At 27.4% G+C, this 119,523-nt stretch overlaps 9 protein-coding genes across 18 annotated transcripts; 5 read left to right on the forward strand and 4 right to left on the reverse strand.

Moving 5' to 3' along the window:
* Positions 1-6,207: 6,207 nt before the first annotated feature.
* Positions 6,208-10,659, reverse strand: LOC132917846 (DNA mismatch repair protein Mlh1). Of its 2 annotated transcripts, none has more exons than XR_009660345.1 (14): positions 10,469-10,659; positions 10,205-10,349; positions 9,858-9,921; positions 9,590-9,789; positions 9,367-9,523; positions 8,735-8,874; positions 8,521-8,654; positions 8,221-8,447; positions 7,914-8,140; positions 7,654-7,827; positions 7,015-7,078; positions 6,731-6,932; positions 6,497-6,574; positions 6,208-6,439 (listed from the first exon to the last, which is right to left on the reverse strand). XR_009660345.1 is itself a non-coding variant. In XM_060978794.1 (14 exons), exons 2-14 carry the CDS (start codon positions 10,318-10,320, stop codon positions 6,281-6,283), a joined length of 2,034 nt encoding a protein of 677 aa, XP_060834777.1. In that variant the 5' UTR covers positions 10,321-10,349; positions 10,469-10,656; the 3' UTR covers positions 6,208-6,280. The 2 variants fall into 2 exon arrangements, 1 of the variants encoding a protein (XP_060834777.1); XM_060978794.1 differs by having other exon boundaries at positions 6,497-6,666; positions 10,469-10,656.
* A 3,042-nt stretch (positions 10,660-13,701) lies between these two features.
* Positions 13,702-19,262, forward strand: LOC132925000 (trichohyalin-like). The gene is made up of 9 exons (XM_060989436.1): positions 13,702-13,899; positions 14,326-14,520; positions 15,281-15,465; positions 17,490-17,610; positions 17,673-17,843; positions 17,917-18,026; positions 18,082-18,325; positions 18,413-18,586; positions 19,194-19,262. Exons 1-9 carry the CDS (start codon positions 13,702-13,704, stop codon positions 19,260-19,262), a joined length of 1,467 nt encoding a protein of 488 aa, XP_060845419.1.
* Positions 18,995-23,086, forward strand: LOC132917860 (spermidine synthase-like). 2 transcript variants are annotated; one of them, XM_060978817.1, is made up of 5 exons: positions 18,995-19,268; positions 21,653-21,798; positions 21,880-22,247; positions 22,324-22,559; positions 22,639-23,086. In XM_060978817.1, exons 2-5 carry the CDS (start codon positions 21,671-21,673, stop codon positions 22,783-22,785), a joined length of 879 nt encoding a protein of 292 aa, XP_060834800.1. In that variant the 5' UTR covers positions 18,995-19,268; positions 21,653-21,670; the 3' UTR covers positions 22,786-23,086. The 2 variants fall into 2 exon arrangements, with proteins under 2 accessions (XP_060834800.1, XP_060834799.1); XM_060978816.1 differs by lacking the exon at positions 18,995-19,268 and adding an exon at positions 20,918-21,258.
* A 2,105-nt stretch (positions 23,087-25,191) lies between these two features.
* Positions 25,192-30,672, forward strand: LOC132931707 (cilia- and flagella- associated protein 210-like). Its single transcript, XM_060997654.1, has 9 exons — positions 25,192-25,446; positions 25,604-25,798; positions 25,896-26,080; positions 26,149-26,269; positions 26,374-26,544; positions 27,748-27,869; positions 28,486-28,729; positions 30,252-30,425; positions 30,480-30,672. The coding sequence occupies exons 1-9, from the start codon at positions 25,213-25,215 to the stop codon at positions 30,585-30,587; spliced, it is 1,554 nt and encodes a 517-aa protein (XP_060853637.1). The 5' UTR covers positions 25,192-25,212; the 3' UTR covers positions 30,588-30,672.
* On the reverse strand, positions 30,585-42,990 carry LOC132931706 (golgin subfamily A member 4-like). The gene is made up of 30 exons (XM_060997653.1): positions 42,690-42,990; positions 42,150-42,530; positions 41,968-42,087; positions 41,847-41,908; positions 41,376-41,752; positions 40,221-40,315; positions 39,977-40,148; positions 39,790-39,914; positions 39,569-39,736; positions 39,269-39,511; positions 39,100-39,195; positions 38,933-39,036; positions 38,676-38,868; positions 38,402-38,608; positions 38,185-38,337; positions 38,035-38,109; positions 37,708-37,944; positions 36,813-37,635; positions 36,665-36,729; positions 33,781-33,932; positions 33,562-33,706; positions 33,313-33,477; positions 33,119-33,241; positions 32,914-33,051; positions 31,961-32,062; positions 31,731-31,889; positions 31,506-31,667; positions 31,366-31,440; positions 31,075-31,295; positions 30,585-31,009 (listed from the first exon to the last, which is right to left on the reverse strand). Exons 1-30 carry the CDS (start codon positions 42,810-42,812, stop codon positions 30,865-30,867), a joined length of 5,406 nt encoding a protein of 1,801 aa, XP_060853636.1. The 5' UTR covers positions 42,813-42,990; the 3' UTR covers positions 30,585-30,864.
* Positions 42,991-48,073: 5,083 nt separating this feature from the next.
* LOC132918623 (ubiquitin carboxyl-terminal hydrolase 10-like) lies at positions 48,074-68,428 on the forward strand. Of its 4 annotated transcripts, none has more exons than XM_060979981.1 (11): positions 48,074-48,516; positions 51,943-52,180; positions 52,258-53,583; positions 53,658-53,871; positions 53,939-54,167; positions 54,226-54,309; positions 54,368-54,532; positions 54,600-54,828; positions 55,315-55,374; positions 56,500-56,742; positions 68,071-68,428. In XM_060979981.1, the coding sequence occupies exons 1-10, from the start codon at positions 48,496-48,498 to the stop codon at positions 56,718-56,720; spliced, it is 2,787 nt and encodes a 928-aa protein (XP_060835964.1). In that variant the 5' UTR covers positions 48,074-48,495; the 3' UTR covers positions 56,721-56,742; positions 68,071-68,428. The 4 variants fall into 4 exon arrangements, with proteins under 4 accessions (XP_060835964.1, XP_060835963.1, XP_060835962.1 ...); XM_060979980.1 differs by lacking the exon at positions 68,071-68,428 and adding an exon at positions 56,851-58,027 and having other exon boundaries at positions 48,075-48,516; XM_060979979.1 differs by lacking the exon at positions 68,071-68,428 and having other exon boundaries at positions 48,075-48,516; positions 56,500-58,027.
* Positions 58,765-70,896, reverse strand: LOC132918624 (uncharacterized oxidoreductase SAR2567-like). Its single transcript, XM_060979984.1, has 5 exons — positions 70,614-70,896; positions 68,866-68,975; positions 67,784-67,954; positions 66,392-66,546; positions 58,765-59,017 (listed from the first exon to the last, which is right to left on the reverse strand). The coding sequence occupies exons 1-5, from the start codon at positions 70,843-70,845 to the stop codon at positions 58,861-58,863; spliced, it is 825 nt and encodes a 274-aa protein (XP_060835967.1). The 5' UTR covers positions 70,846-70,896; the 3' UTR covers positions 58,765-58,860.
* Positions 70,897-76,663: 5,767 nt separating this feature from the next.
* Positions 76,664-93,620, reverse strand: LOC132919684 (KH domain-containing protein akap-1-like). 3 transcript variants are annotated; one of them, XM_060981478.1, is made up of 9 exons: positions 93,352-93,620; positions 89,376-89,456; positions 80,106-81,022; positions 79,791-80,025; positions 79,587-79,720; positions 79,341-79,530; positions 79,071-79,280; positions 78,877-79,010; positions 76,664-78,809 (listed from the first exon to the last, which is right to left on the reverse strand). In XM_060981478.1, exons 3-9 carry the CDS (start codon positions 80,985-80,987, stop codon positions 78,690-78,692), a joined length of 1,905 nt encoding a protein of 634 aa, XP_060837461.1. In that variant the 5' UTR covers positions 80,988-81,022; positions 89,376-89,456; positions 93,352-93,620; the 3' UTR covers positions 76,664-78,689. The 3 variants fall into 3 exon arrangements, with proteins under 3 accessions (XP_060837461.1, XP_060837446.1, XP_060837454.1); XM_060981463.1 differs by lacking the exon at positions 89,376-89,456; XM_060981471.1 differs by lacking the exons at positions 89,376-89,456; positions 93,352-93,620 and adding an exon at positions 86,481-86,887.
* Positions 93,621-102,624: 9,004 nt separating this feature from the next.
* Positions 102,625-115,700, forward strand: LOC132924875 (SUMO-conjugating enzyme UBC9-B). Of its 3 annotated transcripts, none has more exons than XM_060989324.1 (6): positions 102,625-102,855; positions 113,680-113,749; positions 113,833-113,916; positions 114,684-114,801; positions 114,892-115,036; positions 115,481-115,700. In XM_060989324.1, the coding sequence occupies exons 2-6, from the start codon at positions 113,684-113,686 to the stop codon at positions 115,545-115,547; spliced, it is 480 nt and encodes a 159-aa protein (XP_060845307.1). In that variant the 5' UTR covers positions 102,625-102,855; positions 113,680-113,683; the 3' UTR covers positions 115,548-115,700. The 3 variants fall into 3 exon arrangements, with proteins under 3 accessions (XP_060845307.1, XP_060845315.1, XP_060845300.1); XM_060989332.1 differs by lacking the exon at positions 102,625-102,855 and adding an exon at positions 106,020-106,038; XM_060989317.1 differs by lacking the exon at positions 102,625-102,855 and adding an exon at positions 110,464-110,747.
* Positions 115,701-119,523: the final 3,823 nt, after the last annotated feature.

Below are 119,523 nucleotides of genomic sequence, written 5' to 3' on the forward strand. Positions count from 1 at the left end.
GGTGATGCGGAGGGTTGCGCAGAATCGACGCGTTCTCTCACTGGACAGACTATAGATGTCGGTTGTTATTCACATCGGCGCAATTTGAGTTTTAAATTTGGAAGAGCTGTTATATGATTTGCATGTATGTATTTACTATGAGTATACTCCACAAGATTTATAAAATTGAAAGGGGATATAAACAAACCATTGTGGGGGGCTTAGCCCCCCAAGCCTCCCTCAAATTGCGCTTATGGCACTCATTCATAGTGTTTTTCATGCAGTCAATAACTTTTTTTTTTATTAGGTTTATAATATTTTTGAATACAAAATTAGGAATCGCAGTTAAAAGTTTGAAGTCAGAAGTATATTTATTTATATTGATCGACGATAATGGTTAAAAAAATATCTGACCACCTGTGTTTTTATTACCCCGTTATCAACGTATTATAGGTATTAAAAATAATAAAATTGTATTTTTTTCAATTTGCGAAAAATATATAAATAATTGTAATCACGGAAAAGAGTATCTATATTCTATTATTTTTCTCTTATAGTCGGTGAAAAATAACCTATAAAAGTAAAAAAAAAATTCAAAATAAAAATTAGCTACCTATATAGAATATAGATTCATATGTTATTGAAACATATTTTTAGCTAGGGAAACATAATTTATCACCTACATTCAAAAAACAAATAAAAAAGTCATCGACTTCCGGACCATAGTAATGACTAATGAATAATTAATAAAGAATCTGCAGCACTGATCATCAGTTGCACAACAAAAGTAATTACAAATTATATACACACACAGGATGGCTTCGTCACTGCGGAGTGTGTTGGATGTAATTCTATTAAGTATTAGGTATCTATTTATATAAATAATATACGCAAACTGTACACTATTGATTCGAACAATTACTAGAAGAATTGACGTGGGAACGACAAAATTAAAATGGGAGGTACGACTACGAGTGTAGACACGAAGTCTGCGGGATAATAGTACTCGCGATAGATGAACGCGGTACATAATAATTAATTTAGAATTCAAGTCAATCGGTAACTATTATACATTTTCGCATTGATAATGTTGACATAGGTATTGTGTTCTATCACCAAAACGTACTCGATGATTAAAATAAGATAATTATTCAGTTTTTAGCTTTGATACGTATCATTCAACTTTTCTAATTCAAAATGAACAAAATAAACTTATGCTGGTTGCCAAAATGCCGTAAAATATGATATTAGATAAAAATAGTATTAATTTCGGAATAATTTCAATACAATCTTCACGTTTTACCTATCAAAACTACGTTGGTATTTCGTAAATTATTTTTCTTTGCAAAACGCGAATATAAAATTTAAATTCACATGATTTCAAATACTTGTTTAATAGAAAAAAATTGTTTATATAAAATAGCCGATGTCCGCTCTCAATACGCTTGTCTATACAAATATACAATATACTATAGGTATGTGCCTGCAGTGCATCGCTTCTATACAACCGCACAAAACCTAAGTTATATAATTATTCAAAGCAATATTACCTTTTGTTATAACGTTGATGGATTTAAGGGTTTAATCGATTATGCGAAATGTCCGTTGCGTAACTTAATATAACATTATACACACATCGGTATCCGGTAGTCGGTACCTATATCATAATATAAAGAGATAGAGTAGGTAGTATAGGTACACTTTATTATATATACATGTATTATAATCTGATTATACGCTCATGACAATATGAAACGTAAATGAACAAACAAAAATATAAATGTTTATTGTACATATATAATATATTATTATAATATTATATGTACAATATATATAATAATAAGAAGTAATAAATACTAAATAATGTAAATGGCATGACGCTCCTATCATGGAGATGTCGTCTTATTGCCAGATAGGGAAACTGGACCCGAACAACACAAGGTCTCCTTTCTTTCGATAGACTATTATACAATTTACAAAGCTTATAAACTGCAGCATGTGATGTCAAGTACTAGAATTATATATTGTACTGATTCTCTATTATACGCAGTGACGGATCCAGGATTTAATTTTGGGGGTGGGGCCCATAGTCCAAAACGCAAATCTTAAATTTTTCAGTAATTAACAAATACATACAAATATGTGTATTTAACTTATGTCAATAAGGGGGGCGAGGCCCTTCGCCCCCCCTTAAATCCGCCACTGATTATGCGCATATAGAGGCATATCGCATATATATTTGATAGCATAGGTATGTGACGTATGTGCGTGTAATTTGTTCTCCCTAATTAATTAAATAATATTATTTTAACATATTATATTGTTTTCATAGGCTTAAGTCAATATTTTATCTAGTTTTCTAATAATAAAGTTCATAAAAAAATGTTTGTAACATGCGGAGACGATACATACCAGGGGTGGTCAACATGAATAGGTTCGCGGGCCACATATTATATAAATACAATGATATACCAAGAGCCAAAATATTTATAGATACATTTTTTATAATTTGATAATTTTTTGTAAATATATAGGTACTTAAAATATTAAAATTAATAATAATAATATAATAAGTAAATTTTAATTTTATAAATAATATGCGTGTCGCATCTGACAATAACAAGAACCACGAGTCGTAAGTAGGCCACCTCTTATATACAGATCAACACCGATTTTATATTTCAGTACAGTTATATAGTACGTAACCTTTGTAAGTACTAAGTAGGTAAGTTTAATAAAATGTAGTTTTGACTGTTTTGAATTTAGACCTACTAACTGATTGTATTGGAACATCTGAGTGTCAAAGAATCAAGTAGGTACTTTACTTTTACTATTGTACATAATATTAAAATATATATATATTATTATTATACTCGGCAAATCAGCACCCCATTATATAATACCAAAACTTCCATCCATAGATATTTAATATTTAAATAACTATATTATCATACATTCATACGTATTAAAACATAGTGAATAGTAGGTACGTAATTGTTGAAATTCATTCGTTTTATAATTGATAAAATATACCTGTATGGCTGTATGGTGGCTTACAGTAAAATCATTAATTTCTTTGAAAAACAGACGTACCTATGGCCTAATAGACCTAAGTAAGAAGCAAGAAAATCAAAATCAAAAATTTCCAATGCTAGTTGCAACATTTTTCTGATTCTAACGTGGGCAAACGAATAAATTATTATATAATATCGAATATATTCTCGTTCGTTAAGCCTCGCTTTGTAAAATTATTTTATATTTTTCACCAATTGAATTCTTATCTACTGAGAGTTGGGACCACTACACGTCCACACTATGCTATTTAATATTTAGTATGCTGCTTGATTTGTGTGTCACGTCAAAAAATTGTAATAAATCATTTAATGATAATTTAATTACTTTATTATAGACACGCGCACCTGTTTCATAATACCAATGACAAATTAAAGACCTATTTTATATAAATTTAAATTTAAATAATAACAATAGGTAACATGTAAGTTATGTATTTACAATTATAGTCTTGGTATTATTATACACTACAAGTTATTCTAATATGCATTTAAAAATGTGTTCCTAACAACTATCACAATATTATTACTTGATTAATTGTGAATATTCTTTTTAATTGTACCTCTGTCACTATATTATAGGTTCATACACAATTATATGTTTTTCGTTCAATCGTAATTCATACCTAATGAGTAATAATTTCTGGTTATTTATATAACATTATTGTAATTACCTTACATATTTTAAGTTATATTTCATTTTTGTTTATTAGTTATTAATTTCTATTAAAATTAAAATAATAATTAATGACTAATTTTTATTATGAAATATTTGTTTAGAAATAAATTACTTAACTACATGAGAAATGAAACAAACGTAAACCAAATTTAAATAAACACTTAACAGTTTACCAGCTAGTGTTTATATACGAGTAGAAAGAAACTATGAAATTATATTACTGTATTAGTATAATTATTAAGTATAATAGGTGTTTTTAGATTCTGAACGGAGTGATTATTGATTTCACAATTATGTGTGTTTTTTTATTTATTTTTGTGTCTGTCATCACGTTTTGGAGTAATAATAATGCTTTGATTTTTTACTTCAGCCCCTATTTGAAAAGGAAATTGAATCTAGTTGGTACTTTAGGGGGGGGGGGGGTCAAAAGTAAAATATTTCCAGTAGTTTTCAAAAGCGTTAGGAAACACCCTGGAAGAGTAACGGAAAAACGGGAATTTTTACGCATAACCCTTTTTTTGAGAAAATCGAACTCAAAAACAAATCATTATAAATACTTGAAATTTTCACCAAATGTTTATATTAGCGTTATCTATTTACGATTAAATTTTCAAAATTTTTAGAATTTTTTTAAACTATTTATCGGCCATTGAAATTTTCAATTTTTTTAAATTTATTTTTCTTAAATGCCGATAAAAAAATTTGGCTTTCCAAAAAATCTTTAAAATTTAATACAAGGTTTATTATAAGTTGGTCTTATTGTAGTGAAAAAAATCAAAAGTCACAATTTTTGTTTATAAGCATTTAAAGTTCAAATGTTTACAAAATAATATGTCAAAATTGCGAAAATTTGCAAGGAATTTTGAAGTTTAAAATTCATAAAATTGTTGATTTTTGTTATATCTAAGTAGGTTAAAAAACCCAACACAAGGTTCTCCATAACTTATAATTCAAATAACTAAAAAAAAAAACTCCAGCGCCAATATGGAAAAAATGTTATGAGCGTTTGAAATTTATTATTTACGAAATCGAATAAAAAACGATATATTACAATTTAAATATAGATAATATATAATATATCCTGCTAATTATTCTAGACTTACAAATCATCTCCGTTCAGAATCGTTTTTCTTATATAATGATACTTGTCATTGCATTCAAATTTAACACATCCATTATAGTGACTTACCACTTACTTTATAGTGTCTACTATACAGGCATACAGCAGAGCGACATCCACATGCCCACCTTTTTTACTATCGATTTTATATAGGTACCTAGGTAAACTTAAATTTCAAAAAATTTAACTCGGCTAAATCCTAAATGTTTTGATATTATATAATATAATTATTTAGTGAATCATATTAAAGTAATCATCAAGAAATTCATATAATTTCAATATAATAAGTAATTAAAAAACAATTCGTAGTTCGTTTAATCAAAGCTAAGGAGAAAACGATAACCGTCTCCACCAACTGCAAATTATACCTATAATTAACCATTTAACCATGGTATACCTACATTGTATACTATTTATCTCGTAAGGTGAGTATTTAAAAAAAATAAGTATTAGGACATATACCACGGTTACTGTGTCCTCGTCTATATGAACAACATTTTGGCGCTTGCTACGTGATATGTACTCAGAAAAAAAAAACGATAACTATTTTACCAAGGTTTTATTTGGATTTTAGTATTTTACAAATACTTATCACAATATTGTAATAATTGAAGGTTACTCGTTTTTTAAGGAGTTTAGTATAGGCAATTGTAACGACAAATTAATATATAAAATGTATAATATTAATCCCAACACGATATAGATTATAGATAAATTGATCCTACATTGTGGTTCCCACTATAGCATTGTTGTTTAATTTTGAACAACTGTTTTGCACGGAATAGAGACTATGCGTTAACTAGATATACCTACTGAAAATAATAAAATTTAAAATGAATTAATTTTTCTATTAGTAATACAACAGTAGGGTAGGTTTAATTTATTTACATAAAAAAACGAATCGTAATTATAATATAATAATTATTATATTATTTCATGTAACATTATCTGCTATACTTAGCTGTTATTTTTCATGTAAGTCAATAACAATGTGTAGTAGAACAGTTTGAACAATTTTTCATAATATAAAAGCTTAAAATTAGTCTTAATATTTTAAAAATTTATATGGAAATTATTGGAATGTTACAAGAATCTACAATTCATATTTTTTGAATTATAACAAAAATCTTTTAAAAATAATTTTAATTATATGTTTAAATATCCAATGTTGTCAAAATGTTAAAAACTTCAATCATTCATAAAAAAAATGTATGAAGCTTCTGGCTTTACACTAAATTTTTTCTTTAATTACTTACCAATAATAAAAAATGATGAAATTTCTGTTCATTATTGACATTATCTATAAAAATCAGAAATGGTTCAATTGAACAATAAATAAATAATGTTTTTACAAAAACTAATATTTACAACATAATATATTTAAGTAAAAAAAATAATAATAAAATTATAGTGATATACTGCATTATTGTATTAACATCGCTCAAATACTTTGTACATATCAGGTAAATTAGCTATTTGCAATAGTGTGCCATCTTCTAAAAAATGTTTTGGAGGCTGAAATGATTTTCGTAAAGATGGATATAGGACATGTTCTAAACTCCAAGCCCAATTTCTATCTGGTGCAGCATCCTAATAAAATATTTTAAATTTAAAAATAATTTATTCTTCATAATTCTTATTCCTTACTGATATATCATCATTGTCACCACATTGCTGTTTCCATGGATGTAATATATAAAATCTAGCTGTTTCACGACAAAAATTCTGAAAACATTGCTTTTCATTAGACCAATCAACTTCACTAGCTAAACGTAATAAATATAATGGAAGTCCATCTAAATCTGGAAGAAATCCCTCTAAAAATTATAAATATTTCTGTTACTACCAATTATCTATAATCAACATAACCACTATACAAACCTAACAATAAAGGTATTGACAAAATATTTGCGTCAGTATCAATTTCAATAGAAAAATAGTCATTTAACATTAAAGCTCTAGATACCAATATCTCAGTAGCATCATGAGCTAATTCTTCTTTCGGTTTATCCTCACTTCCTTGATATCCAGATTCAGATAGTTCTAATGAAATCATTATCAACTCATAAATAGATAATGCATTCTATAGAGGAAAGACATAATAAATTATATCATAGATACTTATGGTTAAAACTGTGGTATATTAAACTGGAACTACAACTTACTGAAAATTTAATAACACCAAAATTTCCAAATTCGTACATCATAATTTGATAAAACATTTCTCGCCTAAAAATCAAAATAAAAGTAAGTATTTACATCAACATATATGATACTGGTCTATAATCACTCCGTCGCAGCCAACAAATAATATTTTCCAACTGTTGAAAATTGTACAATAATATTCAAGAGGTAGGTTATCATCACATAATAGAATAAAGTAATAATATGTTATCAATTATCATCATGATCGAGTTAACCATAAGTATAAATGTAAAATTTTGTGGACCTTATTCCTGGAGCTCAATCCCAAAATGTGGGATGATTCAATGAAGAAAACAAATCATGTTGTAGAATTGCTTGAAATTTCTTTGAATCCTATTTAGCAGACTTGATATAGTAGTCAAAGCTTAATGAAAGGATCATTTTGAATAAATTGTATAAAGAATTTTAGATTTGTTGGCTTCTGTTCTGATACCATATTAACGTATGGTAACACATTTACAGTAATTTTAAAAATGATGAATAACAGCATTGAGGCAAGACAATAAAATATTTATGCACTATGGCATGGTGATAACAGACTAGTGCCATTTATGTTATAACACAATTAATAATACCTACATTTTAAAATTTGAACTTACAACACATTATTAGAATTACAAATGTACAAGTTTGTATCATGTTGAAATAATGACCAGGTAGGTGAAGCTGCACCAACATACTTGTGATTCTGAAAAATTGTCTGTAAGGTTTCACTACAGCAGTTTTCAATTTCTTTGCGTAAAGATAATACACTGGTAAGCTTTATTTCACGTCTAATTCATTAAAAATTATTTTTATTAGAAACATCAAAATGTTATTTAGTATAATAAAAATTATTAAATAAAATCCTAGTACTCACCGGGTAATAACATCATTGGTCTTTGATTTGGGTAACATTAACGTGCTATTACTACTGTTACTTGTGTTTAAAAATTTATCAATTTTCTGTTCAGAGCTATCTGTTCTTACCATTTTATTTTGTGAAACATTTGTGGAATTTGTAATATTTAATTTCTGACTTTCTTTAGTTTCTAATTTTTCCTTAGATATGTCTATTAATGTATCACAAGACATTGGCAGTCTTGTCTAAAAATAAATTGAAAATTTATATTTTTGTGTTTATATGAAGAATTATAGAAATATATAAAATAAATGATATTCATTACTTGAGTATAAAATGTTCTTGATGTATTAGATCCAGAAAGTTTATCTTGAATTGCATCAACAACTTTATCAATAATTTTATCCTCGTGTAAAAAATGAACTTCATGTTTGGTTGGATGCACATTGACATCAACGTTCATTGGATCCAAGTTTAAGCTCAAGTATATGAATGGATGTGATCCCTTAGCTAAGTAAATGCTGTATACTTGATCCACAGCTTTTCTTAATCCTAATAACATAATAAAAAATATAAAGACTTAAAAAAAACAATTAAATTATATATTATATATTATTAAATATACCTTGGGAATCAACTAAACGATCATTTATAAACAATATAAAAATTTGTTTCTTAGCTGAAAAATTTGGATTTGACACATATCCTTTAATTTTAACTTTAAGAATATTACAATAATCATTTACTTCTAACAAAGCTCTGAAAAAAAAATAATATAAAAGCAAGTCTCTTACAAAACTTTATAAAATTCATAATCTAAAGTAATTATATATTACTACCTAGATATTGTTGATCCGTAAATAGCTTGAATATTATCAATATGAGTAGAACCTTGATTTGTTTTTACTTCGGTCAATAATTCACCTTGTTTTTTTACTGTAAATCCAACCGTAGGGTTGTGTATAGCATATCGACTCACCTTTAAATATTATTTTTGAAAAATTATAATATATGTATTCAAAAATTGTAGATGTATGATAATACTTTAAAATTAATAAATAATGTATAAAGTAGTTATTAAGAATAATATATATTTTTTTAATTAATTTAAAATATAATATGCTTATGAAATAAATTAAGATATACCCTGTTTCAAAAGAGAATAATAATTAGTTGATCAACAGATTGTTGTCTATTTACACACATCTCTCAACAACGACCTATACTATTGGGTGGTCCCCAAATTAAATTATTACTATTTAGGAATATTAGTTGTAAATGTTCGTACATTGTCTTAGGGAAACGTCAACTAGCAAGGTGCGGAAAATTTGGCCTAGCCACTATTAGCTCCAGTCAGTCAGTAAGCGCACAAAGTGATTATTTTCTTTTGAAACAGGATATTGAATAAAAATTTATATCAAGTGGAAAAAATAAAATAAAAATTATTGTATTAATAAGATTTCTTGCTTACTACTTCAACAACTTTCAAATGTTCTTCATTAAAACTTTTCATTGACTTTTTTCTTGTAGCAATATTGTGGAACAAATCTTCAACAGTGATTATAGTCCCAATATTTCCAGCACATGATTTAGGTGGAGCTTTTAATTTACCATCCTTATACAATGCTCTATAAGAATATTAATATATTATTTTAATACTAAGAAATAAAAAATATAAACATTGTAATTATTACTTGTAGGCACAAAGAGCTCCATTGGTTTTTGTAGTGATTGTCAAATGAGCAACATGACTTATGCTGGCCAACGCTTCACCTCTAAATCCATAAGTAGATATTTTAGTCAAATCTTCAAACTGCTGTAATTTACTAGTAGTGAACCGTTCACATACAATACCCAAATCCTCAGTGCGAATACCAGTACCATTGTCTTGTATCTAATACACAAAATAAGTTGGTTATTAATTATAAAAAAAAATAAAATAATAGTGATAATAGTACTTACTTGAAGTAATTTTAAACCTCCATTTTTCAATGTAATTTGAATGTTTGTAGATTTAGCATCCAAGCTAAAAACAAAAGTACAAATTATGAACTAATACAGTCTAATACAAATGTTTTTGAATAAAAAAAAATTATTTTTAATCATATTAAAAATGTTTATAAGTTACTAATAACCTTATAACTTATAAAACACAGATGCATTATTATTATCATATTTATTTAAAATACACTATGTATTTGTTTATACCTACAATACATTTGCCAATAATATAAAAGCGCATAAAAAAAAATTAAATTCAAGAAAATATTCTAAAAACATATAGGTAGTGCAAGATTACAGGTAAGTACCTGTTTTCTAAAAGTTCCTTTAAAGCATTAGCTGGCCTTTGAATTACTTCACCGGCAGCAATCCTATTTACTACGTCTTCTGCTAATTTTTTGACAATTGGTACCTGTTGATCCATCGTTTGTGGTACTATAATTGATTACACACCTATGAAAAATATAATAATATAATATAAAAATGAATATACTACAACGCTGATGTCTAATAAATACAGGTATTTATAACCGACAGTCAATGATATTAAGATTAAAAAAAAAAATTATTACTTATTTCATTTAACAATATGAATTTTCATATGACTTATATTATATTTTTTTCAAACAAAACTTTAGTCTTGGAAAATCCATGTGACATGTATCTAGAAAATTCAAAATACCGAACATATATAGGTACCCATTACCCAATGTCCAATGACAATAGTGAATACTGACTGATAGAGTACCATGATTATATCTGTCTATGAAGATAACACTTGTAGCGCAAAGTAGTAATCAGTAATCACAACTCTTATCAATTATCACAATTCTGAATATGATAATAAGAGGATATTAGCACATAATAATAATAATTATTCTGTGATATAAGGTACCGAAAGCCGAAAGCATGAAGATTAGAGATTTATCTCTAATCTTCATGGCCGAAAGGTATAAATGTAGAAGTTAAAGTACTTGTCACTTGGTCTGGCTGATCTATGGGCTACTAAATTAGATTTAAAAAATCTGTAGTTCACTGTTAATTTATTACATGTTTAATGATTATTTATGGAACACTTGTGCACGAAACAAAATGAACTCTTCAATTAAAGGAAACCACGCTACTTCTTGGCCGGCCAAATACCTCTCTAGCAGTTACTGTCGTTACTGACAAGGGAAAAGCAGTATTCATAGGTATCACACTCAATCACACCACCACCTCTACACTTAGAGATGAGCATAGTCACTTTATTCTCCATTACCTATGAGCCTACCCGCATAACACCTCGATTACTGAAATAAGCGGTATCTACCTATATAATAAAAAAAAAGGCCAACAGAAAATCTCCTCACTCCTGGACACGATCTTATAACCAACAAAGTATTCAAAAACTTACTCACAAAAACAATAATTTCTCTTACTCACATATTTAATGCTATACCCTAAATAGTCTATACGTCTATCTTATTTTCCAACAACTTAGAAATCCTCAGTATTGTAATAATACTCAAACCTAGTAAACCCCCTGAAAACCTATCCTCGTATCGACCCATAAGTCTTCTATCAGTTCTAGTCTTCTAGATAAAATCCTGTAAAAAATACTACTTAAATTCTTATTATATAAAACTATCTTACAAGTTACAACCACTATGGTCAAGGCCCTATGGGGTATACGGAGTGGTAATATTATGATCATATGGAATTCTGCCAAAAATCTAACAAGAGAGCTTTTCTACCTAAGCCTTCCAGAATATTCGATATCACATAATTACTAGAGCTTCCTGGTATCTCTCTATAATAACTCAATAAATTCAGACCTCAAAATCTATTCAGTTAACGAAACTCCTACTCTATAACTACTACAAACGCTTTCACACAAAACTCCAATCCAGCTCATCGAGTATTTAGCATTAACCGATCAAACGACTTTGCCATGACTTAAAAATTATATAAGCTAATAAACTGTAAATTGTAAATGTATATATTATCTAAAGTCACTACTTCACTAAATGTCTCTAATATGAGACTTTTTACTATGTCATTATTCATTCTTAATTTTTCTTATCTTCCCATAATTTTGGTTATTGTACACAGAGCCGTGCCGTGGGCAGGGGCTAGGGGGCATGCGCCCTGAGCGCATGGTTTAAAGGAGGCGCCAAAAAAATTGAAATACATAATGATAAATAAAATAGGGGCGAATATTTTTAATTTTGCACTGGGCGCCAAATCTTAACGGCACGGCTCTGATTGTACACATATTATGTAATATGACGTATATAATAGATAGTAATATATAGGTATTCAGAATAAAGTAATACAATTTAACATACAAAAAATCAGACAAGGCATTATATTTATATATACCTATCATTAATTATAGTATTATATTATATATATTTATAATTAATGATAATATATATATATATTAATTATACCACATATGAAAATTCCTATACTACTTTAGTAGTCAAATATATTAATATATGTTAAGGTTAATTATAATACTTAAAACTAATTTACAAGTGCAAACGTGTAGCAAAATAAAATTTCACAACATATAAAACAAACATTACCTAACGAGTAACGACTAACACACATTTGATTTATGTTAAAACTTATAATTTCATTAAAAAAAAAATTACTAACACACATGAAATACAAAATAATAATAATATGAAATTAAATAAGCATGTTATATATTCCTAACAAATTTAAATAATTTATCTAATTAAAACCTTATATCAATTTATCATATAGTTCTAATTTAATCAAAAACTGATGATATAATTATTAAAAAAATATGTCAAATATCTACGATTATATTCGGTTTGATAGCAAAACAATAATAAAAATCATCGTTTAAAGAGCAATAAAGTTATTTTACTAGTGAATATATACAATGTCGTGAAAATTTGAATTTAAAATGCTCATCATGAAAAATTAATATGACTTCGGTAGAACATTTTTTTAAAATATATATTCGAAAACTAAAAGATCTTGGTATAACATTTTAAAATCTTAGATATTATAAAAAAACATTTTAAAAATTTCTAATTAAAAGTTTTCGAGATTTTACAAATTTTGTTAGAATTTTAAATTTAATCATCTATGAAAAAATATTATTTCTACATTTTTGATATTTTATTGATAAATAAACAATTTATGATAAATTGATAAACCAACTTGTATTAAATTTTAAGTAATTTTACTCGGTGACAATATTTTTGACATTTTTGTATCAACATTTAAAAAAAAAAAAAAATATTAAAAATAATTTAAAATAATATCTATAAGTTAGCTTAAATTATGTATAGATAGTAATCATAAAAACATTTGGTAATAATTTCAAGGATTTCGTATTTAAGTAACATTAAAAAAATAAAATCGCAATTTTGTCAGAATTTAAATTTCTTTAAAAAATGCCGTTTTTATCTGATTTTTTATATCATTTCCTGAATTATTTAAAAAAATACTTGGAATTCATTATATTATAGTTTATATAATTAAATTATGATAATAACTTAATTTATATCTTTCAAAGTTAAAAATCAAACTATTTTTTTTAATTAGATACTTATCGGAAATAAATGTAAGAAAAAAAAAACACACACACATCATTTTAAAATCAATATGTTCATCGATCAGAATCTTAAATATATTTGTTAAACTGAAAATGTTATGTATTTTCTGTTGGCGTTGGAAACAAACTTTATCTTATAGTTCATAACAAATATTATATTAAATGCTATACCTATTAAAATAATCAACTAAAACCATATATGTTTTTTGAAAGATATAAAATAAAATGCAAGCTATAAACGTGGGAGATAAAAACTCAAGAACACATGCTCTTTTAATCCCAAAAAATGAATGGATACGACTAAAAAAGATTTTGACTAAAAAGGATGACGATAGAGCTGCGGTTGAGATGATAAAGCGATTAAGAGATGAACGACAAGCTACATCCAAAGCCATAGCGAAATCATGGGACACCACTGTATTAGTACGTACATGAATATTTATAAAATCCTGTAAAACTAAATGTCTAAATTAAATAAATTTATAAATAGGTATAAGATTTTTGACAGCCACAGCCGTACCTACATTATGAATTATGATTCTATTTGTTTAACAGTTTATAAATTGTTGGGCTGTCCTATTTATATTTTGTATTTACAATAGCTTATAAAATTAACATACCTACCTATCTAGATATTGACCAACAGTATAAAGTATAATCAGTATAGTCACAATGGCATAATTAAATTTAACAGAAAATTGAGTAGGCATTTTATATAAGTTATTAATAACTGTATAAGGTATAACGTACAAGTAACAAATAAATATATATTAAAATATGATATACAAACTTTATTTGGTTAGAAATTATTATAAAAACAAAAACATAATCAGCTTAGCTTTTTCTTAGAACAAAAGAAAGAAAGAATTAGAAAATAGACAAAAATTAATAGCCCTTAATGAAGCCAGACAACTAGAAAAAGACGAAATTATGAAACTTGAGATTTTAAAGCGCAGAAATGCCATTGTAGAAAAAGCGCTGTTGAAAAAATGGTCAGATAGAGATTCTACGAAAGCACTAACCAGAGCAGTGCACAAGATGGAGGTACGGCCTATATGGCTATATATATTATACAATATTTATTAATATATCTATACTCCATTATTATTATTATTACATATATTATCTATTATATTATAATTGTAATATAATTACTTATTTACTTATGACAGTAATAATTATCAATATATGTTTTATGTTGTCATTTATATGTTCTGATGAAGTGATGATTATGATACCTATAATTATAAGGCGAACGTACCTACATAATATTCATTTATTTCATTCTATGTAGTAATGTATTTTGTATTTATTATAATAAATTAACTCAAACTATAGGTGGTGCCACTAATGGGTGGTTCCTTCCCTCAAAAGCCTCACATATAATTGCTCTCCTCGTCACATTTGCTTATTGTGCTACATGTGAATAGATTGTAAATACCTTATAAAAATAAAAAATTATAATACATATTAATACGAATACTTATATTTACAACACTAGCCTTTAAGACTGCTTAGGTTGTATAATATTATCATATATTATATTAATCGACAATCGTTAAATCAACTAGACTAGGTAGGTAGTTGAGGAACGGTACACATATACAAATTATAAATGATAAATATCCATAATAATGTACATAATATTAATTAACACTATACTATTTTTTTTTTACATTTTGTATCAGGTTATCTAACTTAAGTTATCCTTGTTATAATTTTCCACAATATGATTGTTACACCCTCAAATTTATATATTATTTTATTATTATATTATTATTAATGGTCGATCTCATTTTTAAAGGTACTCAGAGAAAGAACTATACAAATGGAATTCAATGACGCTGAGAGAGCAAAAGAATTAGAAGCAAATCGTTTGTTAAAGATAGAACAAAATTTAGATGTTGAACGATATAAGACAGATCGATGGGAACAAAAATTGAAACAAGCTGAAACTAAAAAATTTAATGCTGCTTTCATCCTAAAAGAGTGAGATAAAACATTTAAATAATGCAGGCGCGTAACCAGGAATTTCAAAGGAGAGGGGTGTTATTCAAAATTAATTGACAAAATTATACACATAAAATTAATAACTTTACGTATACTTCATTGTACAAACGCATTAAAAGTGAATAGATAATGCCGATAATGGTTTATGAGAAAAAATTTAAATATTATTATTATTAATAAAAAAAAAATTGTAATCTATAATCTATGAATATACCACGTCTGAGAGGGGGTGTTACTACACCTGTAACACCCCGCCTGGATACGTGCCTGATTATAATAATGTAATTTGTATTAGTTAAAATAGGTAATAATAAATAACGTATATCAGATATCTATACATTAAAAAATGATTGGGATGAAGTTTACTTTTTAACCATATAAGAATGTGAGCATGTGGTAATTCTCATTTTTGCCATTCTATTGAATAAGCCCATGATAAAACTTCACCAAAAATATTACTTTTTGTTATAAAATTCATTAATTTTTTCAATTTAAATTTAAATACTCTTGCTATTACATCATGTCGATCTCTTGGTTTCTGATGGGGTAATAGTTGTTCTGTTATCTCAGGCCATTGACTATTACATGTAATAGGGACATAAGATAATTATTCGTATAATATTAATTCATGATATTCGGCAAATTTATTAATTAATATTGCTAAAATTCTCAGTTTCTATGAATGGTACTCGTTGAAATATGGTACCGCGGAAAAAATAGAAGAACCAAAACCATCTACTTCTAAAAATATAAATTGAAGATTTGTAGATTGTATTTATAATACTAAATTTATTATATTAATTAAAGACTACGTAATTTTCAACTTCTTTTACTAACTACTTTAATTTTTGTTACGAGTACATAGAATGGAAAATCATTATAAGTATTAAAAACCAAGTATATTTAAAAAAAAATTCTTCTTCTATTTTAAATTATTGTAGTCACGACCCGGACTAACATAATAATATATTATTATAATTAACAACTGATGGTCAATAAATATAACTATAAAATATTTGGCCCGGGCAAAGACCGGGTAACCCCTGCTAGTAATAAATAACATATATATCTATATTAATAAATATTAAATAATTATTTATTATCATTTTGATAATACAGTTTGAATTTGAAACAATTATTTTTTTTAAGGTTCTATAATATACGTAACTGCAGCAGCCTGTAATTATTATAATTTATATAGTTTATAAACTTTATAGCATCATATTTTTACACTTTATACATTTATAAAATATGTTATAAACAAATAAAAATAAAAATTATAAATAATTATTTTATGATATATTTTAACATTTGAATTAAGTTAACAATTAAAAAAATATAATAAAATACACAATATACAAAGTGATTTTTTAAGCATGCTCATCCCATTTTTATGCTTAAATTATGTCCATATTCAAATTCTGATTTTTACATAATTTCAAGTTGTTGAAAAAAAACGTTTTTATTAAAAAATTATACCTATTTTTAAATATTTTTTATCCTTATACTTTTTTTTAAGTTTTTTACTTTTTTGAATGCCAACATAGTTTTAAATTTTAATTTCATATTCCAAAGCAGAAAATTTTTCTGAGTATTTTGATACATAAAAATCGAATTTAGGGCGAGTAGTTTATGAGTTATAAGTATATTTAAAGCTTAGATGCGCGGAGTGGAGCGGTACGGGGTTCCCCGCAAATTCGATTTTAGTGTATCAAAATACTCAGAAAAATATTCTGCTTTGGAATATGAAATTAAAACTATGTTGTCTTCAAAAAGAAAAAAACTTAAAAAAAAGTGTAAGGATAAAAAATATTTAAAAATATAATTTTTTAATAAGAACGTTGTTAAAAAAACAACTTGAAACTATGTAAAAATCAGAATTTGAATACATACATAATTTAAGCATAAAAATGGGGTGAGCATGATTAAATCACCTTGTGTATATATATACATATATTATATTAAATTATAAGTAATTATATTATTTATTATACTGTTATAAGATTAAAAGAACGAGAGAATATAAAGCGCGAAGATGATATTAAATTGAAAGAAGAGGGTAAAGCTGAATTACAAAGAATTGCAAATGAAATCAAGGAAGACAATGAGAACAAAAAAGCTAAAGTTATAGATTGTGTTAATTTGTCACGCCATATGTATATAATTGTAATGACTTTGTGTTTAAGGTTTTAGCAATGAGGGAAAATCTAATAAATCATTTAAATAAAAACAGAGAAATCGTGGCTGAAAACAATAAGCAGCATCAATTGAAAGATCAAGAAGAAAATTTAGTAGTTTCTATAATGGCCGATGCAAAAAAGAAAATAGCTAAAACAAGAAAACTAAAAGAAATAGAAGTAAAATTATTTAAATGTATAATTTGATATGTATGATACAGATTTTTTTTTTAAATTAAAAGTTTGTTTGTAGATTTTAAAAGGAAAGCAAACATTATTAGAGAAAATGTTTGAAACTGCTAACACAAATCAGGATAAACAAGAGGTTACATTCAAAAACGTCATCGAAGAGAAAGAGCGGAAGTTCGTAAGATTTTTTAATTTTTTTTTTTTTTATGGTCAATAAATAATATTTTAGGTATCAAAGAGAAGAACTTAAAAAAAAAGTTTTGATGAAAAAAATAGAAAAAGATTTTGAAGATAGTAAGAAGATCTGGGATGAAGAAATTAAAAAGGAAAAAGAACGTTTGACCCTAAGTCATCAGTGGGAAATGGAAAGGTGCCTACGAGAGACTGAGATGTTACGTTCACTTGAAGAGTCACGGAGACGGGAAAAAACCAGAGAGATGAACAGTTTTCGAGAGAATCTCAACTTACAGTGTGTAAGTATGGGCGTATGGCGTCAGTATACGTCACAAATTTAAATTAATATTTTATACTAAATTAATTATTTTATTTTATTTATAAAGAAAAACAATAGAGCAGCTACTAAAGCTAATGAACGGGTAGATCTAGAACAGTATAATGAACACCTAAACTTATGGAAGCAACAGGACGAGGAGTTTATGACGTACACTAAAAATATGATAGCTAAGTATCAAAAAGCTGGGACATCTGTAATACCACTTATGAAAGCCATCGAGGTAAATCAAATTCACATTTTATCAGTGGCGGCTCGTGCCTAGGTGTGCAGGTGTGCGCACACCACATAGATTAATATAGATATAATAGTAAAAATGTATAATAATAATGTATACTAATTTATCATTTTAATACAATATCTGTTAAACTTTAGGTATTTATTATTTAAAAAAAATTAAATTTTAAAAACAAAAACGACAATTTATTATTATTATACTCCTAAAATTTAATTGAGTTATGTAACAAATACACATCAATTGGTATGCAGCTCAGTTTGAACACCGCCCGTCCGTGTAAAATACGTTTAGTTATCGAGTGGGGGAATCGGCAATTATATGTGACTTTGGTGTGCAACTCCTACTGCACACTCGTCAAGCGGTCGCACAAATAAAAATTAAAAATGCTAATAAATATTTTACTAATTACATTTATATTTTGAACTGATTATTTTTTTTGTTTAATCAACTTTTGAAATAATTGCACACCACCTACTTTGAACACCACGAGCCGCCACTGCATTTTATATTTTCATATTTTATAAAATAATAATGTCTCGAGTCTCGACAATCTTGTATAATATTATATTGTAAAATATATTATTCTCTGCAGGATTATAAGAAAAATAACAAACTACTGTCAAATGCACCAGTCAATAGGAATTGCGAAATAAATCTTTAAAGAAATGTATGTATTAAGTTTAAATAAAAATCAAATATAAAACACTATTTAATGCTATATTGCTTTTGTAATATTTTGAAACGTTTAAAATCTTGCTTTCTAAATAAAATTCGATCATTTTTAATGGTTATTACAGTAAATTTGTAATTATAAACCACTTATTTAATTATGTCATATATGTTTTCATAGCAGTTATAAATTGTAATTGTAAACAATTTTTCGTTTTTATACAGTCATGTTGTTTCTTATTAATAAAAAATGAGAACAAATTATTTAAAAAAAATATTTGAACATGTATCATTATAAATATTTAAAAAAATATCCTTTACAACTTATTAATATCTAGTCGTCAATGAGGGAAATCGGAAATTGATATTATAAATTATATTAGGTAGGCTTATATAGCTAATTAATGTGAAAAATGCATTATAAAGTCTGATTATTAACTACTGAATAGTGAATATTCTAAATTGTAGATTTGTGTGTTTTAATACTAAAATCTATTTAACTATATAGATTATTATCATAAACATGAAATTATGCAGTACCTACGTGTACCATTTGTGACTCACTCTACAAAATATTGTACTATTGTCTATTAATACTCAAACAAACGAATGTACGATATCTGGACTATTTCATTATATTTTTAGTAGCGTACTGTACGTCGAGAAGTGACTAGGTATCGTGTTTGCAGTAATAGTAACGTGTTTGAGTGTTTCTCTTAAATTTTGGAAAATGGACGTAATGATTAGTGAAACACTATTATTATATTATTTTTTAAACAATTTTTATTTTATGTGTTAATATATTGCAAGACTGATATTTTTTACAGCAATACGAGCGGTATCAATTTTTTGTAGGAGTTATTAGTTAACACTATCTTTTGTAGGAGTTAACACTATCTTTTGTAGGAGATTACACTACATTTGTAGAAGTTTACAATTTTTATTCCGATTACCATATTACCATAATATGTAATGTCTACAAACATTTTTAAATTTTTAAATTTTTAAAATAAATATTAATTATATAAAATATTTTGTATTTTCGGACTTTTTGTCCGACTACAAAAATTGAACTTTTTGTCCAACTTTTTTTTTTTTTGTCCCCACTTTTCGACCGATTACCGGGGTACGCAGCCTCAAAAAGATTGATGCTATACTATATATACTATTAATAGCACGGCTAATAGCTATAGATAATCTATACCTACCAGTGCCGTACCCAGGATTTTTTTTCGGGGGGGGCTTAAACATTCGTATTTAACTTTATAGGAAAATAGGAAATAATTTAAAAACATATATTATATACACAATATATACTATTTAAAATAAAAGATTTCAGGGTGGGCTTAAGCCCAAAAGCCCCCTCCTAGATACGGCACTGATACCTACCATAGATTCTAAAGACTATAGGTACTACAAATCTACAACTATAGCCGCAATCATATAACAGTATATAATATGTTCATGGGCCGATGATCAGTCCGTGATTAACAGTAATTGAGTAATAGCCCGTGCAAGGTGGATATATTATATACACCTTGAGCCCGTGGTAATCAATAATCTGTGAATTGTGAATCATACAACATAGAAGCATACTAAAGTACGATTATGATAACAAGTAATGCTATGAAACCGTTATCAATACGATAAACAATTTCAAAAAAACACATGTTATTTGAACAATTAACATCGCGATTCGCGAATGTTTTAAAAAATAAATAGTACTTAGTAGTTAGTACTAATGAACAATAAATAATAATTGTTCGGCTTAAGTGCTCAACAATCATTAACGTTCATATAGTTCTCAATTTATAATGTTTAATATATTTGCTCTTGATGATCTGACTTTATGACTCGTGACATTTAGATCAATTCGCTATCGTTATTCAATTGCCGATCACGAACTCCGATCAGAAAACGGTTGAAGAAATTTTAATTTTTATTAAAACAAAATATAAACATAAAAACAATACAAATAAATCGACGAAGTAAATATATCTATTAATTATTTTAATTGTTGTACCAATGTTAAAAACTATTCATAATTTATCAATATGTTTAAAAAGAAAATGCTTTCTTATAATAGGTTCAGTGGGGTGGCGAGCATATTTAAAATCCTAAGCAAAGTATTTAAATAATGACCCACCTACTATACCCCTACAACATAATTTATAATCTAAAAATGTATGGTAGTTTAAAATTTTCATAGGCCATCAACAATTTAATATAAAAAAATATTATGTTAATTAACTATACTTTCATTCACACAAATTTTAATTTTTAAGCTCAACATAAATTTCAAGTGTTAAGCAATTGCATTAGACAAACATTGTTTACCATGCCACTGAATTTGTGTAACGTTTATTAAACATTTTGTGTTAGATTTATGATCAAGACACAATGGATCACTTACAACAAGGTTGGTTCACTGAGTCCGATACATGGCCAGGTGCTGGACTTTCATTGCAAGTAGAAGAAGTACTTCATAAAGAAAAATCCCCATACCAAGATATCATGGTATTGCAAACGTAAGTATCTGTGTGGTTACATGGCAGATTGTTTAAAATTCAAAACTATTGATTAACATATTTACTTCATGTTTTTGACAGCAAATCATTTGGAAAAGCTTTAATTTTGGATAATATAATTCAATGCACAGAATTTGATGAGTTTACATACCAAGAGATGATAAGTTTCTTGCCACTTTGTAGCCATCCTAATCCAGAAAGAGTTTTGGTGGTAGGTGGTGGTGATGGAGGTGTTGCACGTGAAGCTGTAAAACATCCAAAAGTTCTTAGTGTTGATGTTGTTGAAATTGATGAACGAGTAGTGAAACTTTCAGAACAATATTTACCATTTATGGCTTGTGGTTTTAAACACGATAAAGTGACACTGCATATTGAAGATGGGTTTGAGTTTATGAAAAACAATATCCAACAATTTGATGTCATCATTACAGACTCTTCAGACCCCGTTGGTAAGTATTTTTAGAGAATAAAAAATGTTATTTTAATAAGTTATATTATGATATTATTTAAATTAATTTGTTTAAGGTCCAAATGAGTCATTATTTCAGAAAACTTATATTGAGTCACTGAAAAGATCTTTAAGACCTGGTGGTATTATATGTTCCCAAGTCGGATCAATTTGGATTAAAGAAGATCAGAATACAATGATCAGATTGTCCAAAGACTGTTCAGCAAACTTTAAAAAGGTCTCTCTAGCCACTATATCTATCCCATCTTACCCGACTGGAAACATCAGTTTCATTTTAGCTACAGACAATGAGGTTAGAAATAATTACCCATAACATTTGGTATATTATTATTTATTAATTGAATCATTGTTTATTTCTCATGTTATTTCAGCTAGTAAATTTCAGAGTACCAGCGTATAGCTTCACACTAGAAGAACTTAATAAGTATAAACTAAAGCATTATTCTCCAGATGTACATTCTGCTTCATTTAGTATTCCTAGATTTGCTCGTATGGCTATTCCACATCTTAATTGTTAATATTATTATATTCTTTCAATATTACCACATTTATGGACATAATTTTGTCTAATGTCACCATACTGTTAGGTTCGCAATTAAATTACCTATTTAAAATAATTTAATATTTATTACACAACAAATTGTATTAAATTGTAGATTTTAGTACTTTTAATTGCATGTTATTCTATTTTATGTCCTAACCACATGTGATCAATCTTAACTATGTATTATTAAATTAATTGATTCTCATAGGTTAGTATTAATAATATTGAATTACAAAATAGATAATAATAAAAAATAAAAATAAAATATTATTTTATTTTATGTGTTATAAATGTTATAATAGTATAAATTTTTCATTATTTTGTTAGTCATTGCTACATCGCATGTACTTGTTTGTTATCACCCCATCATCAAGTCTTAAATTATAATGTTTTACCAGGCATCAGTGAGTTGACAATATTTAGTATAAAAATTAGATATTCATGATCAATATTTCTCTAAACTATGTAACAATCTTACCAGACTTATGACAAATGACCTGTTTATTGAAAAAAAGATAAATATTCCTTATAATATTTTAAATTATATTTTATTATATAATAATTGTGTTAGATTGTACTTGCTCTTTTGCTATAATATTCTATTTATGCAATTTCAATTCAAATATGTACGCATCTTAAATACATTATTAAGATTAACTTATTTTGAAAATTGTTAAAAATAAATTTTAATGAAAAATGTATTGCGGTATTCAATTTTTACAATAAAAGAATATTATTAAAACAAATAAAATATATGATCATGATCGAGAAATTAAAATAATAGAAAATAATTTTATTGTTTTTATTCGTGTTATATTATGATATATTAATATACAACTGTGTTATTCTTAGCTGAAAACAAATTTCTCCTTAGAAAATAATAATTTAACTAACAGTGGAATGTTTCAAGTTTCTATGGACTATGATTAATAGGTACTTATTTTGAATTACAATAAAAAGCTAGTAGTGATTGTAACGAAATAGGTATAAAAACAAGTACATATTAAACATAATTACTGTACTCGTATTATTGCCTATTTTATTAGTTACAAATTACAATAAGTGAGCCTATTCAAAAATATTATATTATAATCATAGGCGCCAAGTACACGGGTGCTCGGGTACTTGAGCACCCATTGAAAATATTTATAGATATAGGTAGTGAGAGGGGAAAAGCCCCTCATGATTACTTGACATTGTATGAGCACCCAATAGGTTTTTGAAAACCTGTGCCTATGATTATAATAGTAAAAATTAAAATGATTAGGTACTGATATAGGTAATTGTCTTATGAATATGATCATATGAGGTGGTTGTGGTAAGTAAAAAAATGGATGGCCCAAATGACAAGGCCTTGCCCCAAAAAAAATATTCTATAGGTAACCACTGCTTATAAAATATATAATTATAATAGGTAGTTTTATGATACTTATATTTATTTAATAAAATAATACATTTATAGATCAGCAGATATGTCCCATTGTTTTTAAATAGATGCCAACTCAAAGTAGGTACCTATTTATAATTACCTATCCCAAATACATTTTTGGTTTTCTTGATATTACCTACATATTTTTATTGGGGTTCCATTTTGTCGAGCAATTTTTATTTTACAATAAAATACTGAACTACTGCGGAGTAGGTAGGTATTTAGTAATATAGACTTATAGGTACTATAGAGTTTAGACTAGGCGGCATTGTAGTTACCTACTTTACTATAACGCCGCATTAAAATATTTTAAAATAACACACCCAAATGGACAAACGCATTATGCAAAATTTCCCAAACGCAGTGCAATTTTTACAAATTCACCCAAATGCAAACCGTCGTATTTAAGTACCTATTCTTACAGTAAATCGATAGATATAGATACTTGGTATCTACCTATTAGTAATTACAAATTGACAAAATTATTAATTTGTTGCTACAATGATTACCTATGTATTGTATTTAAACTAATTTAATTTGATATTTATTTATTTTATGACTTAGTTTTAAGAGAATAAATAACCAATATTTATTCAATATGTATGGAACGAATTCAAATCTTAATTATTTATGTGGCATATCCTCAACGAACTAAAACATACCTACACTAAAGGCTAAAAGACTATACATGCAGGTTACAGCTATGAGACATAGCCACACAGGTTGCTCTTACTACTCTTACTTATATTATACTTATATATAGTTATGTATAAATATCCAAGAACATGAATTCTAGTCTAGCATAGAATATGATTCATTTCGCTAACTATTTGACTCAGGATTATTTTAAATATATTTTGTTTGTTGTCAATGACAACCAAAAGTGTACCTAAACAATCAATGAATTCTTTTTGTACTTTTAACAGTTCTAACGCCATAGGCAACAAACTTTTTCGATATAAAAGTACTTTTATGCCAACATTCTTTATTACTCTCATCAACCTAAATATGGAAATTGTTTATGTCGGACACCGAAATCCTAGTAATCGGGCGCTTTTAATATCCAACAAAGAATGGAAAAGATTGGGAAAAATTTTAACAAAAAAAATGGACGAGGAGGAATCGGTAGAGGCCAGCAAACGACTGAAAGAAATGCGTCGAGAAACTTCAAAAAAAATGGTAGATGGTTGGGACAACACAGAACTGGTTAGTCAAAAATGATGGTTCAATATTTTCAATAATACAGATGTGTAGCGACTAGCAGCTATGCCGAGTACATACTACATGCTATTATGCTAATATACTATATTGAAATTAAGACACATGGCTATGTATTTAAAATAACGTTAATGCGTGTATATAGAACAAAACCAAAAAACTTTTGGAACAAAAACGAAAGGCACTTTCTGAATTGGAAGTCAAACGGCAGCAGAGGGATGAGGAGATGAAGAAAGAAGCTCTAGACGCCAGGAATAGGATCATCGAGAAAGCGTGCAAATTAAAATTTGAAGAAAGAGATGCGACGAAAACATTTTATAGAGCTCTGCTACATTCTGAAGTTATTATGATGCTTGATAATCATTACTGTATTACTAAAACCAAACGTAGCATAGGCATAATTACATTGTGTGCTAGTGACCACCTCGATTTTTCAGGTGTTCAAAGAGAGGGCTATACAACTTAAGTTTAATGCGGCTGAGAGGGAGAAAAGGATGCAAAAGGATCTCGAGACGGCTCACGAACAAAATAAGGAAGCGGAACGGTACAGAAAACACCGAGCGGACGACAAACAAAAAGGCAATGAACTGAAAAGATCTAAAGCCGAAATTTTGTTAAAAGAGTTATGTAATTTGGCAGGCTATTGACCGAGTCTTATAGTAAAATTAACAATATGTAAATAAATTGCAGGCTGAAGGAGCGTGGGGATAAGAGAAATGAAGAACAGATTGCGTCCCGGGAGTCTGGTAAGGTAGAATTACAAAAAATCGCCGAAGAAATCGAGGAAGCTCGAGAAAAGGCCGCTGCCGAGGTGTGAACAACGCATTAATGAGATGTTATATTATTGCAATTTTTCATCATGTGAATTGTTTACAATAATATTTTTTACCGGTGTACTGGTGACTTATATTTTAGGCACGGGTAGCGAAGGAAAAATTGCAAAAGGATATAGCGGACAACCGCACAATGATAACCAAACAAGACGACGTCCGCGAGACGGAAGAATGGGAAGAGGAAATGGTCACTACCATCATGGCAGAGACAAAAAAGACTTTAGCTAGAGCGCGGAGACTAAAAGAAATAGAAGTAATTATGTATTATCGTATTAAGATGATATATTTTAGCCGACTATATCCAGTGGTGGCTCGTGGCTTGAACGACGGGACACGGTCGCAACCTCTAATAAAATTAATGGAATTAAGAAAATTAATTGTATAGGTACTTACTTCTACCTTTTTAAAAAATAATTTTTACTTAAACTGCAATTTTTGAATATTATAATATAACTAACTGGCTTGGTTATAACTTATAATACATTTTGTCGCTTGCGAACATTAAATTTGTTTCGCTCAGATATGGGTAACTACGCATGCATATTGCACACGCTACACACGATGTACAGCGTTAGGAGTATTTGGACCATAGACCTGTAACCTAGTTTATAAGTCTATGGTTTAGACGACCGATAGTGTCGTTCGACCGTCCGAGCTATTCTGATAATAGGTACATTATAATTTATAAGCGTAGGTACTAGGTGCTGCAATCGCGTACCTACGAGAACGAGGGTACGTTTAAACTGCGATCTTATACGCGGGTTTTGGACAACCGGCAGCGTCGTCCGTGACATTATTGTACCTATACTTATATTTCATATTTTCATTTATATTTTGTGCTGCGGCCTGCAACTATAGCAACCATTACTCATTAGGGAGTAGATTGTCGATTTTATACTATTATTATACTATGTTTAAGATACTTTGATAGATAAAATATTAAGTTTAAAAGTAATAATATGTGTATTATATGTTTTATTTTATTATACAATTTGACAATTTGTTATACCTATGACTTGGGGTAATAAGCTGCACCACCACCAGCAGCATTCACGGGCCTCGAGCCATAAAACTGATCAATGATAATATTTAAATGCGACGTTTTTCGAATGAAAGAATTTAGAAGCATCTATACGTAGGTAGGTATAGCGTATAAGCGTATTATGTTGAAATATACATAAGGAGACAGAAGACTATACTATACGTAATTACGTATACAGACGAACTTAATATTATATCTCATCTCTGTCGCCTATGTAAAATATAATCTTCTTACACTCTCTTTATAAATGTCTAATTATAGGTATATTTTATTATACAAATCAAAATTTCCCTCTTCGGGCTCTAATTAACACGTAGGCATGTTTTATGTTATTCTACGTAACTGTTTACAAACAATAATATGAATAATAATTATCATTAACTAAAGTAAAATCAAACTTTTCTGTTTGGACAGCTGGTAGAAGTTAAACAATTGGCGCTAGAGGAGATGAGGATGAGATCGGCGGCTTGGCCGACAAAGCGAAATGGTTGGGCAGAATCTGACGTGCAGGACGCCATAGAAGTACAGGAAAAACGGTTAGAAAATGCGCTGCAAGTCCAAACAAATATGGAAAATAATCTTCCGTCAACGCATTCATTTTATGTTTCTCTGCAGTCTGCTACATATAGAAGATAATTTCAATTAATCATTGTTTTTATGTACAACTACAATACTATGTACGAGATATAAATTCTGTATATTTTACAATTTCCTTCAGCATAGTATAGTACTTGTCACCAGTGTATGATGTACACAGTACATCTGATTTTATTAAGATCCTAATATCCTATTTAATCATTTTTGCATAACCAATAACCATTATTAACAAATTTCAATAATTTCCAATTATTATAAGCCATATAGCATCAATAACCTCTTGCAATCTATTTATAAGAACATTTTCTTACCTTAAGGTGGTTACAGATTTTCGCGAATTGTAAATAGGTAAACTATACCTTCCCAAGAAAATCTATTTTTAGTACACGTATATACAACATTTTAAGACTCGTTCTATTAATACCTACCATTTAAAATTATTATTTTTATCTAAATATAATAGGTAGGTTTAGACATCTTTTTCCAAATGCAGCTATCCACCTAGGTATACAATCAGTTTTTTTGTTTTTGGTACTCATCGTCCACAAACTGCAGGTATCGAGAAGGTGAGCGCAAAAAGAGAGAGCTGGCCAATAGGAGAATAGAACACGTAGAGATCGGCAACCAACTATGGAAAGAAGAGATCTGTAGGCGACGAGAGCGATTGGAACAGGACCTTGGATCCGAGATGTACAGACGCGAACGTGAAAAAAAGTTGTTGACAGAGTATGTAGACTTGCGTGGGCAAATACAAATGAAAAATGCTAAACAGTTTCGGGAACAGCTCGATAAACAATGTGTGAGTATTTTTGTTAATGATCTTACTTTATTTTTCTTTCTTTTCAAATTTGTATGTTTTCTTTTTTTTTATAATATGCTAGTTTAGCCATTACCTATTGTAACGTTGCGTTTCCATACCTCTCTTTTTCGTGAACCAATTTATGCATATTTATATATTATATGGTACCTAAGTTACTACATAGTGGTTGACTTGGCCGACTTGGGGGGAGGACTGAATAGATCAACTAATTTTTTGGATACGCTAGCGTACCCCTACTTAACCATAAAGGGTGGTGTGAGCCGTGAGGTGATCCCCCCACAACCACCATGGTTATGTAAGTTTTATTAAAATTCTAGGGACTAAACTAAGGGACGCTACTTTTTTAAAAGTAGCTAGAGTACCTCTACTACTTTATTTCTAAGTCAATCATCGATATAACGTTTACAAAATATCTATCAAGTTGGCATTGACACATTATGCTATGACTAGTATCAAAACTTTGCTATATTTTGCATTTTTGGTCGATGATTTTGTTAGACTATTTATGAATTTCGGTAGAGAACTTCGAGCCCCTAAACTTGGTAAATCCATAGACAAACAGGATAGTTTTTATTTGTAGACGTATCGACTGGACCAACAAGGCGGCATTCGCGGCAACATTTTTTTAATATTATTCACGTCCAAGAACTTGGCCCACCAACTTTACCTAATAGACTCCAAATTCCAAAAATATTGAATGATTACTTATCAAATAATAGCAAAGTTTTCAAATATATATATTGAATCGAGTTCAACACTTCTTTTTTTATATTTAAGTACAACTTACAAAGATACCTTAGTCTTTACTAAAATTTTAGTTATTTAAAATGTATCATAAATATTTTAATAATTTTTTATTTTATAAAAATATTTAATAAGATTTAAGTAAAAATAAAACCGTCGTAATAGTATGTAATACTGTATTAGTTATACAGTGTAACCTCTAAATACAGGACACACTTGGTCGCTGACATTTTGTCCACTATCTGGAGTTCGCCATCTGGTATTTAGAGGGGGGGGGGGAAATATAATATTAGAGAAATAAAAAATTGATTTATTTAAAGTTATTTATACATATACATAAGTACATAATAAATTTAATTAATTTTTATGTATTTTAAAAATGCGAAGGTAAAAAGATAAAAAAAATTGATAATATTAAAATTAAAACATATTAAAAAAAATCAGTTACTTTAGATTGTTTCGTATTTTGACACAAAGTCATTTCATATGTTAATACATTTTCTAATTCCACAAAACTACGATAGAACATAGAAATGATTAAAATCAAAAGTTAAAATGCCATAAAAGTGTCCATTATTTAGAGGTTTTCCTATAGAAAAGTAGTGAAAATGTTCCCGTTCCCCAAAAAATATCCGTTATTTAGTGGTGTTTAAGGAGTTTTCACTGTAGATTTTAAATAAAATTGATTGAGTTCTTTTTTTTTCTTTAATAACTTAAACAATATGATAACTATATTTTTATTGTTGGTTTGGAGTAGAATGATAAAAGGATGACATTATTGGCCAATAAACAGGCTGATATAGATCGTCACAAAGCATTTGAACGCCAGTGGCACAAAGAAGATGAAGAATTCCTCGAGTATGCTAAAAATGTGATTGAGAAAAAGAAATTAGTTGGCAATCCAGTCGTGCCACTACTAAAAACAATGAAAGTCAGTATTAATAGACATATGAAATATGTTAAAAAAAAAATATTCAATTTTTAGGATTATCTTGAAAAAAATAACTTGTGCATGGATAAAGACAATAAGATATCAAAAAAAACTCCAAAAGGTCCAATCTATACATCAAGAATCATACACCATATTAAGTAATGATTTAAAAAAAATATGTATTGAAAAATACCAATTGTAAAAATATATATAAAACATTAAATAGAAGGCACATTTTTCAAGTCTTTTCTTTTAAAAACATTAACAACTAGTTAAAATATACAAATATCACAATGAAGGTATATGTATTACAAATTACACTTAAAAATCCTACACTAACTACTTAAAAATGATTAATGTATAAAATATTAAAATAAAATTATATGTATCCATATAAATCTACTAATTATAATGGCATCAGATGGGAATCATTGTATAATTAACACTTAATCCATGGCATTTTTTTTGGTAAATTGTAATGTGTTAGATCGAGTTGGGACTGCGTGAGATCAATTCTGGGTTGTATGTGTTTCATAGCTATTAGTCTCATACGGTGAATTGCTATTAGACTAATAGCTACAATTCTAGAAAAAATAATTGGATCAATATATTTTAAATAAACACAAACAAAAATTGTTTTTGAATTCACTTGAACTTGGACATCTTTCTCTTGGCACATATTCTTTGCATCATTGTTTTGACAATACTATTATCTAAGTCAGGCCATTCTTGAATAATAAATCTTAGTAATTTGTCTTTGCCTCTGGCCAATTTTACTAGATACATCTTTTGCCAAACTAATGAATGGTAAAGAGATTCTACTCGTGAAATCTGCTGATTATTAACTACTACAGGCCAACGGTTTTCACTCTATGGTACATAAATACAGTTTATAGAATTATTTTTATAAAATAAAACATTTTATAAAATAGCTACTAACCTTTTTTTCCAATAATTTTCTATTTAAATCTTGATTACAACATTTTAAATCTTTAATTTCGTTTTTTAATTTATCCTAAAAAAATTAAAAAAAAATTAAAATTATACAACATATATTACAACTTATCAATGTACTCTTACTCTTGTATTGCAAAGTTCTACATTTTCCTGAACAATATTTTTTAAATTTTGACTGGTTAACATAGTCTTTATGTCCTCCAGATGAGTCCTACATTTATTGTACTTTTCTTTAGTCTCTGTTAGTTTTTTTGTTAGTGACACATTTTCAGTTTCCAAATTGAGCTATATTATTTACAAGTATCATGTAAGTCAATAAATAAATAAATATATGAAATAAATTATTACAATCAATTTTGAGTGTTTTAGCTCCAAGTCTGCAGGTGTAGTTATATCTTGAATATCAATCTTTAATCTGTTTTTATAATGATCACTCAGCGTAAGCTTGTTCTGCAACTCTGTAATTTTGTTTTGCAAATGACTGCATTCAGCATCCAGACTTTCAAACTAATAAATAAATGAAAATTAATTTTTTACTAAATAACAATAACAATTAATTAAATTAAATGTGGTGTTACTTTATTTTTTATATCACTATTTTCATTTAGCAACTCATTATATTTTTTCTGCCATTCAATTGCAGTTTTTTCGGCACTGATCAATTTTAATTCCAAATTATCCTAAAATTAAAATTTTTCTTAAATATTTTGTAATGATTAAACTCAGTCTTAAGATTCTGTGATAATGGGTGTGATTAACGTCCATGAAGTGCAGTCAATTGTCAAAATATGAAAGCTGAAGACAACTAAATAGCCTATTTTCATTACACATTAGGAGCATATCAGTCGCCTATCTAAAAAAACTTACTCCAGTGTGCTGCGCATCATGAGTTTTGACTACACAGTCTACACATAACAGATGCAGAATCAGCTGCCGCTTGGTCATGCTCTTAACATGCGACAAGTATAGAGGGTGTGGTTCTAACTCAACCAGAAGAAAATCAGTTGTTGTCTTAGGTTACTCTTATTTAAGACAGAATATTCATGTATTTGAATATTAAATAAAATAATTTTTAGTTTTTAGATTTATACATTAGTTAACTACATAAATTGATTACGTCAAATTAATAATAAAAAAAAAAACAGTTTAGGTAAATCAAAATATTAATACAGATAGATAAATAATAAAAATAAATGTCCATAGATTTAATATACCCAGAATAATCAATAATTAATATATAGTTGTTTCTAGTTTTGATTAATATTTTTTTGGACTGTGGATATTTAAATTACAACTTTTCAAACATGTTAAATATGATTTAATTAATCATAAGGAATTAGATGGGTTTTAAATTAAGTAAAAAAAAACCTTCTATTAATTCTATAACCCAATCCAATCAAAAAAATATATTTTCATTAGTGAAATTAATAATAATCAAATATCGAAATCAGTAGATCTACTAGGTTAAGTAATTATTTAGTGTATTGGAGCTCCATGGTTAATTAAATTTTTAAATAAGAACAATACTTACATTCTTTTCAGAAATCAATTGTATACCTTCAGTTATTTTTTCTTTTTTAATTACATAGTTCTTCATAATTTCAAAATCATTTATTATTTCTTGGTACTTTTGTTTACTTTCCTTCAGTTCCTTTTGCAAGTCTAAAAACTATAAATTAAAATGATTTCCATAAATAAGTATATTAAAGTAAATAATGTTAATTCTTTTTTATTACCTGTAACTCAAATAATTGCTTATCTTCATCAGCTCTTACTTGTTGATCTTTTATAACACTTTCAGCATTATCAAGTTGATGTTTAAATGCCTCAATCATTTGATTTTTACTTTCTAGTTGTTCCTAAATATTATTGATAAAACAAAAATATTTTGTAAATAGCAACAGTTTTAAATGTAAGTTTAAATAAATACCAATAAAAGTGAAATTTGGTTTTTATGGGTTTCAAGTTCAGCAATTTTTTTATAAGCTTCAATTAAGTGTTGGTCTGTTTCTTCTTTAATGTCTAAAATTCTAGTTAATTCTTTATCTAACATTTCATTTGTATCCAATACTTTTACTAAATCATTTTCCAGTTTCTAAAGAAGGTTATGTGCATAATTAATAAATATTATGTATTCTATAAAATTATATTATGATTTACAACTAAACAAAAATATTACCTCTACTAAATTATCATTTGCTTGATGTAGTTCTTTGGCTTTGAATATTTCAATCTTGTTTTCTAATTCTTTAATATAATTTTCCAATTTTGACAAATTTAATTCGAGTTCAGTATTTTTATTCAACTCAAGTTGTATTCTGTGCCTACAAAAATAATTATTGAGATACCTACTTGTAGTTGTATACTTGTATAGTATATATTATTAAATTTGTCTTACATGTAATCAGCAATTTTTACTTCTTGATTTTTTTTTAAATTATTCAAATGCTCTATTTCAGCATCTTTGTTCTGAATATTTATTTGGTATTCAGAAGTTTTTTTTAGTTCATTTTCAAGATCAATTTCAAGAGTTTTTATGTTATCTCTAGGCTAAATTAATTCAAAATATACACGATTATTATTTTTATTTATTTTACATCATATGGCAGTTGTGAGGTGTATAAATTATAACTAGGGCTCAGAAGTTGATGCATTTTGCATTTTTTTTTGGAACTTTTTGGACGATGCATTCCTGGTCACAAATGTGTTTAATTAGTATGTGAACCTATTTTTATTTTGCATTTTTTGGTGTTTATTACTTCTTATCGTTTCTTGTCGACCACTATGCCGATAACTTACTTAAAACTTTAAAATTACCACAGACTAAGATTTATATCTATCCGATTTTATCTCATCGATTACAGTCGTCATTGTTGTATAGTAGTAAATAATATTATACCTACATTTTCTTTTATTTTCAAAATGCCAAAAAATTTTATATTTAATTTTTAAAGACATTTTTTGTCATTTTTATATCATGTTTTGAATAATTTGTAAGCTTTGATAAATGTACATAGAATTTTATAATAAAATAGAATACAATTTAAAAAAAATATATATTTTTATTAATTTAAAACAAATATTCTTAATTTTTTTAGGTCATTTTTTAATGTTTTTAAGGTCATAAACTTCTGAGCCCTAATAATAACGAATAATAATTTTATTAAATAATTGAGAATGCTATACATTTTTGGCCAAACAATTGAGAACACTTAAAATTTACAAAGAATTCACCATTTACTCAAAAATGAATAAGATTGAGAACAAATTTACATGTAACATCTCCATATAATTTATTAGGCTATTGGAGGATTTAGTGTTATGTATTTATTAAACTGAAAAAGAAAATATAGGTGTATTGTATAAGAGTAATTAGAGACGCAAACTCTGTAAATTCCATAATTTTAAGAATGATAATGAAAAATATTAATAATATCATATATGTATTGTCGAAATAAGTTTTATACAATAATTAATGTCTATAAATAGAATGTTTATTAAAAGTATACTAGAAGAAAATTGTAAGCTAATAATTATGATCTTTATATATGAGTTACCACTTTATGGACTCCTAGTTACAAATTAGTGACTGTGAATATTCTATTAGTCATTTTCAAATATAATTCAGTAATACATTGCCCATGTTACTATACGTTAATATTAATTTGTCTTTTAAAAAAATAGTAAATTATAGACACATAATATTAAATGGTTATTTTTAAAACAAAATTTGTGTAAACCCGAATAAAATATTTTGATGCATATTCATTCAAATGATAAAGAAGTAAGAGATCGGCATGTAAACTTTCTTGATTTTAAATTTTTAGAAATTTATTAATATTTAATTGTATGCAATATGTATGTATGAGTATAATGTATTTTATTTTTATTTTCATTTAGTGAGATAGATCTCTGAAACCGGAGGACGGATTTTGTTGTTTTGGGTCTTGTTAGATTCACATTGGCTAGGAGAAGTGCAGTAAAGATTTTCAGAACTTTATCTTTTATAGTTAATTCACTACAAAGATTCAAAAAAAAAATTAAAACAGATTTTATTGGACGTTTTTTTTTATGTTTTTCAGCTTTATAGCTTTATAGTAAGTTAACGATTGAAGATAAAGTTCTGAAAATCTTCACAGCACTTCTCCTAGCCAATGTGAATCTAACAAGATCCCAAATAACAAAATCCATTCTCCAGTTTCGGTAATCTACCATGCTAAATGAAAATCTAGCAAAAAATAACTATTTTTTAACTGTGAAAAATTAAATAATTTTTTTTGAACATTTTTAATCTCACATTTTGGATCTACTTGATAATCCCTTTTTAATGAGCCATCAACCAACTTTTTAACTATAATAGTTTTGGAGAAAAGTTAAAAAATAGAAATCTGATTAAAAATCAAGAAAGTAAAATAATTAAATTTGGCAGCATTCGAAAAAAATCAAATGTTCTTAATCAAAGTTTACTGAATAGTAAGTATAGAATTGAAAGAAAAACAATCAAAATCACATATAACAAAATACATTGAATAATATTTATATAAATTACTAGTAAGATAAGAGACAAAAAATTACAAAATAATTAAGCTCGTGGAGCAATGTATTGGGATGATTATGATCATAGGGAACGAGATGGAATATAAAAAAGTAAGTAGTTTCTTGTGTGATGGGCTATAACATAAAATTAGATTACAGTATCAAATAAGTTTATACTAAGGAGTGAAAGAATAAAATAAGTATAAGAATGTCTATGATAGTGTCATTAGGTGGATAAGGGATTCTAAAAATAAAGACAGCATATTTTTGGAAATAATTTTGAAGCCGCTTTTAAGGGGATTTGAAACCATGATTTTCTGTTTTTGTCTAATGCACGCACGACATAGGATTTTAGACGGATTCTTTGCCAATCATACCAATTGATCCAATGAAGCAAAAACAGATTTGAATTTGTCTTCAAGTCTATTTGAAATTGACTTTCCTAGATTTTTGACTTTTTGATTTAAACTTCTCCAAAAATTGAAGTATGGCAATTTTTAATTACTCTTTTTTAACATATTTTTTTAGGAATTTAGAGGAAAATATCAAAGTTGTGAGAAAGTTGATTCCAAATAGACTTTACGACAAATTCAAATCTGTTTTCAGAATTGTTATCGCTTCATTAGATAAATTGGTATGTTTGGCAAAAACCATGTCTAAATTACTATATCATGCGTGTGTTAGACAGACAGAAAATCACGGGATGGAATCCCCATAATATATAAATAAAAAGTTATAAATCATACTTGGTTATTTAGATCAGATGTAAAGTTTTCCACACCAAAATCTGAAAATGAACATGTCACTTCCACTGAAATCAAATTTTAATAAATATTACATATTTTTACTTAACTTAGGATCATTATAATACAACAAATTTCCAAAAAAGCTTACATTCCTTATTTTCTTGTATACCAGACATCAAATGTTGTTGTTCTGAAGCTTTACTAGTCAATTCTTCAATAGTTTTCAATAGTTCCATATTAATTTGATGTTTTTTATTCTGTTCTTCAGCTAATAAATGCTGATACCCAACTAGTTCATCAGCATGCAATTCTTCATTCTTTTCCAATTCATTTTTTAAGCGATGTTTATCCAATTTTAAATTGTCAATATCATCTATCAAAGCTAGATTTTTACTTTTCAACACATCATACTCATTTTTCAATTCCTCCATTTTTTCAGTGATTTCTTCTTTGAATTTTTCAGTATTTAATAGTTCGTGTTTTAATGTCCAATTATCCTGTTGTAAGGACTTAACTTCTTCTAAATCTTTCTGATTTTTTTTTAAGTGATTACATTCATTTGAAAGTTCATCATTAATGTTTTCTAAACACTCAATCCTCTCTAATTGTATTTTATTACAATCTTTCATCGCAGAGATTTTTTTTTCCAAAATATCTTTCATATAAACTAATGGTTGAATTTCAGCTCTCAACTTTACACCTAATGTCTCAAGTTCAGCCAATGTTTCTTGCTTTTTATCAAGATTTGATAATGCATCGTTTAACTTGTCTGTTAATATAGTTTCATTTTCTACTAAAGTATGATTACGATCTACTAGAGCAATTTTTTCTAAATTCAACATTTCAATAGAATCTTTTAATTCTTTAAGTTGTTGATCCATACGTTCTGTATCCTTTTCCATTACTTTTATTATAGCATTTTTTTCTTCTAACTCCAATTTGGTATTAGCTAATGCCGATCTTAATTCTTCCTAATTAATTAATTAAATCATGTAATGTTAATACAACAGATATTTAAATTAATAATAAAATATTATTCTTACACATATAGAACTGTGGATATTTGTATTGTCTTTAGTGATGTGAGAGGGAAGACTTAAATTTAACATTGATGGTTCACGAATAGAAACATCTTGATGATTATAAGACATTTGTAGGGAAGGTAAAGTATTGGATTCATTAGGAATTGCTCGACGCATTTGTTCATTTTCACTTATGTGCATGTCTGTCCCAACACTTTTAGAAACACTATAATTTTGTTTGTTCCCAATATTTTGATTCTGTAAAAAAAAATAAAGTAGTTAATAAATTTATAATTGTTATAGACAATTAACTAATATAATTATTAAGATACTGTTAGTGTTACATACCAACTCTTTATTTTGTATATCATTAAGCTGAGTAGATAATGTTTCTATTTGAGATATTTTATTAGCTAATTCAATCTTCATTAAAAAAAAATTAAATATTAATTTTTATTTTAAGATATCTAAAAACAAACAAAAAGTAATAATAAATACTTGTAAACTTATGTTTTCTTCAGCAAGATGAACAACTTTTGACTCAAGATTATTTATTGTATTAGGATCAATATTTTCTTTTTCAGCAAGTTTTGATTCATAAGCCGATAACATGTTCTTAAAATATTTAGTTGAATCTTTTAAATGTTTTATCTAAAATGTTTATTAAGTAAGTCAAAAAATAAATATAATTTAGTTAATAGGTGTGAGTACATACCTCAAGATTTTGTTCTTCCATAAGTTTGGAACATTGCTTGTTCTCTATAGTCATATTTTGAAGTTTTTCTTGTAACTGAGAGGTGGCCAAATGAACATTGTCATTTTTCAATACTCTAAGTTCGTCAATTTTCATTTTAGCAGTAGTTAATTGATCACTCTTTTCAGCCAATCTTGTTCTCAACATATCTATTTCAGATTCTAAATTCTAAAATAAATAAAAGTTAATATATATTTTATTAATCATATTTGTACATAAAAAAATATGGTTTTACTTTAATTTGTTTATTGAGTTTATTAACTATGTTTTGTTGATCTGATTCATGCTTAAAAATAGCGTCTTCTGATTTAAAAAGTCTGTTTAAACGCTCTTGTAATCTAATAAATACATCATCTAATGTTGCAACTATACGAGCAGGAGAACTATTTTTCTCAATACTTATTTTATTAGGTAATTCACATCGTTCTCTAAAGGAAAAAAGAAATTATTTGACAAAAGAAATTAAAGATTTATAATATATCTAAAACTTACGCAACAGATATATCTTCAGACATTGGTGAACCACATTCTTCAGTAACCCAAAAAGTATCAAGATCTTTAATTCGTTTAGAAATGGTTTTTTCAACATCTTTCAGCTAAAACAAGAGTAGTGATAATACAATTTTATTAATTATTTAAATGAATATTGACTTCCTCACCTGCAACCTAATTTTATTAATAATAATTTCAATATCAGCAAATTCAGAATAATCACTTTGAATTTGTTCTTCCAACAAATTTTTTAACCGGTTTAACTATTCATAAATACATTGTTACAAAAGTATTTAAATATAATTATGATATTTAAATACAAAATTCTAAACTTACTTCAGTAAGCATATCATGTTGATTATTTTGTTCCTCTTCTAACATATTTGTTAGTTGATTAATTGAATTTTTTTGAGAAATTTCATTTTTAATCAAATGTTCTATTCGAGTTTCTTTGTTAAGAATGATATTCTTTAATGATTGGATCTCAAGTTTGGATGTATTTAATAGTTCTTCAGTTCTTAAACATCTATTCTCTAATTTGATGTACCGTTCTTCAGCTTCAGTCACCACTTGTTCAGTCTAAAAAAAAAATAATTTTAATATTAGGAGTTAAAAAATGAATCAATATGATAATACATGTGATCTAAGGTCTTCAGTATCCAGTGATTCTCTTTCTCGTTCTTTCAATTGGCATTTTAATGTCTCCAATTTAAAATCAAATTCTTCTCTTTCAACTTCACGTTCAGCTATTTGATCTTTTATAAACTTTTGTGATGACTTTAGACGTCTATCTGCTACAACTAACTATAAAATTTTTTTTAATATTTATGAAGTATCGATAATTTAGAATAACTTACTTGTTGAGCAAGATCATCTTTATCATTTTTTATGTTGTCAATAATTTTGTTGTATTCAGTAGAAAACTCATCAAATAAAATTTGTAAATTAGGCCAATCATCATAATTTTTAATTAATTCTTGTGCTACAACATATTTTTATAATTTTAATAGAAATTGATTTTATAATATTATTTTGTTTTAATACCTTTTTTTTGTAATATTATTAAATTGTCATTGTCAATATCATTGTATTGCTGTTTTTCATTAACAGAGGAAATTTCTTTTTCAAGCTGCTCCTTTAATGATACATTTTCTTGTTCAATCGCAGAAGTTTTCATAAATAATTTTTTATAATCTGATTTTTGTTTTTCGAGCTCCTACGTAAAATAAAAAATATGATTTAACTACTTTAATCACTAATACAGACATTGATATGAGAAAGTACTTACTTTTTTATAATATTCAATTTTTTTATCAAAAAATGTTTTATGACATAAATCATCTGAATTTATACAAAGTAATTTTTGTTCATTGTTTATTACATCTAATAAAATATAAAAATTATATTAAAATAAGTAAATAAAGTATTACTGTTTAGGTTATGAGGATCTTGAGAATTTGAATTTTTATATAAAACATTAAATCCTTTAGAAACAATATATATTAAATATTTATAAAATATTATGTATATTGTTACGGGCAAAGCGGATTATTAAACAATGTACATTATATACATTAACAGTGTATTATAATAAATTATTATTATTAATAATACTTGATTTCAAATAGCACTGTAGGTAAAATTATACATTAATACACACAAAATAACAGAAAACATTGCACCTAATTAGTTGGTAACAATCACAATTTTTTTTTTTTTTTATATAAAACTTAAGTAACAATAACCAATATTTATCAGGCAAAATACTATTAATATGTGTTAATAAAACACCAGGGAATATAACAACACCATGTAATAGTCTACATTGCCCATAACTAGGGTTCGGATTTGAAAGCAATATTATCAATAAAAAAAGCATTTAAAATGTGAAAAAAAGCAATTAAAAAATATGCTAAAAACTTAAATAGACTAACTAGTTTGTATTCAAAAAAAAAATTCCATACCATAAACTTAAATAAGCTGTCTTCCGTAAAACGTTGATGATTTGGGCTCAAAATATGTTTATACATAGAAAAAGATTTTCTACATACACCTAAGTTATTGGGGCATATTTAATACATAAAAAATTATCTAAATTATCTAAAATTTAGGTTTACTACATTTTAAGATTTCGATAAAGTATTTAACAATATTGATAAATATTGCTGATAATAAAACTCATTCAAAACAATTTTAAACATAACATTGACAATGCATTGATTTGTACCGATAATACATGTCCCGTGTATAAAACTATCAGATTAATTGAAAATTAAACCCAAAAAAGGCATTTATAAGTAAAAAAAAAGTAAAAAAAAAAAAAAAATACATTCATTATCTTGGATATTAAATGAAACATATTTTTATATTATTATTATTAATATTAAAAATAAGGCTTGTGTCTTCAAATCCGAACCTTACTCATGACAAACACCCAACATACCAGATAAGGCAGCAGCTTCTTCATTTAGCTTCTTCAAACATGTATTCAATTTTAAATGATTATGTTCTTCACCGGTTCCTTCAATATTAGTAAAGTCAGCTAATACAGAATGCTCATCAATTAATGATACAATCTCTTCAATGTTTGGTACAAAATGCACTTTTCTTGGACTTCTAATTTCATCAATCGTTTTTTCACAATTATCTGTTGATTCAATGCCATACCCATCACCAGTGCCATTTAAAATTCCACCACATTCCATCCCATTCATACGCTCTACAATTGAATTGTTTAACTCTTCTTGTTTGGTTAATAGAAAAGAGCATAAGTATTTAGATAATTGACGGAGGGTGGTTGCTACTGAACGCAAATCATCTCTAGAATTTATTTTATTTTGTTTTATTAATTTAAAAATTATATAATTACATAAAAGCAAATATCATTATTGTATCTTTCCAAGATCCTTCTTACCTCTCTTGCACAATGTCTTCAAGATCTTTGATTTGCATATCAATACTATCTTGGGATAATACCTAAAAACAAATTAATAAAATAAAAATATATTATATAAACTATTAATATTTAAACATACATAGTCTGAAGTTTCAATATCTGCATCATGTCCATTTAGATTATTTTGAAACAGCTTTGGATCAAAAGAATCAATAGATGAAAATCGATCAACATCATCAAATGAAGAACTTATTATTGTCTAAAATAAAAAAATATTGTAATATTTTGGTATAAAATTTTAATTTTAAAAAGAAATACTACTTTTTTAAGTTTGTATATTTCATTGACTAAATAGGAAACTATCTTCTTATGTTTTGCTTGAGTTTTTGTAATATCATCTTCAATTCGTTTTGTTAATGTATCCAAGTCACAATCTTTAAGATCGTTCAGACGTCTTTCAAATTGTTCTTTTAATTCACAAATCTCATGATCGTGATTATTCTTAATTTTTTCCAATTCAGTTTCGAATAAAGATTTAAGATTAGATACTTCTGAAGAATTTTCAGCACATAAACGTTGAATCTCATTTCGATGCCGTTGTTCAGTTTCATCTAATTCGATTTGGTGCTTTTCACATACACGTTCCAATTCTTTTTTATAAGCATCATGTACCAATTCTAATTCCATGTTGATTAATTTTGTCTAAAAAGAAAAATTATCCAAAATATTGGCTTCAAGAAATTATATAAGTTGCATACAAACAAAAATCACTATGGCAACATCAAATTACTTTAGAAATAATTTTCTATTTAAAACAATCTTAAACTTAATTTTTAATAATTATATTAAATAAAATGTTACCCAAATTAGTTGTCGATAAAAGTCATCATAAGTTGTATTTAATAATAAGTCATCTGTACAACAATATAAAATAATAAAAATGAAATAGTTGTTAGGTATGTTAAAAATAAAATACAAGTTCATAAACTTTCAATATAAAAAATGTATTGCAAATAAAACAATAATACGCCAAAAATAAAGAATTATAGGCAATTAAAATAGCTTAGACTTTGAACTTCACTAGTTGAAGAAAGAAAGCACTAAATAAAATGTTGATAAATATTTTGTTTAGTTAATACCACAGTCCACACGGTTTCACTTTTTAAAATTACACAACAAAATGTTTTATCTCTTATCGCCGTTGCTAATAACAAAAGTATAACTGTCAGATATGGAAGAATACATTTACATCATGGAATACTATATACTATGATAAACATAACTTACTTGCTCGCACGGACTAAGAATTAAGATAAGCTTGCTCGTTTTTAGCATTCTATATAATATAGAGTTCAATGGTTTTTACTTTTTAGATTTTTATTTTGCCCACGATCTTATATTATATAATTTTATTTATAATTTTTATAAATTCTTATTATAGTCTATAGCAGCGTCGTGTTACCCTACAAGCAAAGAGCTAAAGTTATCAGGCGATTAGAGCGGTAAATTTGCCGCACTTAAAAAATAAAATGTATTTATAATAATCATTATTATTATTATAATTTGAGATGGCGGCAAATTTTTAATCCACCACTGCCTCTATAGTCTATAGTCTATGGAGTAGTATTTATTTCATATGAAAAGTTGAAATAACTGAGCAATTTAACCCGCGAAGGTGTTTGATCGATTCGGCATTTTGTATTCACAAAAAAAACGCTTTTGAAATAAGTATATTAGTATATAACAATCACTATAATAATAAGGGCGCCCGCAGAAATATAAATCGTGGGAGGGGGGGGGGGGCAAAGTCAAAAGCATAAATGCAAGTAGGTAATAAAACAATTAATATCGCCCCCCGACCATCCCTGTGAGCACCCTTGAATAATAAAGACATAAAAACGTTGCTCATAGCTCGTTTCTTTTATCACAACAAATAACAATAACTAATAAGCATTATTTAAATAATTTAAAACTACTTAATATACTTCATAATTATTATTTATCCTTTGTTTAGATTATAGAAATACGGCCTGTGTTATAGGCTAAGCTTAGAAGCATTATAAGCTTTAGTGTCCATCACTCAATTATTATTTGTACATACTTAGTAAAGTGATTTCAAGACAAACGCAAAGACGGATAAAAGAAGAAATTTGGCTAAAAGCAAATTACAGTGGCGTTGAAGAGTCAAACATATTTTTTATCTTCTTATATTGGATTATTATAAATAGCTATTTTTAATTAGAATTAATAAATATTTCCTAATGTAACTCGAAATTACCGATTTGGCGGTTTAAATTTCTCATTTTAAAGTACCTAGTACAACTAGCAATATCTAGAAAACGGATTTAAATTCTCTAATAAACAAGAAAAATGCTTTAAAAAATACGATTTAATGCACTCATAAACGAAATTTTTTTTAAAAAATTGCTCTTCAAATTATTTTTAAAATTGAAAAAATTTGTTTAATTATATAAATGTTTATTCTTATAGGTATTAATTATTTGTATCATCTTCTACTTTCTAGTTCTCCTATCTTCTTTTTACTCTAAAAATTATTTCCAAAAAATGAATATACAATTTAGATAGGTAGATACATTAATTATAGTAAATGGACATTTTCCCCCATATTTTTATTTTAATTTATCTAAACCTATATAATTAGTATATTAATATAATAAAATATATGCAATTATTATTTTTATTTTTTCTGAATATGTAATATAAATTTAGTTATTTACATTATTAATTAATTTGAAATACATAATAATAGTATAGTAGTAATAATAATACAAATCAAAATAATATATATATAATAAAAAATGTCGACATAGAAATTAAACATTTTGTAAAAACTCTTTAATGTCCGATTCCTATTACCTATATATGTATCTAGACATAATATGGTGACCAGACGTACTCTTTTTCGTAGGACAGTACTCTTTATTGACGTGTGTCCTATAGTGTCCTTAACAATAGTGTTAACTGTTAAGTACATGATATTATTGATACTGTACTCGTTTTTTAAAAATTATTATGGGCTAATACGTGTTTTGTGTTTTTAATGTTTTTTATAATTTGATTATTAATTTATATTTTATGGTTCAACCTAAAGCATTCTTATTAGTTGGTTGTACAATTTAAGATAAATCGTATATATTTAAGTTTTACGCTTTTTTACCTTTAAAAAATAATTTATACTTTAGTTTAAGTTTACTTTAAATTCTTCAGTATCAAAGTATTTTTATCATAAAGACACACACTAAATGAGTTGACATTAATACATTATAATTTCAAATAATTGGTTTTTATAACTGATAATAATAATAAAATAAATAGAGTAATCAGACGAAAATATTGTGATAATTATAATACTTACATGTTTATCACAATATTTATTATAATACTTTCATGTTATAAATAGTTTTTTTAATATGGAGGGAAAATGTACACATCAACAAATTTACGAGGGGGAATATATCCTACTATGCCAAAAATAGCCGGTGGGAAATTGTCCACCATTCATTCATTATACTTTATACTTTTACCTTGTTTCATAATAGCACTGTATTATCAGGTGTTGCTTAATTTTTATTGAATTTTATTAATTACTAATTACTATACATAAAAATGCTTAAAAAAAATAAACCATCTTAAAAAACCTTAAATTGAGGAAAATTATAGATTTCCAAATCCAAGTCGGTTATTCTGTAGATAGATATGTTATTGATACCTTTATCGGCCTATTAAATGTTTTAATATTTATATTAATTATATGCATACCATACCAATATAATGTATGATTTATCGTAAGTCATTCAATGATACGAATTATTTTAAGAATTGTGTATAGATTAAAATTTATTAAATTGTATTCTATATTTCTATATAGACATATAGTACCCATCTTTTCTGTTCCAACCTTCCAACACAAACATTGATAGCCGAGTGCGAGACTCATGTTGTAGTGTACATATAATGGTTTATGTAATATGTATATTATAATGTTAAATCAATGCTAATAAATAGGGCCGGAAGTTCGTACATTTGAATATTTTTACTTAGTACATCATAAAGTTGCTGGATGATCTAAAAATTCAAATTATAATCTAATGAGTTAAAAAATGAAATTTAGTGTGTATATTTTCACATATTTTGTAGTTTTACACAAATTTTACTGCAGTTTATTGCATTTTAATTGTGCCTAAAATTATTACCAATTTTGTTCTATACATTTTAGGATCGATATTTGGTGAATAATATGTCCTTATAAAAACATTGATACAATACAAAATAAAAATCTGATTAAAATTAAGTCATTACTTGGTCGGGCTGATAATCGCCGTTTAAATTTTGTATTTGAAAACTTGTCAAAATTTCTTAGTTGTAAATTTTATTTCTTGAAGTAAATACAACATATTATATCATACTAAAATTGTGTATATTTTTTCCCATCTTTTAATTATTATTTTTACCAAAAAGGAAAAATATTAAATGCATATTTACCACGTCATATTTTAATGATTTTAAGCGAATATTTGCATGCATATTTTGATAGTTTTTAGTGCATGATCTTCCGGGCCCTACCAATAAGTAATAAGTACTAACACTAAGTAAAGTATAGTCATAGTGTATATTATAATATTTTTAGATGATTAGAAGTATATACTACATTGCTACATGTAATCCTGTAATAGAAATATAGAACATTCTGCAGATAATCGGTAATCGGATCTTCAATAGATAGTAGATACAACTTAAATTTTAATATTAGTACCTATCTTAAATGTTATTGATTGAATAATTATTTTTTATATAAAATAGCATTTTTAATTACTACCCTTGGGCAATTGCTTGTGTTTCTTAAAGATATATTTAATAAATACAAGCAAATCAATAGCGAATGCCGAATGACACAAATTATTGTTGATGTTAAGTTTAAGTTTAAGTTACTTTTTACCATGACAAAATGTCTATTTTGTTATGCTTTTTACTATAAATTATGAAACGAATTATTGGAGAAGTTGTAATTTGTAATATTGTTATACTACTTATACTAATATTAATGATTCTACATTATTTTTCATTATTTTGGAATTTGGACATCGCAAATTATTAATTATAATTTACAATTCATATACATAATAAATGAGTCAAGTACATGTTTATAAGATTAATATATTAATTGTTGATCTACTAATCTCTTCAGTCTTCGATCGAAGGATCCAAAGACCGGAAGTCTATAGTACACTTAAATAATATATATTATATCGTGCCTATATACCAACTATATTATTGTAGTTTTAAATTGTTGATACCATATATTATACAACTATTATAATTTGTAACTGTAGTGCATTCATACTAGCTACCTATTTCATAAATATTAGATAATATATTGATATTGATATTATGTATTTTATCTTTGAGAGTACCTATTTATGAATAATTAGAGCGTACGCATTGATCGATAAAGATCATCATTATTTAATATAAATGGTAATTATATTTTAATTAAGTAAATTCTCCCCGACAAATATCAGTGGTCGTGACTCGTGGCCGCCATATTAATAAAATAATAAAAAATAGCAATAGGAACATTACGGAAAGAGAGAGGGGCATCCGGCTCAATGCTCAAGATCTAAATAGAATCTTTATAGAATACAAATCTTGATCAGGGACTAGAAGTTCAATGTTTGAAACATGGACCAAGCCACCAAGGCAAATCGCAGAAGCATTGCCGATGCCCGGCCGAACATTCATATTATCGGAATGCCACAGGATCGTAACCTCAAAAAAAAGCCAGACCGTCAACAGCTGCTGCTGCAGTTGTTCGATCATGGAACAAAAAACGTAAAACACGTTTTCCGGTCGACCGGCTGACGAGTGTTGGCGAACGGAAGAACCAGGAAAAACGAGTATGAGTGACTGGAAAACGTAATTGGCGGGCGGGCCGGTGTTTTCCCGGTCGCCGACGCGCTTGTTTTCTTCTCCAAGACAATCTTTGCGCGGCAACCACCGTGACGGTTTCTCCAATTGGTCGTCATTTACCAAGGTCGGTAATTGTGGACCAATCGCATATCGTGTACTATCAGTTAAATTGATGGACGACTGGGAGGGAGTAGCACCGGCGGTGTCGGACAGCGCTGCATGCCGTGTCGAACGAACGAACGAAAAGGGCATACACACACACCGACTGGGCATATTCGACTGTTGTTTACACACACACACACACACACACATTCACGTACACACACATGACGTTTTGAATATACGATTTATATATATATAAACATATACATATATATATATATTATGTAGTTTTTTTTCTTATTATTTCTCCACTACATTCCCACCCTATAAGGTCTCTGTCGCACGCACACGGCTCTCTCTGTCTTTCCGTCTGCTGCTCGCGTACGTACACCGTACACGCCACAATCATTTTCTTCGTATTCCTTGCGATGTCTCATCCCGTGTTGCGCGCTCACGTCTCGCGTCGTAACGTATCGTTTGCCGATTTGCAAGTCGTCGCCGTCGAAGATTCCGCCGCCGAAAGATTGTGAAAAACGATACCATGGAATGGTAGTGTGGAACACCACTGTTACGGACCACCGCCACCGCCGTCATCGCCTCCGCCACCGCCGCCACGACCACCAACGCGGCGACGACAATGGACAACAATTCGACCCAGGTACATAGGTCTTTTTTGTTCATTTGAGCGATTTTATTTTTCCATACGTCTCGTGTACACCGCTTTGTATACGTTTTGCCCCCCACGCGAGTGTTTGCGTGTCCGGCTAGAACACGTGGTACCCCTCGACGTTGACGGATTCGGCAGCTATTGCTGTCATCGCCACTGGACGGTTGGGCATGCGAAACACGCGTGTAGTGTTCACATGTCCAAACTATGGTGCCGTGTCACGGTCGCCACTCATCGTGGTGGCTGTGATGCAATTTTAAGTTAGTGATTTCGTCTGATAATTTTTTAGAACATATGGTTACCGGCAGGTTAAAGGTGATCAGAGAATATGTACTGTTACTGGCCAGTACCTTTCACATAAATCGTTACAGATTTTATTTTAGTTTTTGAGGTTATGTATTCATCGCATAAGTAGGCAGAAATAAGCATTGGTATTAAAAGCTCTCTTTAGATCTGTTACAAAACTGCTTATATCTCGAATCGTGTCACCATTTGTGTATAGACTTCCCCCTTCAATCTCTCTTATCCTACAAAATATCTATTGTTTTGTTTCAAAATTTGTTGACGCTCATTGAATAGTTATTTAAGGTGCATAAGATACATAGCGTGACAGGTACACTGTCTTCATATCCTAGAGTTATATGCTTTGTTTTAATCCTATAGTTAAGATAACTTCTGAAATTCAAATATCAACTTGCCACAACTTTTATTGGCTATTGGCCATCAAATACATACCAATGGCTATTGTTAACAGTCATAAAAGTTAATTTTAACTGTAGGTATCTTATATGTTACATGCCTAAATAATACTGCTATATACGAGTACATTTTATATTATTATCAGTGCTTCAGACCTATGTTAAGCTAATTTAAATAAAATATTACATTTTTTAACTAAATAATATATTCAGTAATGTTTTTTTTTAAGGTTATGTTTCTTTTTAAGTATAATATAATACATTTTAGAACTTTTTACAATGTCTGTTATGTATTCTATTAGCTAGTATCTAATGACTACCAAGATATATGGATTTAGTTTAATAATTAAAAAAATTTTCTTACTCAATATTATGTAATGAGTTAATGAATATGTTGATAGTTAAATAATTAGTTGTATCTATAAAATATTCATCCACATTTGAGTCAGCATTTAGTAATTATAATTTACTACAAGCGTTACAAAAGTGGTAAATTAAGCTTTATTTTTTCTTAGGTATCGTTTTGCTACTTAAGAAAGATAGAAGATTTTCTGACAGTTGACCTTCATTAATATGTTTGGGTCAGAATAGCGAAAATTACATTTATAGTATTAATTATTATAACTATGTATTTAATCTATATCTATCTAATATAGTTAAAAATACAATTAACAAAAGTATTTTAAAAATTATAATATTAGGTATACATTTAAAATTGGGTTTAAACTATTTATTTTATAATAAAACTGTAAAACAAGCCTGTCTCTTTATACTTACTTTATATTGTCTATATTAAGATAGTAGCTTATACATTTTAAATAATAATTAATTAGTTCATAATAAATTGCGATTTATTATATAAGACCCGTTTCACATGGGCGCAAATTGTATGCGCACGTTTTCAGTTTCATTGGTTAAATACATATGCGCCACCCCGACGATAGCGTGTTTTCCTCACTGGTATGGCACGTATGAACTCGATCAATGTAAACTAATAACGTGCGCGTGCCATACGTCGCGTATGAAACTGGCCTAATATTTCAATCATAAATAATCACTTTACTTCCTTAGATGCCTGAACAAGTTAGATCAAATAAAAAGGTATAAAAATAGTCAAAATTATATTCCAGTTTTTAATATTATGGTAATATAGCTATAGAAACTTTGGCCATCTGTATGAACCTAATTAAAACTACTCGGTTAAGTATTTAAATTAAAAAATTGTTATTTTATTATCTATTAAATTAAACTTATTTAGTTTTTTTTATCTTTTTAGATTTATAAAAATATAAACATTTTACCCATTATACTAAACAATTTATTGAAGAAGTTCTAAATGCTTATTAAAATTAGAAAAAAACCAGACTGTATTGCTATAATACCGTGTAGTAATTTTTTCATGAAATATTCATGTAACTATAAATATCAATCGTGTCAATATTAATATGTTAATTTTAGCTTGATGATTACAATATTTCCTTTGAAAACTACACAAGTTGAAACAATACTAACATGTTTTTTTCCTTATATTTCCTTGTAATTAATTATAGAAACATATTTCTAATGACTATATTTTGTTGTGTGGCTTCATTTACTATCAACACTTAACTACTATTTAAATTACAGGTATTATGTAGAAAGAGTATAATGAAGGATTCTTCATATTTAATTAAATAAATTAAATATTGTCCACGTTTGAGTCAGCTATTTGTAATTACAATTTAACTATTCAGCGTTACAAATGTGGTATATTAATGATAACCAAATATTTATTATCGTTTTGATAATTTAATAATGGTAAAATTTTCTGACAGTTGATATTTCATTCATTATGATATATCGGAATAATGAAAATAACAATTAACTTATTAAAATTGGGGGATAGGCTTAACTCTTTTTTAAGAAGTATTTTTTTTTTTTAAATTCATAACAAATTAATTTCAGTATATCTAAGCAAAACAGTGTTTACATTTAACTACAAAAAAAAAAAAAATCTGTTCCTAACATTTTTTATTATACTCATATTATTTGAGTTGTTTAAATTTGTATTTTAACTTAATTATTTTAAAATTTGATAAGTTCAAGAACCTATGTTTTAGTGAAACAATACAATTAATGTGGTGTTTTTGTAAAATAAGAAATTGATACTGGATGTTTTTAAAGAGTTTATTATAGGCAAATTTTAAGTGTGAATACATTGTGTAAATGTTTGCTTAGTTAGTGGTTATTGGTATATGTGCTTGTAATGTTACAGAAATAGTAAAACACATGGTTTAATTATTTCTTTCTTTTTTAAAAAATATATGTAAAATATAATGCATAATTGGCCCATTAAGCTAGTTAACTAGGCTCTAGCTACTATATGTAAAAGTATCAACATTTTACCATTATTATATTATGTTATCTATTTATCTTACACAATTATCTAATATATATCTGAATTACTTATGTCTCATATACCATTTATCAGAAAAAACTACTTACATTTTTCATTTCAATATTATCAATATAGAAGAAATTCTTGGAATTTAAAAGTTAAAAAAATTGAAATTTTGTAACAAAATTACTCAAATATAATTTCAGAAGTTTTATCTGATCAAATGATAACCAAAGGGGTAGTTGGTACATTGGCTAAATATATGTCCATTTTAGTAGAGAACATTGCCGTTTGAAATCGTTAAGTAAAAATTCTGTATTCATTATTTTTCTATTTTTCTAGGAGTTTGAGTTCCTTGATTTCACAGACATCAATGACATGGAACGTGGTCGATTGCTGCATATGCTGTATTCTGCACGCAACGAGTCATGGGTGTCTGGAGAAGATGGATTCAAACATCCTGATTTTCCATGGACTTTTCGCGGTACTCAACCTCAGGCACTTCCTCCGCCAGGTTTAATGAATGAAGTAGGCAACATCACACATATTTCTGATTGGAATACTGCAGCAGATGAATATGGTAAGTTAACTAAATTTTTTTCTTCTTTTTTCATTTTAATAACTTAAGATACAGTGTTTGAAAACGCTTAATAATAGATTGTGGTTATCCAACAGTTAATGGTGATACAGAACCTGAGAATCCTGTGATGATAAATGGTGGAAATTTTGTTCCTGGCCCTCCTCCACCAGTTTATCAAATGGTGCCAAATCCTCCAGTATACATGGGCAACGTACCTCCGCCAGTACATGGATATGTCCCATCTCAAATGTCGCCATATCAGCAACCAATGTACCCTGGTCCAGAACCCCCTATGGACCCAAATCTTAGACGGCCAAATATTTCCAGGAATCCAAAAGGAATCCCTCCTCTGCCAAATGTAAAACGGAATAATGATATAGCCTATCGACATCCAGACAATATGGAAATGGCCAATTACCAATCACCACCTACATATATTGCTGTCCCTCCTCCACATTATTATTATTCACCACAAAATAGTCCATTATACCTGCCACCTCATCATGGACATCCAACATATCCCATGTATACTCATCCACATCCTACTTTATACAATCCATACCAACAGCCAGGTCCTCCTATGTATCATTCACCACCGGCTGGTCAAGTACCTCAACAACCTCTTTTAGTTGAATCATGCAAACCTAATGTTAATCAAATTCCACCAGTGCATAATATTTACCCTCAAGTACCAGAAAATGTTAATGAGTCTCCAGTCACATCTAACCCAGAAATAATATCAATACCCCAAGATAAAGAAGAAGAGTTACAAGTTCAACCAGACCATATAGAAGTTAATGAAATTGTACCAGAGGAGACAAGAGATGAACGATTAGTTATTGTAAGTGATGTGCCTATTGTAGAGTCAATTCCACCAGTTGAGTCTTGTGAAAAAATTAAAGAACCACTGTCTATTAAAACAAAAAAAAAGAAAGAATCTGCCTCTAATATTTCTTCAGATATCGTACCAGAAATCCAAAAACATGAGAAAGAAGAAACTATAACTGAAGATGTTACTCCTGTTGTAGAATTTAAAGAAGAAACTACTTTAAGTCAAGAACAGGCTTCTTTACCTTCTATCCCTCCTGTTGTTTTACCTGAAGTTCAAGACACTGAACCTGTAAAACCTGTTTTTAAAACATGGGCAGGACTATTTACTGGATGTACTAGTACAAGTAGTGATAAAGTTTTCACATTGCATGGTAGTAGCCAACCAACTACCAATACAAATACAGAATCTGTAATAATGCCATCAAGAATTTTACCTGATAATGCAATTCGAACTTCAGTATTTATAACTAATAACAACCAAAAACAAACATTACCAGTTAAACCTAGACCTTCAAGCAGCAACTCCATATCTAGTATTGATGATAATACATTGCATTTACAAAGATTAGGTGGTAAGTAACATTTATTATTTTAATATTAGATATTAATAATATAGAGATAATTGTATTTATACATTTTACTTTAGAATTCCTTTCGGTTTATAATTTGGATCATAAAACTGCTCATTTACAACCTCGAGGCCTAACAAATCGTAACACACGTTGTTATATAAATGCCACATTACAGGCTTTGTTAACATGCCCTCCTTTTTTCAACCTCATGAGAAGTGTACAATTTAAACTCAAAAATAGAAACAATCGAGGACAACAAAAAACCCAAACCCCAATTCTAGAAAGCATGTATGTTATATCTATTATATTAAATGCTTATCTGAATTTAAAATAATACCTTACTTTTGAATATTAGGGTTCAATTTATTGGAGAATTTCAACAACTAAGCATTAAAAATGGTAGAACTACTCAACAGCAACGTCAAGCTACATCAGTTGCTACTCAAGAAACACCTGATACTGGTCCAGCTTTTGAACCCAGTTATGTTTATAAAATATTACCAGCTTTTGAAGAAGGCCGCCAAGAAGATGCTGAAGAATTTATGAGTTATCTTCTTAATGGAATTAATGATGAAATGATTGAAGTAAGTTAGAGATTCTTATAATATACCGTGCCTTTATTAATAAAATTACTATTTTCAGCTAATTAAAATGAGCAAATCTAACATAAGCAATGGTGAAACTCAAGCTGAAGTTGATGTTATTGATAATAACAATGAGTGGAAAGTTAGTACTGCAATTTTTCTCTTAAATAACTTGTATTTATATTTATTAATATTTTTAGGAAGTCAATGGTAAACATAAAATGGTGACCAGAAGAACAGTAATGGAAAAAACTCCACTGTCTGAGATATTCCGTGGACAGCTACGTACTCGTACAGTAAAAAATGGTGAAAATGAACCGACTGAAAATATTGAACCTTTCTTTACACTTAAGCTAGACATTGAGGTAATATACTGTGAAATTTATAAATAATAATCACAATTGTAGCTTATACATAATATTTTAACTGTAGAAAGCAAAATCTGTTCGGGAAGCTTTGGATATGCTAGTCAATAAAGACACACTCGAAGGATTGACTTGTCCTAAAACTAACCGAGAGCTAGATGCATACCAACAAGTTACTATTGATGAACTACCTTATGTCTTGTTATTGCATCTTAAATGTTTTGAATACAAGCAACAGAAGCTGACTAAAATTGTGAAAAACGTCGAGTTCTCCGTTGATCTTAAAATTGAACCTAGTAAGTGCACATTTTGTTGTTTAATATAACATTCCATTTTTCTATTTGTTTCGAATCTGAGTTATTTCATAAGATTTGTTTTTGAAATTTGGGTACATTAATTTGATTCATAAGAGTAGCATTTGAATAATTTATATTCAAAAGCTTAGTTTTGTGTCATACAAAAATTTTAACATTTTTATTTAATTTATATGAAGTTATACATTTCCACTTTTCATCTATTTTTAGTTTAATATTAATACTGAACTATTTTCAAAAAGTGGTAAATAAAAACTATTTTCTGACAGTTGATCTATGGTAAACAACAATATTATATGGTCAGAATAATGAAAATTACATTTTTCATAAAGTATAATATATTATAATTTAAAATATAAGTCTAGGGATTATAATTATATTATATATTAGAAAATACTCATAGACTAGTAGTTATATTTACACATAATGTTAAATTTAGCGATATTGAATTCAATGTTTTTTTTTCAGGGCTCATATCAAAAAATTCCAAGATTAACATGAAGACAAGACAGTATAAGCTTTTTGCAGGTAAACACAATTTTAATGTAATTTCACATAACCATTTAGACCCCGTTTTATTTAAGCCGGCTCATATAACTATATTTTGTTGTGTGGGTGTGCTAAGAACGGGCATATTATCTTCGGTTTGTGTGTATGGAATTTTTCTACTTGTGAATTTTTCTAAAGAAATAGCTGAAACAGTGTCCAATGCAAGTTTATATATTAGATTCCCAGCCAAATTATTTATTAACCCCGTTTTATTTAAGCCGGCTCATATAACTATATTTTGTTGTATGGGTGTGCTAAGAACGGGCATATTATCTTCAGTTTGTGTGTATGGAATTTTTCTACTTGTGAATTTTTCTAAAGAAATAGCTGAAACAGTGTCCAATGCAAGTTTATATATTAGATTCCCAGCCAAATTATTTATTAACCCCGTTTTATTTAAGCCGGCTCATATAACTATATTTTGTTGTATGGGTGTGCTAAGAACGGGCATATAATCTTCAGTTTGTGTGTATGGAATTTTTCTACTTGTGAATTTTTCTAAAGAAATAGCTGAAACAGTGTCCAATGCAAGTTTATCTATTAGATTCCCAGCCAAATTATTTATTAACCCCGTTTTATTTAAGCCGGCTCATATAACTATATTTTGTTGTATGGGTGTGCTAAGAACGGGCATATTATCTTCAGTTTGTGTGTATGGAATTTTTCTACTTGTGAATTTTTCTAAAGAAATAGCTAAAACAGTGTCCAATGCAAGTTTATATATTAGATTCCTAGCCAGATTATATATTCACCTCTTTTATTAAGACCGGTTAGCCCTTTTTATTAATTTTTGTTTTATGGGTTTGCTAAGAACTTAAAATTATTAAATGTTGATCTGAAAATATAATTATTTTAATCTTGATTAGGAACTAAACAGTTTTTCCCACTTTATATAAGTGTGTTAAATTATATTTTTTTTGAATAAGTAGGTGTATCTAAAACAGATTAAGTATCTCAAGCTTAGGTATATAGATATATTTTGTTCATATATAATTCTAAATAAATTAAGTATAATTTGTGCTACACATTTTTAAAAAAAAAGCCTTGCAGTTTTTTATGTATATCCAATAACAAATTACAATATATATTTTTATTTTTTTCAAGTTGTTTATCATGATGGTAAAGAAGCAAACAAAGGTCATTACTTCGCTGATGTGTTTTATGTGGCACTCGGTAGATGGTTACGGTTTGATGATGCGTCTGTACGATTTGTCACTGACAAAGAAGTTTGTCAACCGAAACCGCCATGTATGCCGTATTTGCTGTACTACAGAAGAAATGACACAATTGCTGCACTTTCAGCATTTGATAATAAAGGCAGATAGTTCGTTATTTTTACAGACATTGGTACGTATTTTGCCACGCCTGGGCCACATATGCGAATTGCATGAATATTTTTTAAATACATAATTTTTTTTTTTATTACTATTATTTATGTTAATTTATTATTTTTAGATGTATAGTTATCAAAATGAAAACCCCTTAGTGAGATACATAATATTTCTTATGGATAGATATTTATACTTAGTTGGCCTTCATAGACATTGGGGGGTTTTTTCTTTTTTCTCTATGTTGAATCATATTAACACAGGGTTACTTTAAACAAAAATGTTTTTATTATTATTATTATTTATTAAAATGTAAATAACAATAATAATAGTTGTATTGTCTGATGACAATTTTGTTAGTTTTTCTCTTAAAAAATACTGTCATTTTTTTTTTTTTAAGGCGTATTTAAAACGTGACAATGTGTTAATGGTTAAGCGAAGTATAGTTGTTTTTGCCTATTTGTGCAAGGCGTTTGTAACATATTATAAATATAAATGATACGAGACTAAAATTACTATTTTTTATTAACTCAATTATTTGTTAATATAAATAAATTTTTTAATTACATATATTTTTTTCTTTGTAAAGTATTAAATTATGTTTGTGTATATAAATAATTAATTGTAATGTAAAGTATCTTAGAGATTATTGAGTCATGGTTGATTTTTTTTTTTTAATAATTAAAGAGAAATTAATGTGTATAATGAAAATAACTTATTGAATACTGAAACCCAATGGAAACGTTGAATATATTTTTCAAAAATCATTGGCCTATTTTATATACAACATATATTATAAACAATAATATGTGTGTGTGTGTGTGTGTGTGTATATTTATATGTCATTTCTTTTATTTTTATTCATATGCTTCTAAAACCATTTTAAATAGTTTAAATTATTTTATTTGCTTTTTACTATCATGTTGTTTATTTATTATTTTCGGAAACTGATGTTTAAATTTACAAAAATAGGATTGTAATAATGATCTATGCTTGTGTAAACATCATTTATATATTTTTTTCTCTTAATTACAGTAGTAAACTGTTAATGGGTTTAATTTATGTTTTTTATTATTATTATTATTATTATATTATACATTATGTAATTACACACAAAACTCAATGGTCATCTGTAAAATATAAGTGTCTTAAAAAATGTAAACTGGGACTATTGAGGGAAAATAAGAACTAACCAAACATGTCTCATTAAATTATATAATTTATACTTTAGTCACGACTGCAACTTTTATAACAAATTGTGAGCATAATATTAAATATATGCTTTATAAATTATTATGTTAACATTTCAACTGTTTTGATATTTTTTATTACAAATCCTACTTTTTCCTACAAATGTTATCTTATTTATTCTGTAATAATTAATGCCATAAAATATTGTATTGTAAATTATTATTTAACATGGATAATTTTTTTGAAATTAGAAATCTTGTTAATTTCACAACAATACATAGAAACATTTCAATGGAAGCCAATTAATACAAACTATTATAAAAGGGCATAGTACGCTAGGTAGTATTATTGATCTGCAAATAAAAAGCTGAGTTATCTAAACTCATTACCTCGTACTACCTGCATGTGTTGTCTCTGTCTTGTAAGGCATAGCAAATATGTGTTCAGCAGATTCAATTTTATGCTGTTCTAAAAATATTAGAGTCAATTTACCTATTATCAAACTTAAAGATTATAATATTATCTAGGGCATCTCATAGGCTTTTATTAATATCTTAATTTTTAAGTGAGTTATAGTTATGTAAAATATAAAAACTTTAAAATGCTCTTAACTCACTTAAAAATTAAAATATCAATAAAAGCCTATATGAGATGCCCTAGATAATATTATTACCTTTAAGTTTGATAATAGGTAAATTGAATCTGCTGAACACAAATTTTCTGTCCTACGTTCGTAAGACAGAGACACCACATACGGGTTTGACGTCTTTTTAATGAGTTTTGATAACACAACTTTTTATTTGCAGATCAATAATACTACCTAGCGTACTATGCCCTTTTATAATAGTTTGTAATAATTGGCTTCCATTGAAATGTTTATATGTATTGTTGTGAAATTAACAAGATTTCAAATTTCAAAAAAATTATCCATGTTAAGTGAATGTAGTCATTCATTGGTCTCGGTAAATTTCTGTATCATTTTTTTACTGAACATCATGTTTTCATTTTTTCTTCTGTGCAAACTGTTGTTAACTACTAAGTATGTAGATCCATTGTCTGCAAATTGCATCATCAATGTTATACATCTTCCTGCATAATCCACACTGTAAATCATACAAATATTTGATTATATATTAGGGTTGGGACTGCATTTAGATATTTTGAATGTAGTCTGAGTGTACAATGTATCCAAGTTATTGCCAATATTTAAACTTATATAGTTAGTAAAATAAAAATATAATATTTATTAGTTGTATTGAAAGACAATTGTACTTTGTCGAATATTGACTATTATATTATGTTGTGTCTATTGAGTAGTATGGGTTCATAGAAGACAGAACTGATTTTAGTTCATCAGACTGACAAGATAAGCTGTAATATTTATCAGTAATAAGCATGTCACGATCACATTTTTTGGTAGAATATCTTTTTTTTTATCCAATATTTTCACATTTGTTCTCTAAGTCTTAATAAAATTACAACTAAAGAATTGTCATAATTAATTATTATTCTAGGTACTTATGAGTTATCGCGACTCCTTTGATTACGAACTCATTTTATTTTACGCAACATATTTTTAATACGTTTATAATACAAAACTATCCAAAGCTAAAAGTCAATGTATTTATTGTTAATACAATAATATTAATAATATATCAAATATAATAAAATTTAGTAAAAATTTAAAAATCGATTTGTGGTGGCCATTGTTTTGCAATATTATCAAGTAAAACGTTGAACTTGTATTAATTATGATTAGTATTCCTCCACATAAATTCCGTCAAGTAGGATTCTAAATGGTGTCTCGCTGTACCTCTATGACGTTTATTTCTCCATTTCGCCGATCCCCAAAGTCTTTCTATTCCTTATGTGTGAGCATGTGTACTTGGATCAACAAAATTATAAGAATGATTCACTGTGAAATGCTGATAACCATTATCTTGTATTGCGTTATATGCCCGCCAGCAATCTGAGTAAATTATATCGTCCCTTTCTCTATGTGTTGATGTATTTTTGACATCAAAGTAGCAGAGACTGATCAGGAACTACTAAAGATACCTCTTTTGTTTCATGGCATATTCCGCCAAAAATCCGTTGCTGGGGGAGGGCAGTACTCTTCCACAATTATTTTTACGTTTAGTGAACAAACTTTCGTTAATTTCTACTATTTTTCCTTTTCCTCCAATTTTTTTATTTTCTTTTTCTCTCAAACTTATAACACATACTTCTCGTAAATAATTATTCCAATCATTTACCGTATTATTACTTAGTTATAAGTGTTTTTCACAAAATTTCACTGAAGTCATTTCCTCTGTCCAACAAAACATAAAATGTAAAGCTTGCAAAAATGATATGCGACTTTTCACATTGCACTTCCAAAATAGAGTTTCGCTTTGTGACCGTTCGAACAGATTCGTTTATGTGGTAAAATGCCTTTTTCTTGAAAAAAAGCTACTGCATCTTTTTCCGTAGTTGCTAAGTTCCACAGATCCATTGCCAAATAATCGTAACTGTACAACAAGTTATTACTACTACCAGCGTGACAACGTGGTTGTGACTAAATGTCTATAAGTGTCCTAAAAGTTACCCAGCCAGTCTATAAAAATTGCTATAAGTGCGATTGTAACGACACTGGAAAAAATAGAATCGCGTATAAAACGTAGTCGCGATAACGCACAAGTACCTTATTCTATTAGCCATTCGACTTTTATATACTTAATAGAAACATTTATTCTTGAGTTCCTGACAATAATTCTTTAACATTTTGACTATTGAAAAAGGTCAATTTTGAAGACTTAATGCCCTAATTTTTATTTTTGACGATTAGGTTCTTATAATATTGTTTAAAGGTATGTACCAATGTTAAAACTATAATGATATGAATTTATCGTCTTATATTTTAAGACACCTTAGGTGAGGATCAAGTGGCGATAATTCTTTCCCTAGACTAGTGAATTTAGGGTATCTGTTTTTGAATTCTAAATTAATATGAATAAATGATTAAAAAGACTAACATGATCAAACTCTTAAACTATTTTGACGCTTTAAAATATTTTATTTATTCGTATTAAAGGGACTTAGTATCCGCATATGCTGTCTTCGTTTTACTAACGTACACTGTAGCAAATTTGAGTTCAGCAGACACCATTTTATGCTGTTTGCTTTAATAGTAAATTTACTTGTTATTCAATTTAATAAAAGGTACCTTTTTTATAGCCCGAGTGCGTCCGCAGTCTTATCGACAAATGAAATTGGATCGCCTGAGTGCGTCCTCAGTTCACACACATAGGTAGTAATAATCAAAATGTGCACGAATTGTTGAATTCGTTAGAAATCAAAACTTATGACGACGAACAATTTCTCATGGTAAATGATAGTAATCTAAATATAGTTATGTTTTCATGTGAAAAAAATTTAAACACACTGAAGACTATATATGTAGATGATACTTTTAAGTATTGTACTAAATTTTTTTACAATTATTTTCAATACAAGGTTTAAGTAATGGTCATTACATACCTTAGTTTATTTTTTACTTAATAATACAGAAAGCGAATCATATGCAAAATGTTTTTATGTATTAAAAACTGAATGTTTTAAGTTAAATTTATGTTGTTCTCCCGAATCTATATTTGCCGATTTTGAATTATCTATTCATCTTGGTGCATTAAAAGTTTGGCCTACAATAACTATTAAAGGATGTCGCTTCCATTTGGGACAATCATGGTGGCGTCAAATTCAAAATTTGGAGTTGAGTAAGGATTATCGAAACCAAACAGAGATAGGTTTATTTTTGAAAAATGTATTTGGATTACCTTTATTAAACAAAGAAGGCGTGGAGAAATGTTTTGTTGAAGATTTTATGTCTATAATGCCGGAACACCAAAAACTTAACGAATTTATGGATTATATAATAGAAAATTATATAGATTCTGGAGCAAAATTTCTTATATCTATGTGGGCTGAAATGAGTAGTAGTTCAGAAAGGACAACAAATGCTTGTGAAAGTTTTCATCGTAAATACAATTCATTATTTTATACACTTCGTCCAGATAAATATACATTTTTGGGAATATTAAAAAAAATACAAATCGACACCAAAATAGCAATCCAAACAGCCACACAAACAAAAAGAAAACCGAAAGGAACTACGAGTAACAACATTTTGTACATCGAAGACAACAAAAAACAATTTAAAAATAATAAGATGTCAATATTAGATTTTGTCAGAAGAATGACATTTAAACATCAGCCTATAATATAAACTAAATAAAAAATACAATTTTTCTTAAATAAATAAAAAAATCGTTTAAAATAATTAGTACGCACACCCAAATTCAAGGGTGCAAGGTAAAATAAAATATATTATTATGAATAAAAATCACAAAATATTTTTGGGGTGTAAGCCAGTTCACCTCCTCGTGGTGCACTCTGGGTAACTCTAAATGAACGGGGACGCACTAAGACTATTTCAAAAATATGACCTTTTTTTGGGATGCATTAAAGCTATGCCAAAAATATGATCATTTTTTTGGGGGACGCACTCGGAACATTAAAAAAAGGTAATTTCGGGACGCACTCGGGAAACTCCCGCGAACACTTTTTAACCACGGATTAATCCGTGTTTTTAATAAACCCTTATCTGTGGAGTATATTTTAAAATGTTTATAATATAAATAAATAAAAATTATAAGTGGATAAGATAATAGGTCAATTGACTAATAATATAAATCTAGGGTAAAAAACGACATTTTATAAATAAATATACATTTAAATAAATAAATAATAATATTTAATTATATAGATATCATATCGAATAGTATACGACACGACAAAAAACGTTAAATGCAGTTCTTTAAATTGTCAAATAGGTATTAATTAAGTATAAATTTATTATAAAAAGTCAATTATTTTTAATTAATTATTAAATTTCAGTAAAGTATCGCGTATTCACGTCGAACGATCGAGACGTAACTGACGCCTAATGTTTTACAAAATATAGTAGAACCTATAGTTTATATCCATCTCTATATTATTATTATTATTATTATTATTTTTTTATTAAGAATAAAGGCTTCGACATCTATGGTCATTAGCCTATACAGTGTTACATTAACTTAGAATTATACAGATTACAGATATGATAGATAAGATTACATAAGATCATAATGTACATAAGGTTTTACATTTTAAAAGTATTTACATTTGGGATACTTGGTATACTGTGAACGTTAAGAAGGGAAATGAAGCAAGTGTGTTAACAAATGAATCATTCAGTAATTTAACGGACTCTGTTAAATATATGAGTGATAAGTTTGACTCGTTTGGAGAGCAACTACAAGAACTTCTTAAATCTATGAAAGACATGAGGGAAGATAACAGAATTTTAAAAGTTCAAAATAATAATTTACGTAACGATTTAAATGTACTATCGAACAAATTGAATATACTTGAACAAAAGTCACTAGATAATTTCTATGAAATTATAAACGTACCGGAAATAATAAATGAAGATTGTAAAAATACAGTTAAAAAATTGCAAAATTATTGAACGTGGAAATTGATGTTGTTGGGATATTATTGATGTAGATGAGATGTAAAAGGTTATTTTTCTTTTTATTAAATATTATGCATTGGGTTTTAGATGGTGAGAATTTAAAGCCGGATTTCGAGAACCATCGTGTTAGTGAGTTTATGGAGTTTTGTAAATGAGCTACGGTGGTCATGGGAATCGGTTCCGTTACAGTAAATATGTAAGTCATCTGCGAATAAAGTATACTTTACGGGTTTTTGTATGTCGCTAAAGATATCATTGATGGTTACTAGGAATAGTGTTACACTAATTACTGATCCTTGTGGAAGTCCATTTTCTATTGCTGTATGTTCGGAGAGGACGTTATTGACTTTGACTTAAATTGTTCGGTCAGTGAGAAAGTTTTGTAAGAATTTTAACATGTTACCGTCTATGGACCAGCTGGACAGAATATCAATTACTCTATTTTTCCAGACCATATCATAAGCTTTTTCTAGGTCGAGGGCGACAAGGATAGTGTGTTGTTTTTTCTTAATGGATTCGCTTATATTGGTATGAAGGGTAGCGAGAACATCTTGTGTTGAATGGTGACGACGAAAACCGTATTGTTGTTTGATAAATTTATGTGATGTTTCAAGATACCAGACAAGGCGCCTATTTACAATTTTTTCCAGTAGTTTACAAAGAGTGCAAGTGAGAGAAATTGGACGGTAGCTGTTGATTTTAAATTTGTTTTTATCTGCCTTTAGGATGGGTATAACTATTGCTTGACGCCATTCAATAGGAAGTATTCCGTGAACCCAAATAGATTGTAAGTATTTTATTGAGTGCGAATTTCGAAAGGTTTTTAATAAAAATATATGGGATATCTTCAGGCCCGGGGCTTTTGCTGGTACAGTTGCCTAATTCAGAGTGTAGCTCTTCAATTGTAAGCGGAAGATTGTACTCATTATTATTATTGCGTATGTATGAATTTATGTTAAAGGAATAAGGATTCGTCTTTGGCTCTTTTGTAAATGGCGAAATCATTGTCGAAATTTGAATTGCTGCTGTTGGCTTGGAAATATTTAGCAAAAGATTGAGCGATATTGCAAGTTGATGATAATTCCACTTGAATATTCTCATGTTCATAGTGTAGTGTATTGGGTATATGCTGGTATTTTATTCCTTTGAATGCTCTAATTTTGTTCCAAAGCGTGGATGAATGAGTATGGTTATTGATAGTTGAAGTAAAATTTTTCCAGGAGGAAGTTTTATTTTTTTTTAGGATATATTTGGATTCAGCTCGAGCTTTCTTTAAAAGAATATGGTCTGCCAGTAACCTGTTTTTTTTAAAACGGTTTAAAGCTATTTTATATTTTTTAATATATGTTTTACACTCATCGTTCCACCAAGGAACTATTTTATGATTAATTGGGTGGTTGGATTTTCCTATTGCGACGGTAGCTGCTTCGATGATGGAGTTTGTTAGATTTAGGACGAGTTCATCAATTTTATTTTGATTTATGTCCGGAGTTATAAGATTTACTTCATTAGACTGAGAATTTTGTAGTGCATGATCTACTAGAGAAGAGAAAAGCTCCCAGTTTGGATTTTTTAGTCACCATTTATTTATTGGTTCAGGTTGGGGAATTAGATGAGATAGTTGAAGTATTATTGGCCAATGGTCGCTTCCATTATAAGAAGTAAGTGTGTCCCATTTTATGTCTGGCGCAATTGTAGGGGTAGCGATAGAAAGGTCAATTACAGAAAGATTCCCGTTGATAGGATTGAGTCTTGTAGGGTTACCGTTATTGAGCAATATTAGATCAGAATGGTCTATAAAATGTTCCATGGTTATTATTATTATTATCGTTGCGACTTCGCCCATCAAAACTACGTAGGTAGTATCAATGTATAAAATACGATTACATTTTTAACGATAAAATTTGGTTTATCACAACCCATGTGTATCATTGTATAGGTATACAAATTACAAATATAACTTTAGGCTAATGACCTGTGAAGTTGAAGCCTTACTTCTAATATATATATATATATAACTTACATTTATATTTATGTAACTTACATATTAAAAAAATTAATATAAATGTAGTTTAATTCAACAAGCATGCGAATTACTGTGTAATTTAAAAATAAATTATTTATTATGAAAATATTTTAATAACTTTTAACCAAAATTAACATTTTTTTCCTTGTTTTTTACCGATTACCATTTAAAGAGAACCTCTCTACCCGTATGTGTTGTCTCCGTTTTATAAATGTAAAACATAACAAAAACTGTTTAACGCCAGAAAGAACCGAGGATGCTACAGCCTACAATCATAACACTTATAACTAAGAAACGAAATTTGCTTCACATAAAAAGGAGAACTTTGTGAAATATCGTTTTTATTTATTCGATTTTGGAATTACAAAAAAGTTATTCAAGTTCAAAAATAATGTTTTTTGAGACAATAAGAACTTTTTTCGTAAAAATGATGAAAAAATAAATAAAAACAATATATTTCATAGATATTATATTATATATTGTATATTAATTTGAAGGTTTAACTATCATTATAGCCCGAACGCTTCTATCCCATACAAAACAGTTTTTGATATGTTTAACATAACATGCGGGGCTAGCGTTCTCTTAAAGCTAAATGCAATATTAAATGGATTCTGCTGAACGCAAATTTGTGTCTCAGTCTATAATATATTATATTTGCGGGTATAATATGATTGACGTCCTGTTAAAACGGCGGGCCATCTGCTATCTAATTGTCTTATATAATGTCGTTTCGACTTTCAATAGTCTTGATAGTCGTGATTATTTGGGTCAACTAATCTGTTATAAATATTGCCCTCTCCCAAATATGCCTATAATTGCCTATTTAGGATCTACGCTTCCACAGCAATGACAAAAGTATAATTACACTTATAATAATAATTATACACTTACTTTTGTTTAGCTTTTAGCATGTCTAGTAAATCCTCCTGTTCGTCTTTAGTCCATTCGCCAATGTCATCGGGTGATAAATTCAATAGCATCGACGTATCCGTCGGTCCCATACACGCGGTCAAAATCCGCAAATTACTGTTGCGGTCCTTCATAGTCTACGTTTAATATAGTACATACAATTTACAAACTATCCATAACATAAGTTTAATAATTAGTTGATCAATGATTAGTGAAATAGTTAACTCTCAAAATGACAGTTTATCGGTACATACATTTTAAAACATAATAATATAATCATTCTATAGTTAGACCTTTTTTTAATTAATTAGTTAATGTTTTAATTTAACCAAAGTCTTCTATAGACAAATACACAATGTAATGTTCAAATTGTATTAATTAACCTTAAGCTTTTTATGTCATGAATTATAAATTAGTAATTACTAATTGCATTATAAATGTATAATAAAATATCTTAGGAAATACAGATAACTAACTCTGCTATTACGGTCTATCAAATAACCGTTTATCAAATAGGTACACACACGAAACCTGCTATTTAGCAGAATGACGCCCTAGGAAAATATTTTAAATAATTTATTCAGCTCCTGACATTCGAAATTTGTGAGTATATGCTTACTAGCTAGATAGGTATTTTGAGTAGAATAGTGTCACACCCTCTAGTTAGTAAAAAAATGTAACAATAAAATGTTAATAAATTCTACTGTATCATCCTGTATTTTTGGTAGGCACTTGTCACTTGTCAAGACTTAGATCAAATGAGCTATGTATGTGTAACACTAAATTATTAATTACGGTAAGTATTATATGATTTGCCTAATAAATAACCCCGGAAACTTAGTCCCCGAAAATATAACTACGGAAAATATAACCCTATAATAAAAATGATTGTGTTTCTACCTATACATACTTATACCTATACTTATTAGTTATTATACATGTTTAATATAATTTTAAATAAATAGTCAATATTTTCTTAAATTTTTCGTATGTACTCGTCTAAAATATATTAATCATTGAATCCAAATTTAACATTATTTGTGGGAACATAAAAATTGTACGTATATAGGTATGTTATAAATTGTATTATACGCAATGACTATTATTTAGATTAATTTGCAAAATCTTACAAAATCTCATATGGGGGGTTATTTTTTCGCGGTACATAGTCTTACTTTATAGGTAAGTGTTTAAATAATGAATGAAGCTTGATCATCATCATTGACAGATAGTTAAAAATAATGCATGTGACATTACTAATATGTAGTAAATATATTTAGTTTTTTTAATATTTTTATCAGCATATAGGTGAATTAATTATAAACTCATTCGTGATAAATATTAGGTACATGATATTATGAATAGTATACTTACACTGTATCCTAATGTGGCATTTCGAACGGCAGCTTTAGTACCACTGAATATGGGGAGTTGAGGCAGAGGTTTCATAGCGTATATGGCTGATAGGTTCACAACCACTCCTCCGGGTCTTTTACATTGTTTCATTAGATCTATTCCTAACTTCGTGCTAGTGATCAAAGCTCTCTATGGTAAATGATGTCAATAATCAAAATTAGTAACCTATATGGCTATTATGTATATAATTTTAATAATAAATGTAACAACACACAAATATAATAAATATTTATTATTTATTTCAGACATTTCATTATGGAAGTTGACATGTTTGCTGCCACAAAGTGTATGAGTAATCCTTATAATTCCCATATAATGGCTGCCTCAGTACAAAGATAAGTTTTTCATCTGTAGGAGTTTTAAACATCAAAAAAGTAGATTTATTTACTACTACAAAACTTGACGAATTCGATTTCTTTAGAAAAATAATATAAAAGTTATGATCTAATTCGTGTTTATTATTTCATAAATAGTTAAAATTTTATATGAATGAATTTATCGCTCATTTTATTTTTCAAAATAAAAACATTTTTGTATGATCTGATAAAGAATAATATAGAATTTACTTTGTTTTTATCATAATATAATTAGTGTTAGTATTAATATGGTATATTATTTTTTTTAGTAATCTAACCTTTTATTACGTAATTCTTAAACTTATATATTTACTTCACATTGTCATAGAAATATATATATGATGTAAATACAATATATTGTGTATAAATATATGCTGTTTAGTTGCCTCTCAACTCTCAAGGGTTCTTTAATTTTAGAGGAATGGATTTAACGAACCTACAACAAGTCTCAAATTTGATAAGGATATACATCTCTTTATAAATTTCAAAGCTTAATAAAGACAAATTGTGGGAACACAATGTACGAATTGGGTATTTAGTAGAATTAGGAAAGAAATCAGTGGTGGTAAGTGGTTTTTGTGGCAATGGGCTTAATCGACATATAAAAGAAAATATACTGACCTAGTGACTTGTGATTTATATTTAAATACCTATACAACAATTTTGATTAAAAGAAAAGTTTACCACGTTGGTATCGACCATTCGTCTCCACATGGACGATTCGTTCAGAATGGCTGCGCTGTTCATTAAAATGTCCAAACCACCCATATGTGTGGCAGTGTAGTCGAATAGTTCTGGAATTATAAAAAAAAGCTATAGCTTATCTCAAAGATTTAAACATAATGGTGCCACCAAGATCTTTTTCCGTGGTGAGCCAAAGGGAAGCCAACATGTATATAGGTACAATTGTACATATATTAGAGCTGACATATTATAATATATTCATACAATATAATATACTCGTAGGTAGAAGGCATTGTCCCCTTAACCTTAACCATCTGTGTAAAATTACAGATAACAGTATCTTAATAATAAAAATTCTTTAAAATTTAATCCTGAATTTGATATGAAACTTATGAAATAATTCATTTTTTTAGAAGCTACATTAAAAAAAATCTATCATAATTCGTTTAGACATATTGATTTTAACGTACTCGTATTTACTGCTTTAAATAATGTTTTATGATTTAAATAGATATTATTAATTATTATATTAATAGAGGATATCGATATTCGTATATATTGTTTTTCTAATGAAAAAATAAAACAGTAAATTTGCTTTCAGTAGAACCCATTTTGTGTCGTTTACTTTAATATTATACCTAGTTAATTGACCTGTGATCAAATTTAAAGGTAAGAATATTATCTCTTGTCAATTTTTTACGATATTTTTATTTCTAAGCGAGTTATAAATATGTAAAATACTTAAGTATATTTATTACCATTTTCTTTTGAATTAATTCATAAGATATTATATTAATACAAATAAATTAAAAATTTATTGTGTAAACTAATAATAAAATTTACTTTGATTCATACTATAATATACCAATAATTATTAAATCATTTAAATCATATCAAAATGTATTTATATTATTATGTTAAAATAAAAATCACCACATTGCCATACAATTTTTTTTTTACAATAGATACGTTTTTGAAATAAATACATTCCCGACCATTATTATAGCTGCTACAGTAACAGGGCCGGCGCTACCTTTTACGAGGCTCTGGGCAAAATTTATTTAACCAATAACCATAGTCACCTTTCTTTATAGCCATAAGTGTAATTAAAAGCGCGAGGCTTTTGAATACGCGAGGCCCTGGACAAATGCCCCGCTTTGCCTCCTCCTAACGCCAGCCCTGTACAGTAACTAAACAATAACTATATACTATATAGTTGTATCGACTGATCATTATTATTAAGTTGTTTTGATTATTTTATTTTCAAAACGATTTCAGCATTTCGGTAGACGTATTATAGCTAAAGTCGCGTTAAAATTAAAAATACCAACCCAACTGTTAATAAATAAATATTATTGTGGAAACCAATTTCACGTTACGTCTTACGTGATATTATGATAATCTTAATTTTGAAATATTAATATTGTCTAACCTATTAAAATTGTTTTGGTGCTATAATATATACCTATATATTTATTACATTAGAACAGCGACTACTATAAATAGCACATACATCATATACATCATATACTATATAATTCGATGTTTTGCTGTGCAACGAAGAAATTATTAACTCTTTGACCACCTCCTGAACAATAAGACTACGATCTAATTATCTAAATATTGATGAATAGCTATAAAAAGTATATTATATTATATCATTCATTTATAGTGTTGTGTATATACCATAACAATATATGTGATAACTGATAAGTATACATCTAAAATATTGCAGGTACTTTACGTACCTCTCAACCCTTCCTCAGAGGTGACGTCTGTCGGTACGTATATGACCTTCTGGTTGCCATCTTTTTTGTCGCTCATGTCCGTCAGGATTTTGAGCGCTTTTCCGCCTTCCCGGATGTCACGACCACTGATAATTACTCGCGACGCTCCGTTTTGGATCAGATCCTTGGCAACGGCCAGCCCAATGCCTCTGGTACCACCGGTGATGACGGCTATTTTCCCTGCCAGGTCCATGTATTGACGACACCCGAAAAACGGTGGCTTTTCCGGTTTCGGCGGTCTATATGTAATAATATATTTATGTTATTATTTTAATACCAAATAATAAACACTGTAATTCAATACGAATATGATTAAGATTAACTACGATCAACCTTTTTTGTACGATTTCAACTTATTTGGTGGTAAAAATATATAGTAACTATCTTTAATTATTCACATTGTGTTTGTTTTGATAACTACTCGTTAGAAAATGTATATAATATTGTATACATATATTTTTAAAACGAAATTACAATTAGATACGCGTAAATTCACAAGCAATTTGACCTAACCTAATTATTTGCATGATGTTAATGTATATCATATATTCGAATTAAAAATCATAAGTATACAATAGTACTAGGATTTAATATAAATTAATAATAGATAGGACCTTCTAATACGCATGTAATTGTAGTGATGTGGCATTTATAAGCGTAAACGCACCTGGATAAATCTTCAATGACCTTTTTAAAAACAGATTTATTAGTTTGATCATCCGGCCTATTTTTTGGCGTCACAACATCTTTACCATCATCGCTATAACTTCGGAAGAATTTGACGATACCAGGTACTTTAAATCTATAAAGCAAACATACATATTTTATTCCCTATTTTAAATACCTAGCTACCTATATATAATGTATTAAGTTACGAGTTTACATTTGAATACATTATTTTGTTAAATTTACAATTTTCTTAAAGAAGTTATCATAGATTTTACGAATTTTTAATTATTCATAATTTTCTCAATAAAAGGCAGTTACTCTGATGAATGAATTTTAGGGGGACTTATATTTACTAAATATAAGTTATGCGTAACTTACCTACATTAAATTTCCAAAACAGTATATTTTTATTATTATTATTTTTTTTTATATTTAACTTTTAACGAAACGCAGCCACGCAGGTAGAACCTATATATTGCGTTTTACAACAGCATCAACAAGACAACAGCAATCATGAATCATGATAATACCTATTGCCCTCATAGTACCTAATCATGAAATCATGATCTTTATTAGTATAAAGTATGTCATGTATGCGAATGTTATTATGTGCTACGTTTTATTTGGGCGTGATTTTGGCGGAAAGTGGAATTTCCAAAAAATGGGTATCTACGTATAATAAATACATTAATTTCAAAATCATTTAATAGGTGGAAAAACATTATTGAAATGTTCCCTTGACATAATTCAATATTTCATAAAAATAATTTAATAATATTATGCATGTGAGCATTTTAATATTGCATTTACAAAACGTTAACTAGATATTAGACAACAATTTAATACTGCCAGAGCTAAGCAAATTTTCGAAAACCGAAAAAACTCTCCCATTATATTTTATATTATACAAACAATTATTTAAGTTGTGGTGGACAAGAGTTAGCTCTTCGTGGACAAGATGACACCGACCTGCTTAATTTAGGGCGTTTTGACTTTAATTTAACATTGAACCTGAATCCTGATCATAACGATGATAATCTTAGAGCATTATTACGAATGTGCGGTTTTGTGGGATCAAAATTTAGTTATTTATATTATTCAAAACCAGTCATAAAATGCGATGTACATTAACCCTAAAATTAGTTATCGTGATTGGATTTGAATAGTAATAAAAAAACAATTATACATAGTAAGTTGATCGATAATTCACCAAATTATAAATAATATGTGACATAATACATGATAAGATATATTATATAGTTTTACAAGAATACAAATTAAATACTGTGACTCGATCTAATAGGTACCTACTACCTACCTAAAATAGTGGAGTAAAAGTTGTGGTAGATAGAGATATCATAGTTATAAATTATCATGGAGCGAAAAAATCTGTTAAAGATGATGTATCGTAACAATACGCAAAATACAAATTTATTAATAGTAATCTATTTGTTTATGTATTAGTTAGCTTTTTAGGTGATGGGGCGTGAGTAAAGTGAGTTAAGTGACAATTGTATAAAATAGACTTGTATTATTTTATTATAACCTAAACTCAAGAAGTACTGTAAAATATACAAAAAATAAAAGTATAGTTACTCATATACCTATTAATCTTCAAATTGAAAGTTTTCGGTATGATTACGGCAAATCTTCTGAAAACCATATTTTACACTTATAATTATTAATTTTAATAATATTTATTCACCGATTTTGAATATAATATCAAAAAACGCGTGATGAATAATTACCTACTGAGAACTATAAATAACGAATGTTTAATTATATACTGCAATAATGTTGCCTTGGAAATAATAAAGGTAATACCTAGATGCGTCTTGCAATAATAAAAAATGCTGAAATATAATATATTATTAATTATTATTGTTTCATTGTTTGTTTCTATATTATTAAGTGTTATTGTTAAAAATCAAAATAGACAATCAAATATGAACAACAGACAACACACTACAAAAGTAAACTTACCTAACTTAACATATTATGTTCAGTTTAATTTAAAGTAACGTCAAACCCGTTGAAGATTGAATATGTTGATTGTTGAATATTTTTGAACTAAATAAAATAAAATTTTTAAGTTCTAATATATAGATAGTGAGGTCTGCACGGATCAAAAATTTGCAGTCTGGTCCAGATAGCAGATATTTTTTTTGTGATTTGGTCAGGCTATTTTTTTATTAATTGATTAAATATATTTTTTTTTTTTTTTTTGAAAATTAATTACTAATTATTTTTCAATAGTATTATTAAATTCTTAACCAAAATAGATCTAGGTCGGTTTGACCTGTATTTTAACATATTATTTAAATAACTATACAAATGTTATGTTATTACTTTTTCACGTACTGAAAATCTCATTAGTTTTGAATACAAAATTGATACTTGTTCCGTCACAACTCACAAGAGTTACTTCAGCTAAAGATCTAGGGATTACAATTTGTCTTTTACTTCTCATATAAATGCTTTAACTAAAAAAGCCTTTAAAATGCTTGGTTTCATCAACCGAAATACAATTAACATTTAACTTTAAAAATGTTAATAGTTAATGCATTGAAAACTTTTTTTATGCGTTTGTTAGATCTCATCTAGAATTTGGTTCGATAATTTGGTCACCTAATTATATCATTTTTATTGGTCTTATTGAAATTGTTCAACATAAATTCTTAAAATTATTGAGTTACAAACTAAATGTACCGTTTACTTCAAATAACTTGTGCAATATGCGTATAAGTGAATTGGGTTTTATATCTTTTGAGGTAAGAAGGAAAGTTGCAGATATTATGTTTATTTATGATTTGTTGAATGGTCATATTTTTCTCCAGATCTGCTTTCTATGATAACAAATCACCGAATTCAAACTTATTTCATGTACCAAATTAATTATTGCTCCACTTCTTTCTTCCCCAGAGCATTAAAACTAGCTAGTCTTATTACTGATCATGTAGATTTTTTCTTTATGTCACGTATTGTTTTTAATAAAAATGTATATTTAGCTTTAAACTTAGTCGTAAATTAATTACCTTTAATATTATGTTATTAATTATTATTAACTTAGTGTTGTTTCTTGTTATTACTATTTTATTTAGTTCTTACCTACTGTAAAATACTAAGAATGTAAACCTGATATTGTTCACACAAAAGGGACATTACCCGTTTATCATAAATATATAAATAATATGTTTCAATGTCGAAAATAGACTTGTGACTCAACTGAATGCCAAATTTTTTTTAATTGTTGCCATATCTAACTTTTTTTTTTTGATTGGATAAAAAAATATAACTATTTATCAGTTTAAAACAACATGAATTTTCCAAGTCTTCTTCCTATTTGGAAGATGACTGTATACCAGAAATGAACTATAATAAAAAAAAATCTGATGATAATAAAATATTATTTTTAAATGATCTAACAAAAATATCAATAATTCTGCAGAAAATAAAATTTTGAATTGTTTTTCTAAGAGCTCAACAAAGAATTTAACTTCTTTATTGGATGATATACCTCTTATAAAAAGTTTTTTTAAATTCCAATTAGTCTTTACCAAGTAGTGCTCCAATAGAACGTATATTTAATGTAGGGACTGGGGAGCGTATACATCGTAATCAATACTATTTGACGAATATAGATTCAAGGGTTCTCAAAAATAGCTTAAATAATTTAATTTTTTTTTTCCGGTAAAAAGTGGTTTTAGCGAAAACGGGAATCTTCATTTATAGATTTTTTTTTTTTTAATTTTTTATTTACAATCTGTTACATAAAATTGAACAATAAGTAAAATAGATAATTGAATAAAAGTGGCTTGAAGAAAGGACAGATTTAAGAAGCCTTCCAATGAAGACACTTAGTCAGCTATTTATATAAGTTAACAATAAAATTTAAATAAAATTAGGCAATTAACTAAATTAATAGGTCCCGACACCACCGCCTTTTTAGTCTTTTCTTAGGATTGACAGGTATGTTTGCCGACGCAAGTCCTTTGATTAGGGGATTATCATGGTTTTTAGCAGATAAGTTAAATCGTCTATAAAAAGTTCTAGCTACATCGCAGACGGGTGAGATGGCAAGATCGTTATGTAAGGTTTGGTTGGACACGTAAAAAGGTGTTTTAGTTATAGCTCGGAGCGTTTTGGATTGGAAGCGTTGAATACGGTTAGTGTTTGAAATTTTTGCAGGGCCCCATAATTGGATTCCGTACGTCCACATTGGTTTAAGATAAAGTTTATATATTAGAAGCTTGATTGGTAGTTTTATGTGGTTGGAGGTTAGGAGAGAGCGGAGAAGACGAAATCGATTGTTTAAGGATAGAAGTTTGCTGCGAAGATGAGGTGACCATGTGAGGCGTTGATCAATAATTATACCTAGATAGCGAGTGCTCTGCGCGGTTGGCAAGATTTGCTCGTTTAGAGTAATAGGTGGGCATATTCCCTTCCTAAGGTGAAGGTACATTGTATAGATTTGGATTCGTTTATTTTCACACCCCATTCCTTATACCATTTTTCGAAGAGGGATAGGTGTTCTTGAATATGCGAGGAAGCAATGGATGGATCATGACTATTGGTTATAATAGCTTTATCATCGGAAAAGTCAGCGATGAGGCTAGTGGGCAATGTGGGTGGATCAGATACGAAAATATTAAATAGCAGAGTAGCAGTGACTGCGCCCTGGGGGACTCCTGCATTTATGGGTTTTGGTGAGGAGGTAGATGAACCATAACGTACCGAGAAGAAACGATCTTCTAGGTAGGACTTGAGTATAAGATAATAAGTAGACGGTAGGATTTATAGATTATTGAAAATCTCATTTTTTTGTAAAAACAGATAGCAAATATTATACAAGCAACAAGGTTTCGTATTAGCACGTATAAGACGAGCTGATTTAAAAAAAAATTAAAACAACACTGGTTAATTCCGGCTGTGGTGGTAAAGACATATTATCAGACATTTCCTTGATATATGGAACATAACATATCATGTGATCGTTTGTGGTCCAAACTTTGGCAAAATTCATCAGTTACGATTAATTTCATACATAATAATATGTTCTATTTCTAGGTATCTATTACAATATAGTAGATAATTTTGATAAGGAGGGAAAATGTATTATCTATCGCTATTTCTGGAAAAATTGTTGTATATGCAAAGATCATCATTCAATTTAAACTTAAGTCCATTCCATTTGTTACTTACTCAGTAAAAAATATACAATTGACACCAAATACATATAACGCATTGTATAATTTTTTTTTATTTTGATTACATTTTTTGTTTATTGAACGTGAATGCAATGCATTTATTTTTTAAATTAATATGCCAAACCCTGCACAAAATAAATATAAAAGTACAAAATATATTTTGCAGACAAATAGTACATAAAAATAATCATTTAACTAATAAATTGCAATGAGAACAATTCTTGAAAAAATAAAGTTACAATAAAAAGTAACATGCTTACATGTAACAGGTTACAATCTTTACGTTTGTACTTCACTAGCACGGGAAAATTATCAGAAGAGAGATTATAAAACAATTTTAACAACCAGGTTTAATTTAAAGTTTAGGTTTTATATGCAATGTAAAAATATACATTTATATTTGTTAAAAATGCATAATGAAATTACAAATAATTTCCTAAATATCATAAATGTTAAGAGGGCATTTCACCTGCATGTGTTTGTCTGTCACACGTACACCATAGTAAATTTTTGTTCACCAGTTTCAATAGTGTGCTTTTAGTTTTAATATTAGAATAAATTGACCTATAATTAGAGTTTTAGGTAAGAACATTATCTGTGTTCTCTCGTTTGGCTTTTTACAATATTTTAATTTTTAGGTGAGTTATGAGTATGCAATTATTAAATATTTGAAAATGATCATCTCACCTAAAAATTAAAATATTGTAAAAAGCCAAACGAGAGAACACAGATAATGTTCTTACCTAAAACTTTGATAATAGGTCAATTCAATCTAATATTAAAACTAAATGTACACTATTGAAACTGGTGAACAAAAATGTATTATGCTGTACATGTGTAAGACAAAGACAACACATACAGGTGAGACATACTCTTAAATATCTAAAACTGTGATAGTTTATTTTCAATACATTGAAATTATTGGCATAATATGAAATTGCATCTGTTCTCTTTACATAACTTGTTTAAATATACCATAGTACATAAAATTGTTAAGGTTCTTGTCAAAATATGCAAATAGATCATTTTTACTTAGAAATTACCAATGCATATAAGCTCTATTTTTATCATTTTGAATTATGTTTGGCCATTAAGCATTAATAATGTATGATCATTGTTTTGAAATCTGTAGAGGACAATAATAATTATAAAAACAAAACAAAATATACAACTGACTTGTTAATTTTTATAAATGAAAACACTTGATAACAAAAATTGCTCCCTTAAAATTATCTTAACTTATTCGTATCAATAATGAATTAATTTTATCATAAATAATATAATTTTAAATTTCATTCATAGAATAAAAGATATGAACTTTTAGAAGGTACATCTAGTTAAAATTTACAATTTTATAATGCTTTATAAATTCTCACTCTTAAATTGAAACATTATATAAGTTTCCTATATTCTAATTAATTAATTGATAATACTTCTAATAGAATTTATGTGGTTTATTTTATCCTGTGGAAAGATAACGTTCATTAAAATAATTTTATCTAAAATATATAACATATGCATTCAATGAAAAAAGAAAAACCATCTTCAAAAAAAACCTTATTTCTATTGTAATACAGTCGACGAAGATGAGAAAAAAATATAATTTAACATCATTTATTTGGTTTATATCTAAAAAAATTTACTCAAATGCAAACAATATATACATTTTGTTTGTCAGAAAAAAAATGTCTAACTATTTTTGTGACACAATTACATATTTTTTTTTTAAATATTATACACAAATGAAGTACTTAATATTATAACAAATGGTATTTTAATAAAAATATATTGTAATTTCAACCATATTAAGATTTAAAATATTAGTTTTAAAAGTTTGGTATTTGTACTAAAGAATGAATTAATTGTTAATTAAATTAATTATTACTATAGTCTAAAGAAAATTTGTTTCATAATAAAAATAAATCATATGTTTTAGTTTGTCTTTTCATAAATAATAAAAAAAAAAAATACCAATTTGTGTAGAAAAATGAGTGCATTACTTAAAAAAAAAAATAATATACCTGAAAGCAGGTTTTCAATGAAAGATTTAAAATTGAATAAAAATTATTGAGTCATGAATGGAAAAAAATAGTAATAAAATAAAACGCAATAACAGTCAGGAAAATACAAAAGCAACTTTAAAAACAAATGAGAAAGTAACCTATGCAGGTGCGTATGTTGGTTCGTTAAGTTCGGGTGTTATATCATTTCGGTAAATACCACTTGGAGGAGCGTAGACGGCAAATCCATACTTAATCAGTTCATCATTGATAGAAATAGTCTGGAAAAAAAAATATAGTAAGTTCAAATAAAAAGACATTTACTAAAAACAAAAATAAAATATTTACCACAAAGCCATCAAAAGCTAATAAATTAACATATTGTACACTATCAGACTTGTAAACTACTTGAGCAAACAACATTTTGCCAGTAGTCAGTGTTTTAAACATTTTTAGGGATTCTTCACACCACTCACCATAAGCTAAACATAAATAAATAAAAATTATTATGAAAACATGTCAGACAATTTAAGTAAATTTACCTGGAGCAATATTTGCTAAACTACATTCGATTGCTTGGAAACTTAAAGCTATTAATGAGTCATGCATCGGCCTCATATCACACTGTTCAATTTTTTTGCAACCGCCATAATCCAAAAAAAATACATTTGCAGATTCATATTTTTTTTCATCTACATCGATCACTTGTGCACGGTACCAATTATCTTCGCTAAAGGTGGCCACTACAGAACCTGCAATTAAATTTACATGCGTTAAATATGTTCAATTTTAATGATTGGTAAAAAAAATACCATGGGTAACAGTGCGTAAATCGACTTCTGGAATATCTTCTTTGCTGTTTCCAAATGTATCGTTCATGGCAAAGTTCAAAGAAGAAAGCATTGCATAATCCGGACTGGATGCATTATGAACAAAGAAATGATCTGTAGCTACTAAGTCGGTTACGATAACATGGTTATTAACGCCTTCAATTAATTCCGACTAAACAAAATAAAAATGTAATTAAGAATGCAAAAAAATGTATTTGACAAATTTACCTTAAAAAGTTGAGAAATAACAGGTGAACCGTCCAACATTGAAGAAATGCATTCTAAAGTAAACTCTGGATAAGCTCTTTCAGGAAACTTGGTTCTAATTAATTTGAGTGCTTTGTTTATATTTATTTCAGATCCTATTATCAATTAAGAAATATTTTAGTTAACCAAATATATAAACCGATTTAACTTTAATTTAATACTCACCAACTAATGTGCACATTTTATATTTATCTTCTGGACTTTCAGTCTTATTTTCGACAAAAAGCCTAACATTGCTTTTTTCTTTAATATATTTCACAAATGCTCCTTTTTTACCAATAATTGGTCCCACTAGTTCAATTGGAACTAAAAAGTCATAACTTGTTTGCTCATCAGAATCTGATACTGTGCGAAGTTCTCCAGAAAAAGAACTACCACCTTTGCCACTGTCTTGAGAACCCTATTTTTAAATAAACATAATTATTAAGAATGAAAATAAAATAAAATTCAAATGTATATAGAAATAAAAATAAAACTTACAACACTTCTAATATCTGAATAAATTGTATTTGGTGCATCGTTAGTGTCAATACTATGATCTACACTATGCGCTGAATCACAATCTTCTTCTACAATTTGATTTTTCTTTACAGATTTAACAATGCTATTAGTTTTATTTTTGTTGTTTGATTCAGAGGGAAGTTTGATGATATCTTTAGCTTGATTCTTTTTTCTACCTTTTTTCTTTTTTCCTTTAAATTTAATTCCTTCAAATATCATAGGTTCTTCATCTTTTTTTGCCTTTTTAATAAGAACAGCTTTAGGACATTCACAGTGATCTTCTTTTTCTGCCATTACTGTCCAACAAGCTTTATCTTTAGAGTGTTCTTCTATTTCTACTTTCTCATTATTTTCTATTATTTGAATATTATTAGAATCATCAATATTAATAACTATTTCATTTTCTTTTTCTTCTTCTGTACTTAATTTCAAATTAGTTAAATCTTCAGTTAAAGAATCTATCATGATAGATTCTAAACATACCTGTTGTTCACTAGCCATTGTATTAACTTTAGTAACCAATTCATGCACTTCTTGGTTATCTATAAACGATTCTTTTTCATTTACTTGTATCTGACCAACAGTTGGCTCCATGATATCTTTATGAATAACAGAACTCTCAATATGTTCTTCTTCCACAGTTTGTGATACCTCTAATGTACGAGAGGCTTTTTCTAATGCCTGAAACAATTCTAGATCGTCAATTTTGGTCAGTTCTGAAAGTTCAGAACGAGGTCTCTTCTTGTCACTCTGGCGATGTGACAAAGTTCTCTTGCGCTTGTACCAAAGATAACCGAGGTATAAGACGGCTGTCGAAAACGTTAAAATTCTCCCCAGCGATACAGTCCTCACCTTGAACATATCGTATGATATCCACTTTGATACGAGTATAAAACCTATAAAATAAAAAATATATATTAAAAAGATTTCAGACATATCATTATTTTATAATAGTATGAAAATATATTATTTAACTTTATAGCTAGTAGGTCAGTGTTTCCCAACCTATGGGTTGCGGGATTTTTTTTTTGAGGAGATGGGTCGCGTAACCAACAAAAAGGGTAAATTAAAAAAAAAATTGTAAAAATTGTTTTACTAATTATATACTCTAATTGCCAATGATTCCAATATCTGAAAATGTATTAAATTCAATCGAAAAAATAATAGCAATCAATGGATATTATTATAAACAGAATCTATAATTTTAAAATATAAATATTTCAATTAATTTTGAAAAAGTATGTAAAAAATGTTAATTGTTGGTTTAAATAATCATATTTGTATTATTACGGAGAAAATCAATGTAAAACATAAAAAATTATGCTAACTTATAATAGTTGTTGTCATGTGTTAAGCAACAGATGTTGCTAGATTTACACCATGCAGAATATAACAAATTTACATCTTTATTTGTTTTTATACTCTGTGAAACATATAACAAACTAGTATATGTGACTGCTGACACAGATGGTTAAAGAGACGTTTAAACAATTTAAACGCTAAAGTACAGCGAGAAATATACATATAAGTGACATTTGACACACGAAACCATCAACAGTCAAAATATTGACAGAGAGCTGGTGGCAGAATTTGATATATTTTAAGGAAACTTTTACATTTTCAAGCTTAAAGAGTGAAGATGTTTGAAAGCGATGAATTTCTTTCTTTATTAAATAAGTACAATATAAGACTATACTTCTATTTCTGCCATACCGATTGGTCTAGTGTAGCATTTGAAAACCAATTTTAATTAGCTTTTAGTCAATACTTGAAATCATCTTTAATATTTTTGATTTTAATTTATTCAAAAATTGAAATATTAATTTTCCAAGCTTTAGGACCTAATTATTATAAAATATGTGTGAAAATCGATCTTAAGTAGAATAATTATGGACAAAATTAAATTTGTTATAAGAATTTGTATCGTTTCACCAAATCAATCAGTTCATTGGAAATCAAACACATTTTAATTCCAATATAACTTGCGTCAGACAAATATGAAAAATCATCGCTTCAAATTCGGAGTCTTAGGAGGATGTCGCACGCAAACAGTTTTCTCTCTCTAGCCCACACACAACACAAGAATTTTGCATTCAGTAAAACCAACTTTGTGCTATAATCATTAGAGTAAATAACATCATCGGTTGTCTAATTTGATTCTCAAATTAATATAATAAAAACTATATAGTTATGCATTTTGTAGATTTTTAACTGATGTAATTACAGCTTATAAGGAACTGTATTAAATGGCATAAAGATCTTATAGTTTGAAAATTAAGTAGTCTAGAAAATGTTAATAAATATTTGCTAAAATTTTAAATTTCTACAGTTATTTTTTCATTTTTGAATTACAACAAAAAAGTTGATTTTGTCGAAAGCTATTTTGGGTAAAAATTTCTACTTTGTATTTTCCAGTTATTTTTAAAAATACTGATCGGTAATGTAATTGTGACTCCCTCCCTTCACGCCTACCCAAAAAGTTTTAAATTACTAAAGATGACGTTAAAAATAAAAAAAAATACACGTAAAACAAATATACGGAACGTATTCCTAAAAAAAAAAATTGCATTAAAAAAAACTAAAATTCGCAGAAATATAAATCATTTATAGAAAGGAGAAAAATAAAAATCGTAAAAACAATCAAAACAGATTTTTGAAAATGTACTTAACTGTCATTTTATTCAATTACTTAATCAAATAAATACTAGTATTTCCAACTTATTTATTTTTCTAAGAGTAATATCATTGCAAAGTTTATAATTAAACTGTTTTGAAAAGTATTATAAAACCAAATTTGTATTATGATTGAAACGATATTTGCAAATTAAAAAATATAATTAGTGGAAATTTTAAATCTTTTAGATCATAACTTCAAAAAGTCGATATCCTGGTTAGAAAATCAATTGGAGTGGTAGATTTGTGTAAGAATTACAAAAGTGCCGTCTGTCAGCAATTCCCAAGCTGCCTATATATTATTATTTTTAGAATAGGTATAATAACGGATATAGTAAAATTAACTCATCATAAAATCAACGTATTTTGCTAAATATAATGTATATATTTTTGTTTAATAAAATTTTACAGAAATTATTGCATTTTAATTATTATTTAGAAATAAAAAAAGGGTAAAAATGATAGTAATAACAAAAACGAACAAATCGTATGTTAAGGTCTTATGGTTATATTTTGAAACCAATCTGAAAGATAAAATAAAGAATTGCTTTTATTATAATGACATTATTGGAAGAAAAAGCATTAAACGTAGGAAAAGGAGATTAAGAGAGGAAAAAACGTAATTTAATTAAATATATTTTATAGTATAAACAAGAATAATTATTGAAATTTTTTTTTTTAGATGTTGAAAGGTACATGTGGGCTCACTAGAATTAGGAAGTGTGATAAAAATTTATTTCCACGAAAGAATTATTATTTATTTATCAAATAATCAAAGTATTTGTAAATATTTTATTTTATGGTGATTTATAATCAGTCATATAACCACTCTAAATTACCAAATAAAATTTATCAATACCATTTCTTTTATTCGTTAATTTTGCACTACACGTGTCATGAATTGTATTGTTTAGGCGTTGCCGTTCAGCGTACAAAGTAGAATTTATTGGGTAGATTGCCGGTGGCTGTGTTTGAGAAGAAATCAGACCACATACCTGTTTTTCCATGAACCTATGACGTACTGAATTGTATAAAAAAACAGGTTTAGCTAGTTGCCATGCTCAGTCAATAAACTTATCTAAAATATGTTTTAATATAATACAAGTATGGGTCATGAACGAAAAATCAGTACTTATAAAAATAATACACTTCCGACTTGAGTGAAATTGTAAAAAGTCAGAATATTGTTGCTAGGACGGCAGGATCTAGTTACATGAACCAATAACTGTTTGAAGGACTAATTTACTACTATGTAGTAAATAGGCAAAGAGTATAAATGATATAATATAATAGCAAGTTCCAGAAGACCAAAACTAGAAGAATTAAATTCAAGGAGTAACAAAATAATATTTTTATTTATTTTGTTTAATAAAAACTAATCAAAGTAATATCCCCTTTCGTAACAATTAAGTTACTGAGTAAACATTTTAGAAACTTAATTATAACACTTATTTAAATAGTGAAAATCAAGAATTATACAGATAAAGAACTTCAATATGAGCCTGCAATTATAATAACTATTAAATTATTAACATGGATAAAATTTCAATTTGATTGTTTATAAATTTATAATACATATTAACTATTTAATTAGCTATTGAGATCGGCTAATTACTTAAATACCTAATAATAAATGCCTTATCCTATCTACGCAACTAAAATATAATGATATAAAAGCGTGATTTTTAGGGGAATTGTTCGACATAATAATACTAAAAAACTTCACAAAACAAAATTGTTATTCGTAACTATACAAAATTAAAATTTATTTGAGATAATTATAACACACATAACACCAAGAAAAAAACGGGTACCACGAAATGGAAAGAAGAACGTTTTTTCATGGCTAAATAGTAATATAAATAATACGCATAGCTTCAATAACCATAATAATTAAAGGCGCAAAAGATGAAAAGTACTATAAAAGTATAATCCAAAATATTATGTCAAGTTATGATCGACTACGAATAAACATCAAATAAGTGAACTTTATAGTTTATACACCTTATATACGTAAATTAAATCTTTGTTTCTTCTATCATATTATTAGGACATTTTTTTTTTTTATATAATTGACAGCCATTATGATTTTAATAGTGTTTAATTTAATCGATATTCAAGGTTTGATATTAAAACCGCCGGGTCATTGATTTCATTACGGATTAAAAAGAAAAATATATTATTTCAATAATATATTCCGATTTTTTCTTAACAAAATAAATTTGTTAACACATATTATATTGTAAATGTACGAAATGAAAAATGGGACTGGACAAATAGCTTAATTGCAGGTTAACATTCTTAAAACTATTGTTGCAACTATGCAATATTTAAATGCTTTGGTACCTACCTAAGCAATAATTAACATTCCTAAAAATTAAAAGTGTGATGGACTGTTTACTATTATACTTTCCCAAAGCCTCTCTAGGTATAATATATAGTAAATAATAATAAAATAGAAAGGTAATTAGAGCAATAATAGACGATTGGATTTTGAAATATGGTCTGGCGGCGACGGTTAATACGGAATTTCTAGTTGCGATTATATAAGACACGGTCGATCGCGCAAGATACATGTCGCGGTGGTTACAACAATAATCACTCGGTATTTAATTAAGTGCATTCTAACACGGGAGCATAAATAAATAATTATTAAAAGAGTTATCCAGAACTGGAAATAAATAAAAAAAAAAAACCGAATTAATTAGAAATAATAAGACCTGAGAGTACAGGTAAACGACCGACCGACTAGAAGTTTAATATCATATTTTAATGTATATAATATATAAATACAATTTCCATAATAAAAACCCTCAGGTGAACTGCACTTAATCACGTCCAGGCAACAGGTAAAAACTGTAAATCGCACACACCGCACGACCGTCTGGGTCAGGTTTTTACCACACTCCAACCGGTCTGTTATATTTGTTATAATAACGTCAGCGGTCTTATCGAGGCGAATATCCACGTACGCAAGTTAAACGACTAAAATTGAACTTGCTCATTTAGATTTAGGAGTAAAATTTCCTATATCGCGAATTATGGACCCAGGTGTTCAAGGCGAACAAAACATTTGGATCATGTGGAGTTTACAGGTACATAATAGTAGGATGACGTAGTAGCGCTACCGATTTCAGAGACGAGTATATACCGTGGCCGACATGATATTGTTAGGTTATGTACGTTTATACCGACACGTTACCGAATCAGGCGACCTCGCGCGACGCACACGCGATCCGCGGGCGTCTACGGACACTACCACGGCGAGGACGACGTCGACGATGATAAACAGACAACCACCCACATACACGTGTGAATGTGCATCTTTCGCGACATCTGATGACGGAGTGTTCAGGATTATTTAGTGCTGCAGGAAAACTGCTCATAAATAGCTATAGGTAAGCAAACGGTAGACGTTGACTTAAAAAGTATATTAGTTTCATAAGCGGCCGTCACAAACACATGGAAATGCAATGGCAACAATAGAAACCACGTTGTGAGGAAGCAAAACCCGTGACGTCGCATGCCGAAAACCACGAGCGCGCTACGAACGCCACTCGCTTGAACTATACTATAGTAAATATTAGTGAACTACATATTTACTACGACTACTACTACTACTAATAATAATAATAATTCTACAATAATACGATTATCTATTTATAAAAATCGGTAACCAACCTTGTTCACGTTGTCTCCTCGTGCCATAATAATATTGAAACAGCGTCAAATACAAATTAAAATACGTAACGATATAAATACTTTAAATTAATTGTGTTATTTTTGGGGGGGAAACACCACCACGATAGGTATAAGACGTATGAAATGCGTATAATGCGTGTCGCGATAAAACCTCGGACGGTGGAGGTTCTGTCTGGATAAAACGAATAGAAATAATAAATTAATAAATAATTTTTTAAAAAAACCACTACTCGGCGACAGGTTCAGAAGAAATTCGATAGTTAACGAAGGAAAAAACTGAACTCACTACACGGAGTTACGAACACACGAGGGAAGAGGTAGCAAGAGTAATGCACTCGGCTGTCGTCTCGGGTCCGCACTACACACGAAATTACGAAAACCACGGCGCAATATTGCGGCGACGGACAGATTCCGAGCAACGTGGTGGTAGGCAGAGGTGTATGAAGGAACGAATGCGCGTGCGCGTATGCATGATTGAGAAACGAGTCGAAGGGAAAAGAACAGCGTGATAGCGATGGGTAGGGAGACCGGAGAGGAGAAAGCAGACGCCGGGAAGGTACATTGATGGTGAATGGTACGCGGGGTTGAGGGGAAAAACGTCGCCGTACCGGCTTCGGACGAATGGTGTAGCGGGTGAGACGGGGATGAGCCGGCCGGCCATCAGCGCAGTGTTGCCCAACGTTCGATGCTGAATTGAACGTATCGCGCGATACGACCACGTGGCGATGGATAGGGTACACCGCGTTTTCTTGTGCGTGCAGTCCGGCGTTTATTTCATGTACATTCGTTCTTTCTTTCTTACATTTTTGCTACCGTCGCTCAATGACGGTCGCCCGGGATATTATACGGATATCGGTTACACCAAGACCCCCACCACTACTGCTGTTGGATTAAAAAAAACGAGTTATGATTCGAGCTGCGTTTTAAACGTATGCAAATTCTAACGCGAAATTTGAAGTTTTCACGCAACGCGTTCTTATAATAATATAATATGCGGATTTCAAATTGAAATAGTTGAACCTTCATAAAAATATAAAATCGCTGCTATTGATGTCGTTATAAACACCACTAAGTTGTTCTTGTGTAATAGCCAAAATAACGTTTTAGAAGACAAAGATGATGTGCGTTTCATTAAAAAAAAAAAAAAATAATAATAATAATAATGGTGAAACGGCATTCTAAATTATTGACATACATTATATTATTCTAGCTATGATAAAATAAAAGATATTTTAAACATTTAATTCATAATTCAAGGTATTTCAAAGATCTCTTAACAAAATTGTAATTTAATATATTATATTTTAATAAAGAATCATACATAACTGTTCATTTTCAGTTTAAAGGACATCCTACATTGTAGGAGTTTGTACATTGTTATGTTATAGGTCCTATAACATAACAATGTACAAAAGAAATAAGGATGATCTTACATGTTTCAGCTGCTGCTTGTATCTACATTGTTCAAACATCTGCTCGATGCTTTTGCTTCAACATTGTATAAGAGTTGTAAAGAATTTAAAGGAAATTTAAAAATGTGATAATATAAAATTGATCAAATCGAAAAATGGCAATGAAATATTTTTGGAGTTTCTTAGTTAAAGTTATACAAATAACCAGTCTTAAATATTAAATTATTCATATATTCAAATACACAAAAATTAAATATAACAAAGTACGTGTTGTCAATAATTCTGGGTTTTGCATCGGAGATAATTTAAAAATATTTTAAAGACCCCTAAACCGATTAAATTATAATTGAATAGTAAAATGTAAGCTGTACAATTAATGATAATACCAAAAGTTACGTGAATTACACAGAAGATTAAAACAAAGAGTAAGATTATTAAATACATTTTTTTGTATTATGTAAACTACCTAATAGATTTTAAATGTATGTTATAAGTAATAACCTTTAACTTTGTTTTAATCTTCTATGTGTACCTCATAATTAAATATACAAAATATATGCAATAATACATACACTTTTGTTGAAGTGCACATATTTTTTTAACGGAATAACGTGTATGTATTAGTATACAAGTTATGATCAAGAAAGGCGAGATTAGATAACATTTAACGTCGATTCGAAAAAAGGTGGTACCACAAATTATCAAGAACGTTTATAATAATAGTTTGAATAATTATAGAAATAATAATAATTATAATATGAATATTAATTTGTATTAATTTTATAGTTCTTTTTAGAAGGTGATACTATTCATTAATATATACGCAGCATATGTATTTAAATGTTAAAACATCATTTGTTAAAATGTATTATGGTGTTATATCTTAAATACCTAGGTAAAATTATTTTCTCCCCAAAGTCTCTCGAACCTTTATGAAATGCCGAAATTAATTGTTTATTTGACCTTTGAAAAAAATTTAGTATTTAATACGATATTTTTTTTTATTGCACTTCAATACGAACTCAATAAAAATAATAAATATGTTAAGATAAGAATTTATTTTTATATCACAATTGAAATTTGATAAATTGAAAAAAAAATCGTAGATTTTAACATAAAAATAGCATACCAAAACAAAATGAAAACAAACATATAAAATGCACAGTTATACAATACAAGCTGGTTTAAATATGCTCATACAAATAAAAATAACGTGCATAATAATTGTTCATAGAGGTACAAACAATAACACATCTTCAATAGGTAGTAGGAAAATTAAAATTCTAACTCAAAACAAAGAACTAAGGCTTATAAATAATACGATTTAAGCAACAATATAACCATGTAAAATATCAGCTACAATTGTGTTTGCAATTTAGAATTTTAATAAAATAATATTGAAGTGCTCATACACAATAAACAGTAATAATAATCAAAGTAATAAAATTCTCCATCAACTTACTGTAGAGTTGAAATTTTAAACGCCTAGTTAAGGATGGTGTAAATTGTCAACCACTCACTTCTGCTTTTTAGATATGAGTACCTAACAAAAATTCAAGAATTAAATATAAATGACTAAATCTGTATGGTTTAATTTATAAATAATCATTAAATATGACAGTAGGAATGTAATATTAATATTATATTAGTGCCAATATGTATTAATTCTATATCAAATTAATATATTTATAAATGCGTTTTTGTATTTTCAGTATTAGTATAACTTAGGTTTAGCTACGTGATGAAAATATATATACATTGTAATGTTTTGATATATAAATGTTAAAATGTCAAATATTTCAAACAGATTTGCATGCGTAAATTACATTATATAAACATAATAATATATTTTTTGAATTAAGATAATTAAAAAAAAAATCTAAGAATAATATCAGATAAAATATGACATTTAAAAAGTGATATCTTCATATTATATTTAATTTTTAATTTGTATAGAAATCTGCAATTTTAAGTTCGTATTTTTTTTAAAAAATTACGATAATTTCGTATTTTATATAATGTTTTCATTTTTATACTTGGAACCTACCGTTATTAAGTGGTTTATCTGAATTTGGCATAATATAAAATATTTTTACTAATTAAATTATCAAAAGGGAGACCAAAATTCTGCACGATTTAGTCAGAAATAACCAACAAAAAATTACATCCTAAGAAAACAATGTATTCAAAGGGCCTCATCACATGGAATACCAATACCATTTAAATAATTTATAAACTGGACTTTGGTGATCATCAAAAGCATAAATGAAAATAAATGACATCGAGACATAATAATATTATACAGGTAGTATTTCTATAAAAACACCTGTTATAAAAACACCTGGTTAGCCAAACCTTTATATACATGCACATCTCTTAATTTTTCTAAACTTATATTATTATTTATTTGGTATCTCCATATGACAAATCAGTTAAAATAAACCAGCACTAAAATACGATGTCTTTCATAAAGATTATACCTACATTTTAAAAACGTATTCTTTGTAGAATAAATATTTAAAATGGGTGGAATATAGGTAACATGTCAAGAAACATCTGTACATTGTAAATACAAAAAATTATAATTAGTTTATTTGTCTATCCTAACCTAACATGTCAACCTTTTTTTGTAGATTCTGAACAAAGCAATGAATTAATTAATTTTACAATAATTATGTATTTTTTTTTAATGCTTGAATCTTCAATTTCGAGGAGGGATGTCCGATAAAAAATTAAACGTATATAAACTTTATAGTCAAAAATATATAATTACATGAACTTTCTTCATAATCGGGATAACTATAAAAAAAAATACGTTAAATCTGGAATATTTACGCAATATCAACATTTTATTGCAATTTAATTGTTTTTAAAAAAAAAATAATCATAAAAATGGTTCAATACTTGAAATTTTCACCAAATACCTTTTTAGTAATATTAACAGCCTTGAAAACTTAAGACAAGATTTCTCATAAGGTTTCTTACTACGTAAGTTGCTGAAATTGAAAAAAATGTTTTATACATAGCCGGTTTTTGATAATTCTAATTATGACGAAATAGAATATACTTTAAAAGCGATTGTTGTATTATTGAAATTATCATGGAAACTTTAAATTAATAATGATTTTTTTAAAATATTTTCTAAATGCTAAATCGAAGTTTAAGCTATTTATAGATATATTTTTTTAAGTATTGACAACAATTTGTATATATGATTAAAGCTTTAGAACTGAATACATATGTTAAAAAAAAATATACCAACAAAATGCATAATCATATTTTAAGTTATTTGAAATATTATCAACTATTTTTCCACTGATAATAAGAAGACAAAAAATCATCTTTGTTATTGTATACATCTTGACTGGATAGAATACAATTTCCTAACAAAGTGTATTATACATGGATTATCTTTAGAAATTTAGAGTAGCATATCCTCCTCCCCTAATTAGAATCGTTTTACGCTTAGAGAAGATTTAATATTAAGATTAAAATTTAACACATGATCAATAATACACAATAATGATGTATACTCATGGATGCCAGCAAAGGAATTGCTGAGGAATGGCAAAAAAAAAATCAAACAATAAGTACGTTAAAAAAAAATGTAATAATTACAAACTACAAAATAAAGACAAAATGTAAATAAAAAATAAATGAATCTATATTCAAATCAAAATATCAATAAAACGTTTATTTAATTAATAATAAAAGTTCATTTTCAAAATTATAATTGAAGTTTAGGGGATAGGTCAAATTCACTGTATTGCCACCCACTCCAGGCACCCATAATGTATACCTGAAACCTACAACACAGTAAGAGCAAATTCTACAAATATGTTTATACATTATAAAAACATCCCACAAATAATGACAAAGGGGTCTTGTACCTATCATAAACAATTTATAATGTAGTATAAAAATCAAAAATCTAATAAAGAATGATTTTAATATTAAATTTATTTTTATTTATATACTTATAAAGTTATAAAAAAATAAGCCAAATATTGTCAGGTTTTTTTTTTATATTAAGTAAATTTATAGTGTATTTAATATTTCACCAAAACATATTATTATCTAATTGTATTCTATGATATAGACAAATCTGTTATACAAAAACTAACGATTGCAGCTCTTACATTTAACAACAATTTTGCGATAAATTAACAATACTTTTTTTTTAGATAGGTAAATAAATTTTAAGAAAATGACCTTATACTACTTATTGAAGTTTTGTTTTACTTTTTCTATCCAGTTAGGTTAAATTTTCAAATTTATCTGTCATATTCAAAATAAAATAAAATATATTAGGTTATTTAGATACATTGCTGATGTTATTGTTGTCTTATAACTTATATAAATAATAGTGAGTTAATTATTTTTTAAAACACTAGACACAATGTTATATTTATGAAACTATAATAAAACAAATGTTAATATATTATACTGGGATATTCAGAAGACTAGTTTTAGAATTGTAATGTACCATCTTCTAAATTATGTATTTAGGTAACCTAAAAATTTTTTTATGACAAGACTTTAAATATAAATATAGTACATAGGATTGCAAAATTAATACCAGTTTGTAAAATAAAATAAAATTTAGCAAATTTAAAAAAGAATATAAATTTTTGATGTATTTTAAATCATTACAACAGACTAAAAGTTTGAAATTGATTAATATGAAATATTTTATATACAAATATACAGTTTATAGAAAGAAAAACTACGACAGTAAATTATATATTGTTTATTGTCAGTATACATGACATATATCTATTTAAATTTGTTTATATTTGAATATAAGGTTAACTATAGAGATTGTTGAGGAAGGAATCAATATTCATATGGAAAGAAAAACAATACAGTTAAACAGCAGACATGCTACTGTTTGTCAGAAACTATTAACCGAGTATTGCGCTCAGAATACAGCCAAGTATTATTTTTTCCTTGATGTATGCAGTGCGGTCGATGGGTGAACACAATACTCATACATAGATATTATAATTCAGAAGTACTCAAATCGGGTAATAACCAACGAGGGTCTTAAAAAAATCAAAAAATAACTCGATAAAAACAAATCAAAGGTATTGTGGAATGATTTACTACATAAAGACCATCATAGATCGTCAGTAGAAAACAATATTGGGAATGGACTTTACAGTGACTGTGTCATTAGCCGTTCGCCCAGTTGAAATGGCTATCAACACATAGGCCGACACCGGCTGCCGCACAACCCACAAATCCGAAACGCCGGGTCGCGTAATGTTCCGTGTCATTTTCACCATCATCTCCTCATCGACACCAAGACAGGCGCCAAGTCCCCGTCCCCCAACGTACACGCGACAACAACACTACATTATACGTACAATAATATGATCGTACAAAGTATCAACTATTCCGCTCAGTAACGACACTTCTTCGCTCGTACTACTAACCTGAAGATCAGTTCGTCGCTTTTCGTGCGATCGGCTTGTTGGTGTCGGTTGAGGTTCGGCGACTGTCTTTGCCGCGTTTAATGCGTCAGACGCATCCACACGACGATGGGAAATCGGAAATTGCGTTTAGCAGCAGCAGGAAGACGCTTTCATTCGCGTTTTTCAAACAATAAACATACAAATATATAATACACACACACGCACCGCAAAAAGCGTGTTTTACTAACAGACGGACATGTTTTGTGCACAGTACACTTGTGCGCGTTTCAATCATTCGGTCGGCCGTCACGAGTGTTGCCAAAAGTCATGCGATAATTACCGGCTGGTAAATTACTGTTATGTGCTCGTAGAAACTTCATCGCCGGCCGGCTATGGTAGTGTTGCCAATCTGACGGACACGAACCCGCCAAACTTACCGGCCGACGACCGTTTCAAACGTTTCATTCATAGAAATAAAGAATTATATTAGATTATATAGTCATAAAGATTTATCATTATCATTAAATAGTTGGACACTTAATGTTGATTGTTGGTTATATTATGTTAATAAATAATAATTTAATATGATCTTATAGTAATAATTAATAATATGTACAACATACGGCACTTGCCACTATTATTTGACTACATTATACGAGTCGAGTGTATGTAATATAAATTATAATATATCAACATTCAACAACAATATTATTTTTTATTATTATTTATTTAAATAATTTTGTCAATATACCTACTTAATGATTTTAAAATGTTACAACTTTAAAAATATGAACCATCATTGGACTGTGGTCATTCTAATAATAAATTATGCATCATATATATTATATATCGGCAAATAAAAGAAATAAATTTGATTAAAAGCTGTATGGTCCAGCAATACCGTATTTTAAAAAGATGACTTGTGAGTTGTGGTAAAATCGGTTTTAGCCTAGATTTGAGTATTTTTTTGACCGATATTAAAGTGGAAGATCCTTTTGTTTGCCTTAGATTATTGTGGAAGTTTTTTAATTGATATTATTCATGTTGTTGAGTAAGGTAATCTGATTCTGATATAATTATGTAAAATATGAATTTATTTTAGAAAATTTGTAATTTGTAAATTTGATTTGGAAAATGGCAGCCCATAAACCGTATAGGTATAAGTACTAGCACTAGGTATGCAGTATGCACTATGCATGCATAAACCTAGCTGCAGTTTTATTATTGCAGTATATACACTATATAGCATATAAAGAACATTTCATCCGCAGGATTGAACTATGGTGTAATAAAGGATAATATAGGATAATATATAATATTCTTGATTATCCTTGGTTTAGTTTTTTTAATAATGTATATATTAATTTTAAAAACATCAGTATAATTTATTCATTGGCAAGAAAAAGAATTTAAACCAATCGCCGTAAGGTCGTATATTTTAGCCAAAGAATGGGTCCCCAAAAATTCGTCGACAATTATTATTGTACACCATCATTCATCGCAATTCACGACCTGTATTATAGAACATTATAATATGTAACCTATAATATAATTTACTATTCCACAATTAATTTGTGGCTACCTATATGTGCGGACCTTCTCGCTAAGATCAATTAATTCCCTGACCTCGATTAGCTGATTACGCGCAAGGTGAGCTAGTCTCTCATGTACATTATTGGAAGACGGTTATCAGTTATTGTAAATTTTAATGGCACCTTTTTGTTCGAATATAATTACGACGTAGTTATTAGATTATTATGAGTTTATACATATCGAGGGAAGTATATATTGTATATAATAATATATTATTACATTTTATATGTTTTTTTTTTTTTTTGGATAGAATCCAAAAGTATAATAAGTTCGCGCGTCTATATGTATCAGGAAATGGATGCCAAACACTGGTAGTACCTACTGGTTACTTTAAACAATTATTATTTATTAGAAATGAATTACTTTAAAAATAATAAATAATGATGATGATTTGACTATGACTTAATACTCTGTAAGCTATTGTAAAGAGTTGGCTAATTTATTTCATCATTAACTGGTTTAATAATACGGAAAATATAATTTGTATATCATAATTTAAAATGTCTAATGAAATAATTATGTACCTATAACCTATATATAACGATCTTCTCTATTACAAAATAGTCTACAGAATCTTGGAATTTTGAGCATTGAGAGTGAATTTATACAATCTCTAAACTTGGATGATGTCATTCATCATCAATTTCAAATGAAAAAGCCAGAAAAAAATAATTATGTACAGATTAAGAGGAGAGACAAGTGAACAGTTGCAACGATGACAGTGACTAATTTTAATAATTTTATATAATAAATATACATATATTTTAGTATTCAACTATAGTTTAAAAATGTGTTTGACACAAATACACAATTATTATTTATATTCATATATACAATTTTAAAAAAATTTCATTTTTTTAATTTGTAATTAGCACCTTTATTTTTCTCCTTATAGCCAAGTAGGCCCGTTTATTTATTTGCTTAAGGCCCGTGAAACACTTAATCCGGCACTGTGTCCAAAATTAACTAAATCAAAGTTGTAAAGCGAGTCTTTAGATCAGGAAGACGTTGAAAAAATGAAACGGCATTATTAAAATATTGTTTAAACACTTTAAACAATAAAACACCAAAAATGAATAAACTGGTAATAATAAATCAATTACAAAATTACAATAATGAGTTTGCGGCGATAGACAACGAAACTTAATAACGATTACTTAAAAATATAATAAAACAAAAATCTGAAAGGCGAACTGCGAATATAGTTCAACGATAATCCCTAACCGTTCTTCAATAATTTCCCTACATGTCTAATAGAATAAAAAAATCGACATTTCGACTACACATTTTCATAATTATTTGTAAATTATACCTATTTTAATGTTTACTGAATTACTGATTCGCTCTTCAATGTTCATTGCCAACTTACGCGCGGCCCGTATAACTAATTCTAAAATATATAAAAGAAATTATGTTGACAAATTTTTATATATTATATTTAGGTACATATTTTATATAGTTATACGTTCAGATTTGTAAAAAAAAAAATGTATTAATAAAATAAAACCAAATTATCATTTTTCGTATTAGAAGTGGATAAATATTGTTTCATTATCTCTTCTATGACACTTCGCCAATGGTCAATGACCATGATACTTAAAAAGAATAGGTATAATAGATACTTAAAACTATATAAATATAAAAAGCTTAGGTACTATCAATAATTATAATATTATACTACTATATAGGTAGGTTGATGGATACTCAATAATATACCTACCTAATATACCTGTATAAAATATTAATATACCTATAATAATTAATTAATAATCCAGTGGCTCAGTGTCAGCTACCAGGCTCACTATGTCCTGGCCTCGGGATAAAATTTTACTTGCTGCTTTACTTATATTTGCCCTCCTTTGTAAAATTATTATATTATGAGTTATGACTATTTACCCGAAGGAAGTGCCTTACCTTCCTAAATCGAGCTCTATCATTATGGTTCTTATTTTATTTAATACCAATATTATGTAACTATGTGTCTATTTACCTATTTATATTATATATTATATATATCAGGGGCGGCCAAACGGTCGATCGCAAACGATTTCAAAGTTGATCGTGTTAGAATTTATTTTTAGGCTACGTACACGAAAATTAATCATGATGGTAGTTAACACCATAAAACTTTTTTATGGAAATCGATCCTCAAAAATGAAGTATATTTTTAGTAGATCGTGGCCAAATAAACTTTGGCCGCCCCTGATATATATGGTATTTTATTAAATAATGTTTAATAGTTAATGTGTACTCGTACATTGAATATTCATTATTTATTATTCTTGTGTTTTGATTTATTCATTAATTAGTAGATGTTATACTTACAATCTATAAAAATGTATATATTTATAGGTATATAGTTTATAAATAGAATTTTTTTAAATATTTATGTAAATAGTGACTCAATAATACAATAATTCCACCTTAATTCACAAACATACAGTCTTTTAAACATTATTTTTAACTATCTAAATGTTTATAATTTCTTCATTAAAACTCTAATAGAATTTTTATCAAAATATACTAATTACTAATTAGTAGGGTTCGGATTTCAATGCATTTGCATCTTTTCTTTTATTAACTCACACGATGCTTTCCAAGTTACAAATGTGTTTTAAGTACTTCATGTCGTAATTTTTTATGATTTAATATAAATTTATGTTTAAATTATTTTTTTTAAATATTTTTAGGGCATTTATAAATCATTAAATCTGAGCTCTACTATAAATAATAATTAGAATCAAATGCATGTATAATTTGTTATTATTATATAATAATGTAACCTTTATAATATATAAACATAATAATGTAATTAAGTTTTAATATTTTTGATAATATCATAATATAAAATATATTATATTCTTACAAATTCTCATCAACATTATTTTTTTTAAATGACTAAATGCATTTTTAATTTTCATATTCTGAAGTAGAATATATTTCAGAGTAGATACCTACTTCAAATTTTGATGTGTACCTATATAAAAATGTATGTTGTCAATTCTCATTAAAAAATTTAGAACTTAAAAAATGTTGTTTTGCACAATAATAAAATAATGTGTAATATCAAATTATTTAAAAAAAATATTTTTATAAAAGTTAACATTTCGAAATAACGAATAGACACCTAAATGTATTTCATTGTAAATAAGTCTACATCGTCACCATATGTACCATATGTCACCTCTCATCAAATAATAATATGACAATATGTTATATTATTTACCCTTTACCTATATTTCATTAAGATATATTTTTCAAATTTTTTTTTACTGGTCGAGCACAATAAAATAATACGCTTATGGGTGCACCGCGCATGACTTATCTGAGACAATACAAGTATAATTATGTATAAATGTATATAATGTATATCAATACAAATATTTTGAAATATATTACTTTTAAGTTTTTTAATTTTTTTAATAATATAATATACTAAAATTACAAACAATATAATATTATTATTTATTAGTATCTATAATGTCATAATATACGAATCATCTTTTGTAGTTTTATTGTATAACATACCTATAGATGAGTATCTATCTAGTCATCTAGATATTCTATTTTCTTTGATACCTACGGATTACATCATTATGACTTTTTTTTTAAACTAAAATAAAATAAATATACTATTGATTATAAAATTATATATTTATAATCAGTGTAAATATTTATATTTTATTTTATAATGTAAAATGAATAATGCAGATTATGATTATGTTTTAAATAATAAATTGTGTAGACGTGTATAGTCGTATTGAATATTTTAAAGGGGAGATAACAATAGTTGATTCCCAATTGTCGTATTGGTTCCCGGGTTGTCTACAGGTAAGATACGAATTTGTTCCCGCAAGCTTTCATAATAATACATTAATACAATCTTGTTAAATTAACTTTTCAAATTAATATGATATATTCAATCAGCAACAGTTTACTTCCCATTTTATACAGACTTAGGACTGTATAGAATTATTATAGATACCTATACAAAATATTTCATACTTTAAACAGTTTAAACACTATCTAGAATTCTAGAATACCTAGGTATGGTTAAAAAAGTTGCTCAGTAACAATAATCAGTAATATATTCATGTTGTACGGTAATAAGGTATATACGTATTGGTTAATATTTTAATAATAATATTATTTTCCTTATATCAATAATAACAATTAAATAAAAATAATTAACTAAATAATTACTACTAGATACAACTAGATATACAATTATATTTATAAACATTCCCCCAGACATAGTAAAATCTTATGAAATAGTATTAGATTAGTACATATTTTGTAACAGTTGTGTACTGGAAAGTAATTTTTTCGGGAATCAAAACGTACACTATTTGATCGGGAACTAATTCCACATTGCCCTCTTAAAGTATGCGCAAGCAATACCTGAAAGCACTTATCACTTTATCAGTTATCAACAATTTAAATTAATTTTAACGACACATTTTTAATCGATAAATTAATTTCCCACTCATTATAGAAATATATCCTCAACTATCCCACCATCGCTCTAGTTCCAGTGGGCGTCACCAGTTTCTGCCAATAATGACATATTTTCTGTTTTTCACCAATTATAAATTATAAAATTTTAAAGTTTGGGCACACCTTACCCCTTAAAGTAAATATTTAATTATTTTATATTTTATAGTAAAGAATAAAGATAATATTATTTTACCCATTAAGAAAATGACCAAAACAAAACATATTATATTATTATGAACTTATGAAAGAATACCACAAAATGAGTCTTTTGTAAAAAAAATGTATTAAATTTAAATATAATATAAAATACCATTAACTATTATCAGTAACTAGTAAGAAAACTATAAGTGCGATGATAAAATTATATTGTAAAAACGAACATTTTAAAATATTCCAAAAAATTTGATTCAAATTAGTAATTAGGTACTATAATAAAAATAATAAATTTGAATAATGTTTAGCAAATTTTACGAATTTTTTTTTAATTTAATTATAGTTGTACAATTATTATGACCCTGTAGTGTTCCTAATGTTTCTATACAATAATGATTCAAGTAATACAATTTTTTTTACAAAAGAGTGAAAAGACTCATTTTGTGGTATTTTTTCATAAGTTCATAATAATATAAAATGTTTTATCTTAATTTTTTTTTTAATAGGTAAAATAATTTTATTAAATATTCACTTTAAAGGGTTCCCAAACTTTAAAATCCTCTAATTTATAATTAACAGAAAACTAAAAGGTAATTTTTGGCGGAAACCGGTGACACCCGTTCCTGCAGTTATAGTTCCACAATCTTTCTCGCTAAGAAATAAATAACATCATTCTGTCTTCGATTTGGCTATTTGATTTTAGTATTCCCTATCATTATTTTAAACTTTCATTGAATGGCCCCCTATCTGCACATTTCACAGCAACCTTATGATTTGTGCTATAGCTATTAGTAGTTAGTACATTACCCACATAATCTTCAACTACCCTAAATTATCACCATAATGCGCCTAACTATTATTTTTTTTAGTCACTAACATCCCTACTTTTGATATCCAAAATATGGAGGATTGTAAACTCCGCCAATTTTATTTTCTTACATTTAATGGGTGTATCGTTTATGGAAATTTCCTCAGTATTAAAACCTTCCCACATTAAATATACGTTGACATCCGTGATCCGTGCGATAACATACGTCAAATTGCTAAGAGTAAACTGACCTATTATAAAATTCAAAGTTAAGATTATTATCCGGAGCCCCACGTGGCCTTTTATTGATATTATTATTTTTAAGTAAGTTATGATTTTTTTGAAACTGTACATTTTAAAATGATCATAACTTACTTAAAAATAGCAGTATCAATAAAAGGCTATGTGGGGCACTGGATAATAATCTTACCTTTAAATTTTATACTAGGTCAGTTTACTCTAATATCAAAACTAACAGCACAATATTGAAACTGGTTAACGAAAATTTGCCATGTCGCACGTTTGTAAGACGAAGACAACACATGCGAGTTCTACGTCCTTTTAATGATTATTGTGATTATTGCGATTATTTATTATAATTATTCAGATTATTTAACGTAATAATACATGTATCGATGTATTATTAAAAGTATTATTATTTAATGCACGTTATAATAATATGTGTCATTGAATTGTTCAGACAATTATTATTTTTATCTTTAAGTTTTGTATATTTTTTGGCATATTACGCATAGGTACCTAACTATTATTTAATGTGGACAATTATTATTATAAAAATTATAAACTTTTTTTAATAATAATAATATATTACAGTTATTAATTTCATACTGTTATACCTGATTTTCTTTTCTGGTGGTTTATATGAACTCAGTTTTACTAGTTTTTTTTCCTGGTGGAGTTTACCAGTGACGTGGCGAAGTAAAATTTATATGTGGGCGAAGTAGACTTAAAGAGGCCCTTTTTAAATTTTTTTAGTAATAACATTATATAAGTAACAATAGTTATTTAATAAATATTAAGATTTAGAATTTTTTAAAACAATATTCTTTTGTATAGATACTGCTCCCATATTTCTCTATGATTAATTATAAAGCCCTTTAGAACGCGAGTCGGCCCTTAGGTGTATATAATTTTTTAATATACCCCCCCCCCTCTATTGAAAATAGCTGTGTACGCCACTGTGTGTATAGAACTATAAAAGGTATTTAATAAAAATACATTTAATTATTTAATATTTTAATATATAATATCAGCTCACTTATCCATATTATCTTCTTTATTTAACTACTCTTTAAGTTAACTGGTTAAGTGTTAAGTACCTACCTATCATCAATCATTCATTCATGCATTAATAAGTGTCATATTATATAGATTTTCCTAGAACATAAATTGGTTCCACTTAAGAATTTTTATTTTTTGATAATTAACGGTTCCTGTAACTGTTTTATTTTATATAAAAAAAAATTATGGTTAAATTTTGATTAAATTGCTCATCAGTGGTATATTGGTAATTAAAATATTACAAATATATATTTAATTATAAATTTTTTGATATTAGGATATGCCTCGGCATTCGAGCTATTGACAGATTGGCTGACAATTTTTATTTACTTGTACAGGCTGTATTGCCTGTATTAATACAATAATTAGTATTTAGTATAATTCATACATCATAGATAAGCCCATATGGCGTTGGTAATAGGTATTTGATATAAGTTTGCTATTACAAACATTACAGTATTTCTGTTATTATGTATATTTAACTATTTAATATATTTATTTGATCAGTTAAATATTCGCTTGTTGGTTGTCTCTATCTATAGCTAATAAAGATCTTTATCATCTAAGGTTGTCTCGTCTTACCGGTTAATCTAGTGATGTTATTTTAATTTTTGGTGTCATAGTTGCTATATTTTGTCGGCATTTAACAAGGAGTGTAGTTATTTGATGGTTATACTGTATTTCATTGGAACTTGGATTATTCAAATAAATTGAACAGATATATTTAATGCCATCTAGCAGACACTTATTCTGTGCCTTATATTTTTCAATAACGATATAGTTTTGTAACGCTAGCAGATCGCGCTATTAATATGATATTTGAAGAATAATATAAATCTCTTGGGAAAACACGTCACAGTATATATATAAATGTATGGCTGTAAATTATTATCATTAGACGTCGATAAGAGATTAAAGTGGGATTAAAGCATTTTTTGATTTGTATTTTTGTAGTCTGTAATCTATATTTCTTTGTGATTTGGTGTGTTGATCTTTTTCTAGATCGTGTAAGTACACGACTCTCTCTGGAGTCTGGATGTTAAACGTCCTCATTTTATGTTTCCTTAAATTTTTATAAATGTTTTACCATTAGTCACTAGTGTTATAAACAATTTCAATTTTTTTTTTAATTATATATCTACGCAATACATCGAAAATTTTGGCGATTAAAGGTTGGTAAATTATTATTGATTAATGATTTGATTATTTTGCAAAGGTTATAGGGTAGGGTATAGTTCATATGATTATGAATATCAAACTAATCTTTTATAAGTTCACATTTGTAAGTTTAATTTTATGTATGTACCTATAGTTTTAATCTTCTATATTTTATATTATTAATAATTGTAATTATTTATAGCTGAAATTGAGCATTTTGGTAAAAATAGTATCATTAGTATCGGATAGAGTTTGAGACCAACAAAGACTTTATTAATCAAATATTATCTTGACTGGTTTTGTTTATGATAGTTTTTACTCTTATTTCTCGCTAAAAATTAGTTTGATAAACTAATCGCGTCATTTTTATTTTTGAGAGGGGAGGGGGGTGTAAAAGTTTTGACCGATCCATAATAAAAAATAAAAAACACTTTCTAACATTTTTAACTCAATATAAACAGCCTTCTTACCATAGCCCATAGCTACCATAGCCCCCCAAAAATCGAAGGTAATACCTATTATGTTATACTTGTGTATAGAAATTAGAGAAGGGTGGCAAGGGCAAAGTCCTTGCAGTTCACTTTACATTGGATTATTATAGCCCTCCCCTACCAAAAAAATAAAAAAATTTAATCAAATGTCTGCCCATGCTTCTTACATAATTTTATACATACTGGGGTAGTAATTAGTAGTTATCTGAGATAACCGTGATTACTCTAAATAACATATTTCTTTGAGAGATAACAATGACTAAATAATACATAATATATAATATGCAGAGGAATACCCAATATTACCTATTAACATTGATTATATATTGTATATATTCAATGCTATTAGCTACTATATGATGACTTATTTTGAGGGGAATTTTACCTCAATTTATGTCCTATTAGCGCAAAATATAAATATAAAACATTAACAAAAAATAAAACAAAATATACCAAAACTAACACATATCCGGCCCGTTAATAACAAGGGGGGGGGCAAATGCCCACCGTGCTACCCACCAAATGATGCCTTTGTGATAAACTAACGTTATTAAAATTGGTTTTTGTGAACGATATAAAAGTTGTTACTTTTATCCAAATGTATTCTGTGGTTTGAACATAAAAATTAGTTTTTTTCGTTAAAAGACTCAAAACCAATTTTAGAATTATGTTTAATAATCATTGATAAACGATAATTAACATAATATTTATTATTGTACCAAATAAATTAAAAATGAAATAAAATGTGGATAATTAGAATCTACATAAATTGAAATATGTAATTTTTATTCTTAGATATTATTGTTATAATTATGTTCAGTTATAAAAAAAGTTATAAAATTACCAGCTTATCTATTAATTTAAAATGAGTTCTACTAACTTTTTAATCAGAATGTTGTTTATTTAGTGTTATACATGATTTTATATGGGTATTTAATCTTATTGCAAAATGAAATGAGCTATAAATAACTAGTACACAATGTTTTATGTACTAATGTTATGTGTTGATTATTTAATTAGTATTTAATTATTATTGTATTGTACATAATAATATATTGATGTTTTCTATCATGCTTTATCTGTAAAGTATAATGTAGTTGTGTTGTGTCTTGTACTCTAGTATTTAAAATTAAAATGGATTACTTATTATTGTAATTTGTATTAAAATTGTTCTATAAGGCTAAAGACTTATGAAAATGGAAATTAAAGTTTTTTAATTAAACATCTTCTAATGGTTTGATATAATTGAGTATAGTACTTATAATATATTCATGTATATATATACATATAAATTAATTAACAACAAATACAATGAAAATTTCATTTTTGTTTTCTGCAATTTGTGGCATAATCACATAAATGGTAGTGATAGGCAACAATATTATTTAAACTTAAAGAATTCAGTTAATATCATAAATAAAAATATTTCTAATAGATACTATCAAACAATAATTAGCTTAATCATCTTTAATTTTTAGAGTTTTGTGTCCGATTATTTATTCAAGTTTTGGGTACCTACTGAATTAGTGGCATGCTCAACTTTTTAAAAAGAGGGAATATTAATTTCTGATTGTCGACAAACTACTGTTTACTTTAAGTTTTTAATGCTAAAATTTTCTTATAAATAAAAAAAACGATGTGTATCAAATTTATAATTTTAGTTCTAGTTGATCCGTATATTATGATGAGTGATATTCCAAAAATTGGGTTTTTCACTGATTATATTGAAAGAAAGAAAATTGATTGAAACTACCAGTTTTACAATTGATTATCTTCTCTCACAAAAAAATCGATTTTGAAATGTGTAATTTATGTCACATATGTACATAATGTCATACACTCACACATATAAATCTGTGATTACTGGTTAATTCAAAACCAACTGTATATACTATTATACATTTCATTCAAAACTTACTATTTGTTTTAGTTATTCATTATTCCCAATGCTATTTTTACTTAATTTTATTATTTAGAACTTAGATTCAATTTTTAATTAAACAATATGGACATTGTCATTGGTATATTGTGATATTACATACTCGGAGTTTAAATTAATTACTTTGTTAAAATTTCTATTAATAGAAAAGTTATCAACTTAATAGTTCAGTTTTATTCTGGGGTTCAGTAAGTTCAGTTATTATGGTGGTATTTACTGTTTACTAATGTTTGATAGTGTTGCATATTGTGATATTTTACATTTTTTTTAATTAGTAGTAATTAAATAATTAGAGTAAATTAATTAATTTTACCATATTTGTGTTTTTAAATTATTAAAAAATTATATTATGTGATTTTTTTTTTGTAATATTAAATAATTGTTAAGTATGACAATTACAGTAAAGGCACTAGAGCCAAGAGAATGTTGTTTTTGTCATTTATAATAAGTACTTAATTACTTTTAAAAATACCATCAAGAGGTAGGTGTAATACTTTATAAATTAAATAATAGTTATTTAGTTCTTAAGTAAATTTATTATTTTCAAATTGTACAGTAAAAGTTAATAAACGATGTATAATTTTTTTTTTATGTGTAGGGTGGAAGTCAAAAAAATAAAGTTCAGGATAACATTTTCAGAAGCACATTTACCACTGTTGGCCTAAATATTGATTATTATGGTATACATTTTTAAGAAATTCTGATGGTTATTCATACAATTTACAGAGTAAAGTGAGTTTATGGTTACAAAATTTTCGACAGTATAGGTACGTCATAATAGTCATAAGTCATATTCCGATATTCGTGTTTTAATTAAGGATTCAAGATTTTTTTGCTTATTAACTAATTAGTGAGATATTTGAAGTTATTAAATTATTTTACATATTAGAAATTAAATAATGTTAAATTTTAAAATTAACTTAATATTAATAATATTAATAAATCAGTACTTTTCTGTTATCCCAACTACCGGTCGATGCTGCGACTACCGCTGGTCTAACTCGATTATCTAGACGATACATATTGACGACCGTTGTCTTCAGTCAATCTCCGTCATCAGCACTGTTAAACGATAGTATCTATTAGTTGTATCTAACTGACGTTCAAATTTATTATTTTAGTTATAATTCAGTATTTATAATTATGAATCTTTGGAATTTACCGAATAGTGAAAAAGATGCCATTGTATTATTTTAAGAAAAGGGTTTACTTCCAAGACACCGTCAATGTAAAAATGGTCATAAAAAAATCATACATAGATAAAAATGAAGTTTTTTGGAAATGCAATATAATGCAATAAGACATGTCAACATAAAAGAAATGTGTGTACCTATTGGTAATTGGTTTGAAAATAGTCGTCTGTCTTTTTTAACAATACTTTGTTTTATATATTGCTGGAGTGCAGAAATGACCTCCATTAAATTTTGTAAACAGCATTTGAATATGAATCATGGGCCATGGCATTATATTAATTATATAAATGATAAATTCATGTTGGTCGTGACTTTGAGGAGGTAGTAGAGATAATGGAATTGAGCTCATGGTATTCAGTACCAATAAATCTTTAAAATATTATTATCTACCCAAATATATTGTATTTAATTTTGTAAATTTTAATAATATTATGCATACGATTTAATACAATTTAAAATATTTATAAGATGAATAGTGAATACAATATGCTTTTAATATTGAATTTATAAATGAACTAGACATATTTATTACCTATTTATAATGCTATGTATGCTATTTATGTTCCTAATGAAATTTATACTATACACAATATTAAATATATCTATAAAAATAATATAATAATTAAACTAATTCTAACTAAAAAAGTATTATGATCTATTAATAGTTGAAATGTTTCATCTTTTGAAAATTTCAAATGCAATTATAATTGGATTGAAAAAAAAATTCAAAAATCTGTAATGTAGCTATTTAGTAGAACTTTTCAAGTTTATTTTGTTGAAAAAATTATGTTTCCATAACTACCGAGAGCTGAAGAAAATGGGAATTACGAAAGTATGTTTTTTACGGTTTGAATTTTGTTACTAGAAAGGCTTCTTAAGATTCAGTCTTTATTTTATTTAAGAATTCATGAAACCTGGATAGACATGGCATAACTGGGAGGAAGGTAAATTGAAGAAAAAAATGTTGGATCCCCCAAAATTTCTTTTTCAATTGCGGTTTTGGTGGCTAGGTATATAATGTGTATAAATAATATTTTAAGTTGATAATATACAACATACAAAACAAAGACAAAACTATTGGATTGCCCAAAAGTAAATCCCTTAACTTCAATTATGAAAATAACACTAAAGTAAGATTTACTTTTAAAAAAAATAACGATTAAAACAATATACTTTATGGCTTAAATTTCATTATTACTTAACATTTAAATCCAATGGACAAAAAAATACAAATCACGGAACTTGTATACAGTAAAAAAAAATCCATATTGAATTAAAAAACTATGAACTTCAAATTTCAAGTTTAATTTTACTTTATTTTTACTTCTTATTTTTTAATTCTTGTTAATATCGCTGTAAAAGCTCAATTAATAATGACTAGGTATGATTTTAGTAAAATATTCTAATTTATCACCATAGTTGATATGATTCAAACATTTTTATTTAATAATTTCTACATACCATACTATATATAATACAAATTATTGAATTATTTTTAAAGTATTTGTATTTATTATTTACTTGCACAAATGAACTTGATTCAAAAACCAATTATGTATTTTTAAATAATATTATGTTAAAGTGATATTATTTTGTTTCTTTTGCAGAAAGAATAATTGTTGGATAATAACATTCTTAATTTTTTTCTAGCAAAGGATTGATTTAAAAATCTATATCAATGATCACATTTCTATTAAAATTTAACTTGACTTTGACTTGACATTGGATAATATTGATGACTAACTATTATGAATAATAATATAAATCAGTGTTTTTAAGCTGTCAATAATTGCAGATTTCGAGTACACCGAACCTATAATTTAATATACTAGACTATTAGAGGAACAAAAAGACTTGAAGAAAATTGTATTGAAGATAGCTGGTGGATTAAATGTAATTATTTGAGAAGTTAAACTTATATATTTTGTTAAGTAAACCAATTGAGCAATATTGATATAGACAATTAAAAAAAAAAAAATTGAATAAGTCAAAAACTAAATAGATCAAAATACATTTTTATTTAATTGTTTATCAGTAAATGATCCGAAAAAGAAAAATCTAAGAAAAGAAGAAAATCAATTAATTATATATAAGATAAATATATAATTAAGTTTGATTTGTTATAAAATATTTTATAGTCTTATAATGTCAATTAATGGAAGTACCAGTTTGTTAAAAATCATTTATTTCTATTTCTTGTTTACATTTACATTTATTATCATTTTTAAAAAATATAAGTAAATCATGAAAGACCTGAAGAAATAAAAGGAGGAAAAAGGGATACCAAGATTAAATTGATACCAATGAAGCTGAGCAATTTTATACTATAATCGTTAAGGAAATAATAATATATGATGTTAATAGTAATATTGACTATAATGAAGAAGATGATGTATGAATGTTATATTCTAAAAACAATATTGTTGTCATTTTTGAGTATTTTGTAATTTAATTATTTAAATTTTTAATACTCAGCAACTTATTTTTTAATTTTAAATGGTTATTTAATATTTTAATTGCTTGTTATTTTATTAATATTATTTGAAAAATAAATGTTTTGTTTTAATAAAAATATAATAATTAATTAATTAATAATTTGATGATGTTTTTAAGTTTTTATAGTTTATTATGAACATTTTTTTCTCTCTTTTTTTGAATAACATGTTGAAGAAACCTACATAATAAAGTAATCACTAAATTACTATAATCAATTGTAATTTTCTTATTTTAGAGCAAAACACACTTGATAGATTTAATACATTTTGGAAAAGAGCAAAATAAATTAAACAAATATGTTTTCCCTCGATTTCAAATAAAACAAACTTTTTATGAAAATAGTATGGTTTGGATAAAATTTATGATTTTATTTTTTTTTTCAAGTTTTGTCTAAAAAAATATTGAATTTATGTATTAATTAAAAATCAATTGATATGAATTTTCAATTTTGTCTATTTAAATGATTAATTATCATTGAAGGAGATTATGTAGTTAAATAAAATAATGACGAAAACTGATTTTTTTTTAAATATTAAGTTCTTTGAAATAGTATGTTTTGGAATATTATTTCTTATAATACTACTTTAAAAAAAAAACAAATTGATTTTTCTTTTGAGAAGATATAAAAAAAAGAATTAAAAATATTTATTTAATTTAAGTATATTTTTAATGCCATTCATTTATTTCTGGGTTAAGTACTTAAAATTTGTTGACAATTGCTATACCAACTGTACGATTATTACACTTATTACACTTGCATCTTATCTGCTGCAAATGTTAGGTTAGTGTAAACTATAATAATATATTTATAATTTGTATTATCTATACTATGGTCCGTCCAGCGAGAGAACGCGCCGATTCTGCGCATCCTCCCCGCGTCACCATGCTATCAAAACTGGTTTACTTATAGTTGGGTATCATTGGGGAATGCGCAGAATAACTGATTTTGGTTGGTTTGCGGCGCGTTCTCTCGCTGGACAGAGTATAGATCTATATTCTATAGCGTAAATACTTTCCAATTTGAGAGGCATATAATCCTAAGGGCTACGAGAACGATAGTGAGGCTTGCCGCTTTCAACATTCCAAACATCTAACGGTTTTTCTTTGAAAATTCAGTACTGTACATTTGTTTTGTATACACAACAAACTTTTATTGGCCAACCTGATACATTTTTTCCTTTGAATTTGGCAACGGCGTTCTTTTATTACCGTGTTGCCAGACTTTCTAAAAAACTATATTTTAGTTCTGTTAGTTTTTGTGTCACGAGGATAGGAAAAATAGGCGAATGTTTCGAAACTTAAAAACTGTTTTGCTTTTGTTATTTTTTGACATAAATTATTAGAAATAGGTAGTTAAAATTTTTGTTTGTAAATTTCGCGTCCCCCAAGCCGACAACTGTTGATCGTGATATCTCCCAAAGCAGCCACACTGTCTACTCAGTCTACGCGTTCCGTATTATTGTTTGCCTACTGCCCCACTCCATTCCTTTATTCGCATTTAATACAGTTCCCACTTCCTTGGTTCTCGTTTACGTCCGGCTGGTAGAAGCATAATCCGCCGCCCGCTTGTGTTTTTGTTGTCCGTTCAGCGTTCCCCGTTCATACTGTCTGTCAGGACCTCCATAAGCGTTTTGATAACTGAAATCTCCGGTGGGTTTAACGCCGTCGTCTGTTGATCGTTTCGGATTTACACAGGCTCCTTTTTGCGCCGCTGTTCACTTTGCAAGTGTTTGAAGAAATTCATATCGTGCACAATCCGCTGACCGTCCGTTTGATCCAGACAATTCGTAAGTTTGGTTCATTTTACGCACCGCGTAATCGCATTTAATGCGTTTTGCTGCGCGGTAGTGTTCAGGTCTAACCACTAACTTTTTGTGCGTGTTTTCCGTTCATTCTTTTTCGATTTGATTTCTGGAATAGCTCGATGTCCGTATTTTTGTGGTTTTATGTGTGTATTGTCTTGTTGAGACGCGTACGGTAGATATGATGTCCGAGCGATGTGTTGAATTAAATGATTACCCCATGTGGGCATAGCCAAACATCATCGACTTCAAAATGAACGTCGCGTCTTCTACGACAAATCACTAAACAAATGTATTTTTGATGTTTTATTATTCTAACAGATATTTTATTCATTTAAGAGTACTCCATACCCACATGTGTTGTCTCCGTCTTACACGTACTTAACAGCAAACTTAAACTCGGTAGATTACAGTTAGATTTAGATCCGTTTGTTTAAAAATTAGTGAATCGATCTATTATGAAATTTGATGGTAAGAATATTATCTGTATTCGTATTTTAGATTTTTACATTTGTTCAATTTGTTGTCAAGATGCGTATATTATAATATAACGTAAATTAAAAATGCTCGTAACTCACTTAAAAACTGAATAATTGAAAAAATAACAACAAATAATATTCTTACCATCAAGTTTCATAATAGGTCGATTCAGTCTTATTTTTAAATTAATGGAGTTAAATGTGATCTGCTGAATATAAAAATTTGCTATGTTACATATATGTAAGAGAGAAACAATACATGTGGGTATGGCATCCTCTTTAATTAGATATATTTATAAATTTAGTTTAAATTGCAAGCTTAATATTTAATAATTTATTGAATACTTTTTAATTAACTTTTACTCGAATTTTTAGGCAATAAATTTGGGCACTTATATTTTCAACTCGTGTATGTTCTGTAGGTAATTTAGCTACTATATAGTAGCTAAATTAAGTAAACGTCACATCTATGTGTATCTATGTATTTTATCAGTCTTAATCTATAATAGCGAATTCCCGTTCAACAGTTTCAATTTTGTGTTAATGATCTAATATCCAAGTGAACTTTATTATAAAAGTTTTAATATTAGAACATTAACTATATTCTTTATGTTGGTATTTTATTAAGTTTTAATTTATGAGAGTTAATAGCATTATTAAATACTAATAACTTGTTAAAAAATTAGAATTATTGTAATCTAAAGATTAAACTTGGATACAATATTTTTAAGAATAAAAATTTAACATGTATATATATATCAGTATCGAGTAATTATGTACTAACTCGTATTAGTCTCTTTGAAACGGCTTGCATATTACTTGCGTAAATCTTTGAACGCTTAATATTAAACCAATACTGATCGATACACTCAAATTTCTTCCTTGATAATCGTAATGACATTTTTAGCTTTAATTTTGATTATTATCAATTCATTAGTTGATAAATTGTATGTAATTAACTAAAAAAAAAAATACACTAAGTTTATATAGGTAATTTATTAAAGTAAACTTAATTAAATATTATTTAAAAAAAAAAAAAAAATGAACAAGTTATATTTATAATTTAAAAAAAGTTATTATTATCAAATATTATATTAATTACTTACAAAAAGTAGTTTTGATATCGAGTATAGACCAACTGCGCCTAACACAAAATTTTTGTTTAGGGTCAGTATACCAATTGCACTCCTTATATTTTAGAAATAGTATACCAATTGTGCTTGTATAACATTTACTAAAATGCTTAAAAATTAAAACTTATTTATTGATCAATTGATTACTGCGAGGATTACTGGTTAAAGTAACTGGTTAGGTTATGTTTAATATATTTTATAACAGCAGTATTAGGAATTTTATGAAACTAATTGTAATTTAATGTAACTGGTATTTAATTTTGAATAATTGACGATTAAAAAGTAACTTGTAAAACACAAAAAAAAAAGTATTTTTTTAGGTATATTAATATATTATATTAGTTATAATACTTACAAAAAAAATCGGTTAGTGCTTTCATTTAATATATTATAATTATAACTAATATATTTTCCTTAGTGATTGTATAATGTTTTGAGCGCAATTGGTTTATCGATCCTAAAATGTATAGAGCGCAATTGGTATATAACAAATTAATTTTAGGTGCAATTAGTAAATTGCCTTCATAAATGTTAGAAAATCATCAAAAATCTAATCCTTTGATGGATGCATAAATCTATCATTCTTCTTTGAACTTCCTTTCAAGCAAAGAGATACTTCATTGATATGTATAGAATATTTTTATTTTTTAATACACTAAAAAATTCAATGTGTATGGATTAGTATGGATTTAAATTTGTGGCCCTGTAAATGTGGTCTTTATAATTATTGGTAGTAACACAACATATTGTAGACCATTAAATTATAGTAGATTGATCGCATTTGACACTGATGAATTATATTCCTATAAATTGCTTATACCATCGTTATCAAATTTTATTTAATATTTAAGCCTTTGGCACATAATTGGAATAGTTAAATGTGAATTTTAGTAATTTATGTGTTAATGAAACCAACTCATATGAGTTCTTTCATTTTATAGATGTGTGCTATAAAATATTAAATTGAAATAGGTATACATAATTGTTTAACTTTTTTTCTGGTATGGTAGAAAAAAAATGGGTTTTGTTACCATATTATTTATTTTTTTATTATAATATTCAGGTCAATTTTTCCCCAACTTAGCGACTAAGATCAAATGTAGTTTTCAATTTAAACTGTAAATGAGTAATTTCATAAATTTCAATACTAAAATACTAGTTTCTAGAGATAATATTTAAAATATTTATTGGTTATTAGTCAATGTAAAATATTTAATAAAGCTAAATGATTGATTATTGAATGAAATTTTAATACATTTTTAAATATGTGTACTTAAATTATATTTTGGGTTATATTGTTTCCAGAATAATGTCCGGTATTGCATTAACTCGTTTATCTGAAGAACGTAAGGGATGGAGGAAAGATCATCCATTTGTAAGTACTACATAGTATCAAACAATACTATTATAATACATAAAAAAAAATACATTTAATAATTTGAAACTTTTTTTCTTAAGGGTTTTGTTGCTAAACCAGGCAAAAATCCAGATGGTTCATTGAACCTCATGGTTTGGGAATGCTATATACCTGGTAGAAAGAGTGTGAGTATTAATGAAATTGATTTGTTATTTACTTATTACTGATAGAGTAGCAAGATACTAAAGAAATATTCACTTAATTAAATTCATGTTACACAGCATTGAGCATGTATCTATACTCTGTCTCAAAGTAGAATACACCAGTGGTGCAAACTTTTTTCCCTTCCATCAGTCACTACATATAACGTTATGCGGGAGATGTGCGCCACCAGACAGAAACTGGTCGCTGTCTGGTGTATTCTACTTCAAGACAAAATATATTTCCTAACTATTTATTTTAATACTAAACAATAGTGTATTAAGATTAATTTGTATAACTTAAAAAAAAAATTTTTTTCATTTTTTAATATTTTTCTTTATTCTGATTATCTTGAAAAGTTGTATGCAATTTCTATTTTTTGTAAAATACCAAGTAAATTCAATTTGTTACCAGAGACCTTTCCTTAAAGTTTATGATCGGAGAATGTTTTTCTACAATAAGTGTCTTCAGACAACATAGCACGCTACTTGATATTTTTCTGAAATTGTATTTTTGTTTTTTAAATTTTGCAAGTCGGGCCTGTGCATGACAAGTACAATCCGTAAACACGCATGTGATGAAAACATATAGTGTTACTAAAAACAGTCAATAAGCAAAAAGTTGTATTCGGCCCGGATGTTAAAATTCTATGTATTTATTGCTTTGCTCAGAATCTTAAAATATGTCTGATGTATATATTATTATTATTGATACATTTTAAATAATTTTTTTTTATTAACGTTTTTATTAGACTCCTTGGGAAAATGGAATGTACTTTTTACGTATGATCTTTAAAGACGATTATCCATCCAGTCCACCTAAATGCAAATTTGAACCTCCATTATTCCATCCTAATGTGTACCCCTCTGGTAAGTATATGCTATCTTTTATACACATCTATAACAAAAAATTTTAAGTTAAATAAATATCAATAATCATTATTTATGATTAAAAACTAGGTACTGTGTGCTTATCATTATTGGACGAAGAAAAAGATTGGCGTCCAGCTATTACTATTAAGCAGATATTGTTGGGAATACAAGACCTTTTGAACGAGCCAAACATCAAAGATCCTGCTCAAGCAGAAGCATACACTATTTATTGGTAACAATTTTTAAAAAAAAATTAACATAATTTATTATACTGTTCAGCTTTAAAAATATTTATTATAAAGTATTAGATTCATTTAAGGTCCATAAGTTATACTCACATGACGTATTGTCTCTATCATACAAAATTACAAACATATTATGTAATTAATAACGAATCTTGTGTTATTATCATTAATATTAGAGTGAAGTAACTATTATCTAACTTAAAACTAGACTTATGATATTTATGTCTTCTTATTATATTTCAATTTTTTTACAACCTATAAACATTTATTGAAAATATGCATACAATTTAAATATTATTATAGATAGCTACTTACAAACATAGAATAATATATACTTTATATAAATAATAAAACAATTCATTATAATATTAAAGCTAATTTAATGTTAAATTGAAGTAAAAATAGATATTAATTTCATCTTTTTTTTACAGCCAAAATCGTGTAGAATATGACAAACGTGTCCGAGCACAAGCTAAAGCAATGTCCAGAGCTGAATAAATATAGTTGGCAAAGAGAGAAGAAGAAGAAGAATTTATTTCTTTAACCTATTAAAATAGTTACATTTTTCAATAAGTTTTTCACTTCTCTGTTAATCAGTAAGAAATATCCATGTGTATCATACTCAACATTAAAGATCAGTTGCCTTCTCTCTTTTTTTTTTTTTTTTTTACATTAAAAGATTATATTCTTTTTTTATTATTATTATTATAGCTGTACTATTTATATTAACTACTTTATTGTATTTATAAATATTTTGAGAACAAACAAATTTGAATTGCTACTTTTCTTATACAAAAACATTTAAGACAAACAAAAGTAGAATAATGATTGGTCATAATTTATTAGGACTCTCATAGTCATGATATTGTTAATTATTTTGAAAACTCTTGAGTGTCATTTTTAAATTAAATTTCTTGATTTTTTGCTTATGTGAGATTGATTTTGTAAAATTGCATATTTTTCTGAACACATTTAAAATGACCAATCAATTGTTTACTTTTGATTGAAATTCTTATTCTACTACTGTTGAGGCATCTACAAAGATTGGTTGAACCAAATATTTAGGTATATTATATGTTTTCATACATTAGGTTAGGATTATCATTTTTATTTATGGTAAATTTCTAGATAACGATACCATAATGAGAATGGCAAAATATATTTTAAATTAAGAAAAATTGAATCAAACATCCAACCTTGAAATTGAAAACCATAAACTTTACATTATATAATTTTTTACATTTTTATATTATTTTATAAAGATAAATTATATATCCAGCTTGCTAGGACAGTAAACTGCCTAATAGTATTCTAGTTACTGTCGTTATATTTTAATTTTTGTTTGCTAATTACCATCCGAATAAGCATTATAAATTAGGTATGATCAATGGTGCCAAAGAAAAAAATGAAATGTATGACAAGGATCTCTAGCAACCACGCCTCTCCCCTACCACCATCTCTAACCCACTAATCAAATTTGAAACTTGTTACTAACAATTTGCCACCCAATTTTATTTTATTTTTGATTACCTTTCTTTCATTTTTCCAACCAAAACAAAGATAAATTAACTTAAATATATATATTATATAAAAATGATATTTCATTACTTGCAACGATAATATTTATTGCTAATATAGTATTTTGATATTAATTAAAATAAACGTGCCCATAAGTCAAAGTAATAATATTGAAAATATAATATGTTAAATAATAATTTAATTATAAATTATTCAATAAACAGAAATAATACATAGATATGAGACCAGTAGACAACACACTCAACAAAAATAAAGAAATCGCTCCGTTTCAGACCTCATTATTTAATGACTTACTGCTGAGTAATTAACATACAGATTTCTGCGCTATTAGTTACACTGTTCTTACTAATAATAATTTTTGTATTATTATGAATTATTCAAGTTTAATGTTCAACAAAAACATTGATATTTAAGATGTACGTAAACTCGCCCACGAGTACCTTTTTTAGTGTAAACTCCGCTAGAATAGAAAAACAGTTAACAGTATTAAATTAATACTTAATAATATATTATTATTTAAAAACAAACATATTTTTATAATAATAATCATTTACATTGAGAAAAATAGGTTACGTGTAATATACCAAAACTTTAAACTTAAGTATATAAAGCTTATTGTAATATGTATTACATTAAATTATCGTAATAATATGATAAAATGTGTAGCTATTCAGAATATTTTAAGTCTGATATAATATACCTATCCATAATTATAATTTATAAGTTTATAACTATTAAACTACTAGTTTATACTATTTTCTAACGCTCATTTTTTTAAAAATTATTTGATACATGTGTATGATGTATATACTGACATACTGTTAACTTTTACATAAGTTTAGGTTTAAAATTCGATAGAAACTTTACAAAAAAATATATATATTTAGGTGACTAGTGAAATTAATTTTTAGATGACTGAAAGGATTTATAAGCGTTTGTAGTTTGGTATGAATTTGCAATTTGATCAGTCCACAAATGAGGGCGTAAAGCTGCGTCATATAATTATAATTGTCTATAAAGTATATGGTATTACGAAAACTTATTACTCTTAAAATACTACTTATATATTACGAAGATAAAATTATTTTTAGATTAAATGACGCATTAAATTAACATAAACTTTAGCAATTTCGACGTATGTCATCGACTTATCGTCAACGTATTTAATGTGGGAAAGCTTTACCACTGCCGGAGTTTCCGTATGCCCATTACAGGTAAGAAAATAAAACTATAATATATATATTATATCGTCCGATATTTAATAACAAATACCTACTTAATGGGCTTCATATTAATTTTCATAATTCTTGTAAATACCTCCCTGAATTTTTTTATATGTATGGTAGCTAGGGCATATGTTAATTGCGCCAGAAATCACTGGTAAGGAAAAAAAATTATGGGATTCAAAAAGGTTATGCATCAACTGTGCCGGAGGATATTGAGCCATTGAGGTCCAAAAAGGTAAGTAAAGTTATACATTATTGCGCTGGCCGCTGGCGCCCGACGATACTAAAGTTACTACAAATGCCTGTGAGTCGTTTCACTCAGCATTCGGAAAATACTTTTACTCAGCACACCCTAATATTTTTATACTTTTTGAAGTTTTGAAAAACTTATACAAGTACAAACACAAAACATACATCAAAATTATAAGTATTCAAAAAGAAAATAAGCCCAAGCTTGTCTTTCAAATTTTTATTTTTCAAAATGTGTGTTTTAAGGCACTGAAATTGAATGTGTTTGAAAAAATTGTCGCTATTTTTATTTCGGAAGTTATACCAAAAAAATCGGAAAACAATTGATTTTTTTTTTTAAATTGTTGATTATTGAAATGACATTTCAGTATAATGCTGTGTTTTTAATGCACATACAGACGTTTGTGTTGTTCGGACTGTTTAAAAAAAAAACATGCCTTGATTTGCTATGCAAAAGCACCTAAAATGTCACTGGGTAAAATCAATTGCATTTTGATTGCACCTCGAAACTGTATGGGGTCATTCGTTCATTGCGATTACTCGCAAACAAATAAATTGTTTTCCTTCAAAAACTTCAGCATACAAAAATAAACTTTTTCAACAAAAAAAAATCAGTCAAAAATGTAGTTTTTACTATTTTTATCGTGGATACCGCAATTTTTGAAAAAATTAATTGTTTTCCTGTATTTTTGCTATACCCCATAAAAAGTAAGTACAATAGCCAAAATGTGATTGGTTCAAAAATTTCAGCGTACAAAAACACACTTAAAAAAAAAAATTAGTCAAAAAAGTAGTTTTTTATTATTTTTTATATAGAATACTGACGTAATTCAAAAAATCAATTGTTTTTCGGTTTTTTTTGTATAATTTCCGTAATAAAAAAGCGACAATTTTTTCAAATACATTCAAATTCAGTGCCTTTAAACAGTTAAACCACATATTTTGAAAAAAAAAAAATTGAAAAATGAGCTTGGGCTGAAACTACAATTGTTCCTAAATTGTACTCAATGTTTGATGTATTTGTACTTTGTACATGTCAATATTTCTTACAAATATAATGCGGCTGAATAATTCGGTGATTCAATCAAATTTCCAATGCATAAGGCATAATAGACACCAAGACACCATCATATGTCTAGAAAAATCGGGTGTTAATCTTGGAAAAAGTCTAGGATTGGTTCAAAATATTGAAAAATTAGGTTATTAAATTTGTAGGTATTAACCTTGCTTAAGTTTATCTATTGATAGTTTTATCAAATAATCCCGGATTATCACAAATAAAAAAAATTTCTGGAATTATAAACGGAGAAATAAGTAAAAACGATGAAGACCTTGCATGTTAAGTTTAGAAGATATCTCTTGTTAGACTGTTACGCGCCCATTGTGCTAGTATACGTGGAAAGAAGTTTTTCGAAGTACAAGGTGATGCTATTATGAGTATTACGTGACAATCGTAAAAG

The sequence above is a fragment of the Rhopalosiphum padi genome, chromosome 1 (genome assembly GCF_020882245.1).
Source record: "Rhopalosiphum padi isolate XX-2018 chromosome 1, ASM2088224v1, whole genome shotgun sequence".
Classification (NCBI taxonomy): Eukaryota; Metazoa; Arthropoda; class Insecta; order Hemiptera; family Aphididae; genus Rhopalosiphum; species Rhopalosiphum padi.

What these genes read in the sequence shown, in the direction of transcription:
- LOC132917846 (XM_060978794.1), bottom strand. Translation starts at nt 10,320, where the DNA reads ATGGATCAACAGGTACCAATTGTCAAAAAATTAGCAGAAGACGTAGTA. An exon ending in GAGGTTTAAAATTACTTCAA is followed by an intron (nt 9,790 to 9,857) that starts GTAAGTACTATT and finishes TTTGTGTATTAG; the next exon opens with ATACAAGACAATGGTACTGG. An exon ending in GTGACAATGATGATATATCA is followed by an intron (nt 6,440 to 6,496) that starts GTAAGGAATAAG and finishes ATATTTTATTAG; the next exon opens with GATGCTGCACCAGATAGAAA.
- LOC132925000 (XM_060989436.1), top strand. Translation starts at nt 13,702, where the DNA reads ATGCAAGCTATAAACGTGGGAGATAAAAACTCAAGAACACATGCTCTT. An exon ending in GCTGCTTTCATCCTAAAAGA is followed by an intron (nt 15,466 to 17,489) that starts GTGAGATAAAAC and finishes TACTGTTATAAG; the next exon opens with ATTAAAAGAACGAGAGAATA. An exon ending in CACTTATGAAAGCCATCGAG is followed by an intron (nt 18,587 to 19,193) that starts GTAAATCAAATT and finishes TATTCTCTGCAG; the next exon opens with GATTATAAGAAAAATAACAA.
- LOC132917860 (XM_060978817.1), top strand. Translation starts at nt 21,671, where the DNA reads ATGGATCACTTACAACAAGGTTGGTTCACTGAGTCCGATACATGGCCA. An exon ending in GATATCATGGTATTGCAAAC is followed by an intron (nt 21,799 to 21,879) that starts GTAAGTATCTGT and finishes TGTTTTTGACAG; the next exon opens with CAAATCATTTGGAAAAGCTT. An exon ending in TTTTAGCTACAGACAATGAG is followed by an intron (nt 22,560 to 22,638) that starts GTTAGAAATAAT and finishes ATGTTATTTCAG; the next exon opens with CTAGTAAATTTCAGAGTACC.
- LOC132931707 (XM_060997654.1), top strand. Translation starts at nt 25,213, where the DNA reads ATGCCAACATTCTTTATTACTCTCATCAACCTAAATATGGAAATTGTT. An exon ending in GAGCTCTGCTACATTCTGAA is followed by an intron (nt 25,799 to 25,895) that starts GTTATTATGATG and finishes TCGATTTTTCAG; the next exon opens with GTGTTCAAAGAGAGGGCTAT. An exon ending in CACTACTAAAAACAATGAAA is followed by an intron (nt 30,426 to 30,479) that starts GTCAGTATTAAT and finishes TTCAATTTTTAG; the next exon opens with GATTATCTTGAAAAAAATAA.
- LOC132931706 (XM_060997653.1), bottom strand. Translation starts at nt 42,812, where the DNA reads ATGAACTTGTATTTTATTTTTAACATACCTAACAACTATTTCATTTTT. An exon ending in AATAATATTACAAAAAAAAG is followed by an intron (nt 39,915 to 39,976) that starts GTATTAAAACAA and finishes AATATGTTGTAG; the next exon opens with CACAAGAATTAATTAAAAAT. An exon ending in TGGAAGAACAAAATCTTGAG is followed by an intron (nt 38,338 to 38,401) that starts GTATGTACTCAC and finishes TAAACATTTTAG; the next exon opens with ATAAAACATTTAAAAGATTC.
- LOC132918623 (XM_060979981.1), top strand. Translation starts at nt 48,496, where the DNA reads ATGGACAACAATTCGACCCAG. An exon ending in TACTGCAGCAGATGAATATG is followed by an intron (nt 52,181 to 52,257) that starts GTAAGTTAACTA and finishes GCTTAATAATAG; the next exon opens with ATTGTGGTTATCCAACAGTT. An exon ending in GCATTTACAAAGATTAGGTG is followed by an intron (nt 53,584 to 53,657) that starts GTAAGTAACATT and finishes ATTTTACTTTAG; the next exon opens with AATTCCTTTCGGTTTATAAT.
- LOC132918624 (XM_060979984.1), bottom strand. Translation starts at nt 70,845, where the DNA reads ATGGACCTGGCAGGGAAAATAGCCGTCATCACCGGTGGTACCAGAGGC. An exon ending in GAATGGTCGATACCAACGTG is followed by an intron (nt 67,955 to 68,865) that starts GTAAACTTTTCT and finishes CATTTACCATAG; the next exon opens with AGAGCTTTGATCACTAGCAC. An exon ending in ATGCCACATTAGGATACAGT is followed by an intron (nt 66,547 to 67,783) that starts GTAAGTATACTA and finishes TATTAAACGTAG; the next exon opens with ACTATGAAGGACCGCAACAG.
- LOC132919684 (XM_060981463.1), bottom strand. Translation starts at nt 80,987, where the DNA reads ATGTTCAAGGTGAGGACTGTATCGCTGGGGAGAATTTTAACGTTTTCG. An exon ending in TAAAATGTGCACATTAGTTG is followed by an intron (nt 79,721 to 79,790) that starts GTGAGTATTAAA and finishes AATTGATAATAG; the next exon opens with GATCTGAAATAAATATAAAC. An exon ending in TAGCTTTTGATGGCTTTGTG is followed by an intron (nt 78,810 to 78,876) that starts GTAAATATTTTA and finishes TTTTTTTTCCAG; the next exon opens with ACTATTTCTATCAATGATGA.
- LOC132924875 (XM_060989324.1), top strand. Translation starts at nt 113,684, where the DNA reads ATGTCCGGTATTGCATTAACTCGTTTATCTGAAGAACGTAAGGGATGG. An exon ending in GGAGGAAAGATCATCCATTT is followed by an intron (nt 113,750 to 113,832) that starts GTAAGTACTACA and finishes TTTTTTCTTAAG; the next exon opens with GGTTTTGTTGCTAAACCAGG. An exon ending in GAAGCATACACTATTTATTG is followed by an intron (nt 115,037 to 115,480) that starts GTAACAATTTTT and finishes TTTTTTTTACAG; the next exon opens with CCAAAATCGTGTAGAATATG.